The sequence below is a fragment of the Ornithorhynchus anatinus genome, chromosome 2 (assembly GCF_004115215.2).
Source record: "Ornithorhynchus anatinus isolate Pmale09 chromosome 2, mOrnAna1.pri.v4, whole genome shotgun sequence".
In the NCBI taxonomy this organism is placed as follows: Eukaryota; Metazoa; Chordata; class Mammalia; order Monotremata; family Ornithorhynchidae; genus Ornithorhynchus; species Ornithorhynchus anatinus.
In genome coordinates this window covers 25,821,799-25,941,859 of record NC_041729.1, presented here as the reverse complement: position 1 = coordinate 25,941,859, position 120,061 = coordinate 25,821,799, and the positions used below count along the sequence as shown (strand labels likewise).

At 53.5% G+C, this 120,061-nt stretch overlaps 5 protein-coding genes, 1 long non-coding RNA gene and 1 other non-coding gene across 10 annotated transcripts in view; 6 read left to right on the top strand and 1 right to left on the bottom strand.

Moving 5' to 3' along the window:
• Positions 1-14,892: 14,892 nt before the first annotated feature.
• LOC100087358 (apoptosis-associated speck-like protein containing a CARD) lies at positions 14,893-16,901 on the bottom strand. 2 transcript variants are annotated; one of them, XM_001507327.6, is made up of 3 exons: positions 16,581-16,893; positions 15,351-15,395; positions 14,893-15,254 (listed from the first exon to the last, which is right to left on the bottom strand). In XM_001507327.6, exons 1-3 carry the CDS (start codon positions 16,849-16,851, stop codon positions 14,995-14,997), a joined length of 576 nt encoding a protein of 191 aa, XP_001507377.2. In that variant the 5' UTR covers positions 16,852-16,893; the 3' UTR covers positions 14,893-14,994. The 2 variants fall into 2 exon arrangements, 1 of the variants encoding a protein (XP_001507377.2); XR_001604273.3 differs by having other exon boundaries at positions 15,142-15,254; positions 16,546-16,901.
• A 163-nt stretch (positions 16,902-17,064) lies between these two features.
• Positions 17,065-30,094, top strand: TRIM72 (tripartite motif containing 72). The gene is made up of 8 exons (XM_003429983.4): positions 17,065-17,422; positions 21,695-21,721; positions 23,764-24,167; positions 25,340-25,435; positions 26,231-26,461; positions 26,894-26,916; positions 27,534-27,652; positions 28,273-30,094. The coding sequence occupies exons 1-8, from the start codon at positions 17,374-17,376 to the stop codon at positions 28,833-28,835; spliced, it is 1,512 nt and encodes a 503-aa protein (XP_003430031.2). The 5' UTR covers positions 17,065-17,373; the 3' UTR covers positions 28,836-30,094.
• Positions 30,095-43,607: 13,513 nt separating this feature from the next.
• On the top strand, positions 43,608-97,362 carry LOC100085462 (integrin alpha-M). 3 transcript variants are annotated; one of them, XM_039910708.1, is made up of 30 exons: positions 43,608-43,741; positions 51,425-51,530; positions 55,460-55,569; positions 57,247-57,317; positions 57,507-57,621; positions 84,380-84,510; positions 84,906-85,051; positions 86,971-87,124; positions 88,517-88,667; positions 88,936-89,009; positions 89,230-89,359; positions 89,491-89,633; positions 90,009-90,149; positions 90,256-90,465; positions 90,661-90,791; positions 90,914-91,071; positions 91,608-91,768; positions 92,199-92,333; positions 92,447-92,520; positions 93,025-93,166; positions 93,248-93,349; positions 93,490-93,569; positions 93,707-93,790; positions 94,261-94,339; positions 94,602-94,709; positions 95,184-95,267; positions 95,468-95,581; positions 95,759-95,860; positions 96,123-96,233; positions 96,394-97,362. In XM_039910708.1, exons 1-30 carry the CDS (start codon positions 43,708-43,710, stop codon positions 96,481-96,483), a joined length of 3,471 nt encoding a protein of 1,156 aa, XP_039766642.1. In that variant the 5' UTR covers positions 43,608-43,707; the 3' UTR covers positions 96,484-97,362. The 3 variants fall into 3 exon arrangements, with proteins under 3 accessions (XP_039766642.1, XP_039766644.1, XP_028913498.1); XM_039910710.1 differs by lacking the exons at positions 84,380-84,510; positions 84,906-85,051 and adding exons at positions 58,167-58,297; positions 58,436-58,581; XM_029057665.2 differs by lacking the exons at positions 43,608-43,741; positions 51,425-51,530; positions 55,460-55,569; positions 57,247-57,317; positions 57,507-57,621 and adding exons at positions 80,634-80,818; positions 81,454-81,559; positions 82,572-82,675; positions 83,033-83,103; positions 83,262-83,376.
• On the top strand, positions 56,356-56,493 carry LOC114809380. The gene has a single exon (XR_003757167.1). It is a non-coding gene; the product is annotated as a small nucleolar RNA SNORA7 (small nucleolar RNA).
• Positions 65,602-67,024, top strand: LOC114809042. The gene is made up of 4 exons (XR_003756806.1): positions 65,602-65,716; positions 66,140-66,267; positions 66,375-66,448; positions 66,928-67,024. It is a non-coding gene; the product is annotated as an uncharacterized LOC114809042 (long non-coding RNA).
• On the top strand, positions 69,034-70,597 carry LOC100084666 (integrin alpha-X-like). The gene is made up of 5 exons (XM_029057724.2): positions 69,034-69,182; positions 69,370-69,479; positions 69,655-69,755; positions 69,982-70,091; positions 70,250-70,597. Exons 2-5 carry the CDS (start codon positions 69,467-69,469, stop codon positions 70,281-70,283), a joined length of 258 nt encoding a protein of 85 aa, XP_028913557.1. The 5' UTR covers positions 69,034-69,182; positions 69,370-69,466; the 3' UTR covers positions 70,284-70,597.
• Positions 97,363-107,784: 10,422 nt separating the features above from the next.
• The window catches only part of LOC114809036 (integrin alpha-D-like), a 15,737-nt gene continuing 3,460 nt past the window's right edge, over positions 107,785-120,061 (top strand). The window contains exons 1-21 of the mRNA XM_029057668.2: positions 107,785-107,938; positions 108,569-108,674; positions 109,585-109,688; positions 110,961-111,031; positions 111,193-111,307; positions 112,665-112,795; positions 112,934-113,079; positions 113,787-113,940; positions 114,452-114,602; positions 114,875-114,948; positions 115,165-115,294; positions 115,718-115,860; positions 116,556-116,696; positions 116,772-116,981; positions 117,355-117,485; positions 117,593-117,750; positions 118,170-118,330; positions 118,963-119,094; positions 119,228-119,301; positions 119,824-119,965; positions 120,047-120,061. The exon at positions 120,047-120,061 is cut by the window's right edge and continues 87 nt beyond it. Of these exons, the coding sequence (XP_028913501.1) occupies positions 107,908-107,938; positions 108,569-108,674; positions 109,585-109,688; positions 110,961-111,031; positions 111,193-111,307; positions 112,665-112,795; positions 112,934-113,079; positions 113,787-113,940; positions 114,452-114,602; positions 114,875-114,948; positions 115,165-115,294; positions 115,718-115,860; positions 116,556-116,696; positions 116,772-116,981; positions 117,355-117,485; positions 117,593-117,750; positions 118,170-118,330; positions 118,963-119,094; positions 119,228-119,301; positions 119,824-119,965; positions 120,047-120,061 (2,520 nt within the window). The 5' untranslated portion in view covers positions 107,785-107,907. The remainder of the gene's footprint in view (positions 107,939-108,568; positions 108,675-109,584; positions 109,689-110,960; positions 111,032-111,192; positions 111,308-112,664; positions 112,796-112,933; positions 113,080-113,786; positions 113,941-114,451; positions 114,603-114,874; positions 114,949-115,164; positions 115,295-115,717; positions 115,861-116,555; positions 116,697-116,771; positions 116,982-117,354; positions 117,486-117,592; positions 117,751-118,169; positions 118,331-118,962; positions 119,095-119,227; positions 119,302-119,823; positions 119,966-120,046) is intronic.

Genomic DNA, 120,061 nt, shown 5'->3' with positions numbered 1-120,061 from the left:
GGAGCTGTCTACAGAGGTGGAAGTTGCGGGAAGGACAGGGTTTGGGTGGGTAGATGTTATGTTTCAGACGTGTTAAGTTTGAGGTGTTGGTGGGACATCCAAATAGAGATGTCCCGAAGGCAAGAGGAAGTATGAGACTGCGGAGGGGAGACCTCAGGGCTGGAGGTGTAGATTTGGGAGTTTTTTGGATAGAGATGGTAGTTGAAACCATGAGAGCAAATGAGTTCTCCAAGGGAGTTGGGTAGATGGAGAACAGGAGGGAACCCAGAATTGAGCCTTGAGGGATTCCCACAGTTAGGGGGTGGGAAGCAGAAGGGCCTGCAAAAGAGACTGAGAATGAGTAGCCAGAGAGATGGGAGGAGAACCAGAGAGGACAGTGTTAGTGAAGCCTAAATTGGGTAATATAACCAGGAGGAGGTGGTCAATAGTGTCGAAGGCAGCTGGGAAGCCTAGAAGGATTAGGATGAAGTTGAGGCCACCTGTGACTTAGGGGAGGGCAATTTCTATGATGTGAAGACTGGAAGCTGGATTGGAGGGGGTCAAGGAGAGAATTGGAGGCAGTGGTTGTAGGCAACTTGCTCAAGGAGTTTGGAGGAGGGAGGAGTCTGGAGTAGGAGGGATAAAGCAGTAACTGGAGGGAAACAGGTCAGGGGAGGGTTTTGTTTTAGGATTGGGGAGACATGAACATGTTTGAAAGCTTTGGGGAAGAAGCCATTGGAGAGTGTATTGTTGAAGATAATGGTCAGGAAGGGAAAGTGGGAGGGGACAAGTGTTTTCATAAGGTGTGAAGGAATGGGGATGGAGGTGCCGGTGGGAGAGGGTGGATTTCGAGAGGAAGCGGGAGATCTCTAGAGATACTCCTGGGAAAGATGGGAAAGTCGAAGAAAGGGCAGTTGGGAGGGACTGGAGAGGAGCAGAGGAGATTTAGGGAGCTCATGGTTGAGGGTTTCAATTTTCTCAAAGTATGTGGCCAGGTTTATGGGGACAAGAGATGGGGGACTAGAGAAGAGGGGGTTCAAGGAAGGAGATAAATGTCTTAACTGGAGGGCAGTGGGCATGGGAGTCAATAAAGATGGAGAAATAATGGTGCCAGGCAGAGTTAAGTAAGCAGGGCTTAATTTAAGATGAGGTCAGCCTGATATCTGGATTTCTGCCAGGAGCACCCTTTGGCTCCTGCACAGGAATGAAGGAAGTGGACTGTCAGTTGTATTTGAGTGTTTACTATGTGAAGAGCACTGTACTAAGCACTTGAGAGACTACAGTATAGCAGTAGGCAGACATTTCCTGCCCACAAAAAGTGTAAGTCTAGAGGGGGAGACAGACAATTATAAATTAATAAATTTCAGTTATGTACCTAAGTGCTGTGGGGCAGGGAGAGGGGATGAAGGGAGCAAGTCAGGGTGATGCGGAAGGGAATGGGAGAAGAGGAAAGGAGGGCTTAGTGGAGGAGATGGGCCTTCAATAAGGCTTTGAAGGAGGGGAGAGCAATTGGCAGATATTAGGGGGGGAACGGGGAGCGTTCCAGGCCAGAGCGGTCGGCAGCGAGTTAGACGAGATTGAGGTACAGTGAGAAGCTTAGCATTAGAGGAGCGAAGTGTGAAAGCTGGAATGTAGTAGGTGAGTAAAGAGGTAAGGGAGGAGGGGCAAGGGGAGTGAGTGCATTAAAGCCATTAGTGAGGAGTTTGTGGAGATGGATGGGCAACTAGAACAGTGCTTGGTACAAAGTAAGCACTTCACAAATACCGTAATTATTATTATAACTACTGTAGTTTCTAGAGGAGTGGGGAGGATCGGAGAGGTGATCCAGGGCTGTGGGTTAGTGGTATGAGATCAGTAGGGAGGGTCGTGTTGAGCTGTCAGTTTGGTTGTCAAAGGAAGGTGGTTTGGATATGGAGATGAAGTGGGTTGCTAAATGAAAACATAGTAAAATAAATTCCAGATATGGATATCTGCTTGGGGCTGAGAGTGGGCTGAATAAAGGCTACAGATCCAGGTACAAGGGTGACGCAGAAAGCAGTGGGAGTAGGGGAAACGAGGGTTTAGTTAGGGAAGGCCTCTTAAGAGGAGATGTGGTTTTATTAAGGCTTTGAAAATGGAGAGAGTAGTGGTCTGTTGGACATTAAGTGGGGAAGGGAGTTCCAGACAAGAGGCAGGGCACAGGCAAAGAGTCGACGGCGAGATAGGTGAGATGGAGGTATAGAGAGTAGGTTGGAGGAGCGAAGTGAGCGTCCTGGGTGGTAATAGGAAATCAGTGAGGTGAAAGGAGTGATTGCTTTAAAGCCAAGGGTATGGAGTTTGATGCGGAGGTAGATGGACCACCACCGGATGTTCTTGACGAGTGGGGAAACGTGGATTGAATGGCTTAGTTGGGGAACGTCTTTTGGAGGAAATGGGATTTTAGGAGGGCTCTGAAATCGGGAGAGAGTTCCAGGTCTGAGAGGAAGTGTATAAGGGGTTGCCAGAGGGATGGATAAGGTGGGGGTACAGAACGGAGGTTGGTGTGGGGTGTGCAGGCTGTGTGACCAGTGAGGTAAAGTGGGGGAGAGCTGATGGGGGGAGTACCTTCGAAGCTTTCCTCGACCCCTTCCCTTAGTTGCCTGGTGACAGATTGCTTTTTAAAATCCGAGGGCGTTGGTTTGGGTGGGTGTGGAGGGAGGGGCTGTATACAAGAAAAATAGCTTCACTCCCCACATGAGGCCGCTTTCTTTCTTCTCCATTGGATCTACAAGCCCCTTAGAGATGTCAACGCCTCCCCTGTTCGCCGGACCCCTCTCGGCCCACCCACCCACCTACTCTACGCTAGTGAGGTCTAAGGGGAAGAGCTTGGGTCTGGGAGCCGAGGGACCCGGGTTTCTAATTCGGGCTCCGCTACTTGTATGGTGTGTGACCTTGGACAAAATCACTTAACTTTTCTCAGTTAACCTCATCTAAAATGGGGATTAAGGCATGAGCCCCACATGGGACAGGGATTGTTTCCAGTCTGATCTCGCATCAAGCATTTAGTACAGTGCTTTGCACACAGTAAGCACTCCATAAATATGATTGAATGAATGAATCTACCCCAGCGCTAGTACAGTGCATGACACAGAGTAGCGCTTAACAAATGCCATTGAAGAAAAATGCAAAAAAACCCCCCTCTGACCCCACCCTTCCATCTTCATCAGCAGCAGACTAAATAATTTGGTATTAGTCCTTAAGATATGTCAAACGCTCTACTAAGCCCAGGTTGAGATATGCAATAATCAGATTGGACACACTCTGCCCTTCATGGGGCTCCCAGGTTAAGGTGTTCGTGGGCCATTCCATCCCCATTTTATATATGAGGAACTGAGGCACAGCAGTTGTGATACCGCAGGGAAGTTGGAGAGCACAGATTAGAACCCATGTCCCGTGATTCCCAGGCCCACTATTGGATTTACATTGACATATGGGGGATCCCATTTTAAGCAACAAAATCCATCCCATTCCATTTAAGGCACCGAAAACGACTAAGGCAGGAATGTTCTGTCGTGTTGTACGCCAGCGCACTTTGTAGCCACTTCAGGAAGAGGATCCCGTTCTGAGAGTCAAGCAAGCCCCAGCAGGTGTCGTGGACTCGGACTTCCCCTTCCCTCCGACCCATTTTAGTTGGCTCCCTCCCTGCCGGTGAGATGCTGGAACCCTATCTGATATGCCTCCTTAGCCAATTGCCATCCGTGGCAGAGAGGCCTGCGAAGGCAGGAAAGGGGACAATCGATAAAGTAGTTGGTGCGGGGAGGAGGCGGCATAGGTATGGGGCCTGGGCTCTAGGTCCAAAATCCCCTAGGTGGGGCCCCACTTCTTGCTTGCTGACACATGACGTTTGATTGAGCAAGAACACTGATATTCCCCTACCTGGTTTTGCCTTACGACCTGGCCGTTCTCTCTTGCTTCCTTCTTTCTGTTTGATCTGCAAGAGAGAAAGGGACCCAAAGTCAAAGTGCTCACTCTCCCCTCTGTAGAAGTCAGGAGGTCATGATTTCTAATCCTGGTTCCTCCACCTCTCTGCTGTGTGGTCTCGGGTAAGTCACTTCACTTCTCTGAGACTCCGAAAATCTGAAAAATGGGGATTAAGACTGTGGGCCTGATGTGGGACTGTCCCCAACCCTATTAGCTTGTATTTCCCTTCCCAGCACTTAGTACTGTGCCTGGCACATAGTAAGTGCCTAATAAATACTATTATTACTATTATTATTACAACTGGGCTTCAGACCCCCACAGAGCAAGGTTCTGTCTTGGCCATCTCGGTTGCCTTCTTGCACGCGTGCCTTAATAGTAACAGTTATAATGATGGTTTTTGTTCAACGCTTATGTGCCAAGCACTAAGTGTTGGGGTAGATAGAAGCTAATCAAGTTGGACGCAGCCTCTGTCCCACATGGGGCTTGCAGTCTTAATCCCCATTTTACAGATGAGGTAACTGAAGCACAGAGAAATGAAGTGACTTGCCTAAGGTCACAAAGCAGACAAGTGGCGGAGCCGGGTTTAGAACCCATGTCCCCTGAATCCCAGGGCCGTGCTCTAGCTACTCTGCCTCACTGCCTTCATTCAATTATATTTATAGAGGGCTTACTGTGTACAGAGCACTGTACAAAGTGGTTGGGAAAGTACAAGAAGAGAAACAGTGACATTCCCTGCCCACAGTGAGCTTACAGTGAAGAGCCTTAACCGTTGGCCTCGAGCAGACCTAACCTCAGGTCCTGGTGGTGGTGTGTGTGCCCCCGGGCATCTTCCCGCCTGCTCCCTGGGCTGTCCCCTTGCCTAGCCACCTGTCCTCCATGGGAGAAAAGGCAGTCAATCGTATTTGTTGAGCGTTTACTGTGGGCAGAGCACCGTACGAAGTGCTAGGGAGAGTACGGTATAATAAGCAGACACATTCTTTGCCCTCAGCAAGCTTAGAGTCTGGAAGGGGAGACAGACGTTAATATAAATAAATTACAAAAGGGTAAGGGTCGCATCTCGCCACTTGGGGTCCAGCTGTCTTCTGTGGTGAAGGTCCATCCAGAAGGAAGTGCCAGAGAGGAGAATGGCTCTCTCTGTGGGTTCTTTCTGGGCCTAGTCCGAGCCTGGTAGTGATGTCAGTCCTCTGGGCCAGCGGTTAATAAGGTCAAAAGGTGTGGGGCTGGGGAGAGAAAAGGGAAGAAGCAAAAACAAGGAAACTGCTGAGTTGTCCACTGGAGTTTAGTGGGAAGGTGATTTTTCCCAAGGAAAAAGCTTTCCTCCAAGTTTAACATGCAGTGATCGGTCAACCCATCAATGTTATCTATTGAGCTTCTGCCGTGTGCAGAGCCATGAGAGCAGGGGAGAGTATAACAGTTAATAGACATGATTCCCATCTTCAAGGAGGTGGTTTTTTTTTTTTATAATATTAAGCACTTGGGCTGGACACTGTTCTAAATGCTGCTTCTCAACTGAGGGGGAGGCAAACACAAATAAATTACTGATTGGAAGAAGTCCTGTTTTAAAATACAAATATAAGTGGTATGGGGGGAGTACTCATTTGTCAATCAATTGTATTTGAGTGCTTACTGTGTGCTTACTAAGTGCTTGGGAGAGTACAAAATAATAGACAAATTCCCTGCCCACAACAAGCTTAAAGTCTAGAAGGAGGGAGAGATTAATATAAAGAAATAAATTACAGACATGGACCTAAATGCCGGAGGGGGGAACAATAAAGGGAGTAAATCAGGGTGTTGTAGAAGGGATTGGGAGGAGGGGAAAGGAGGGTTTAGTTTAAAGTGCTTAGAATGGTGCTTGCTAATAATAATGTTGGTATTTGTTAAACACTATGTGCCGAGCACTGTTCTTAGCGCTGGGGTAGATACAGGGCAATCAGGTTGTCCCACGAGGGGCTCACAGTCTCCATCCCCATTTTACAGATGAGGGAACTGAGGCAGAGAGAAGTGAAGTGACTTGCCCAAAGTCACATAGCTGACAGGTGGCGGAGCTGGATTTAGAATCCATGACCTCTGACTGCTAAGCCCGGGCTCTTTCCACTGAGCCGCGCTGTAGTAACTTGGGTGCTTAACAAATACCGCAGTTATTAGGTGGGATGGAAATCCTGAAATAGAAATTGGGGATTATAAAATGGGGAAAAACTAGGGAAGGCCTCCAGCAGGAGTCTGAGTGCTTAGTACAGTGGGCTGCGTATAGTAAGTACCCATTAAAAAGCAGTGATTGACTAAGCTCTTTATGGGCAGGGAACATTTCTATCAGTTCTGTTGTACTGTGCTCCCCCAAGCATTTAGCACAGTGCTCTGCACACAGTAAGCACTCAATACCATTGATTGATTGATTGATTTTTCCCCAGGGAAGCTGCTTCCCAGAACAGCTAACCCTATCCTCAGGAGAACAATCTGTCAGCTCGTTGAAGATGGGAATCTATTTTGGAGCACAGGTGGGTCTGGCAGTCTCTCAGTTCACATTGGCGTAGTGGTTAGAGAACGGGCCTCGGAGTCAGAAGGTCATGGGTTCTAATCCCTGCTCCGCCATCAGTCTGCCGTGTGACCTTGGGTAAGTCACTTCACTTCTCTGGGCCTCAGTTACCTCATCTGTGAAAGGGGGGGACTGTGAACTCCACAGGGGATAGGGGCTGTATCCAACCCGATTTGCTTGTATCCACCCCAGAGCTTAGTACAGTGTGTGGCACATAGTAAATGCTTAAATATTATTATTATTATTATCATCATTATTATTGGACCTGTAAGACTTTCCCTCTGTCATGGGGGAAGAAGGGCAGCCCCAGGAGCAGGGAGCTAAGGGAGCCAGGGGGTCCAACAGTGCTCTGCTGACCTGGTGGCTCAACAAAATTCTGTCTGCAATATTCCAGTAAAAATATGCAGTGATATCTTGGAGTCAGCCGGTTGAGCACTTGACTGTTTGGACAGAGCATGGGACTGGGAGTCAGGTGGTCATGGGTTCTAATCCCTGCTCCATCACTTGTCTGCTGTGTGATTTGAGCAAGTCACTTCTCTTTTCTGGGCCTCATGTACCTCATCTGTGAAATGGGGATGAAGACAGCAAGCCCCATGTGGGACAGGGAACACGTCCTACCTCATTTGCTTGTATTCTCCCCAGCGCTTAGTACAGCACCTGGCACCTAGAAAGCACTTAAATACCACAGTTAGTATTATGTAGCCAGCCTGGATGAGGACTGAGTGTCCAGTGAGGGCGGGGGGCAGGGGGAGGAGAGGCAGGAGCCTCAGAGAAACAAATGTGACCCTGGGCTTCTGTTTTGAGAGCCAAGAGGGAGGAACAGGAGTTAAGAGGGGAAGGACGGCAAGGAGGAGGAGAGTTCCAGCATGGCCTAACAGAAAGGGCACAGGCCTGGGAGTCAGAGGACCTGTGTTCTAATCCCAGCTTTTTTGTTGTTGTTGTTGGTATTTGTTAAGCGCTTACTATGTGCAGAGCACTGTTCTAAGCGCTGGGGGAGATACAGGATAATCAGGTGGTCCCACGAGGAGCTCACCATCTCCATCCCCATTTTACAGATGAGGTAACTGAGGCACAGAGAAGTTAAGTGACTTGCCCACAGTCACACAGCTGACAAGTGGCAGAGCCGGAATTTGAACCCATGACCTCTGACTCCCAAGCCTGGGCTCTTTCCACTGAGCCACGCTGCTTCTCTACTTCAGCTTGGCCACTTGCCTGCTGTGTGACCTTGGGCAAAGCCACCTAACTTCTGTGCTTCAGTTTCTTCTTCTGTAAAATGGGGATTCAGTGCCTGTTCTCCCTCCCACTGAAGACTGAGCCCCATATGGAACAGGAACTGTGTCTGACCTGATTAACGTATCTAGCCCAGCGCTTAGTTCAGTGCGTGGCACATAGTAAACACTTAAGGACCATAATAATAACAATGATGAGGATGATGATTGTACTCACTAAGCGCTTACTATGGGCCAAGCACTAAGCGCTGGGGTAGATACAAGTTAATCAGGTCGGACACAGACCCTGTCCCACATGGGGCTCACACCCTTATCCCCATTTTACAGATGAGGTACCGGAGGCCCAGTGAAGTGACTTGCCCAAGGTCACGCAGCAGATGTGTGGCCGATGGGTGATTAGAACCCAGGTCCCTCTGACTCTGAGCCCCGAGCTCTATCCACTAAGCCACGAGAGTCACTTAACTTCTCTGCCTCAGTTATCTCATCTGTAAAATGGAGATTAGGACTGTGAGCCCCATGTGGAACTTGGATTGGGTTCAAATTAGTTACCTTGTATTTACTCCAGTGCTTAGAACGGTGTCTGGCACGTAGAAAGCCACACATACCATGGAAAACAAAAAGGGGAGGTAGGAGATTGAACCCCTGCCTTCCTCACAAGGGCTCTCCTTTTCTACTTCCCCCTCCTGGTCTTTCTGTGCTCCTGCCCCATTCCCTTCTGCCTTTTTTTTTTTAATGGCATCTACTACATGCTTAGTATGTGCCACGCACTGTACTAAGCACTGGGGTAGATACGAGCTAATCAGGTTGGACGCAGTCCAAGTCCCACCTGGGGCTCACGGTCTTCATCTCCATTTTACAGGTGAGGAAACTGAGGCACAGAAAAATGAAGCGACATGCCCAAGGTCATGTGGCAAACAAGTGGTGGAAGTGGGATTAGGACCCAGGTCCTTCTGACCCCCAGGCCCGTGCTCTAGCTACTAGGCCAGGCTGCTTCCCCAGGCCAGTCCACTACGCTGGGCCGTGTTCTTTTAATAATAATAATACTTATGGTAGTTGTTGAGCGCTTGCTCTGTGCCAAGGACTGTTCTAAGCTCTGGGATAGATACAAGGAAATGCAGTTGTCCCACGTGGGGCTTACACTCTGGATCCCCATTTTCTAGAGGAGGTAACTGAGGCACCGAGAAGTGAAGCGGCTTGCCCAAGGTCACACAGCAGACAAATGGCGGAGCGGGGATTAGAACCCGCATCCTCTGATGGTTTAAGTGAATCCATTGGTGCTCAGTTAATGATTCCCAATCCCTCATCTCTAATCCCCATTCATTCCAAACCAACCTCACCTTTGGCCCTCTCCCTTCCCGGCACCTGCTCAGACCCACCCAAGCCTTTGATCTTTCAGAACCAGCCAGTGTTCCCCATTCATTCATTCATTCATTCATTCATTCATTCATTCATTCATTCATTCAATAGTATTTATTGAGCGCTTACTATGTGCAGAGCACTGTACTAAGCGCTTGGAATGAACAAGTCGGCAACAGATAGAGACAGTCCCTGCCTTTTGACGGGCTTACAGTCTAATCGGGGGAGACGGACAGACAAGAACAGTGGCGATAAATAGAGTCGAGGGGAAGAACATCTCGTAAAAACAATGGCAACTAAATAGAATCAAGGCGATGTACAATTCATTAACAAAATAAATAGGGTCATGGAAATATATACAGTCGAGCGGACGAGTACAGTGCTGTGGGGATGGGAAGGGAGAGGTGGAGGAGCGGAGGGAAAGGGGGAAAAGAGGGTTTAGCTGCGGAGAGGTGAAGGGGGGGTGGTAGAGGGAGTAGAGAGAGAAGAGGAGCTCAGTCTGGGAAGGCCTCTTGGAGGAGGTGAGTTTTAAGTAGGGTTTTGAAGAGGGGAAGAGAGTCAGTTTGGCGGAGGTGAGGAGGAAGGGCGTTCTGGGACCGCGGGAGGACGTGGCCCAGGGGTCGACGGCGGGATAGGCGAGAATGGGGGATGGTGAGGAGGTGGGCGGCGGAGGAGCGGAGCGTGCGGGGTGGGCGGTAGGAAGAGAGAAGGGAGGAGAGGTAGGAAGGGGCAAGGTGATGTAGAGCCTTGAAGCCTAGAGTGAGGAGTTTTTGTTTGGAGCGGAGGTTGATAGGCAACCACTGGAGTTGTTTAAGAAGGGGAGTGACATGCCCAGATCGTTTCTGCGGGAAGATGAGCCGGGCCCCTTCCTCCAGAATTCGGGCATCCTTCCCCCCCTTAGATACAGCCTTCTAGGGAAAGTACTTTGAAGCTCCAAATTCTTTGTTCCTTTTCTTTTCATTTTACAAATTTTGATCACGTTACGGAAGAGTTAGATTGTAGATCCGAGTGGGGAGAGTGTGACGGTCAGCCAATCATAATTATTGAACACTTAAAGTGTGCAGAGCACTGTACTAAGTGCTTGGGAGAATACAATAATACGTAGACACATTCCCTGCCCACAACAAGCTTACAATCGGGAGGGGGAGGTGGACATTAATATAAATTAATATATACAAGCAGCGTATATATATATGTATATATATATATATACATAAATATAAATTATAAATACGAAGCAGCGTGGCTCAGTGGAAAGAGCACGGGCTTGGGAGTCAGAGGTCATGGGTTCGAATTCCAGCTCTGCCACTTGTCAGCTGTGTGACTGTGGGCAAGTCACTTCACTTCTCTGTGCCTCAGTTACCTCATCTGTAAAATGGGGATGAAGACTGTGAGCCTCACGTGGGACAGCCTGATTACCCTGTATCTACCCCAGCGCTTAGAACACTGCTCTGCACATCGTAAGCGTTTAACAGATACCAACATTATTATAAATTAATACATTACAGATATGAATATAAGCGCTGTGAGGCTGCGGGGGAAGAGGAATGAATAAAGGGAACTAGGGTGACGCAGAAGGAAGTCGGAGATGAGGAATGAAGGGCTTGGTTATGGAAGGCCTCTGGAGGAGATGTGCCTTCAATAAGGCTTCGAAGAAGGGAAGAGTAATCGTCTGTCGGTTTTGAGGAGGGGGAGGGCGTTCCAGGCCAGAGGCAGGACATGGGTGAGGGGGTCAGCGGCGCCGTGAGATAGACAAGACTGAGGTACAGTGAGAAGGTTAGCATTGGAGGAGTGCAGTGTGCAGGCTGAGTTGGAGGAGGAGAGTAGTGAGGTGAGGTAGAGGTGAAAAGGTGATTTTTTTTAAGACCAAGAGTGAGGAGTTTCTGTTGGATATGGAGGTAGCTGGGCAACCACCAGATCTCACCAGGAAGGGGTGGGTCGCCTTAGGGGCCTGGCCTTTGCAGGAATGACCGCAGGCTGGAGCAAAGCTGAACCCGTTTCCTCAACCGCTGAGTGCTGGCATTCTCTGCCCAGATCTCTCGGTCTCTTGGTATTGATCCTCACTCAACACATTCATTCATTCATTCATTCATTCATTCATTCATTCATTCAATAGTATTTATTGAGCGCTTACTATGTGCAGAGCACTGTACTAAGCGCTTGGAATGAACAAGTCGGCAACAGATAGAGACGGTCCCTGCCTTTGACGGGCTTAGTCTAATCGGGGGAGACAGGCAGACAAGAACAATGGCAATAAATAGAGTCAAGGGGAAGAACATCTCGTACAAACAATGGCAACTAAATAGAATCGAGGCGATGTGCAGTTCATTAACAAATTAAATAGGGTGATGAAAATATATACAGTTGAGCAGACGAGTACAGGGCTGAGGGGATGGGATGGGAGAGGGGGAGGAGCAGAGGGAAATGGGGGGAAAAGAGGGTTTAGCTGCGGAGAGGTGAAGGGGGGCGGTAGAGGGAGTAGAGGGAGAAGGGGAGCTCAGTCTGGGAAGGCTTCTTGGGAGAGGTGAGCTTTAAGTAGGGTTTTGAAGAGGGGAAGAGAATTAGTTCCTTGACTCTATTTATTGCCATTGTTCTTGTCTGCCTGTCTCCCCCGATTAGACTATAAGCCCGTCAAACGGCAGGGACTGTCTCTATCTGTTGCCTATTTGTACATTCCAAGCGCTTAGTCCAGTGCTCTGCACATAGTAAGTGCTCAATAAATACTATTGAATGAATGAATGAATACAAGGCATCCAGGACAGCATCCACAAAGGTGACTCGGTCAGCCAGGCTTTTTTTGGTACTTGTCCACGAAGTGTGGTTGCCCTGGGGGGAGAGGAGGGAGAGAGGGTGAGAAGACAGCTGGCTCTGGGGAGCAGGAAGCAGTAGTTTAGGACAACACGGAGAGGTGGAGGATGTCCAAGGATGCTTTAGAGAAGCAGCGTGGCTTAGTGGAAAGGGCCCGGGCTTGGGTGTCAGAGGTCATGGGTTCTAATCCTGGCTCCGCCACTCGTCTGCTGTGTGATCTTGGGCAAGTCTCTTAACTTCTCTGTGCCTGTTACCTCATCTGTAAAAATTGGGATTAAAAAATGTGAGCCCCACGTGGGACAATCTGATTACCCTGTATCTACCCCAGCGCTTAGAACAGTGCTCAGCACATAGTAACTGCTTAACAAATTATTATTATTCACCTAGGGCAGCTCCAGATGGACCAGGTCCTGGAGCCGCTGTGAGAAACAGAGACAGACAGGGATGGTGAGAAGCAGTGTGGCCTAATGAATAGAGTTTGAGCCTGGGAGTTAGAAGGATCTGAGTTCTAATCCTCACTATGATTTTTTTCTGCTGTATGATCTTGGGCAAATCACTTCTGTGGGCCACAGTTCCCTCATCTATAAAACGGGGATTAAGACCGTGAGCCTCATATGGGACTTGGACTGTGTCCAACCTGTTTAGCTTGTAGCTACTCCAGTGCTTAATACATTACCCAGCACATAGTTGATTACGCTCTATCTACCCCAGCGCTTAGAACAGTGCTCGGCACATAGTATGCGTTAACAAATGCCAACATTATTATTATTATTAGCAAATGCCATTAAGCTGACGGGCTCTGGTCCTCACTCGGTCCCACAGGCCCATCTCCCCCTCTTGGACTGGGGTTTTGCCTTCCAGGGGTTCCTGCTCTGGCTCTTAGTCTAAGGAAGCTCTCTGTGGGAAGGGGTTGGGGTGAGAAGGCTGGAGGGCTCTAGCCTTTCTCTGCCTGGGGGTGGTGGCCAAGACTGGGTTGCAGGGCCTGGACTTTTTGCAGGAAAATATCTCTGCAAATGAGCAGGGACAGATTGACACAGGGATCTTGGGTTTTGAAGACCAAGCTCCGAGTTCAGTTCGGGGAAGGGGGAAGCAAGCGAAGTTGCCCCAGAGCAGGGGAGGCAGGGGTTGGGGGCCCCTTCCTGCCCTATTCCGGACTAACTTGCTTGGTCCAGCCTTGCCATTCGATCCACTCAGGAGACTCAGGCTCAGCTGGTGGCAAAGACTCCCCTGCGGGAACTGAGTCCCCTTTTGCAAGCACGATCAATCGCATTTACTGAACGCTTCCTATGTGCAGAGCACCTTACTAATCTCTTGGGAGAGAAAAATATAACAGAGTTGGTAGATACGTTCCCCACCCAGGAGATTATGAATAAATAAATTATGGATATGGACATAAATACTGTGGCGCTGGGTGGAAGGGTGGGATGGGAATAAATGGAGCAAATCAGGGTGACCCAGAAGGGAGTGGGAGAAGAGGTGATGAAGCTTTAATCAGGGAAGGCTTCTTGGAGTAGACTTTGAAAGTGGGGAGAGGGATCATCTGTTAGATATGAAGAGGGAGGACTTTTCAGACTGGAAGGCAGGATGAGGGCCGGAGGTCCACAGTGAGCTAGACGAGATAGAAGCAGAAATTGAAAGTGAAAGGAGGGTGAAAGGAGCAGAGGCAGGAGCGGGAAATGGGCGGGAGGGCCCTTGGATGTGAGAAGCCCTGATTGGAGACTGGATTGAGCTCCCAGTCCCTAACTGCCTCGGCCTCCAGCCCCCTTCAACGTCCCAGCCCCCTCGGTCTCGGGCTTCCAGCCCCCGGGCCACCGAGATGGAGGAAAAGGAGTAAGAGGGGTGGGATGGCAAGGAACAGGAGGAAGAGGAAAAAGTGGCAGCTGGCCCAGTGGGAGTCAGAGGACCTGGGTTCTAATCTCAGCTCGGTCACTTACCTGCTACGAACAAGTTGCTTAACTTCTCTGTGCCTCAATTTCTTCATCTGTAAAATAGGGATTCAGTGCCTGTTCTCCCTCCTACTTTAATTCATTTATTCAATCGTATTTATTGAGCGTTTACTGTGTGCAGAGCACTGTACGAAGTGCTTGGAAAATACAATTCAGCAACAAAGACAATCCCTGCCCACAACGGGCTCACAGTCTAGAAAGGGGGGGGGATTAAGACTGAGCTCCATTTGGGACAGAGACTCTGTCTGACCTGATTAACTTGCACCTACCCCAGCGCTTTCAGTGTTTGTCACCTAGTAAGCAGTCAAGAACCATAGTAATATTAAAGTAGAAGGGGAGGAAACTGAACCCTCCACCGTCCTCAAGAGGCTCTCCTTGTCCACCTTCCCCACTGGGAAGCTCGTTGTGGCCGGGGAATGCGACTCTTATATTGTACTCTTCAAAGCGCTTAGTATAGTGATCTGCACACAGTAAGCGCTCAATAAATACAGTTGACTGATTGACGGACTGATCGGTCTTTCTGTGCTCCTGCCCCATTCCCTTTTGCCTTCCCTAGGTCGGCCGCGATGCTGGGACATGATCTCTTTTAAGTGAAACCAATAGTGCTCTGTTAATGATTCCCAACACCCCCCCCCCAATCTCTAGTCCCCATTTCAACCCAACTTTACCTTTGGCCCTCTTGCTTCTGGGCACCTGGTCAGACCCATCTGAGCCCTTAATCTTTCGGAAAGAAATGGGACCAGGGGGTTTCTGGGTCATGGGTTCGAATTCCGCCTCTGTCACTTGTCAGCTGTGTGACTGTGGGCAAGTCACTTAACTTCTCTGTGCCTCAGTGACCTCATCTGTAAAATGGGGATGAAGACTGGGAGGCTCACATGGGACAACCTGATTACCCTGTATCTCTCCCAGCGCTTAGAACAGTGCTCTGCACATAGTAAGCGCTTAACAAATACCAACATTATTATTATTTCTGGGCAGGAGACTGGGCCGGGCGGTGGGATCAAGGACAGGCCAGATGGGGTCTCTCAGCTGCCCCTTTCTCCCCCGCCCCCCAGAATTTGGGCATCCAGCCCCCTGCTGGAGAGGAAAAATACTCTGAAGCTCTGAGTTCTTTGTTTCTTTTATTTAAACTTTAAAAATTTCAAACCCACTGCTGAACGGTTTGATTTGAGATCTGAGTGGGGAGAATGTGACGGCTCATCCTTCAGCTGTTTTCCAGATCGCTCACCAGGAAGGGGTGGGTCGCCTTTAGGGCCTGGAAGAGCTGGTCTTTGCAGGAGCGATTCCAGGCTACAGAAAAGCTGAACAATTTCCTCATCTGATTAGCGCTGGGCTTCTCTGCTCGGACCTCTTGGTATTGTTGTTCACTCAGCACTTTCCCATACAAGGCGTCCAGGAGAGCGTCCACCGAGGTGACCCGATTAATGAGAGCCTGTCGGTGCTTATCCATGAAGTGTTGTTGCTCTGTGGGGAAAGAGGGTGAGAAGGCAGCTGGCTCTGGGGAGGAGGAAGTGACAGTTGAGGACAAGAGGGAGAGAGGGTGGATGCTCAAGGACTCACCTGCTTCACCTAAGGCAATTTTGGACGGACCAACTCTTGGAGCAGCTGTGAGAAACAGAGAGAGACAGGGCAGGTGAGAAGCAGCATGGCCTAGTGGATAGGGCGTGGACCTGGGAGTCAGAAGGATCTGGGTTCTAATCCTCACTCTGCCACTTGTCTGCAGTGTGACTTTGGGTAAGTCATTTCACTTCTCTGGGCTACAGTTCCCTCATCTGAGAAATGAGGATTGAGACTGGGGGCCCTCGTGTGGAACATGGACTGTGTCCCACCTGATTAGCTTGTGTCTACCCCAGCGCTTAATACAGTGCCTGGCACATAGTAAGGGCTTAACAAATAGCATAAAAAAAAGTGACCTGAGCTGTTGGGGCCGGGTTCTCCCCCTCTCCGAAAAGCCCATCTCCCCCTCTTGTTTGGGGAATTGCCTTCTCAGGGTTCCTGCTCTGGCCCTCGGTCCAGGAAAACTCTGTGTGGGAAGGGATTAGGGTGAAAAGGCCAGAGAGTGGTCTGGGATGCAAAGACTGGGATGCAGGGTTTGGGCTTTTTGCAGGAATATATCTCTGCAAATGAGCAGGGCCAGATTGACACAGGGACCTCGGGCTCTGAAGACTAGGGCTCTGGGTTCCGTTCGGGGTAGGTGGAAACAAGCGCAGTCAACTGAACCCTGTCCGTAATTGTCCCAGATCCGTGGAGACAGGGGGAGAGAGGGAGCGGGGAGCTGGGGACCCCTTCCTGGTCCTGCTCTAGACTAATCTGCTTGGTCCAGCCTCGCCATTCGATACATTAAGGAGTTGCGGGCTCAGCTGTTAGCAACAACTCTCTTACTGGGAACCGAGTCCCCTTGGGCTGTAATTCAAAATCAAAGGAGCAGAGGCCGTCGGGGTGAATGGGTCAGGGGGCCCTCAGATGGGGAAAACCCAGGTTCTGAGATGGGATCGGGCCTTTGGAGGCGAGCCGGGGCCTGGGGCTGGGGCAGTGGGGTTCAGGGAGAGGAACAGCAGGGGACTGGGAGGCAGGATGCCTGAAGTCGTGTCAGGAAGTGGTGCGAGCAGACAGTCTGGGTGGCAAGAGAAGGCACAGGATGGCTATGGGGAAGCAGAGGCCACGAGCTCTGTAACCGGGGAGGGTGGAGGTCCATGTCCGTCCTGCATGGACTGGTTTAAAAATCAATGGGGGTGAGGCCCGGGTCGGGAAATACCTAGGCTTGCTGTTAGTGGGAAGCAGGGGTCTCACCAGCACCCGCGGCCTTCTGCAAGGCAGCAGCCTCAGCCTGGTTGATGTCCCTCAGGATGGCAGTGGTCAGCTCCAGTCCATAATTCTCCATGTAAGTTGTCACGATCTTGTCTGTGAGATCTATTACATCCATGTTCATCAGGGGCCCCCGGGGGATCCGGCCAAAGCCTTCCCTCAAGGGGCAGCTGAGCAACTTGGTCTTGAATTTCTTGAATTCATCGGAAGTGAGGTTTTCCAGAGCTGTCAGAATGTGGTCCCGGGCGCTTCCCATGGCTCAGCCGACTGAGCTTCCGGCCTGCCTGCTTGCCAGCCTCTCTCTTCGGGGCGGAGGCAGAGAAGTGGGAGGAGAGAGGGGAGCAGGAAGTCACTGCTACTCACTGCCCCACGCTGAAGATCTCGGCAGCTCTCTGCTCTCTCCCACTTCCCCCACAGAGCTGGAGGTGGGCCTCCCACGCCCCCCAAGCCTCCCAAGCCTCCAGCCTCTCCAGGCCTCGGCCCAGCCCTCAGGCCCTCAATCCTCAGGTCCCCAGGCCTCCTGTTCCCTCCCTTTCCCCCAAATCCAGACGTCCCTGTCCCCAGCTCCCAGGTTTTCTTCCCCAAACCCTCGAACTCCAGACTCCACTAAAACGGTGCCTCCCACTAGGTGCCGCTCTGGTTTTCCCCAAGTTTTCCCTACTGCTGACCGTCCTCTTCCTCGAGGCCCAAGCCTCCTGCCAGAAACTCAGAAGGATCGGCACAGAGGGAGACGGAGAAGAGACAGGGAGACGGAGAGACAGAGAAGAGATGGGCAGAGATGATGCCCAGAGCCGGGACCAGGACAGCTCCGTGGGAACTAAACAGATGTGAGTGAAGTCACGCATGTGACCCCGGGCCAGCAGCAGATTCTAATAATGCCACCTTCACTCTTTGGCACAAATCCGAGACCCCCCGAACCTAGGACGTTCCCCCAGGGGACCCCCGACACCCACAACTTGCTCCACAGCCTTTCCCTTTCCCCCCACCAGGCTCTTGTGAACCCACATGCTGCTTCCAAGCTATGGAACCCTGCAGTGGGGGCTAAGGAAGGTGAGGGCTTTTTAAAATAGTATTTTTTAAGTGCTTACTACGTGCCAGGCACTGTTCTGAGCGCTGAGGTAGATACGCGGCAGTCGATCGAACCCAGTCCGTGTCCCACGTGGGGCTCGGTCTTAATCCCCATTTTCCAGATGAGGTAACTGAGGCACAGAGAAGTGAAATGACTTGTCCAGGGTCACACAACAGGTGGCAGAACCGGGACTAGAGCCCAGGTCCTTCTGACTCCCAGGCCTGTGCTCTATCCACTAGGCCGTGCCGCTTCTGGGTAGAGGGAAACGTCCAGTCGCAAATCAGGCCGTGTGGGGCAAAAAGGGGAAGAATGGTGATCCTAAGGAGAGCTGGAGACAGAATCAGGGACTGAGACACGTGCACACACGTGCCAGTTCAAGGCTGTGGAGCATCGGTCAGTGAAAATCTCGGGAGCCTCTCCAGTCCTCCCTAACCCCTTGTTAGGGTAGTCGCACTCTCCCGCCTCCCAGGCACCACTTGAGCTATTTTTAGTCCAATCTTGGCCAAGCTGAGGGAGCCGAGGCAGGGGCTGATGGAACTAGAATGCTGGCCTGCTTCCCCTTTGGTTTCATTCACTCATTCATTAGATGCACTCCCACTGTGTGCAAAGCAATAAACAGTACTAAGTCCCTGGTAAGATTGCAGTGCAGGATAGGGAAGACTCCCTTTCCCACCCTCAGGAAACTCCTTATATAAGAAGGTGGCTGGGGGGCTGGCAAAGGGTGCATGAAGAGAAGCAGCGTGGCCTAATGGGTAGAGCACAGGCCTCGGAGTCAGAAGGACACGAGTTCTAATTCCGACTCTGCCACTTATCTGTTGGGTGTCCTTGGGCAAGTTTTTTTTTTGGGTATTTGTTAAGCCTTTACTATGTGCCAGGCACTGTTCTATGTGTTGGAGTAGATATAAGTTAATTAGGTTGGCCCACATGGGGCTCACAGTCTTAATCCCCATTTTACAGATAAGGTAACTGAGGCACAGAGAAATGTAGCGACTTGCCCAGGGTCCCACAGCAGACATGAGTCGGAGCTGGGATTAGAACCCAGGTCATTCGGACTCCCAGGCCCGTGCTCTATCCACTAGGCCGTGGTGCTTCTCTTCATGCATCCACTCCTAGCTGCCCGGCCACCTTTCAGATGGGGAGTGACTTCAAGTCACATCACTTACCTTCTCTGTGACTCAGTTACTTCATCTGTAAAATGGAGATTTAAGACCCTGAGCCCCAAGTGGGACGGGACTGTGTCCAACCCGATTTGCTTGTACTGTAGTACGGTGCCTGGCATGTAGTATACCCTTATCAAATATTACAATTATTACTATTATTATAAAGAAGAGACACCAAGTTAGGAACGTAGAGGCCAGATCTACAGTAAGAGCCTCAGAACATTACAACTGAAGGAACTGCATACAGCCTTCTATTTCTAACCGCCCAGGCTGCCCAGAGTCCAATAGTCCACTAAAGAGGCCCACAGATTTACACAAGCTCAGGCCCAGAGAAAGCCCCTGCCTATATCTCTCCCGGGGTCGGGGAGGGCAGAGGCACAGGGGAGGGAAGAAGCATGCCCTTGTGCATAAAGCACAGACCCGGGAGCCAGAGAACCTGGGTTCTAATCCTGGCTTTGACCCTTGCCTGCTGGGTGACCTTGGACGAGTCACTTAACTTCTCCTTACCTTGGTTTCCTCAGCTGCAAAATGGTGATTTAAGTAGGTACTCCCTCCTACTTAGACTGTGAACCAGAGACTATCTCTGGCCTGATTAACTTGTATCTACCCCACGCTTAGAACAGTGCTTGATCCGTAGTAAGTGCTTAACAAATATCACTAAAAAAAAGGAGAGACGGACTCTGTGGGGCCTCTTTCTCTTTCCTATTCCCCCTCGCCCCTCTGAACACCTTTGTTGTGGGTCCCAGAGCAGAAGCTGGAGGCGGTGGTCCCTCAGAGGCAGAGGTCACTTAGAGCCCAGGGGTCTCTCAGGGGGCAGGGATCCCTCAGAGGACCCCCTTGCTTTTCATTTTGGTTTTCTAAGTGGTCCTACTGTAGGGATTCTGTCTATAATTAATTTCTCTTTTCTAAGTGTCTTTCTCCCCTCACTGAGACAATGAGCCCTTGTAGGACAGGGATTGTTTCCAAATTCACTTATTTTGGATCCATGTTGGCAGTTTAAACTGTGGTATTTGTTAAGCGCCAGGCACTGGCACTATGTGCCAGGGACTGTACTAAGCGCTGGGGTGGATGCCAGCAAATTGGGTTGGACACAGTCCCTGCCCCAAGTGGGACTCACAGTTTCAATCCTCATTTTACAGATGAGGTAACTGAGGCCCAGAGAAGTGAAGTGACTTGCTCGGGGTCATACGGCAGACAAGTGGTGGAGCCGGGATTAGAACCCATAACCTTCTGACTCCCAGGCCTGTGCTCTATCCAATATGCCATGCTAGGTCACAGAGCAGTCAGCACACAAGTCACAGGACACACCACAGGGCATGCAGCACACAGAGTACATTCATTCATTCAATAATATTTATTGAGCGCTTACTATGTGCAGAACACTGTACTAGGAGCTTGGAATGGACAGTTGGGCAACAGATAGAGAACATCCCTGCCCAGTGACAGACTCACAGTCTAAATGGGGGAGACAGACAGCAGAGTAAAACAGAACGAAACAAAAATGGCACACAATGCTTTGCACACAGTAAGTGCTCAATAAGTTCGATTCAGTGAATAAACGAATGAAAGTCAGGACCAGCACAGAGCACATAGCTTACAGGACAGGGTGCCGAACACCCAGCATTCGTTCGTACAGTTGTATTTACTGAGCGCTTACTGTATGCAGACCACTGACCTAAACGAGGGAGAGTACAATAGAACAATAAACAGACACATTCCCTGGCCACAGCCAACAGCACAGGGCCGAGAGCACCCAACGCTTGTTTCACAAGACATAGCACAGAGTACCCATCACCTGGTACCTAGCTCAGAAGGCCCAGGACCCAGAGTACAGCAAACTGCAGGCACTCATGGGGATCTACTTTCACTCCCCCACCTCAGAAGGGAAATATGGGGCTGGGGCTGTAACTGTTTGGACTCCGGACAGCCCTGCCCTCACAAGGAGCCTGAGGCTTCTGCTTCTTTAACCATGTTCTTCGGCTCAGATTTTATTTATTGTTGTCCCTGTCTTCCCACATACTTTTGTAGCCTTTCCTTCTGAGTCCATTACCAACCGCTTCTTTCCCGATCCTTAGATCTCAAGCCCCTTCAGGGCTCGGGACCTAGAAGGCAGTGTGGAAAGACAGCCAGCCAGGGAGTCAGGAGATTTGGGTTCTAGTTTGCCACTTAGTTTCTGTGTAACCTTGGGGAAGTCACTTCACTTCTCTGTGCCTCAGTTACCTCATCTGTAAAATGGGGATGAAGACCGTGAGCCCTACATAGGACCGGGACTATGTCCATTCCGATTACCTTGTATCTACCCAGGACGTGGGACAGTGCCTGGCACGTGGTAAGTACTTAACAGGTACCACAATCATTATTAATATTATTATTTTTGTTAATAATAATAATAAAATAGGCTCAAAGTCTCAGAGTTTGAGATTTATCCCTGGCCCGCGGCACGCCGAGCCTGCCGGAAGCAGGGACGTTCAGTGGAGGGAGAGAAGGCGGCGGCCACCACGGTGTCCTTCTCGGCGGCGATGCCCTCTTTTACGTTGGCTTCAGGGGCGATGCCCTGGGCCAAAACACAGCGTCTGCAGAGGCTGGCTGGGAGAGCGCAGGGCCGAGGGACAGAAGGCTAAGTTGGCAAAGGGGGCAGGGCTGGGCTCCGTCTTGGATCCGCAGGCCTGACAGCTGCCTTGGTCATCTGATCCCCCTTCCTGTCGGCTCCTCTCACCCCCTGCATTTAGATCCACTTTCCAGAAGTGACATATAAGGCTGGCACTAAATATAAACCCCAGATTGGGACCGGGGGCAGGCAGAACTGGAGCGGGGCTGCTCACTCTCTGCGTCTTTGTCCTGAGTTTGGGATTCTCTCTGCTCATTTCCAGTTCTCTTGCTGGGACCCACTAATCGAGGTGAGTGTTTCTTCGTGCTTGCCCTGGGTATGTGGGTCGGGGGCTTGGGGTGTGACTCCTGGGGTCAGGAAGGTGGTCAGCCCCGAGGAGAACTGGGCAGAAGTGCCAGCCTGCCTGTGTTCTTACTCTCATTTCCCCTATCTGTAATCTATTCTAATAGCTATCTTCCTCTGTAGACTATAAGCTTCTTGTAGGAGGGAACCTGTCTACTAGCTCTGTGTAACCTTGGGCAAGTCACTTCACTTCTCTGTGCCTCAGTTACCTCATCTGTAAATTGGAGATTAAGAATGTGAGCCCCAGGTGGGACAGGGACTGTGTCCCACCCGATTAGGATGTATCAGTGCTCAGTACAGAGTAAACATTTTATAAAAATCATTACAACTCTGTTGTTCTGTACTCCCCCAAGGGTGTAGTAAAGGGCTTTACACAGAATAAGTGTTCAATAAATACCAATTTACAGCGTGGTAGCCACCTCTGAGGCCCATCAAAGGATGAAGGTAGCAGGGCCTGTGTGGGGTGGGCATGGGGCAGGCACAGGGCAGGTGGCAAGCCCAGAAGTCAGAAGACCTGGGTTCTAATCCCAGCTCTTGCCACCTGCCTACTGGGTGACTTTGGGCAAGCCACTTAATTTCTCTGGGCCTCAGTTTCCTCACCTGCATATAGTAAGCACCCGATAAATATTGTTGATCGATTGATTCTTGGGAGAGAAAATCTCTGAGGGGCGGCCAGGGGCCGGAAAGGGTAGACCTCGTGAGGGAGGGCAGGAAAGAGCGAAGCTTTAATTTCTCTGCATCGTTCCCAAGCACTGGGCTGTTGGTTCTGAGCTGGGATAGGACGCTTGGTTGCTGTGGAGGAACAGGCCCCATGGATGGGAAGAACCCCTTCTACCTCACCTTGTTACTATCCCACTGCAGCCCAGCCCGCACACTTTGTTCCTCTAATGCTAACCTTCTCACTGTATCTCAATCCCGTCTATCTCACCACTGACCTCTCGCCCATGTCCTGCCTCTGGCCTGGAACACCCTTCTTCCTCATATCTGACAGACAATGATTCTCCTCAACTTCAAAGCCTAACTGAAGGCACATCTCCTCTAAGAGAACTTCCTTAAGTCCTCCTTTTCCACGTCTCCCATTCCCTTCTGGGTCACCCTGGCTCACTCCCTTTATTTATCCTTCTACCAACACCACAGCACTGCACTAAGCACTTGGCAGAGTCCAACATAACAATAAAAAGATACACCCCCTGCCTACAATGAGCTTACAGTCTAGAGGGGCAGACCGACATTAATATAAATAAGTGAATAAATAAATAAATGACAGATATATGCATAAGAATAGGGAAGATCAAATCAAAGGAGCAGCCAAGATTGAACCCAGGCACTATGTAATTTATTTCTTTTTATTAATGTCAGTTTCCCTGCTCTAGACTGTAAGCTCATTGTGAGTAGGGAATGTGTCAGTTTATTGTTGTATTGTACTCTCCCCAGCACTTAGTACAGTGCTCTACACACAAAAAGTGCTCCATAATTACAATTGACTGATTTAGCGTATTCTCCTTTCTTCCCGGCTCCCCAGCGAACGACGCTACCACCTGTTTGGCCTCTCCCATTACAGCCTCCTCGGGACTATTTATAGTTTGCCATTCTGTTTCGGACCTCGCCCACTCGCTGACCCACTAGGGCTGAGATTGGGAAGCAGCATTTAGGGATCTGGGGTGGCCAGCATCTGATTCAAGAAGTTGGAGTAGGTCGGGAAGGAAGAGAGCAGTCAGGGATGCCCGGGTTCAATCTTGGCTGCTCCTTTGATTTGATCTTCCCCGTTCTTATGCGTATATCTGTCATTTATTTAGTTATTCACTTATTTATATTAATGTCGGTCTCCCCCTCTAGACTGTAAGATCACTGTAGGCAGGGGATGTATCTTTTTATTGTTATGTTGGACTCTGCCAAGGGCTTAGTACCGTGATTTGCACACAGTAAACCCTCAATCGATAAGATTGAATGAATGAATGTTCTCTCTTCACCTCTCCCTGCTCCCGCCAGGTTCGGCCATGTCAGCCGCCCCGGCCCTGATGCAGGGCATGTACCAGGAGCTGTCCTGCCCACTCTGCCTCAAGCTCTTTGAGTCCCCTGTCACGGCCGAATGTGGGCACAGCTTCTGCCGGAGCTGCCTGGCTCGCCTGCCCCAGGACCCCCAGGCCGGGGGCACCCCTTGCCCCTCCTGCCAGGCGCCCACCCGGCCTGAGGGGCTCAGCACCAACCAGCAGCTGGCACGACTGGTGGAGAGCCTGGCCCAGGTGCCACAGGGGCACTGTGAAGAGCACCTGGACCCGCTGAGCGTCTACTGCGAGCAGGACAGGGTGCTGATCTGCGGGGTCTGTGCCTCGCTGGGGAAGCACCGGGGTCACAGTGTGGTGACCGCCTCTGAGGCCCATCAGAGGATGAAGGTAACGGGACCGGCACGGGGCAGGCTCGGGACGGGCGCGGGGAGGGCGGCGAGCCCAGGAGTCAGAGGACTTGGGATCGAATCCTGGCTCTGTCACCTGCCTACTGGGTGACCTTGGACAAATCACTTAATTTCTCTGGGCCTCAATTCCCTCATCTGTTAAATGGGGTTTAAATACTTGTTCTCCCTCCCCCTTAAGACTGAAAACCCCATGTGGATAGGGTTTATATCCAATCTGATGGTCTTGTAGCTTCCAAAGTGCTTAGTCCAGCACTTAGCCCATAATACACATTTAGCAATCAGCAGACCTCAGCTTAACAAATTCCACAATTGTTATTCTACTTCTTACTATGATTATTATTATTATTAGTAGTAGTATTACAGCTTGGCTTCTAGAAGGATGAGTTGGGAGGGGTAAGATAGGCCAGTGGTTGGGGCCTGGGCTGGTAGACAAGTTTTGGAATCAATTGCTAGGTAGCCATGGTGCCAAGCTGCTCCTGAGCGTTCCCCATAGACGGGGCCCAAATCCGAAGGCCCCTTCTCTGTCCTCTGGTAACTGGCATATGTTCAGGAACAAGTGATCCAGGTCACATGCTCTGTATCCACAGACTGCAGCCATTTGCTTTAAGACCAGGGTGGCCTGGTGGAAAGAGCCAGGGCCTGGGAATCAGGGCACCTGGGTTCTAATCCCTACTCTGCCCTTGCCTGCTGTCTAACCTCTGGCAAGGCACTTAACTGCTCTGTGTCTCAGTTTACTCACATGGAAAATGAGGTTAAAATAGTTGTTCCCTCTCCTACTTAGACTGTGAGCCCGACAGGGATGGAGACTTTATCTGACCTGATTATCTCTTATATTCCCCAGCACATGATGCATAGTAAATGCTTAAACAAGACCACAGTAATCATTATTAGTCTCGTGGTTTGTTGAAAATGGTGACCAAGGCCCCCTAAGCCTTTCCTTCATCCCTTTGGTGCTGCCTGGACTTTTCATTCACTCTATTGTGTTTATAGAGTGCTTTCCGTGTGCAAAGCACTGTACATTTGGGAGAGTACAATATAACCAAAAATAAACACATTCCCTGCCCACAATGAGCTTACAGTCTAGAGGGCGTACAGTAAAGGCCCTCTGCCCCGAGCCCTCTGTTGTTCCCATCTCCCATCCTCCCCCTGCAGAAGCAGCTCCCGCAGCAGAGACTGCAGCTTCAGGAGGCTTGTATGCGCAAAGAGAAGAGCGTGGCCCTTCTGGACCGGCAGCTGGCTGAGGTGGAGGTGAGCGGCTATCGACTTTCTGAGCCAATCTGGGGGTGGGCTGGGGGCTGGGTGTGGGGGGCAGCTGGCCCGAAACCAGGCAGCGAGAGAGAGACTGGGCTCAGAGGGGAGCCTGGGTGTTGGGGCGGGAGCTGTTCTGAGGGAAGAGTCATGGGCTGGGAGTATTGTACTCCCCCAAGTCAATAAAGTGCTCTCTGTGGAGCGATGGATTGATTAAAGTACTCGATCACCTTGCAAAGCCCTCAGTAGCTTTGCCCTCTCCTACCTCACCTCGCTACTCTCCTACTACGACCCGGCCCTCACAATACACTCCTAATACTAACCTTTTCACTTTACCTCAATCTCCTCTATCTATTCGCTGACCTTTCGCCAATGTCCTGCCTCTGGCCTGGAATGCCCTACCTTCTCATATCTCACAGACAATTACTCTCTCCCTCGTTCAAAGCCTTACTGAAGGCACATCTCCTCCAAGAGGCCTTCCCTGATTGAGCCCTCCTTTTCTCTTCTCCCACTCCCTTCTGTGTCGCCCTGACTTGCTCACTTTATTCAACCTCCATCCCAGCCCCACAGCACTTATGGACATATCTGTCATTTATTTATTTATTAATATGTAAATGTCTGTTTCCCCCTCTAGATTATAAGCTCATTGTGGGCGGGGAATGTTTCTGTTTATTGTTCTATTGTACTCTCCCAAGTGCTTGTACAGTGCTCTGCATAAGCGCTCAGTGAATATGATTGAATGAATGAATGCGTGCATGCATGTTGGTTGCCTCTCCCTCCTCTCTTGTCCCTCAGGAGACAGTGAGGCAGTTCCAGAAGGCCGTAGGGGAGCAGCTGGGGGTGATGCGGGCCTTCCTGTCGGCGCTGGAGAAAACCCTGGGGCAGGAGGCCTCCCGGGTGACCGGGGAGGCTGGGACTGCCCTTCAGGGGGAGCGCAGGGGCCTGGCCTCCTACCTGGAACAGCTGCGCCAGATGGAGAAAGTGCTGGACGAGGTCACGGACCAGCCCCAGACCGAGTTTCTTCGGGTAAGCGGGGCCCCTGGACCCTCCGAGTCCCCAGCTCCCCTCCATGCCGTCCCCTCTCCCCGCTTGAACCGTATCCCTCTCCCCGCTTGAACCATATCCCTCTGGGCCGCCAACCCGCTTCCCTTGGGAGCATTTCGTGACAGTTCCAGCCCTGTCCCATACTCTCCTCATCCCTCCCCATCTCCTCTGGCCTTTCAGGTCCTGGTTCTCCTCACAGGCCTCCATGATTCCTCACATTTTCCCTTCTGATCTCTTCCTCAGCCTCTCCTCTCCTTTTTCCTCCTCTTCCCCCTCTATTTGCACCCCCTCCATCCCGAATCCCCTCCCACCCTGCTTCCGACTCCCAACACCTTTCCTCTACTCAGCTCCACCTGACTTTCACTCCTGCCTCTCTTCTGTCTCTGTCTGTCTCTGTCATCTCTGTCTCTCCAGAAATATTGCCTGGTGACCAGCAGGTAAGGGTCTCCCACTGCTTGCTTCCTCAGCATTGTCTCGGAGCCCCATTTTCATCCTCACAGCCTACTCATGACCCCTCCCCCGCCCACCCTCCACAGAGCCCTGGCCAGGCCAGGCTTTGGCACGACTAGGCCCTGAGCTCATGTTTCAGGTCTCGACATTCTTGGCTTCGGATGGCATGGTTCCACCTTCCTAGCAAAGCTGCTTTCTCGGGCAAGGATATCTACCCCTGTTCAACCCCGGCCATGCATTGGCAAGGCTGGGTCGGGTTGGGGGTTCCCGACAGGGTAGGGGTCTCCTCTCTTGGGGCTCAGCATGGGCTGGGCCAGACCCAAGATTTTGCCCCAGCCTCCCCCTCACCCACTCCCAGACTTGCCCCCCGCATAACTCACTGCCCTTCTCTGCTGCCACTCCCCCTTTCCCTTGTACACCTCTGCCCCGGCTTGCTGCGGCCTTCACCCTATTCCACTCTTGCCCTTCTGCGACCCCAGGCACCCTCATTCCCCAGCCCTGCACCCTCACTTATCCATTGCCCAAATAAATGCCCCCAAAGCCAGGTCCTGGGCCCCACCTCCAGCTCACACCGCTTTCACGCTCACCCTGGCTTCCTCTCCAGGCTGCAGAAGATCCTGGCTGAGTCACCTCCGGCAGCCCGCCTGGATATCCAGTTGCCCATCATCTCCGACGATTTCAAATTCCAGGTCTGGAGGAAGATGTTCCGGGCCCTGATGCCAGGTACGGGGAAGGTCTGGGGGAGGGCCACAGGAAATCCGAAAAAGGTTTTGGGGAAGCCCGGGGAAGCGTCAGGGGAGGGATGAGGAAGTCTGGGGGCGGTTTGTGGGAAGGCGAAGTCTAGGGAGGGGCCTGGGGGTGGTATTGAGGGAGTCTGGGAGGGACCCAGGAGAGGTCCGGGAGAGGTGTGGGGTTGTCTGGGGGAGGTCTGATGGGGGTGTCCAGGAGAAGTCCAGGGAGAGGTCTGGGGGAGGTATTGGGGGAGTTCTGGGAGAGATCTGGGGGCAGGAGGTCTGGAGGAGAACAGGAGAGGTCCAGGGGAGGTTCGAAGAGGGCTGGGGGAGGTTCGGAGGGGTCTGGGGGAAGTCTGGGGGCATTCAGGAGATTTATAGGAGGGGGTTTGGGGGAGCCCAGAGAGTACAGGGAAGGTGCGGAGGGAGGTATGGGACAGATTGGGCATCACCCCTTCCCTAGAGTGAGCTGCATCTTGGGGTTCCTGTTAGCTCCAATTCCTGGCCTGCTGTATCAGGCTCTTGCCTGGGCTTCCCTGGCGGCCAGTCATCCTCCTGACCCCCGCAGCCCATCGTGCTTACCTTTCTCTCCCTCCCTCCCTCCCTCCACAGCCCTGGAGGAGCTCACCTTCGACCCCGCTACAGCCCATCCCAGCCTGGTGGTCTCGCCCTCGGGCCTTCGGGTGGAGTGCGTGGAGCAGAAGGCCCCCCCGCCAGGGGACGACCCCCAGCAGTTCGACAAGGTCATGGGGGTCGTCTCTCACCAGCTGCTGTCCGAGGGCGAACACTACTGGGAGGTGGACGTAGGGGACAAGCCCCGCTGGGGGCTGGGGCTGATCTCCGCGGAGGCCGGGCGCCGGGGCAAGCTCCATCCCATCCCCTCCCAGGGTTTCTGGCTGCTCGGCTTCCGGGACGGGAAGGTGTACGAGGCCCACGTGGAGAGCAAGGAGCCCAAGGTTCTCAAGGTGGAGGGCAGGCCCACTCGGATCGGGATCTACCTGAGCTTCCAGGACGGGGTGCTGAGTTTCCACGACGCCAGCGACCCGGACAACCTGGCCCCCCTTTTCTCCTTCCGCGAGCGGCTACCCGGCCCCGTCTACCCCTTCTTTGACGTCTGCTGGCACGACAAGGGCAAGAACGCGCAGCCCCTGGTGCTGGTGCGGCAGGAGGAGTGACGGGCCCCGGCGGGCAGTGTGGAGGGTATCGCGGGGGATGGGGTGTAGTGCCCGCAGGCCGGGAGGGCATAATACCCCTTCTGCCTTCTCATTAGACTGGGAGCCCCGTGTGGGACAGGGCCTAGGTCTGACTTGATCACCTTGCATCTACCCCAGTGTTGAGTACAGTGCTTAGCACATAGTCCTGGGCAGAGGTCACCATTATGATTATGATTATCAGGGTGGGGAGGTGACTTCCAGGGAGCACTCCTGGAAAGCAGGCAGGACGCCTGATCTGGTTGGGAACTTGTGGGGAGAGGAGGAGAGATCTCTGAGCCTTGAAGGCAGGGACTCTGTCTCCTAACTCTATCATACTCTCCCAAGCATTCAGTAGAGTGCTCTGCACTGAGTGAGATTCAATAAATGCGATTGATTGATTGACTGAGCCATTTGGGAGGGCACAAGAGGATACCACCATCACTTTGTAAACTCTCCCTGGGCCCCTAGGGTCCTATCTGCTATTACGATGTTCCTCTAAGCCCCCAGCTCCCTCAGCCCCGGGTCCCTCAGCCTCAGCCCCAGCTCTTTGAGCCCTTTTAGCCCCCTGCTCCCTCAGTCTTCATCCCTCTCAGCCTCCAGTTCCCTTAGCCTCCAGCTCCCTCAGCCCCCTGCTCCCTCAGCCTCCATCTCTCTCATCCCCAGCTTCTTCAGCCCAGCCTTCTTAGTGCCCATCTCCATCAGGACCCAGCTCCCTCAGCCTCCAGCTCCCTCAGCCCCCTCCTCCCTCAGTTCCCTGCTCCCTCAGGTCCCTGCTTCCTCAGTCCTCAGCTTCTTCAGCCCTCTTACCCCCTCAGGTCCCTCAGTCCCTAGATCCCTCAGTTCCCTACCTTCTCTCTCATCTCAAACTGCTCTGGAAAGCCATAGGCGTGGGGGTTCGGGTTGGGATTGGGCTTGGTGGGAAACTCTTCTCTCCCAGCCCCCTCCAAAGAGGCAGGCCATGCTCTTTGAGATAGAAATTCTGAAATACTATGCTGTGCATCCTGCATCTCTGCCCTGAAGAACGCTGGAGTCAGAGGAAGATTTTCATTGTCCACAAGCTTCCCAAAAAGTCGGAAGGGCCAAGGGGAGAGTGACTTTATTCTCTGAGCTACAGAGTTCTTCCCCTATCAGCGTGGGAGAGAAGATCCTGCCAAATCTCCCTGAGATGTAGCCAGTCGTGAGGCCGACACTAACTGAGAAGCATCATGGCGTGGTGGGTAGAGCCTGGGCCCGGAAGTCAAAAGGACCTGGGTTCTAATCCTGGCTCTGCCACTTGTCTGCTGGTGTGAACTTGGGCAAATCACTTCACTTCTCTGGGCCTCAGCTCCCTCATCTCTAAAATGGGGATTGAGAGTGTGAGCCCCTTGTGGGACGGGGACTGTGTCCAACCTGATTAGCTGGTATCTCCCCCAGCACTAAGAGCAGTGCTTGGCACATAGTAAGCACTTAACAAATGTCACAATTATTATTATTAAGTGGGAGAGGCAGCTTGCCCTGGGCAAGGGAGGGACAGAAGTGCAGTGTACCCTTGACAGGCACCACCCCGGGTTCATTCCTCGGGGAGGGATGAGGAGACCCCCTTGGAGGAGGGAGGGAAAAAGGCAGCCGCCGGGACGGGGGGCTGGAGGAGGTAATAGTATTAATAATAATGGTATTTGTTTAAGCACTTAAAATGTGTCGGGGACTGTTGTAAGCGCCGGGCACCGTTCTAAGCACTGGAGGTGACCGGGCGGCCCGCAGTAAGCTGAGTGGATGGGGCCCGGGGGAAAGAGGGAGCCGGTGGTCACCCGGGGGGTGGTCGTGGTCAGAGTGGTGTGGTTGGGAGGTGCCCATCCCATCTGGGGTCGCCCCCTGGACCCTCACTCTCCCTCCAGGGAGTGGTTGTGGAGGGTGGGAGGCCTCACCCCTGCCCCGCCGGCCTTCCTTGCACTTCCCAGACCCACGGGATGGAGGGGAGGGGGTCCGTAGAAGGCAGGGGGCAGGGGGCGGCGAGGATGGGGCCCGGAGAAAGGCGGCGGGCCAGGGTCGGAGGGCTTCGAAGGTGTCGGGGGGGGGGGGCGCATGGAAGAGGGACAGACCAAAATGGACGCGTGCGTGTGTGTGTGTGTATATATGGATGGGGGGGTGGGGGGCAGCAAAACCCGGGGCTCTCGGAGAGGGGGGAGGGACCGGCCCAGAGCCCCGGGCCGGGACGACGAGCTTCGAAGACGGGAGGGGCCGGGACGCCTGGGTTCGGCGAGGGAAGGGGGCAGGACGCCTGAGTTTGGGGAGGGGGGGGCAAGACGCCCGCATTTGGGGGAGGGCAGGATGCCCTAGGTTCAGGGAGGGGAGGGGGCAGGACGCCCGGGTTGGTCGAGGGGAGGGGGCAGGATGCCTGGGTTCGGGGAGGGGATGGGGTCAAACCGCCTGGATTTTGGGGAGGGCAGTAGGCTTAGGTTCAGGGAGGGGTGGGGGCAGGACGCCCGGATTTTGGGGAGGGGAGAGGGCAGAACGCCTGGGTTGGGCGAAGGGAGCAAGCATCATGCCTGGGTTCGGGGAGGGGAGGAGACAGAACCCCCGGATTTGGCGAGGGGAGAGGGCAGGACGCCTGAGTTAGGGGAGGGGAGGAGGCATATCATGCCTGGGGTCGGGGAGAAGAGGGGGCAGGACGTCTGCATTCATCAAGGGGAGGGGACGGGATACCTGGCTACTGAGTGGGCTTTGTAGAGGAGGTTTTGGGGGAGTAGGAACCCCTTCCTCCTGAGCTAGAGCGGAAAGGGGAATGGGCCATGGATAGAGCTGGAAGCTGGGTCACACAGCTCCCATTTTCAGGCCTTCACTCCCCATATTCTCTTTTTTTTTCCCCTAGCAAAAGTTCTTCTTCCCCATCGTCCAGAATCTTCCTCTGGGATGAAGCGAGGGGCAGAAGGGTGGGGTCGGAGTCTCCGGGGCTCTGAGGAGGAGGAGCACCTGGGAGGAGCCCGTACAGGTGAGAGGAGAAGGTTGGGGGCGGGGGGAGGGGGCTGAGCCCTCATCCTTCCCAATGGGATCTTTTCCTGAAGCTGGGAACCATGGTGCTGGGTTCAGCAGGAAGCTGCTGTCATGAATCCCTCCCCTTGGGGGTCAGTCGGGTAACAATTGATGGTATTTATCTGGCAGTTTGGAAGGTACAATATGATAGAGTTGGAAGATTCAAACCCTGCCCAAAAGGCAGAAGCAGTGTAACCTAGTGGGTAGAGCATAGGCCTGAAAGTCAGAAGGACCTGGGTTCTAATCCCGGCTCTGTCACTTGTCCACTGTGTGACCTCGGGCAAGTCACTTCACTTCTCTGAGCCTCAATTACCTCATCTGTAAAATAGGGTTTAAGATTGTGAGCCATTTGTGAAGCAGCGTGGCTCAGTGGAAAGAGCAGTGATTTAGGAGGCCAAGGTCATGGGTTCTAATCCCGGCTCCGCCACTTGTCAGCTATGTGACTTTGGGCGAGTCACTTAACTTCTCGGACCCTCAGCTACCACATCTGTAAAATGGGGATTAAGACCGTGAGCCTCATGTGGGACAACCTGATTACCCTCTATCTACCCCAGAGCTTAGAACAGTGCTCGGTACATATTAAGCGCTTAACCAATACCAACATTATTATTATTATATGTGGGACAGGGACTGTATCCAACCTGATTAACTGAGGTATACCCCAGCGCTTTGTACAGTGCCTCGTACGTAGTAAGCGCTTAATAAAAAAAGGAGTTTTAAGAAAGCCATTAAAAAAAGGAGCTAATAAGAATATATTTTTTAAAATGGTATTGGTTAAGGGCTTACTTTGTGCCAAACATTAAGCAAAGCGCTAAGATAGAAGATAAGCAGATTGGACCCAGTCCCTGTCCCACAAGGAGCTCCCTGTTTTAGGCCAGTCTACTCCGTCCTCTTCCCTGGGAGGAAGGATCAAGGACCTCTGGTTGTCTCTCCCAGCCACCTGGGTGGCACATAGCACTGGGCAGTGTTCTGAACAGGACAAGGGCTCAAAAAACTCTGTTATTGGCCATCTGATTCCACATCTCTGGCCCTTGGGGCCAGCGTTAGGATGTGGATCAACACCAGGCTGGAACTCTATTCCCTGGTCTCTTTCTCCCTCCCAGTGATGAAGAAGGGAGGGCGTCTGGATCCTCTCCTTCTCCCCACAGGAACCGGAAAAAAAAAAGTCATTTGTTAAGCACTTACTATGTGCAAAGCACAGTTCTAAGCGCTGAAGAGGATACAAGGTGATCAGGTTGTCCCACCTGAGGCTCATAGTCTTCATCCCCATTTTACAGATGAGGTAACTGAGGCACAGAAAAGTGAAGTGACTTGCCCTAAGTCACACAGCTGACAGGCAGCTGAGCCGGGATTTGAACCCGTGACCTCTGACTCCCCAGCCTGAGCTCTTTCCACTGAGCCACACTGCTGGAAGTGAGGAGAGATCTTAGCAGCCGGGATCCTCAGAGAGGAAATCCGGAGAGGGGCCCTTGGAGAGGAAAGCCAGAGAGGAGCCCGCAGAGGGGAGAGCTGGAGAAGGCTTGCCTTGGGATCCAGAAGTCAAGGATCATCTGGACCCGGAAGCCAAAGACACTTTGTCAAGGCCCTAGGTTTGGGTGGTCCCGGAAGCCGGCCGCAGAGGACACTTCTCGGGGGGAAGAGGTGGCAGAGATGGCCTCAAGGGACCTCCCGTCCAGCCCGAGTTGAAAGAGGCATCGGAGGAGCCCCCGGGGTCAGGCGATAGAGACAGCACCGTCCAGAGCACGTTGGGGCTCCTGCCCCGGGATCCCAGCCTGGAGATGACTCCCCCCAGGCTCGGGCCGCCCCACGCCGACCCCCACCACCTGCCCCGAGTGCGGGAAGGGCTTCCGACGTGGTTCACTGCTGACACAACACCTGCGGACCCACATGGGGGAGTGACCCTTCACCTGCGCCCAGTGCGGCAAGAGCCCAGCCTGGCCGCTCCCACACAGGCCAGCGCCCCAACCTCTGCCCCGAGTGTGGCCGCGGCTTCAGCCAGCGCTCGGACCTGGTCAAGCACCTGCGGACCCACACCGGGGAGAAGCCCTACCCCTGCCCCGCGTGCCAGAGGCGCTTCTCCCGCGGCTCCGACCTGGTCAAGCACCAGCGCGCACACCGGCGAGCGGCCCTTCGGCTGTGCGGACTGCGGCCGCCGCTTCAGCCGGAGCTCTCACTGCCTGGACCATCGGCGGCTCCACCGGAGCGAGAGGCCCTTTTCCTGCAGCCGCAGCGGCCTCTCCTTTGGCCGCAGGTCCACCCTGGTCAAGCACTGGCGGACGCAGCTAGGGGAAGGGCCCTGAGCCCAACCGGCCCTCCTGTGCCCTGCACCACTTGGAGGTCAGAATCCTTCGTGGGGAGACCCTCCTTCTCTGGGAGTACATAAGAGTCATCATCATCAATGGTATTTATTGAGCACTATGTGTAGAGCACTGTCCTGAGCACTCGGGAGAGTACAATACAACAGAATTGGCAGACATACTCCCTGCCCACAACCAGCTTACAGTCTAGAAGGAACTCAACCCTTCCCTCTCTCTGCTGTCACCCTACCCCTTCTCCTTCTTGAATGAGTCCTCCCCCTCTGAGAGGGGCATGCTCACTTTCTCGGGGGGTATTGAGAAGCTGCCCCTCGTTCGTCAAGCCTCATCCTCCTGACCCTCTCTTCAGTTGCTGTGTTGCCTCATTTGGCCCGGTGACTCTGCTCCCCTCCTTTATGGCTTCTAGAATGCCTTCTTCCTCCCCCTTCGGGAAGCCTTCCGCCCGTCCTGGGAGAGAGGGCAGATGCTCCACCCATTCGAGAAAGCCACGTTTCCACCGAGGGAACAGATCTCTTCCGGGGGTGGCTCGCTCTCCTCAACTCCCATCCAGGAACCGGAGTTGGAGAGAAGCGACCTGAGAACCACAGGAAAGGGGACATCTGGGCCCGACATCCTCTGTTCCTTGGCCTGGGGGTGGTGGAACGGGGGGTCCCCTGTGTGTTGTCGTTGAAGTTGAGAAAGAAAACCCAATAAATGTATTGAAACACTAGCGGCTGGTGTCCGAGGAAGAAAGGGCAGATGAGCGTCTTCGGCGGATTGGCTTCCTGGGGCTTGTGGCTTTCACGAGGAACTTGAGGGATCTGGGATATCAGGTCCCTGGATCCCCTGGACCCTGACTGCCATCTGGTGCGGAAATACTACGACTACTAATAACAACGATGGTATTTGTCGAGCACTTACTATGGGTCAGGCACTATTCTATGCGCTGGGGAAAATGCAAGTTAATCGGGTCAGATCCTGCCCCTGTCCCACATGGGGGTCACAGTCTTAGGCGAGAGAAAACATATTGCATCCCCATTTTACAAAGGAGGAAACTGAGGCACGGAGAAGTTAAGTGGCTTGCCAAAGGTCACGCAGCAGGCAAGTGACAGAATGGGAACTAGAACTCAGATGCTCTGTGGGAGAGTAGCCAATTCTCTGTAGTCGATTGCACCAGCCTTGCTTCGGGCTCAATTTTCGCTGATACTCACGCCGGAATGAGCGGACTCTTAATCAGGTTCTGCGTAAATAGGAAATGTGCTCCCCAAGTCCTCCTCCCTCCAAATAATACCATCCTGACAGATCTGGTAGGCTGGAACCTCATCTGCTGAGTCTAACCCTTATTCGGGCCCTCTGGAGTCTCTCGTCGTATGAGGAGGTAGCTTGATAGCTGACAGTCACAGTCTTCCGGTCAATCCCCCCGTAGCATTTACCGGGTGTCTACTGTTAAAGAGCAGACTGAAGGTGAAGCGGCAGAAGATGGTGTTGACGATCAAGAGTTGGCGTTTAATCAGCAGTTGGTGTCCTTCTGCTGTGTCAATGATAATTGGTATTATTTAAGCACTTATTTAGAATTTACTTAGCGCTTACTTAGAAGCAGTATGGCCTATTGACAAGAGTACGGGCTTGGGAGTCAGAGGACGTGGGTTCTAATCTTGGCTCTGCCACTTGCTGCTGTGGGACCTTGGGCAAGTCACTTAACTTTGCTGTGCCTCAGTTATCTCAGCTGAAAATGGGGATTAACACTGTGAACCTTACATGAGTTCACACTTGCTGCTGTGGGACCTTGGGCAAGTCACTTAACTTTGCTGTGCCTCAGTTACCTCAGTTGAAAATGGAGATTAACACTGTGAACCCCACGTGGGACTAACTGATTACCTTGTATTTACCCCAGGGCTTAGAAGAGTGCTTGGCACATAGTAAGTGCTTAACAAATACCATTATTATGTGCCAGGCACTGTACTAAGTGCTGGGGTGGGTACAAACAAATCAGGTTGGACACAGTCCCTGTCCCACATGGGGCTCACAGTCTCAATCCCCATTTTACAGATGAGGTAATTGAAGCACAGAGAAGTGAAGTAACTTGCTCAAGGTCACACACCAGATAAGGGGCAGAGCTGGGATTAGAACCCAGGTCCTTCTGGCTCCTAGGTCCACGCTCTATCCATTAGGCCACACTGCTCTTTGTCTTCCCCGCCTAACCTCACTAAAGAGTAGCAGCGTGGCTCAGTGGAAAGAGCCCGGGTTTGGGAGTCAGAGGTCTTGGGTTCTAATCCCGCTCTGCCACTTGCCAGCTGTGTGACTTTAGGCAAGTCACAACTTCTCTGGGCCTCAGTTACCTCATCTGTAAAATGGGGATTAAAACTGTGAGCCCCGCATAGGACAACCTGATTACCTTGGATCCCCCCAGCGCTTAGAATAGTGCTTTGCACATAGTAACACTTAACAAGTACCACCATTATTATAATTATTATTATTTTTAAAGAGCTCCTCTCTGGGGTTGCCCCATTTAGAAAATTGGTTGGTTTAGGGGCTGGGAAGCTCAGGGAAGAAGAGGGAGAAAATCGAGGTTTTATCTAAACTCTGAAAAGAGGAAATGAGCTGCCATTTTGGCAGAAGAGATTGAAGTTAGCTCTAAAAACGAACTTCCCAGCTGCAAAAGTAGAGAGGGTTTCGAGGGGACGTTATGAAATCATGTCCAGAGATCGCTAAAAATAGGCTAGTTTCCGGTGTGGCTGACAGAGGACAGGGGTGCAGAGAGAGGGACTGGATGATTTCCATCAGGGGCTAATATTTTCTTTCAGGTTTAATTTTTGGGGCAGGCTAGGTTACCTCAAAAGAAGGGGATAATAATAATAGTAATAATGATGGTATTTAAGCACTTACTATGTGTCAAGCACTGTTTTACGTGCTAGGGTAGATACAAGCTAATCGGGTTGGACACAGTCCCTGGCCCATGTGGGGCTCACAGTCTTAATCCCCATTTTACAGAAAAGGTAAGTGAGGTACAGAGAAGCAAAGTGACTTGTCCAAGGTCACACAGCAGATAACCACAGAGGTGGAATTAGAACCCAGGTCCTTTTGACTCCCAGGCCTGTGCTCTATCCACAAGAACTTTCGGGGAGCCCCCTGGCCTCTCTAGGATATTTAGGTTTGCCCCACCTCTTGGAGAGACAGATAATTCTCAACTGGGTCATCCAGTTCGGGCCCACATAGGGCTTTCTTTTTACCTAGGGGAAACAGATTCCCACAGCTAATTGTACAACAGTCTCCCAGGAATCCTCCAGCCTGGGGGCCACTCTTTTTGGAAAAAATAACCAACTGCCATACGAACCTTCTGAAAGGTGAATGAGGAAGGGGGCTGGAGACTGACCGAAAATCTGGCCGTGGCCCCTTCCCCACATCCTCCCTGTCGCCTGGAGCTCCCTCCCCCTCCATATAAGCCAGACCATCACTCTCCCTCCATTTAAAGCCTTATTAAAGTCACATCTTCTCCAAGAGGCCTTCCTTCATTAAATCCCCTTTCCCCGATTCCTCTCTCTCATAGATCATTTATACATTTAGATCTGTGATCTTTGATATTCACTCCACCCTCAGCTCCCAGAATTTATATTCACATATGTAAATTATTTATATTAATGCCTGTCTCCTCCTCTAGACTGGAAACTTATTTAGGGCAGAGAACAGTTCTACCAACTCTGTTGTATTGTTCTTACAGTGGTCTGCGCACAGTAAGCGCTCACTGTACTCTAGGCTTCAAGACTCTCCATCACCTTGCCCTTTCCTACCTCTCCTCCCTTCTCTCTTTCTACTGCCCACCCCGCACGCTCCACTCCTCTGCCGCCCACCTCCTCACCATCCCCCGTTCTCGCCTATCCCAACGTCGACCCCTGGGCCACGTTCTCCCGCGGTCCTGGAATGCCCTCCCTCCTCACCTCAGACAATCTAATTCTCTTCTTCTCTTCAAATCCCTACTTAAAATTCACCTCCTCCAAGAGGCCTTCCCAGACTGAGGTCCCCCCTTTTTCCCTCTGCTCCCTCTACCCCCCTTTCACCTCTCTGCAGCTAAACCCTCTTCTTCCCCCTTTCCCTCTCCTCCTCCCCCTCTCCCATCCCACCCCCTCAGCACTGTACTCATCCGCTCGACTGTATATATCTTCATCACCCTATTTATTTTGTTTAATGAGATGTACATCACCCTGATTCTATTTAGTTGCCATTGTTTTTACGAGATGTTCTTCCCCTTGACTCTATTTATTGCCATTGTTCTTGTCTGCCTGTCTCCTCCTATTAGACTGTAAGCCCGTCAAACGGCAGGGACTGTCTCTATCTGTTGCCGACTTGTTCGTTCCAAGCCCTTAGTACAGTGCTCTGCACATACTAAGTGCTCAATAAATACTATTGAATGAATGAATGAATGAATGTATACTACCGATCGATTGATTTGGCTCAGGAGGGGAAGAGGATTGCCTTGGGTAGGGCCTTAGCAAGAGAGCGACCTTGGTCAGGAGAGAAGGGGAAAGAAATGAGGAGGGTGTTGTGTTGTGAGAAGCAAACCCATTGGGTTTGATTAAAAAAATAACATTTATATGATTTAAATAATAGTAATTATGGTATTTGTTAAGCGCTTACTATGTGCCAAGCACTATTCTAAGCACTGGGGTAAATACAACGTAATCAGATTGTCCCCCATGGGGCTCACAGTCTCAATCCCCATTTTACACATGACGTAACTGAGGCACAGAGAAGGTAAGTGACTTGCCCAAGGTCACACAGCAGACAAGTGGCAAAACCAGGGTTCAAAACCACAACCTCTGACTCCCAAGCCCATCCTCTTGCCACTAGGCTGTGCTACTCCTGTGTTAAGTTGTTCTGCTCTTTTATCTCCAGTGCTCTGCTCTCTGCTCCAGTGTTTTCTATGTTCCTTGAAAATAGCCCCGCTCTTAAAGGGTTACTAGCCCAACGGTGAAGACTTCCAGGCGCTTCCAGGAATCCAGGTGTTTTCCATCCCAGCCTCCCGGCTTTCATCTACACCTGACGGCAGCATATCGACTTTTGCCACACTCTCAGGTGAAATAAATTGCTCTCAGTGTTTCTCTGTTGAGGTAATTCCCACTTCCTCCTTGCTCCCCTCACCCTGCCCTATTCGTTCTCATTCCTGGCCAACCACTTTCCTAACTCCTTTCCCTTCCCTTTTCTGTGGTCTCCCTCGACATCCTCTCCTATGCCAGGCTTTTTTTCCCCTCTCCTTTTTCATGTATTTACTTTTTGCTGAGAGTGGGGGTTACCACCATCACCAGCCTTGGCAGTCCCCTGCCTCTTGGGACAGCGTGGCTCTGTGGAAAGAGCCCGGGCTTGGGAGTCAGAGGTCATGTGAGCTCAAATCCCGGCTCTGCCATTTGTCAGCTGTGTGATGGTGGCCAAGTCACTTCACTTCTCTGGGTCTCAGTTACCTCATCTGTTAAATGGGGATTAACTGTGAGCCTCATGTGGGACAACCTGGGACTCCAGTGCTTAGAACAGCGCTCTGCACATAGTAAGTGCTTAACAAACACCAACATCATTATTATTACCATGTCAGGGGGTTGAGACTAGTCTGGGCAGAAGCAGGGGGAGGGTGGGTAGCGGAGGTGGCCATAATCCTCCCCTGTCCCCATCCCCTCCCTCCTCCACCCCTAAGTTTTGAAGTCCTGGACGGCAGTGGCTGCAGGCCAGGGAAAGGGTCACTGGTGGTGGTGAAAGCAGTGACAGTAATTCAGTATTAAGAAAGAAAAAAGAACAAAAGGACACTACCAGAGGTGCAGTCCAGTGGCTAGAGCACGGGCCTGGGAGTCAGAAGGTCAGGGGTTCCAATCCCAGCTCCACCACTTGTCTGCTGGGAGAACTTGGGCATGTCACTTTGCTTCTCTATGCCTCAGTTTACCTTTATCTGTAAAATGGAGATTGAGCCTGTGAGTCTCCCACGTGGGAGAGGGACTGCGTCCAACCCGATTGGCTTGTATCCACCCCAGCGCTTAGTACAGTGGCTGGACCATAGTAAGCCCTTAACAGATAAGACTGTGAGCCCGTCATTGGGCAGGGATGGTCTCTATCTGTTGCCGAATTGTACATTCCAGGCGCTTAGTACAGTGCTCTCCACATAGTGCTCAATAAATACTATTGAATGAATACCCTAATTATTATTCCTCTAATAATGTTGGTATTTGTTAAGTGCTTTCTATGTGCAGAGCACTGTTCTAAGCACTGGGGTAGACCCAGGGTCATCAGGTTGTCCCACATGAGGCTGGCAGTCTTAATCCCCATTTTACAGATGAGGGAACTGAGGCCCAGAGAAGTGAAGTGACTTGCCCACAGTCACACAGCTGTCAAGTGGAAGAGCTGGGATTTGAACCCATGACCTCTGACTCCCAAACCCGGGCTCTTTCCACTGAGCCACGCTGTTTCTCTGGCTATAACCTCATTGTAGTCAGGAAATGTGTCTGCTTATTGTTAAATTGTACTGTCCCAAGTGCTTAGTAGAGTGCTCTGCACATAGTAAGTGCTCAATAAATACGATCGAATGAAGTGTGTGTGTGAGACAGAGGGTGTCCTGGGGGGGACTGACTGCCAAGACGTAGGTGGGACAAATGGCTGCAGAGTGAGAGGGGGAGGACCAGGAGTAGTGAGGGGTCGTGATCATGGAGGGAGTAGGAATAGGAGCGGGGAGAGGGTAGGGGTGGTGAGGGGGTAGGACCAGGGTGTAGCTATCTGGTAGGTGAATCCTGTACCATGGACTGCCATGTGCAAATCTCTGTTGCAAAGTGGAATTTGCGAGGCGGCCGTGGAACCTGGCCCTCCCCCAGGTTCTGCTATCATCTCGAGAGAAGCAGCACGTTGTAGCGGATAGAGCATGGGCCTCAGAGTCAGTAGGTCATGGATTCTAATTCGGGCTCTGCCACTTCTCTGTTCTGTGACCTTGGGCTAGTCACTTTACTTCTCTATGCCTCAGTTACCTCATCTGTAAAATGGCGATTGAGACTGTGAGCCCCAGAGGACAGGGACTGTGTCCAACCTAACTTTCCTGTATCTACCCCAGCGCTTAATACAATGCCTGGCACATAGTAAGTGCTTAACAAATACTATAATTATTATGATCTACAAATCTCCCTCCTCCAGCCCAAACCCCAACCTTCACTTCACCTTCTCCCCACCCAAATATGTTTTCTCTGCACCCAAATCTGTTTCCTCTGCAACTTCCTTTCCTTTGTAAGAAATCAGACTCTAGCTTTCCCCTTTCTCCTCCACTCTCTGACTCTCTCTGCTCTACCCCACTCTACAGCTCTCTTCTTTTCCAGGATCCATTCCCCATTTTCTAGCTACAATCAAACCCTCTTACCCCTTCTCCCTCTGATCCAGCCCTAGGATTAAGACTTTTATCCCGAGACCCTGAATCTTGCTCCCCCTTCCTCTTCTCGAGGTATCTGACCTCAGCAGCTAATTCTGGCATCAGGATCTGACTCCAGATAAGACTTTCTCAATGGTTTAGTGCAGCCCCGATTAAGCGACGGTTTGTACTGGTCTTCTCCATTTGTCGGCAGTTTTTGAGACTACAAAAATAGATCCCTTCCCTAGTTGGGTTTCAACAGCCAGGAGGCCCTAAGATCCAACATACTCACTGTGCCTTGTTCTTGTTTTTCTTGCCAACAGCCTCTGCTCGTGCCCTCCGCCTTTCCCGCACCATGGCACTTGCCTGGAACTGCCCCCTGCTTCGTACCTGGCGGGGTTTTACTCTCCCCATCTTCCGAAATTTTCTTCCGAAATCTTCTCCAGCAAGACCAGTCTGAATCTTGCCTTGTCTTAGGCTGTCGTTTCCGACGCGTAGCGACGCCATGGCCTCCTCTCTCCCAGAATGCCCCACCTCCAGCTGCGATTGTTCTGGTAATGTATCCATAGAGTTTTCTTGGAAAAAATGCAGAAGTGGTTTACCATTGTCTCCTTCCGTTCAGTAAACTCGAGTCTCCGCTCTTGACTCTCCCATGCCGCTGCTGCCCAGCACAGGCTGTTGACTTGTAGCAGATGGCCTTCCACTCGCTAGCCACTGCCCAAGCTAGGAATGGAATGGGTAGGCCTCTGCTTGACTCTCCAGTTGCCAACAATCCCACCCCTCTTCATTTCTCATCTTCCTGCTTACGCCCTCCAACTGCAACTTCAGCACTTCATCTTCCCCTAAGCACTTAAGTTGTCCCCGCTCTCCTGAGGCACTTAATTAATCCATCATTTAGTGGTATTTTTTGTGTGCTTACTGGGTGCAAATCAATCAATTGATGGTATTTACTGAGCACTGTACTGCTCGCTTGGGAGAATGCAACAGAATTAGCCAGCACATTCCCTGCCCATAAAGAGCTTAGTATGCGCAGAGCGCTGTACTAAGCACTCGGAAGAGTACAATACAACAGAGTTGGTAGACATGTTCCTTGGCCATCGGAGAAACAGCATGGCCTAACGGATGGAGCCTGGGCTTGGAAGTCAGAGGACCTGGGTTCTTCTAATCCCGGCCCCACTACCTGTCTGCTGTGTGACCTCGGGCCAGTCACTTCACTTCTCTGGGCCTTACTAACTTCACCTGTAAAATGGATATTAAGACTGTGAGCCCCATGTGGTACAGGGACTGTGTCCAACCTGATTAACTTGTATCTACCCTAGTGCTTAGTACAGTGGCCGGAATATAGTAACTGCTTAACAAACACCGTTAAGAAAAAGGTGCTTACAGTATAGAGGGGGAGACAGAAATTAAATTACAGACATGTACAAAAGTGCTGTTGGGGAGTTTATATTTTATATTCGATTACTTCCTCTGATCTGTAACTAATTTTTGTGTCTGTTTCCTCTGCTAAACTGTAAGCTCCTTAAAAGCAGGAACCATGTCTACTGGTTCTCTTTTATTCTTCTGGTCATTTAGTCCGGTGTTTGTACACAGTAGACCCTCGATAAATACTACTGATTGATTGAGCGATCTCTAGCTCCTTCAACTCTGGTGTGCCTTGGTGTTCTGGTCCCCAGGATCACAGCTCTATTATTTTATTGCTGTTATTATTATTATTATTATTTTCACGGTACTTACTTAGTGAAGACTATGGGTCAAACACTGCTCTAAGCACTGGGATCCCAGTTGGACACTGCCCCCGTCCCACATGGGCCCCACGGTTTAAGTAGAAAGGAGACCGGGCTGGCTTAGGCAGGGCTATTTTCCCTCCTTGGGCGGTTCTGGCCTTTCCCCATTTTCCCTAAAATTCCTTCCCCTCCAGCAGTTAGTTCCCTATCCATAGCAACCTGCAACTTGGACACCCACACACATTCAGAACTCAAAAACTAGGGAGATGGGAGGCCCACCCACTCCCAAACTTTCCCTCCCCTAATTCCCTCGGCCACCTATCCCAGGCAACTTCCCCTTCTCCTAGCTGGCCAACATTAGTCAGTAATCCGGAGGGGCGGACGGAGTTGATGTTCATTTACTTTGTGTCAGGATTACCTGTGGCGACTCTGCAGTTCTGACTCTCCCACTTGTCCCAGCCATGATCACCAGGGGGTCTGTCTTCCTGCTAACCGGTGAGCAGGAGCTACGGGGAGTTGGGGAGGGAAGGGCTGGGGTTGGGCAGGAGGTGAGTTGAACGCTGGGGGACAGGGCAGTTGGGTCCTACAGGGGAGACGGGTCTGGTGTGGAGGACCGGGGGGGCTACAGGGGGGGGCCGGGGGGTGTGTGTACAGGGCTAAGTGCTTAGTATAGTGCTTTGTACAAAGTAAATGCTCAATAAAGACGACTGAATGAATTGAATGAGTGAATGGATGGGGAGGAGGCTAGAGAGGGGGTGAGCCAGGTTGTGGATAGCAGCCCTGGCGTTAGGTGGGGAAGACCAAAGGCCTGAACACAGGACCTTTGCGATCCAGAGGTGGACAGTGGCTGGGGGACGGTGCAGACCGAAGCGTAGACCGAAGCGTAGTCTGTTGTGTTTTCCAGAGATGCTGAGGATGGCCCCAATCCAGATTTCCTCCTCCGCCACCCCTGTTTCCTTCGATAATCCGAACATAGGGCCCTCCCACCCCTGGTGCCGTGCAGGTGGTCAGATGGATCCCTAAGCTTGGGGGTCCTGACTCCCGCTGCCCTAAAATGTGAGCACCCCTAGCCCCCTTCTCTTTCAGGCAGTGACCACAAGTCCAATGGGGGTTGCTCAAGAGGGAAATGACTCAGCTGGCAATAGCGGGAGCTTCCTCTTGGGAGCTTGGGTGGGTGGAAAGCTTGGCTGTGGGAGAGGAGAACAGGACTTGGGGAGGCCACAACTTGTCTCTGGTGGTTCCCAGGCTTTAACCTTTGGCATTCCTGGGTTGAGATCCTGCGTGAGGAAGGGTAGGGCTAGGAGTTGGGGGGCCCGAGCATGGTGGACTATGGATGGCGATAGGGGCAGTAGGTTCTAAGGGGCAGGAATGGTGAATCATTGGTGGTGAATGGTGAATCTTGGCGCTGACCTCTCGTCCACATCCTCCCTCTGGCCTGGAATGCCCACCCTCCTCATATCAGACAGACAATTCCTCTCCTCTGCTTCAAAGTCTTATTGAAGGCACATCTCCTTTAAGAAGCCTCCTCTGCCTAAACCTCCTCTCCTCTTCTCCCACTCCTTTCTGTGTCACCCTTATTCCCTTCATTCGTCCCCCTTCCCAGCCCCATGGCACTTATGCATATATCTGTCATTGAGTGATTTATTTAATGTCTCCCTCTCTAGACTGTGAGCTCGTTGTGGACAGGGAATGTATCTGTTTATTGTTATAGGGTACTCTCTCAAGTGCTTAGTTCCAGTGCTTTGCACACAGTAAGTACTCAATAAATACAATTGAATGAATGGTGGGCAGGGGAGGAAAATGCTAATATGATTAGCACTGAGAACTTCCAGGGTTTTTGGTGTGTTTTTTTAACATAGCCAGCTGTGCTCTTTAATAATACTCCATGGCTGCTCGAGTGCGTGAGCTGCATAGGCTGGGACTGGCCCTGATAGATTATTGCTGCAGCTGGCACAGGCCTGTTAATCAACCCCATAATTTTTGAGAGTTTACACAGTGCAGAGCTCTATACTAACAGTAGGCCTGAGAACCAGAAGGTCATGTGTTCCAATCCCCGCTCCGCCACTTGTCGCTGTATGACTTGGGCAAGGCACTTCACTTCTCTGGGACTCAGTTACCTCGTCTGTCAAATGGAGAGAGAGGCTGCGAACTCCACGTGGGACAGGGACTAGGTCCAATTCAATTTGCTTGTATCTACCACAGCGCTTAGTACAGTGCCTGGCACATAGTAAGCACTTAACAAATACTATTATCATCAACTCCCTTCCCCCTTCATGTCTGATAGTTACCCAATCTCCCCACCTTCATCGTCCTCCTCAAATCACATCTCCTCCAAGAGGCTTTCCCAGATGAAGCCCTCGTCCCCCACCCCTTTTTTTAAAATGGTACTTGTTAAGCTCTTACTATGTACCAGGCACTGTACTAAGCACTGGGGTAGATACACACTTTTCAGGTTCTAAGTGCTGGTGTAGATAGAAATCAATCAAGTCAGAGTCCCTGTCCCACCTGAGGGACACAATCTTAATCCCTATTTTACAGATGAGGTAACTGAGGTCCGAAGAAGTTAAATGACTTGCCCAAGGTCACACAGCAGATGAGTGGCGGATCTGGAATTCAAACCCAGGTCCTTCTGACTCCCAGGCCCATACTCTATCCACTAGGCCAGATTGCTTCACCCATCCCCCCTTGGATCTGTCCCCTTTAAGCACTTGATAATTACCCCACCGTCAAGCACCTATGTATATAGCCATAATTTAATAATAATAATTGTATTTGTTAAGCGCTTACTATGTGCCAAGCACTGTTTTAAGCCCTAGGCTAGATACAAAGTTATCAGGTTGTCCCACGTGGGGCTCACAGTTTTAGTCCCCATTTTACAGATGAGGTCACTGAGGCCCAGAGAAGTTAAGTGACTTGCCCAAAGTCACACAGCTGACAAGAGGAAGAGTCAGGATTTGAACCCACTATCTCTGACTCCCAAGCCCATGCTCTTTTCATTAAGCCATGCTGCTGTTGAACTGTACTCTTTCAAGTGCTTTAGTGCTGTGTTCTGCACTGAGAAAATGCCATTGATTGATTGATTATTAAGCGCTTAATAGGTGTTGGGGTAGATATGAGGTTAGAAGTAAAATGGGGGTTCATTTCCTGTACTCCCTCCTACTTAGACTGCTAATTAATTAATTAATACTGGTATTTGTTAAGCGCTTACTATGTGCCGAGCACCGTTCTAAGTGCTGGGGTAGATGCAGGATAATCAGCTTGTCCCACGTGAGGCTCACAGTCTTAATCTCCATTTTACAGATGAGGTCACTGAGGCACCGAGAAGTTGTGACTTGCCCAAAGTCACACAGCAGACAGATGGCAGAGCCGGGATTAGAACCCATGACCTCTGACTCCTAAACCCATGCTCTTTAGAAGAAGCAGCGTGGCTCAGTGGAAAGAGCCTGGGCTTGGGAGTCAGAGGTCATGGGTTCAAATCCCGGCTCAGCCACTTGTCAGCTGTGTGACTGTGGGCAAGTCACTTAACTCCTCTGTGCCTCAGTGACCTCATCTGTAAAATGGGGATTAAGACTGTGAGCCCCACGTGGGACATCCTGATTCCCCTGTGTCTACCCCAGCGCTTAGAACAGTGCTCGGCACATAGTAAGCGCTTAACAAATACCAACATTATTATTATTATTATGCTGTTAGCCCCATGTGGGACAGGGACTCTGACCTGATTAACTTCTATCTAACCCAGCATTTAGAACAGTGTCGGTCCGTAGTTAGTGCTTAACAAATACCATAATAGTAATTATTATTATTATTATTACAACTGCTATTAGTGTTATTATTATTATGGGATCAGATGTGTAGCATAGGGCACAATCCCCATTTTACAGATGAGGGAACTGAGGCTCTGAGAGTTTAAGTGACTCCCCCAAGGTCACAGAGCAGGCCAGAGCTGGGACTCACACCCAAGTCTCCTGACTCAATCTATCAGTGGTATTTAGGCAGCACTTACTGTGTGCAAAGCACTGTACTAAGCATTCCCAGCCCACAATAAACTCACAGTCCAGAGGGACTATAGGCTCTCAGACCCATGTTCTTTCCACTAAGGCAAGAGGTCTCCAGTAGGGCAGGAAGCAGGAAATATTGTAAGCCCCCCCATGAGACAGGGACTGTGTCTAACCTGATAAACTTGTATCTACCCCGGTGCTCAGAACACTGCCTGGCACATAGTAAGCGCTTAAGAAATCCCCCTTCCTCAAGAATCTCCATCGGTTGCCCATCCACCTCTGCATCAAACAGAAACTCCTCGCCATTGGCTTTGAAGCACTCAGTCATCTTGCTCCCTCCTACCTCACCTCGCTACTCTCCTACTACAACCCAGGCCCCACACTTTGCTCCTCTAATACCAATGATGGTGTTTGTTAAGCGCTTACTATGTGCCAAGCGCTGTTCTAAGCGCTGGAGTAGATACGAGATTATCAGGTAGTCCCGTGTGGGACTTACTGTCTTAATCCCCATTTTACAGATGAGGTAGCTGAGGCACAGAGAGGTTTGCTAACCTAATCACCGTACTCCGAGCTCGTCTAACTCATTGCCGACCTCTTATCCACATCCTGCCTCTGGCCTGGAAAGCCCTCCCTCTTCATATCCAACAGACAGTTACTCTTCCCCGCTTCAAAGCCTTATTAAAGTCACATCTGGCTTGGGAGTCAGAGGTCGTGGGTTCTAATCCTGACTCCGTCACTTGTCCGCTGTGTGACCTTGGGCAAGTCACTTCACTTCTCTGTGCCTCAGTTACCTAAATGTAAAATGGGGATTACAACTGTGAGCCCCACGTGGGACAAAATGATTACCTTGTATCTACCCCTGCGCTTAGAACAGTGCTTGGCACATAGTAAAAGCTTAACAAAGACCATCATCATCACATCTCCAAGAGGCCTTCCCTGACTAAGCCCTCCTTTCCTCTTCTCCCACTCCCTTCTGCATCACCCCGACTTTCCCCCTTTATTCATTCATTCAGTTCATTCAATAGTATTTATTGAGCGCTTACTATGTGCAGAGCACTGTACTAAGTGCCTGGAATGTACAAATCGGCAACAGATAGAGACAATCCCTGCCCACTGATGGGCTTACAGTCTATTCCCCCTGCCTCCCAGCCCCACAGCATTTATGTACATGTCTGTAATTTTATTTATATTAATGTCTCTCTCCCCATCTAGACTTAAGCTCACTGTGGGAAGGGAGTGTGTCCATTATATTATATTATCCCAAGAGCTTAGTACAGTGCTCTGCACACGATAAGCACTCAGTAAAGATGATTGACTTACAAATACCATTAGGATACGTATTTGGAAGCGAAGTAGGGTGCAGGGAGGAGTGGGGGGCCCCAGAGTTGGAGGGTAGGGGGTGATGGAAGCCTGAAGGGGAGAGGTGGAAGCTGAGCAACCTGGCACCAGGGCCACCTGTGTCCAACCAGAGGGTCTTCATAGCCAACGGATGATCACTCTCCCCACCTTCAAAGCCTTATTGAAAACACATCTCCTCCACGAGGCCTCATTTCCTCTCCTCTCACACCCTCTGTGTCACTCTTGCACTTGCATTTTTTCCTTTCTTCACCCCACTCATTCATTCAATCAATCGTATTTACTGAGTGCTAACTGTGTGCAGAGCACTGTACTAGGCTCTCGGAAAGTACAATTCAGCAACAAATAGAGAACATCCCTGCCCACAGATGGGCTCACTGTCTATAAGGTGAGAGACAGACATCAAAACAAGTAAACAGGCATCAATAGCGTCAATATAAATAGAATTACAGATATATACACATAACTAAAATAAATAGAATTATAAATATGTACATATACACAAGTGCTGTGGAGCGGGGAGGGGGGTAGAGCAAAGTGAGCGAGTTGGGGCGATGGCGGGGGGAAGAGGAAAGGAAGCAGTGTGGCTCAGTGGAAAAGAGCCCGGGCTTGGGAGTCAGAGGTCATGGGTTCGAATCCCGGCTCTGCCACTTGTCAGCTGTGTGACTGTGGGCAAGTCACTTAACTTCTGTGGGCCTCAGTGACCTCATCTGCAAAATGAGGTTGAGCCTCATGTGGAACAACCTGATTACCCTGATTACCCCAGTGCTTAGAACAGTGCTCTGCACATAGTAAGCGTTTAACAAATACCAACATTACATCATTAAAAGGGGAGCTTAATCTGGGAAGGCCTCCTGGAGGCCTCCCTCCCTCCCACAGCACTTCCGTACCTGTCGGAATTTATTTATTTAAATCAATATCTATTTCCCTCTCTAAGCTCGTTATGGACAGGGAATGTGTCCACCAACTCTGTTACACTGTGCTCTTCCAAGCGCTTTGTTCAGTGCATTGCACAGAGTAAGTACTCAGTAAATACGACATCGATTGGGTGGATTCTAAGGGGACGCCTGTCAGGCTCGCCTCATTCCTGGCCAGTAGTGATTTCTGGTGCTAGTGGGGCTTGAGAGGAAGAGTAGGAAACCCTGAGGGCAAATTCCTCTGTCCCCACTCACCCTGAGCCATTTTCTTTTCCTGACACATGTCACTACCCCCTCCATGAACCACTGCATTTGTCATTTCCTGACCTCTCCTCTTCTCCTCTTTAAAATTCTATTGAAAACTCACTTCCTTTAAGATAAGCTTTCTACCTGGCTCCAGTTACTCAGTAATCTTTAGCATTTCTGAAGATTTCTGAACAGCGTTTTAATGTCCCAGTCATTTGGGTTCTAATAGGATAAGTGTATCTTTATCATGGTTGTGTGTCTGCCTTCCTTCTCCCATTTTACTGGAAGTCACTTGATGCCAGGGACTTCTACTACTAAAAAAACCAATCTTTCCCTCCCAATCCCCCACCTATCCTCCCTACACTTTGCTCTTCCAGGACCAAACTACTCAATGCGTCTTGCTCTCATCCCTCTCACATCATTCTCCCTCCTGCCTGGAATTCCCTCTCTCTTTCTAGCCAACAAACCACCACTCTTCCCATCTTCAAAGCCCTAATCAAAGCATCATCATCGATCAGAATTTATCGAGTGCTTACTGTGTGCAGAGAACTGTGCTAAGTGCTTGGGAGAGTACAATACAACAGAGCTGGTAGACATGTTCCTATCATATCTCCTCCAGGAAGCCTTCCCTAACCAATCTCTCATCCCTCCCTGCCCTCCACACACTTACGTGTGGTCTCTGCTTACCAAGTGTCAAGCACTGTTCTAAGTGCTGGGTTAGATACAAGTTGAACACAGTCCCCGTCCCACATGGGGCCAACGGTATAAGTAGAAGGGAGAAAAGGCATTAAAAATATAACAATAATAATAATAATGATATTTGTAAGCACTTACTATGTGCCAAGCACTGTTCCAAGCGCTGGGGTAGATGCAAGGTAATCAGGTTGTCCCACATGGGTCTGACAGTCTTAATCCCCATTTTACAGATGAGATAACTGAGGCACGGAGAAACCAAGAGACTTGCCCAAAATCACACAGCAGACAAGTGGCAGAGCTGGGATTAGAACCCACAACCTCTGACTCCCAAGCCCAGGCTCTTTTCACTAAGTCACACTGTTTCTTGATAAGCGTTTACTATGTGCCAAGCACTGTCCTAAGCACTGGACTAGATTCTAGTTCATCCCTGTCCCACATGGGGCTCACCCTCTGAATCTCCATTTTACAGATAAGGTAACTGAGCAGTAGAGAAGTGAAGTGACTTTCCCAGGGTCACATAGCAGACAAGTGACGGAGCTGGGATTAGAACACAGTCCTTTTGATCCCAGCCCCACGCCCTCTCACTGGCCACACTGTTTCGCTGCTTCTCAATAAATCCCCATTTTACAGATGAAGAAACTGAAGCTCAGTGAAGTTGTGACTTTACCAAGGTCACATGGCAGTCGACTGGCAGAGCTGGGATTAGAACCCAGACCCTCTGACTCCACGGCTCCATATATCTTTATACTCCATTACTTCATCCACCTGTAAGTGATTTTAATGTCTATCTCCCCAACTAGATTGTAAGCTACTTGGGGGCAGGGAGTGAGTCCACTTACACTACTGTAAGCACTTAGCACAGTGCTCTGCACAGAGTAAAAGAGTAAGTGCTCAGTCAATACCACTGATGGCTTCATTGATAGATATTGTGGGCTAACTGACTCTCCGTGCCTTTTCCTTCTCAGCCCTGATCCCGTGTTTGGGGTTCAATCTGGACTCGGAAAACCCCACGATTTTCCAGATGGACAGAGACGGGTTTGGACAGAGTGTCGTCCAGTTTGATGGGTCCAGGTAAGGTCTTGGGGGATACCTACCCTGGAGTATAGGAATAATAGTATTTATTAAGTTTAGAGAAGCAGCTTGGCTTAGTGGAAAGAGCCCGGGCTAGGGAGTCAGAGGATGTGGGTTCTAATCCTGCCTCAGCCACTTGTCTGCTGTGTGACCTCGGGCAAGCCGCTTAACTTCTCTGGGCCTCAGTCACCTCATCTGTAAAATGGGGTTAAGATTGTTAGCCCCACGTGGGAGAAACTGATTATCTTGTTTCTACCCCAGCGCTTAGTACAGTGCTTGGCACATAGTAAGCACTTAACACATGCCATCATTATTATTATTATTACACAACTGGAATTAGACCCAGGCCCTATCCCTTGGGGGGCTCAGAGTCTAAGAGTTTAAGTGGGGCGAAGAGATTGAGACAGCTTTGTAAGGAGTGATGAAACATTAAAACATGACTCTGCATGAGAAGCAGCACGACTTAGTTGAAACCCTTCTCCAGCCCAGCCCGTACGCTCCGCTTCTCTTCCACTCACCTCCTCCCTGGGCCTCATTCTTGCCTGACCCGCCGTCGACCCCTAGCCCACATCCTACTGCTGTTCTGGAACGCCCTCCCTCCTCGCATCCGCCAAACTAACTCTCTTTCCCTCTTCAAAGTCCTGCTGAGAGCTCACCTCCTCCAGGAGGCCTTCCCAGACTGAGCCCTCCCTTTCCCTCTGCCCCTTCTCCCCTCCCCATCGCCCCTACTCCCTCCCTCTGCTCTACCCCTTCCCTTCCCCACAGCACTTGTGTATATTTGTATATATATTTATTACTCTATTTTATTAATGATGTATATATATCTGTGATTCTATTAATCTATTTTGATGGTACCGATGCCCGTCTACTTGTTTTGTTTTGCTGTCTGTCTCCCCCTTTTAGACCGTGAGCCCGTTGTTGGGCAGGGATTGTCGCTATCTGTTGCCGAACTGTACTTTCATTCATTCATTCAATAGTATTTATTGAGTGCTTATTATGAGCAGAGCAGTGTACTAAGCGCTTGGAATGGACAATTCGGCAACAGAGACAATCCCTGCCCAATGACGGGCTCACAGTCTAAACTATAATGATGACATTTGTTAAGTGCTTACTATGTGCAAAGCACTGTTCTAAGCGCTGGGGAGGTTACAAGGTGATCAGGTTGTCCCGTGTGGAACTCACAGTCTTAATGCCCATTTTATAGAGGAGGGAATTGAGGCACAGAGAAGTTAAGTGACTTGCCCAAAGTCACACAACTTACAAGCGGCGGAACTGGAATTCGAATCCATGACCTCCGACTTCCCAGCCCCTGCTCTTTCCACTGAGTCACGCTGCATTCCAAGAGCTTAAAACAGTGCTCTGCACTCATAAGGCGCTCAATAAATACGATTGAATGAATGAATGAAAAAGTATGGGCCTGGGACTCAGAGGATCTTCATTCATTCCATTGTATTTACTGAGCACTTACTCTGTGCAGAGCACTGTACTAAGCGCTTGGAAAGTAGAATTCAGCAATAGAGACAACCCCTAGCCACACTGGGTTTACGGTCTAGAAGGGGGAAGACGGACATCAAAACAAGTAAACAGACATCGATATAAATAAATAGAATTATAGATCTATACACATCAAAACAAGTAAACAGGCATCAGTGTAAATAAATATTCTGATAATGGCTCCACTGCTTGTCTGCTGTGTGATCTTGTGTGACTCACTTCACTTCTCTGTGTCTCAGTTCCCTCATCTGTAAAATGGAGGTTAAGACTGTGAGCCCTTTGTGGGACATGGACTGTGTCCAAACTGATTATTGTGTATTTACTCCAGCGCTTAGTAGAGTGGCTGGCTCTAGTAAATGCTTAACGAATACCAAAGCCCCCACCCACAAATAAATACACAAAATAGGCTCAGTGTCTGAGAGATGGTGGAAAAATCCTAGAGAACGTGGGAGCAGTTTTTATTCCTGGTCTGGTGTGTCTGGAGCCTGCTGGGAGCGGGGACCCTCGGTGACTGGAGAGAAGGTTGTGGTTATCACTGTGTTTTCTCCAGGCCCGTTGGCTGTGCCTAAATATTTCTTCCAGTTCTGAATTCGAGTCTGTGACAAGGCTGAATCCCTAAGAATTCCCCTTCCTTCCTCTCTCCTCCTTTCCTACTATGAAGGACAGAGATGGCGGTGGAGGGGAGGACGTATTGGTAGAGCAGAATAAATGTTCTATCCCCCACAACTGAAAATATAAAACTAAGAGAATGACTTGTCCGATTTATACTTACCTGTCCTCACCATTTTATTTTTCAGGCTTTTTTGAAATATTTGCATTTTAATGGTATCTGTTAAATGCTTACTACGTGCCAGGCACTTTACCAAGTAGAGAGAAGATTATCAGGTTAGACACAGTCCCTGTCCTGTAGGGCTTCCAATCTTAATCCTCAGTTTAGAGATGAAGTAACTGAGACACGGAAAAGTGAACTGTCTTGCACAAGGTCACAGAGCAGACAAATGAAGAAGCCGGGACTAGAAACCAGATCCTCCGATTCCCAGGCCCGGGCTCTTTCCGCTAGGTCACGTTGCTTTATGGAGCGTACAGTTGCTCATGCAGTCAAAACTCAACTGCTTACAGTCCACTACACATTTCACAATATGATTTTTTGTGGGGGTGTTGTTCAACCATCAGTTTCCCAATGCGAAAATATGGGTGTTTGTCATTCAAAACCCCACTTTACCATGAAAAGATCAGACTCATCTAAACCACGAGTCAACACATTCAATCAGTGGTATTTATTGAGCACTTACTATGTGCAGAGCACTGTACGACAGAATTAGTGGACCCGTTCCCTCCCCAGAATGAACTTTAGAGTCTAAAGGACGAGATTATAGTCATTCTCCCCTTCCCTCCACCCTTGCTCTGTAGAATGGTTGAAAAGGATTTCCAAGTCTTAGGGACAAGCGGCCACTTTGATAATTCTCCTAGAGCGAAGTAAACAGTGTTTCATTCAGTACTCTGGCTGAGAACAAATATTAGGCTATCCCACCACTCCCTTTCGCCTCTTTGCCGTCACCAAGGAACTCAGCCTTTGTTCCTTACATCTGCCGTGCGACCTTGGGCAAATCCCTTAACTTCTTTGTGCCTCAGTTACCTGAGGCCTATTTATGAGCCCGCAAATTTCTTCTTGGTTAAATCCAGTGGACTAAAATCGAGGTTTTTTTTTTCCATCTGGATTGGGGTTCACTCAGCCTCTTCTATTCTCCTCCTCTTCCTGAGGGATCCCCTAAAACTTGTGGACTTAGACACCTTGACAAATCCAGGGTGGGGAGACCAACTGGGGCTTTCTGGGTTCTTTGGAACATTTCAAGTGGGGTCTCAAGGATTTTTCTCTTTTTAGCCTCCTCCCCCGGCCTTCTTTCCCTTCCTCCTTCACTCTCCCTCCTTCTCTCCCCCTTCCTTTCCCACTTCTCCCCTCTGACTCTTCTTCTCTAAAAACCTCCCAGCTGCCTGCTGCACTGTAAATCTTCTTCCTAGCAGCTCTCATAATGATAATAATTATAACAGGGATATTTGTTTGGCACTGTACTAAGCACTGGGGTAAATACAAAATAATCACGTCAGACACAGTGCCTATCTCCCATGAGACCCACAGCGTAAGGGTTTGGGAGGACAGATAGTTAATTCCCATTTTACAGAGGAAAAAACGGAGGCACAGAGAAGTTAAGTAGCTTGCTCAAGGTGGCTCACAGCCGGCAAGCAGCAGAGCTGGGATTAGAACACAGGGCCTCTTACTCCCAAGCTCGGGTTCTTTCCACTGGGCCGCACTGCTTCTCTTTCCTAACTCTTTCCTGTTTCAGAGCCCCTGCCTCACCCACTACTTTGATCGGGAGAGATTTTTACTGAACAAATTCTCTTGGGGGGACATCCAATACCCTATATGTGCCTTCCAGGCTTGTGGTGGGAGCTCCCTTGGAGAAAGGATCTTCGAATCAGACTGGACAACTTTATGAGTGTGAATTTGGCACTGGCACCAAGGAATGCAAACAACTTCCCCTGCAGAGTGAGTATCTGCTCTTCTTCCTAAAATCACATCTCTTCTAAGAGGACTTTCCAGCCTGCCATATATTTCCCCTATCAGACCTCCCCTGCGTTACTGTACACTTAATAATAATAGTTACGGTACTTACTTTAAAATGGGTTGTTATCTGCTCCTTTCAGAGAACAGATAAATTATTGAGCAATAGTAATTGTGTTATTTGTTCTAAACATTATGTGCCAAGCACTCTGCTGAGCACTGGGGAAAATACACGATGATCAGGTTGAACATAGTCCCCATCCCTTATGGAACTCACGAGTTGGAGGGAGTAGGATTTGGTCCCCATTTTTCAGATGAAGAAATTGAGAAATCAGGTTGTGACTTGCCCAGTGTTATACAGGGGACAGGTGGTGTAACTGAGATTGGAACCCAGATCCTAGTGGCTCCCAGGCCTGGGTTCTATCCACTAAGCCACACTGCTTCCTGATCATGAGGCCCAGACACCCCTAAAATACACACATACACACACACACCCAAAGGGAAGATGGCAGAAACAGTAATATCCTCTCTAGTGTTGAACTGGCAGGGCAGACATGATAATTTTAAAGGAGGCGGTGAAAGTATCTTTAAAGTATATTACAGAGAAAAGTACATTATAGAGGGGAAACTAGCAGGTTTATTATGTCTTGGATTTTAATGGTCGATTAAATATTATTGCATGTTGGTTTTTTTCAGTCCGGCTTAGAAGTGTTGGAAAATGATCAACTTTGTGAGGAAAGCCTGGGTTTTTATAACTATTAACCCAAACCCCCCCTCTCAGGGTTGCACCTGGAGAGTTTCCAGTACTCTACTAGGCTTGACTACAGGAGGGAGAGTCAAGCATGGGCCTGTCCATTCCATTCCTAGCTTGGGCAGAGGCTAGCGAATGGAAGGTAATCTGCTACAAGTCAACACTCCCCTGTCCTGGGCAGCAGCAACATGGGAGAGAGCTGAGAGCAGAGACTCAAGTTTCCTGAGCTCACAGTCTTTATCCCATTTTACAGATGAAGTAACAGAGGCACAGAGAAGTTAAGTCACTTGCCCAAGGTCCCACAGCAGACAAGTGGCAGAGTCAGGATTAGAACTCAGGTCCTTCTGACTCTCAGGCCCACGCTCTATCCGCTAATAATACTAATAATGTTGGTATTCGTTGAGCGTTTACTAGTGCAGAGCACTGTTCCAAGCGCTGGGGGAGATAGAGGGGAATGAAGTTGTCCCACGTGAGGCTCACAGTCTTCATCCCCATTTCACAGATGAGGGAACTGAGGCAAAGAGAAGTTAAATGACTTGCCCACAGTCACACAGCTGACAAGTGGCAGAGCTGGGATTCAAACTCATGAGCTCTGACTCCCAAGCCCGGGCTCTTTCCACTGAGCCACGCTGCTTCTCTTCCTGGGGATTAAGACTGTGAGCCCCATGTGGGACAGGGACTGTGTCCAACCTGATTAGTTTGTATCTCTCCCAGTGCTTAGAACAGTGTCTGGCACATAGTAAGCGCTTAACAAATACCATTTTTTTAAAAAAGGCTGAAGAACTTTGATTCATCTATGAAGTGCAGCTGAGCATCAGGCACACCAACTTCTCCATCACGGCCCTAATGGAAAGAGGTCCCCGGCTGGTAACTCGGTAGAAAATTGACTCTGATTTCTTGTCTCTCTCCAGTCCCCTCAGATGCGGTGAATATGTCTCTGGGCATGACCTTGGCAGCTGGCACCACACCTTCCCAGCTCCTGGTAAGGACCCAAAGGGGTGAGCCGCGGGGCCAAAGACAGGATCTCTAGGGGTCAGGGCTGGGGTGGAGTCAGAAAGGGAGTTTGGTTTGAGCAGGGACGTAGTGTTGATTTTGGAGAAAGCTGGGGATGGGGTGGGGGACGTGGGTGAGCAAGGCAGGAGGATTTGGGGACATTTCCCTGCTCTCCCAGGCCTGTGGTCCCACGGTGCACCAAGCCTGCGGGGAGAACTTGCACCTGAATGGTTTCTGCTTCCTGCTGGGTTCAAACCTGCAGTTGACCCGACGGATCCCACCGGCCCTGCAGGGTGAGTCCCTGAGTCAGAGGAGACTGCTAGGGGTATGGAGAAGTCTCAATTCTGCCTCTGCTTCTGCTCTAAAAATCCCCCAGCTCCCGGAGATACAGAGAAATGCTGAGAAGGCACAGAGAGGACTGGGGGGATGAGGGGCAAGGGACTGGTATTCTGGTGGGAGGTTTGTGTGAGTCAGGGCTAGGGGGATCCCTATTTTAGGGGAGGGGGGATCAAGTGAGAAAAGGGCAGGGTGGAGTATGGGGGGAGTTATTTCTGATGGTGCCCAGGACTTTGTGTGTCAGTGGGGTTTGGGAGCCGGATAGCTGGAGGTTTGGGAGAATCCTGAACTGAGGCAGTGAAATGAGGTGGGCGGTGGCCGTGTTTTTTCGGGGAGGAGACACTGATGTTCTGAGAGGAAGACTGTGAGGGAGGAAGAGAGAGGGGGAATGCATTTAGCTATAGGTGACAATAATGGATGTACTTTCAAGGGAAGATGTCTAGGGAGCGGGGAAGACTTTAGTGACCCTGTGTGACACCCCTCGCCATACGCTCCTTTGCAGACTGCCCGAAGCAAGAGAGCGACATTGTTTTCCTCATCGATGGCTCGGGCAGCATTAACGAGAGAGACTTCGATCAGATGAAGCAGTTTGTCCGCGCTGTGATGCGCCAATTCCAGGGAACCAACACGCTGGTGAGGGCCAGGGGTGGGGGGTTGGGTTTCCAGGGCCGGGGTGGGGCAGCGGTCAGACTGGGAAAGCTGGAAGAAACATCTCTTTCCCTGGGCCGGGAGAGACCAAGGTTGACCGCTGACATTCCTCCCTCCCCGCAGTTCTCCTTGATGCAATTCTCCGACAGCTTCCAGACGCATTTCACCTTCAAAGTATTCAAGCGCAACCCGAACCCGGAAGTGCTCTTGATTCCGATTTCTCAGCTGACTGGGCTGACATACACTGCCACTGGCATCAAGAAAGTGGTGTACGTGTCTTCCTTGGGTACCGCTGCCGCGTGGCAGTCTGGGTCTATGATCCCCTTTCTTTCTGTAAACCGCCTTCTCCGTCCCGAGACCCCCGTCAGTATGGGACTGGACAACAGAGCCCTGTTTCGAGTCCAGAGCAGATCGTGGTGGGCAAGGATAAGACCGGACAATGAGGAACCAGACAAGTCCACCTCTCCGAGCTGCCCTGAGCGGGCACAGGCCTTGATTGCTTCATTTAATTTTTCTAGCGTTCAAGGGGAGGTTGGCTGAGGACACGGACTTGAGTTGTCTCAGGGAACCTGAGGGGTAAAGTACGTCCATCTCTCCATCCTAGTGTTAAACTCGTTTTCAGATAAAAGTAATAATAATAATGACGATGATGATGGTATTTGTTAAGCACTTACTTTGTGTCAAGCACTGTTCTAAGCTCCAGGGTAGATACAAGGTTTAATCAGGTTAGACCCAAATCCCTGTCCCACACAGGGCTCCCACTCTCAATCCCCATTTTACAGATGAGGGAACTGAGTTACAGGGAAGTTAAATGACTTGCCCAGGATCACGCAGCAGAAAAGTGGCGAAGCTGGAATTAGAACCGAGGTCCTACTGATTCCCATCCCTGCACTCTTTCCAGTAGGCCAGGCTGCTGCAGTTGCTGCCCCATCATCATCGTTAGTAATCTGAGTCCTGTATCAGGCACAGTGAAGTATGCAGTAAATGACGAAACAGCTACTGCCCTCAAGGAGTTTCCTCTCTCGTGATTCCCCATCTACGTCTCAATGCATGGGTATCAGTCACAGTTCAGTTTGGATTCATTCATTCATTCAATAGTATTTATTGAGCACTTACTATGTGCAGAGCACCTGTGCTAAGCGGCTTGGAATGAACAAGTCGGCAACAGATAGAGACAGTCCCCTGCCGTTTGACGGGCTTAGGGTCTAATCGGGGGCAGAACGGACAGACGAGAACAATGGCAATAAATAGAGTCCGAGGGGAAGAACATCTCGTAAAACAATGGCAACTAAATAGAATCAAGTGATGTACATTTCATTAACAAAATAAATAGGGTGATGAAAATATATACGCTGAGTGGACGAGTACAGTGCTGAGGGGATGGGAGAGGGGAGGAACAGAGGGAAAGGGGAAAAAGAGGGTTTAGCTGCGGAGAGGTGAAGGGGGGGTGGTAGAGGGAGTAGAGGGAGAAGGGGAGCTCAGTCTGGGAAGGCCTCTTGGAGGAGGTGAGTTTTAAGTAGGGTTTTGAAGAGGGGAAGAGAATCAGTTTGGCGGAGGTGAGGAGGGAGGGCGTTCCAGGACCGCGGGAGGACGTGGCCTTGTTCGAAGTGTTGGGAGGAGTGAAACTGAGGCAGTGTGGTCTGGTGGCAAGAATGTGGGTCTAAGAGTTAGAGGACCTGAGTTCTAATCCTGGCTCTGCCACTTGTCTGCTGTGTGACCTTGGGCAAGTCGCTTAATTTCTGCCTCAGTTACCTCATCTGTAAAATGGGGATTAAGACTGTGAGCCCTATGTGGGAGAGGGTCTGCGTCCGATCTGATTGTATGTACCCCAGCGCCTGACACATAGTAAACACTTAACAAATACCATTAACAAATGTATAGTAGAAATGCACATATATTCATACATGCTGAGGCTAGGTAAGTGGCAAGGACGGTGATGTGGCCGATGCGGTCGGGTTAGCTGGGAGATCAACATTGGTGAAGGCTCTCTAGGGAACGAGGTGGGAATAGGAAAGAAGGCTTGGGAAAATGGAAACAGTTATGGATCAGGCGAGTTTGGTTGAGGGGCGGGCGAGCGAGATTCATCTGCTGAGACTTTCCTTCGTTATCTCTTTCATCACGTCTTTAGCCTGGCATCGAAGCAGCTCTTCAGCAAGCACAAGGAGCCCGGAAAGATGCCGACCAAGATCCTCATCGTCATCACCGGATGGCAGAAATATGAGGATCCCCTGGAATACTCTGGATGCCATTCCACTGGCCGAGGCCTGCGGGATCATCCGCTATGCGATCGGGTACGGGACCCCTGGATCCGAGAGCCTTTCCCTGCTCCCCCCGGTCCCCGATCTGAGAGCCAATCTTCTCCTCCTCCTGACTCCCCCAGCTTTTGGATCAATCAATGGTATTATTGATTGTTAGCTCATTCCTGTGTGCAGAGCACTGTACTAGCACTTGGGAGAGTACAATAAAAAGAGTTGGTAGACATATTCCCTGCCAGAAGAGTTTACAATCTAGAAGATCTGGATCTGAGATCCATCTCCTCTCCCCTCTATGCTCCCCTACACATTCAGCCGGACCTGAGAGCCTTCTCTTTCTCGCTCCCACCCCTGGACCCGAAAGGCTCCTCCTCCCTGCTGTTCTCCCGCCATCTCCCTACCCCAACCCTGGGCCTGAGAACCTTCTCCTCTCTCCCTGTTCCCCCCAATCCCCACCTCCTGGATCTGAGAGTCTTCTCCTCCTCACTCACTGCTCAGATCATCCCCAGATCTGAGAGGCTGCTCTTCCTTATTTCCTGCTCACTCCCACCCTCGGACCCGAAACCGTTCTCCTCCTCCCTCCCTGCTTCTTTCTCCCTCTTCCCCCACATATGGTCTAAACACTTCTCCTTTGTCAGTTCCCCTCAATTATAATTTCTGGTTCAGGCACAAACACCTTCTCCAGCTCTAGACACTATCTCTTGTCAGGGAGTAGTAATAATAATTAGTAGTTAGTAATAATTGGAACTATTTCTACTATTACCACTCATTCATTCAATAGTACTTATTGAGCGCTTGCTATGTGCAGAGCACTGTACTAAGCTCTTGGAATGTACAATTCGGCAACAGATAGAGACCATCCCTGCCCAATGACGGACTTACAGTCTAATCGGGGGAGACGGACAAAAACAAGACAACATAATCACGATAAATAGAATCAAAGGGATGGGCACCTCATTAACAAAATAATTAGGATAATAAGGGCTGAAGGTGGGGTGAATAAAGGGTGCAAATCCGAGGGCAAGGATGACAGGAAGCAGAGGGAGTAGGGGAAAAGAAGGATTAGCTGGGGAAGGCCTTCGGTAGGAGATGTGATTTTCATAAGGGGCTTCAGACTGTGAGTCTCACGTGTGACAACGTGATTACCGTGTATCTACCCCAGTGCTTAGAACAGTGCTCGGCACATAGTAAGCGCTTAACAACTATCAACAGACACAAAAGGAAGAGTAAAACAATGAGAACACAGAAACAAAGTAAAAGACAAGGACAATGATATGTTCAGTGGGAGGGATCATCATCCTCAAAGTATCTATTGAGTGCTTACTGTATGCAGAGCACTATACTAAGCACTCGGGGAAGTACTAAGTAGGTACTTGGTGGTAGACATGTTCCCCACCCACCACAAGTTTACAGTCTAGACGGGGAGACAGACAGTAATAGATATAAATAATTTATAGGACATTTTGCCTCGAGGAGCAGATTTTCTGGCTTCTTAAAAATCACAGTCCCACAGTCACAGTTTCAGTAGTAGCAACGGATGTCCTGACACTGAGTCTTGAGGCAGGCCTCGTGAGGCCCCTGCTTTCTCACCTTCCTAACTGAAGAAAGGGCTCATAGGAGTTGAAGTGATGTGTGTGTACTAGTAGGCGGGAGAGGTAGAAGGAGGCCCCCGGCCCTTGTCCTCGTGGCCCAGGGGACCGGCTGAGAGCCCATGCTGCTGCCGCTGCTCATCCTCCTGAAAGGGCAAAAGTCTCTCCCTCCGGACTTTCCCCTCCCCTCGGGCCCTGATCCACTGTGCCCTGCGAACAGGTGGGCGCTGCTTTGAAAAATATGAAGCCCGGAAGGAGCTGGACAGTCGCCTCGGATCCGCCCGAGACCACGTGTTCCAGGTTAAACTTGGGGCCCTGGATAACATTCAGACAGCTGCAGGAGAAGATCTTGCCATCGAGGGTAAGCCTGGACCCCCACCCAACTGACCAACTGCCAAAGAAACCGTTTCCTCCCCAAACTCAGGTGTCTTATGCTGCCTGAGCCAGCCCCATTGATTCCAGCACCTGACACTTCCAATCCAGCTTGTGCTCACCTCCCAGAATGCACACCCAGATTTCAGGGTCCTTATTTTCCCATCCTTTGGCCTCCACTTTCCTGCCGCATGAGCGTGCTGGCCACATTCCTACCTCGGCCCAAAGTGCTTCTCCCCTCAGGAACCAGACGGGGAGCAGTAGCTCTTTCCAGCATGAAATGTCTCAGGAGGGCTTCGCGCTCTGCTGACTCCGGTGAGTGGATTCCTAGGGCAGGCTTCGGGGCAGGTGGAAGCGTGGGAGGAAGCAGGGACACTACCTGGTCTGGGGGTGAGGTTGGGGGCCCGGGATCTCTCCTGGGAGGACAGAGGTCAGGGCAGGACAGATAGACTGTCCCGGGGGCTGTGAGTGTCGGGTGGGGGTGGGGCTCTTCAGTGGCTCTCCCCTGCGTACCAACATCTGTTTTCCCAGGACGGGCCGGTGCTGGGAGCGTGGGAGCTTCGACTGGTCTGGTGGGGTTTCCCTGTACTCCATCGGGGATTCCACCTTCATCACATCTCCCAAGAGAAAGGGGACATGAACGATGCTTATCTGGGTGAGGAGAGCCTCAGGTGGCTGGGCTACCTGGGCTACTTGCCCAGGGGAGTGGGGGTTGGGAGGAAGCGCAGTCTCCTGAGAGGAGGGAGTGCACGGGAGGAGTCCCAACCGGCCAGGACCAGTGCAGCGACTTCGTCCTTCAGGTTATTCCGGATGTGGCCACTCAGAGGCATTGGGCTGGTCCTTGGGGCTCCCCGGTACCAACACGGGAAGGTCGTGTTACTCGGAAGATCGCCGGAGCTGGAATCAGTGGGCCGAGGTCACGGGGTCAAGGTGAGTGATGGCGAGGGAGCAGACTGGGGATAAGTGGAGCGAGGATCTCCCCGTCCCATCCGGGATCTTCCCATGTCTGGGTGGCCTCCCGGAGCCCGTTTCTGTCCCGTGCGTCGGCCCGGCACTTCAATCCGTGGATGCCAGGTCCCGCCGCTCTTGGGTAGGGGATTCCTGTGGGACATCGGACCTCCGGGGCTCAGACATCAGCCCGGCCAATGCGTGGGCAGCCCTGGAGGGGGATGTCTGTGAGCGGCTCCATCCCAACACAGATTGGCTCCTATTTTGGGGCGACGTTGCTCGTGGATGTGGACAGACACAGGCACGGATGGTCTCATTGGCGCCCCCATCCTACACGCAGAACTCAGGGGGGCTCGTGTCGGTCTGCCCCATGCCCCTGCGGGTGAGTGCTTCTTCCCCCTTCAAAGTCCTACTGGATGCACCTCCCCAAGAGGCCTTCCAGATTAATCCCTTTTCTCAGATCCCCCTCTGTGTCACCTTGACTCTCTTCTTGTGTCCGTCCCCCCCCCGCGACCACAGCACTTGTGTCATAAGTATATATCTACAATTGTACTTATTTATATTGATGCTGTTTATTGTTTTGATGTCTGTCACCCCCAGACTGTAAGCCTGCTGTGGGCAGGCTTGTCTCTTTATTGCTGTATTGTATTTCCAACGGTTAGTAGAGTGCTCTGCATATAGTAAGTGCTCAATAAATACAAACTGATGAATGATGAATGAATGATGGCTTGGGCGGCCAGGATCTCTGGAGCTTGGGTGGGGGGCTGAGGAGGGCAGTAGGGCGCGAGAAGCCCAGGGTCCAGAGAGTGCCGCGTTCTGTTTGCAGGGGGCGGATTGGCGATGCGAGTCCGTCCTCCGGGGACAGCCTGGGCACCCCCTGGCCCGTTTTGGGGGCCTGGCCGTGCTGGGGACACGGACGGGGACGGCTGGCGACTTGGCGGTGGGGGCGCCTGGTGAGGAGGAGAACGGGGAGTGTTACTGTTTCACGGCGCGGGCCGCCATATCACCCACCTAGCAGCCAGGTGAACCTCGTCCCTCCGGCCTCCACTGCTCCGATGCTTCGGCTGGAGGGTCTCCTCGCCACTCCAGGGGTCCCCTGCCTCTTTGCTCCTTTCTACTCTTCCAGCCTCTGGCTCTGTCCTCTTGTCCTATCCCTCGGTTCTTTCCTCCTTTCTCCCCTCCCTTTCTCATCTTCTCTCCTCCACTCTCTCTATGTCCCCTAGCGGATTGGAGGCTCCAGCTTCCCGGGGCTCGGTACTTCGGACAGGCCCTGAGCGGGGGGCAGGACCTCACCAGGATGGACTGGTGGACGTGGCCGTGGGCGCCCAGGGCCGGGTGCTGCTACTCAGGTGAGCCGGTTGTCCTTCGACTCCGAGAAACCGGGATCCCGTTCCATGACCGAACCCCACCGCCCAGTGGGATCCCTAACCTGCGATTGTCATCCAGGTCCGGCCGGTGCTGAGAGTCTACGTTTCCCTGCAATTCGTGCCCCGGAGCTGGCGCGGGCCGTGTTTGACTGTGGAGAGCAGACGGTCCCGCCGGGAAGCCGGGGAGGCGAGAGTCTGTCTCCCCCGCGACCTCGCGGGACCGGCTGGGTGAGTCTCATCCACCGGAGCGGGGGCTTTCTGAACTCAACTCAGAAGCCTGGGACCTGTCCAGGATTTCCAGGCTCATCCGGGCCTCTGATTTGGGCCCGAGGCCCAGAATCCTCCTCTGTCCACGTGGTCTGGAGGGATTCAGCACCAGGCTGCTCTTCTCTCCATCCTGCTCCCAACCTGGCTATTCCTGACCTCGTTCCCAAGAAGCACTGTGGCTTAGTGGAAGATCACGGGTTTGGGAGTCAGAGGACATGGGTTCTAATCTGGCTCACCACTTGTCTGCTGTGTGACCTTGGCCAAGCCTTAACTTATCTATGCCTCAGTTACCTCATCTGTAAGACGGGGATTAAGACGGTGAGCCCACGTGGGACAACCTGATTACCTTGTATTTAACTCAGAGCTTAGAACAGTGGTTGGCACATAGTAAGCGCTTAATAAATACCATCTTTTTATTATTATTATTCCTTTAAACTTTTGTTCTCACCAGGTCCAGGTGACATCCAGAATTCTGTGACCTATGACCTGGCCCTGGATCCGGACGCCTGAGTCCCGTGCTGTCTTCGACCAGACGAACACCGGACCCTGAGGTCAGTGCGAAGTATAGGACTGGGGAAGAGCTGTGAGGCCGTGAAGCTGCTGCTACCGGTAAGCTGAGGGCAGGAAGCCTGGGCTCCAGGGAAGGGGCGGGGGTGGGGTCCAGTGGGGTCCGGAGCCCTGTGGGGTCTGTGATCATCCCCAGAGTGCAGGGTCTCACTGCCCACCCTGTTCATGAGGAAACCCAAGGCAGCTCTTTCCCAGCCCATTGCAGCTGGCCAGACCCGGGACACAGGTCTGGGAAGCAGAGGGGTCCTCAAGCCCACTTCAGACCGCTGGGTCCAGATCTGCCGGCTGAGCTCAAGATTGGCCTTGTTTGGTCTGGGCAGAATTTAACTGGAAGGCTTCCAGGCTGCTCTGCGGGGCAGAAGCAGGGAAGAGGCTGGGGCAGAGAAGGTCCAGTCAGAGTATTTGGGCTCTGTGGCCCACAACAGGGAGGGAGGCCCAGGATCTCTGAGACCAAGTGTCCCCCAGGAGTGCGTGGAGGAGTCGGTGACCCCTATCGTCCTACGCCTCAACTTCTCGCTACTGGGCCGGCCCATCCTCGTCGGGCAGCTCCGCCCGTGCTGGCCGAGGGCTCGCGGGACCTGTTCATCGCCTCTGTGAGTCTGGGGAGGGGTCCGGGTCCTGGTGCCTGGGGTGGGGGCGGAGCGTGGGACAGGAGGCTTCGCTTGGGCCTGGCGTTCAGACTCCTCTCCTCCTCCCACAGCTCCCTTTCGAGAAGAACTGCGGTACTGACAGCATCTGCCATGATGACCTCAGTGTCACCTTCAGCTTCTCCAGGTGACGCTCTCGTCCATTTGCCCGCAAGGATGCAGCCTGGCTTGGACCTGTGGGAATGTCGCCCAGCCAGAGCCCAGGGGGCGGTTCTCTCTTCCGGTCGGCCGGGCTGTGATGGAACCAAAGCGGCAAGGCCGCTGTGGGCCGCTGGCCTGCTGAACTTGTATATCCCAGATTACCATGGAGAAATATCCGTGTGCGGGCACTGAGGGTGATGAGGCTCAACTCAGCCTCCTGGCTACCGGTAGCCGTCGGAGAGAACAGATTGCTCGAGTCAGGCAGTCGTGGCACGGGCCCGATCAGCTCGGTCCTGTGGCCATTCCGGGCAGCGGCCTGAACCAGGCTCCCTTGCATCCACAGAAAACCAGAGGCCCCAGCCTCGTCCCTCCTCTCCCCATACCTCCTCTCGCTCCATCCAAATCTAGGCACCGGGTCCCCATCTCCCGCTGAGGGGCTCCCAACCCACCCTCTCTCCCGTGCAGCCAGCAGACCCTGGTGGTGGGGACGTCCCCGGATCTGAACGTCGCCGTGACGTACGCAACGAGGGCGAGGACTCGTACGGGACTTGGTCACCTTCTCCTACCCGGGGCTGTCCCACCGCCGGGTCTCCGTGCTCCAGGTGAGTCGGACCGCTCTATGGGCGCTGGGCCGGGGCCTCGCCGTGATCCTCGCTCACCCCCTCTGCTCTGCCCTCCCAGAATCCCCGGCAGCCACGGGCCCGCGTCTCACCTGCGAGTCACGCGGCCTAGGAGCAGCAGCTGCAGTATCAGCCACCATCTTCCAGGAGGGAGCCGAGGTCAGCAGTGCCGCTCCCGCAGCTGCGTCTCGGCCGTTCCCCGCCTCCTCCTCCCCCCCCCCCCCGAGCCCTCCGGTCCGCTCCCACGGCTCCTTCTCCTTCCTCTCCATCTGTCTCTCCTCCCACCAGGCCACTTCCTGGTCACCTTCGACGTCCCGCCCATGGCCGACTTCGGTAGCACTCTGCTCCTCAGCGCCAACGCCACGGTGAGCGTTGCTGGGGGCAGAGCCAGGCTCCGCAGCTATTGCCCCTTTGCTGTGGCCTCCTCGCCCTTCACTCTGCCCAACATTGTCCCAGTGCCTCCCCAACAGGCACTCTTCTCTCTCCCCCGTGACAACAACACCCCAAGACCAGCAGAGCCTTCTTCCAGGACCAGCTGCCCGTCAAATATGGGGTCAACGTTCTCGTCAACAGGTGTTGCCCTTGCCTCTTCAGGCCACCTTTTTTCTTTCTTTTTTTTTAAATGGCATTTGTTAAGTTCTTACTACATGCCAGGAACTGTACTTAGCTCTGGGACAGAAACAATCTAATCAGGTTCAACACAGTCCCTTTCCCACGTCGGCCTCACAGTCTTAACCCATTTCACAGATGAGTTAACTGAGAAGTGAAGTGACTTGCCAAGGTCACATAGCAGACAAATATCAGAGCAGGGATTAGAACCCAGGACTCCTGACTCCAGAGCTGTGCTTTTTCCAGTAGGCCATGCCACCAGAGTCATTTGGGGAACTGCTCCTCGGTGAACGCCTGACGTCAATCTGTGGGTGTGAGGCAGCAGTAGGAGTAATAACATTATTTTTTGAGGTCTTAGTGTGTGTCGAGAACTGTACTGGGAAAGAACACGGGTGCGAATCAGATACGGTAGTTAGTCCTCAAGGCGCTCTCAATCGAAGAACATATTTGGGGCAGACACATCAGGAGAGTGAAACCAACAAACTAAGGCAGCATGAAAGACTCAAAATGAAAAGAAAAATCTGTAAGGTGCTGAAGCTAGAGAAGGAGAATTTAGGCTCCTCTAGGGTTCGGTGTTTACCTCCCTACTCCTCCTCCCTTTTCCCGCAGCGGGGAACAATCCACGAGCTACGTGACTTCTCGGCTTCGGAGGAGAAGAGCGGCCACGTGCTGCAGCACCAGTACCACGTGAGGGACGAGGCGGCTGCGTCGTGTCCGGGGGGAGGAGAGGAGCCGGGTTGTGGGGGACCGGAGGATCACCGGAAAGGCCAGGGCCCCAGGACTGGGGGGAACGGAGGATCACGGGAAAGGCCTGGGGCCTAGGCGGGCAGGGCCCACGGGGCAGGGCGGGAGAGCTGGGGCAGTAGGGCAGGACCCCCGGGGCCAGGAGAAGGGCCGAGGCCGTCGGGGACTCCGGGCCCGGAGAAGGGAGCGGGAAAGATGAGCCGCGGCCTCTCCCGACCAGGTGAACAACCTGGGTCTCCGGACCCTCAACGTCACCGTGGCTTCTGGATCCCGTGGAGCTGATGGGCTGCCCGTGTGGACCATGCCGGAATCATCCCCCCACAGTACCCTCGGCCCTTGAAACCTTCCTTCCCCTGTTCAGAGGTCTTCACCCTTCAGTACCCCTGGCCCCTGAAACTTTCCTTCCCCTTGCCGGAGGTTGTCAAACTCCCGGATACCTCAGCCCGAACATCTCCTTCCCCATGCTGAGGATCACCCCCTAGATACTTCCAGCTCCACACTTGAGGTCATCACCCCCTAGGTACTTTTGCTCCGCTGGCCACGCCCTCCCTCAGCCCCAACTCCCCAGCTGGTCTTCTCCTCAGCCCTGTTCCACAGCCCCTCCCTGGCCATCCTTCTCCCTAAGGCCCCGTCCCCCTGCACTGACGACTCTTCTCTCCGACCAGGACTGCCCAGTGCAGTGTGTGACTGAGACAGAAAAGCCCCGGCCCCCTGGCTTCCGAGCCTACTCCACAGAGCCCCGACCTGGTGAGGATGGGCCCAGGACCACAACTTCAGCCCCTACTCGGGGAGGTGAAGCGGGGTTCCTCGGCCCCCCGCTTCCCACCTCATCAGCCGCAGTTTCCACTTGGCCTCGGGGTTCCGATTGATCTGCTCCACCAGATAAGGGCTGGAACGACCCTTAATGTGTCCCTCTGACCTTTCACCCGCCTAGAACTGCTCGGTCGCCGTCTGCCGGGTTATCCGCTGCCTCATCACATCCTTCCAAGTCGAGAGGAACTCACCTCACCCTCAAGGCAACTCAGCTTCGAATGGATGGGCCAGGTAGGTGGGGCGGGACTCGGGCCGGCCCGGAGAGGTCAACGCCTGTCCGGCGCTACGGTCCTGGGCCAGGGAGTGACCCACTTGCCCCAGAGCCTACCGGCATTCCCTTCCTCCTGGGCTGCGGCCGGGGCGCCCCAAGCCCGGCGGCTCCGGCCCTTCTCGTTCTCTTTGGCAGACGAAGCAGAAGCGGCTGTCGGTGCTGAGTTCGGCCGGCTGATGTTTGACACGGGGCGGTACGCTCAGTTTCCTGGGCAGGAGGGATTCCTGACAGCTCAGGTATGTGGAGAAGAGGAGGGGAGAGGCAGCCGGCTTGGGGGAGCCAAGGTGCCAGCGAGAGGCCCGGGGTCTGGCCAAGAGGAGCGGGAGTGTCCGGGGCCGGTGGGCAGAGCAGGGTAGGGGTGAGGAACCCTGTCAATGGAAGGGCAGGTCTGACCTTAGGGTCGGTTGATATCGGGGCTGGTGCTCCCGCCCTCTGACGGAATACCTTCCCTTCCAGTGCCAGGCGAAGACCGTGGTGGAGCGTTACGAGGTTTACAACACCCTCCCCTCATCGTGGGCAGCTCCGTGGGGGGGCTGGTGCTGCTGGCCCTCCTCACTGCTGGCCTGTACAAGGTGGGGCCCCATTCACCCTTCCCACCCTCTCTCTGCGCGCCCCCCCATCTGCTTCTGCCCCATCCTTTCCCCAGTCCCCACTCCCTGACCCTTCTGTGCCACCCCCCATTCCTCTGCCCCCCAGCTTCCTGACCCTCTGTCCTCTGGTCCCTCCTCAGCTTGGATTCTTCAAGCGGCAGTACAAGGACCTGATGACTGAAGGAGCTCCAACAGCTGGGGAGACCCCCGACATACCCCACCCCGAGTAACTGCTGCTGTCCCCCAACTGTCCCCCAGGAGGCCCAGGCTGCTTGTCCTGGGATCTAACCATTAGGCTCCCCACCCCAGGGGTACCGCCCATGACAGAAGATGGATGGTTGTTTACCTGTTCTGTGTTTTTCCGTAGGTGCAATGGAGAACCCTGTGATTGTGTGTGTGTGTGTGTGTGTGTGTGTATTTGTACCCCTGCTATGGGGGATAATGGCACCTTCTCTTCTTGCTGCTAATAATAACTGTTATTACTATTATGTTATCTGTTCGTCACTTATCAAGTCCACCTGTCTTGCGGTAGGTGCCGGTGTCAATACAAGTCGATCAGACACGGTCTCTGTTGTCCATGGAGTTGACAGCCTGAGAGGGTGGGAGATTAGGTATTTAATCAAAGATTTAAACAGATATTTTACAAATAGGGAAATGGAGACTAAAGGATAGTCTGTTGGGTGACCTTAGTCAGGTGGCAGAGGATGCAAGCCTGGTCCTCTGACTCCCAGTACTATCTTGTCACTAGACCCCGTTGTTTCCCTCTCTCTCCTCCCTTCCCACCTGTATATGCATGTATGTGTAATAGTAATAATAATAATAGTAATTACGGTATTTGTCAAACGCTTATTATGTACCAGGCAATGTACCAAATGCTGGGGTGTATACAAGCATATTGGGTTGGACACTGTCCAACGTGAGTACACACACGGACCTCTCATTGTGGGAATACTAATACATCCCTCCACCATCTCTCTGGGCAGGTGCAAAGCCTTGGGCGCTCTTGGGCAGGATGGCCTTATATGGAGATTCCCAATATGGGAAGCACAGGTGGGATTTTCTGAGGATGGGTGCAACCCCGCGTGGCTCCGTGTGTGTGCAAACCCACCGGCGAGGGTTGATGTCCACGTGTTCCCATTCTAAAGAAGGAATAAATGGAATTGAGGGCTTTTCTCTGTTGGTAGAGAGTGACAACCCCGGGGACCGGACGTAGCGTGGGGCCTGGGGCTGCCCTGGGGGCTGCCCTGGGGCTGCCCTGGGCTGGGGCATGAGGGTTGACGGTCGGGCAGGCCAGCTCTCGAGGCTGAATGGCTTCAGTGTTGCTGACCACTTCTGGGGGCATCGGTGTGGTCGATGGGGGACCAGCCTCTGTGCCATCGCGGGTGGGGAAAGTAGGGTGTGAGGTGCCGTGGGACAGGCTCGATACCCCTTCCAAGGGGCTGTTTCTTCCATTGGCCCACCTGGACATTTGCCCGGGATCCTCTATCCCCTGTGGCCTTGCGGCGTCCCTCGTACCAGCTGGGTCCCAAAGAGTGGACGGGGCCCTTCTGCAGCCACTATATGCTTCCCTGCCCTTAGGCGCCTACCTCCCCGGTGTCACCCAAAAGAGCTGAGCAGGAGCGTGCAGAAGTGGAGGTGGGGAGGGGAAGCCTCTGATGAGGAGCCAAGCCACACCCCGGTGAGGCTCCTGGTCACCCTCCCAGTGTCCAGCAGAGCCTTGGCCTGCCACTCCTGCCCCACCGTGTCCCCTTTCCAGTCGGCGGCTGTTGTGCCCAACAGGAGGCTGGAAATGTATGAGCCCTCTGCAGGTGCCTTCTGTGGGGGGCTCTGAACCCCCCCCACCCTTCCCCGGGGTGCTTGTTTCCACCAACTCCCTCAACCTGGCCCTGGTTGTAGCTGGAAATTCCCAACGGGCACAGCCTTCGCCGAACAAGATAAGGATGGTTTACTGAACCTCGGTGGGGCCCAGAGCCGCCCGTCCCCGCTCCTCAGTCTGTCCCGAGAGTAGAACGGCTCGATCCCCGTTCCCCTCCAAGTCTCAGGCCTGCAAGCGGGGTCTCCCCACATCCGCGGATGGGGCGAGGGAGCGGTGTCTGAGCCAGGAGGCAGTGGAGCCCCCGGCGGGTGTTCAGATGCTGCTAAGGGTTTCTCTCCTGGCCGCATGGCTCTGTCAGGCCCCGGACTTTCGCAGACACAGCTTGGGGACTCTCCGGCGGTTCGGCTCCCCAGGGCTGCAGGGACAGGAACTCAACAGCAGGCTGGGTGGGTCCTTTGAACTCAGGCCAGCCAATGGGGGCCGACCCTCTGGTTTCCCCAGGCCGGCAAATGGGGGCCGGACCTCTGACTTCCCCAGGCCAGTCAGTGGGGGCCAGCCCACTGGTCTCCCCAGGTCAGCCAATGGTGTCCGACCCTAGGATTTCCCCAGGCCCGTCACTGGGGGCCTGCCTTCTGATTTCCCTAGGCCACGGTGACCCCGAGGCTCTCCTGAGGTACCCGTGGCTGCGGGACAGCAGGCCCAGTCCCTTGGGAGGATGAGAGAGCCGATGCAGAACTTGAGGGGATGTACACAAATTCATAGCACACTCAGGGCTCAGAGGAGTCACAGCTACAGGGGGTAGAGCAGTGACTGGGCAGTGTGCAAGAGCGGAGTCACAGGAGTAACCTGGCACACTAGGCAGGAAGGTGGTCAGAGCGGTAACCTGGCACACTGCAAGAGCAGTAACAGAGCAGTAACCTGGCACCCTTGAGCAGGAAATAATTTTTTTCTTTTGTGTGTGTTGTATTTTTTAAGCACTTATTTATTATATGTCAAGAACTGTTCTAAGCACTGGGGTAGATACAAGCTAATCAGGTTGGACAGAGTCCCTGTCCCACTTGAGGATCACAGTCTTAATCTCCATTTTACAGATGAGTTTACTAAGGCCAAGAGAAGCGAAGTGACTTTCACAAGGTCACACAGCAGACAAGTGGCACAGCTGGGATTAGAACCCAGGTCCTTCTGATTCCCAGGTCTGTGCTCTACCCACTAAACCATGCGGGGGTTAGAGTAGTAACCTGGCACACGGAGCAGGAGAGGGGTTAAAGCAATAACTTGACACACTGAGCAGAAGCATGGTCAGAGCATTCATTCAATCGTATTTATTGAGCTTACAGTCAGAGCACTGTACTAAGCGCTTGAGAGCAGTAACTTGGGACACTGTGTGAGAGCGGGGTCAGGTTAGTGATAATAATAATGATGGTATTTGTTAAGCACTTACTACATGCCAAGCACCGTTCTAAGCGCTGGGCACTAAAGTGGTGCCGTGGCCTGGCGGGACATGAAGAAAGAGGATTAGAGCAGTAGCTCAGGACGCCGTATGCGAGTGGACTTAAAGTAGCCCAGTAGGCCATGTGGGATCAGGGATAGAGTAGTAGTCTAGGATGTGATGAGGAAAAACTTCATGGACTCCGCAATGTGTTCGAGCGACTACGTCAGAGACAAGCTAATTTACTACCAGTGCGTCTTCTCCCCTCTGAGGGTCGCGGCTGGAGAGTTTCCAGTCCTCTATCAGTCGCGGCTATGGGAGGGAGAGTCAAGCAGAGGCCTGTCCATTCCATTCCATTCCTAGCTTGGGCGGGGCCTGGCCAGTGGAAGGCAATCTGCTATAAATCAAAACTCACCCATGCTGGGCAGCAGCAGCAGGGGAGAGTCGAGGGCAGAGACTCGAGTTTACTGCGTGGAAGGCAGCAACGGTAAACCACTTCCGTATTTTTACCAAGAAAACTCTCTAGATCCACTACCAGAACGATTGCAGGGGAGAGTGGAGCGTTCCGGGAGAGATGTGTCCATGGTGTCGCGACGGGTCGGAAGCGACTCGACGGCATAAGACAAGTGCTTAGTACGGTGCCTTGCACACAGCGCTTAAATATCGTAATTATTATTGTTATTATTATTATTCATTCATTCAATAGTATTTATTGAGCGCTTACTATGTGCAGAGCACTGTACTAAGCACTTGGAATGGACAAGTCGGCAACAGATAGAGGCAGTTGAGAGGCAGAGCTTCCCCTGCTATTAGAACAGTGCTCAGCACATAGTAAGCGCTTAACAAATTATTATTATTCACCTGGGGCAGTTCCAGATGGACCAGGTCCTGGAGCCTCTGTGAGAAACAGAAACAGAGACAAACAGGGATGGTGAGAAGCAATGCGGCCTAATGAATAGAGTTTGAGCCTGGAAGTCAGAAGGATCTGAGTTCTAATCCTCACTATGATTTTTCTGCTGTATGACCTTGGGCAAATCACTTCTGTGGGCCACAGTTCCCTCCTCTGTAAAATGGGGATTAAGACTGTGAACCTCATATGGGACTTGGACTGTGTCCTACCTGTTTAGTTTGTAGCTACTCCAGTGCTTAATACATTACCCAGCACATAGTTGATTACGCTCTATCTACCCCAGCGCTTAGAGCAGTGCTCGGCGCATAGTAAGCGCTTAACAAATGCCAACATTATTATTATTATTAATCAAGGCCAGCTCAACTCCAAGCAATCCAGAGCTTCTTTATATACAGTGGTGCAGCGTCTAATTTCAGCAAAGAGTACGATACAGGATAAATCCATCAGGACGGGCAGCGATAACACTTTGGGGTGGGGTTTTCCCATCCAGCCCCTGCCTTGTTCTCTAGGTGATTAAACCCTACCCCGCCCCCCTAAAGGAGGAGCTCCATCTTGTTTTCAGCTACTCCTTTCAGAAGACCCGTAGAACAGAGGGAAGATGGGTGGTGAAGTGTTCGCCTTGGTAACCAGAAGCGATCGTGCACGCCTAGAGTTGGAACGACTCGGAGGGTGGGTGGCAAATGCAGGAACTTGACCATTAAGTTCCACAGATGCCATGCAGGAGCGGATTAGAGAAGTAGGTCAGCATGCTGTGCGGGCACAAGGGTTAGAGTAGTAACCAGACACACCATATGGGATAGTAGCCCAGCATGGCCATGTGGAGCAGGGTTAGAGCAGTAAGCCCGGCACATTATTTAGGAACTGGGTTAGAGCGGTAGTCTAGGATTAGAGAAGTAGCTCAGCATGGTATGTGGGCACAAGGTTAGAGTAATAATAATAAAAATAATGATTGTGGTATTTGTTAAACTCTAACTTTATGCCAGCACTGGGTTGGATACAAGCAAATGGGGTTGAACACAGTCCCTGTCCCACGTGGGGCTCACAGTCTCAATCCCCATTTTACAGGTGAGGTAACTGAGGCACAGAGGAGTGACTTACCCAGGGTCACACAGCAGACAAGTGGTGGAGCTGAGATTAGAACCCATGATCTTCTGACTTCCAGGCCCATGCTCTATCCACTGCGCCAGGCTGATTCTCAGCATGCCGGGCGGGAGCGGGGTCAGCTCAGTAGCCTAGGACCCCGTCGGGATAGGGGTTAGAGCAAGTAGCTCAGCCCACCGCGCAGGTGAAGATGGTCTTGGAAAACTTCCAAGAAACCAGAGAATGTTCCTTTTGGAACAGCATAGAGGCTGCTCGTCTCCCCGAGAGCTCCCAGTGGCCCAAGCTTTCATCATCCCGCAGTTAGAAAACTGGATCAGCTTTCTCTTCGACCTCCTCCCTCAAAACTCTCCCCATTTCACCGTACGCCACATGCTGCTGTCGGGGCCATTTTGAACTGTTGCTCAGCACATACTTCTCTGGTCTTCAAAATCAGTCAGTTAGGCGTGACTTATGGAAAGAGTGGCTTGGGAGTCACAGGTCACGGTTCTAAGCCCAACTCCGCCACTTGTCAGCAGTGTGACTTGGGGCAAGTCACTTAACTTCTCTGGGCCTCAGTTACCTCATCTGTAAAATGGGAATTAAGACTGCGAGCCTCACACGGGACAACCTGATTACCTTGATCTGCCCCAGCGCTTAGAACAGTGCGTGGCACATAGTAAGCACTTTACAAATACCATCATGATTATTATTGAGTTCTTCCTGTGTGCAAAAGACTGCACGAAGCGCTTGGCAGCGTACAATAGAAAAATAAAGACACATTCCCTGCCCACAACGAGCTTCAGTGGCTTCCTCCTCCCCTTGCAGAAAGCACAAGCTTCTCTCGATCGACTTCAGGCTCTCGCCCCACTCTCTCCATCTTGCCATAGCTGCTCTTTTCAGCTGGCACTCCCCAGCTCCCCTCTTCCCTCCTTCCGAGCTCACCCAGCTCACCTCAGCTCTCGACTCTCTGGCCTCTGAAACTCACTCGTGCTGTTTCCCTGACCTCGAACTCCCTCTCCTCCCAAATCTACCAGAGTGCAGCTCTCTCCATCTTTAAAATGCAGCGTAGCCTAGTGGAGTCAGAAGGGCTTGGGTTTTAATCCCCGCTCCGCCACTCGTCTGCTGTGTGACCTGGGGCAAGTCACTTCTTGTCTCCCTCCCTCAGTTACCTCATCAATAAAATGGGGCTTAAAACTCTGAGTCCCATGTGGGACAGGGTCTCTGTCCAACCTGACAACCTTGTATCTACCTCAGCGCTTAGTACAGTGTCTGGTATATAGTAGGCGCTTAACAAATACCATAAAAAGTTCCTTCTAAAGTATCCCTTTCTCCAGGAAGTCCTCTATTAATTCACAAAACCCTATTTGCAAATCTTACCCACCTCAAGCCCCTAGATATAATTCCCATATTACGTACATATGTATAGTTATTCACATACTACACTGTATATTCAGCTATTTCATAGTGCCTTCTGTTTTCTCTCTGTCCTCGTCTTTCTTGTTTCACTATTTGTCTGTGCTTCTCCTGCATTAGAAGGTAAGCTCCTAGAGGACCGGGATTGTGGCTCTTTCTCCTGTGGTGCTCTCCTAAATATTAGCGTAGGACTCCACATTCAGCACGCTCTCAATAAATATCACCGACTGACTGATTGAAGCTGCCTCCTCAGCCGACCGGTACATCGAGGCACAGGGATGGGCAGAGAGAAGCAGCATGGCGTAGTGCTCAGAGCAAGGGCCTGGAAGTCAGAAGGTCATGGGTTCTAATCCCAGCTCCGCCACTTGCCTGCTGTGTGGCCTTGGGCAAGTTACTTCACTTCTCTGTCCTTCAGTTACCTGTTAAATGGAGATTGAAACTGTGAGTCCCACCTGGGACTGCGGACTGGTCCAACTCAATCTGCTTGTATCCATCCCAATGCTTAGGACAGTGTCAGGCACATAGTAAGCGCTTAACAAATACCACAGTTATTATTATTATTATGGTCAAGCTGGGTACCAGGTAAGCAAGTGTAAGCCCCCAGGGGCTGGTCGTGCAGGGAAGTGTGGATGTGTCTGTCTGTCTCAACGGTGAAATCCCTCCCAATCCTCCAAGGACCCAAAGGGGAGATGTGATGTTTCAAGTGGGAGTTTAGCAACCTCCAATCTGTCCATCAGTCATATTTATCGAGCACTTACCGTATGTGCAGAGCACTGTTCTAATACTAAACACTTGGGAGAGTACAATTTAACTCCATTTAATTCTTCCATGGAGTAGGGACGTTGGTGAGCTCTCAATCCTCCCAAGCAGTCAGGAGAACTGACAGCCTGGCCTAGTCTCGGGTAGATCCTTTGGGGCAGAAGTGGGACAGACAAGGGGGGAGATAAGTGCCTCTCTCTTGGGAAGCTCGTCTTCTCGTGTGGTGCCCACTTTCCACTCTATGTAGGTGACCCACAAATCTACATCTCCAGCCCAGACCTCTCACTGACTCCACCATTATATATTTCCTCCTAATAATAAAAAAAAGATAATGGTATTTATTAAGCAGTTACCAAAGGCTATGCACTGTACTAAGAGCTGGGGTAGAGCGCTGATAATCTTCCGATAATCGGGTTGGACACAGACCCTATCCCACATAGGGCTCCCAGTCTAAATCCTCATTTTACAGATGAGGTAACTGAGGCACAGAGAAGTAAAGCGACTTGTCCCAGGTCACACAGCAGAGAGTGACAGAGCTGGGATTAGAACCCAGGTCTTTCTGACTCCCAAGCCCAGACTCTATCCACTAGGCCATGCTGCTTCTCCTAGGCCTCCTCTTTCCAGGACTACCCCGCAGATGGAACTCTAATAATAATAACAATAATCATAATAATAACCTTGTTATTTGTTAAGTGCTTACTTATGTGCCAGGCACATAATACTGTACTAAGTGCTGGAGTGGATACAAGAAAATCAGGTTGGATGCAGTCCCGTCCCACGTGGGGCTCACAGTCTCCATCCCTATTTTAGAGCTGAGGCACAGAGAAGTGACTTATCCGAGGTCACACAACAGACAAGTAGTGAATCTGGAAATAGAACCCATGACCTTCTGACTCCTAGGCGTGTGCTCTATCCACTACGCCATGCTGCTTCTAGATTAAACTTGGGCAAGATTGAACCACTCATCTTCCTTCCTCAACCACTTCCTCTGCGTAAAGTTCCCATCTCTGCCAAAACTTCCTCTTCCCTATTCATAAGCTGAAAACTTGGTTGTCATCTTTGGCTCCTCTCTCTCGCTTACTTCCTATGTGGTAGGTCTCGAAGTTCTGCCAGTTTTTCCTCTTTACTATCTCATGGATCCATTCCTTCCGTGACCCATTCCTACCAGTCTTGATGATAATAATGATAATTATAATATTCCAGAGACTGCACTAAGTGCTAGAATAGATACGAGATAATTGGGTCAGACTTAATCCCACAAGGGACTCACAGTCTGAATAGGAGGGAGGACAGGGATTGAATCCCTATTTTACAGATGAGGAAACGGGAACAAGGAGAAGTTGAGTAACTTGCCTCAGGTTATACTGCTGGCAAGTACCTATTGGAAAGAACATGGGCCAACGAGTCAGAGGACCTGGGTTCTAACCCTGGCTTCACCACTTGTCTGTTGTGTGATCTTGGGCAAGTCACTTCGTTTCTCTGTGCCTCAGTTACTTCATCTGTAAAATGTGGATTAAGACTGTGAGACCCTGGGTGACATGAACCATGTCTCACCTTTGGCACCTCCCTCCTTTCTGTCTCACAAACCCATTATCTTTGACTCCTCTCTCTCATGTAACCCGCTTATTCAATCCACTACTAAATCCTGTCAGTTCAACCTTCACAGCATTGCTAAAATCCTTCCTTTCCTCTCCATCCAAACTGCTATCATGTTAATCCGATATTTTATCCTATGCCATCTTGATTACCGTATCAGCCTTCTTGCCGATCTCCCTGTCTCCTGTCTCTCCCCACTCCAGTCCAAACTTCACTCTGCTATTCGGTTCATTTTTTTTACAGAAAGTTCAGGCCACGATTCCTCTCTCCTCAAGAACTTCCAGGGGTTGCCTATCCACCAAGGCATCAAAAAGAAACTCCTCACCATTTGCTTTAAAACAGTCAAATCACCCTGCCCCGTCTTACCTCATCTCTCTACTCTCTTCCTATGAGGCAGCCTGCACCCTTTGCTCCTCAAACGCTAACCTCACTGCACTTCAATCTCGTCTATCTCGCCGCTGACCTCTCGCCCATATCCTGCCTCTGGCCTGGAACACCCTCCCTCCTCATATCTGACAGGCAACTACCCCCTCCCCGCTTCGAAGTCTTACTGAAGGCACATCTCCTCCAAGAGACGTTCCCTGACTAAGCCTTCTTTTCCTTTTTCTTCGACTCCCTTCTGCATTTCCCTGAGTCACTTCCTTTATTCATCAGCCTCCGCCGCCCAGCTCCACAACTCTTAAGTACATATCTGTAATTTATTTATTTATATTAACGTCTGTCTCCCCCTCTAGACTGAAAGCTCATTGTGGGCAGGAAATGTTCCTGTTTATTGTTCTCCCAAGCACTCAGTAAAGTGGTCTGGACACAATAAGTACGACTGACTGATTGACTATCGAACCCAGCAGCTAGTGGAGTGCCTGGCCCATAGTAAGTGCTCAACAAGAACTATTAAAAAAAGTTGCAGTGTCAGAACTAGAACCCGGGTCTTTTGACTTCCAGCCCTGTCCTCTTTCCACTAGGCCTCGCTGCTTTGCCCCCGACCCCCAACCCCAGTAGGACAAGGCCCCCACAGCCTGGAAAGAGTTTCCCCCAGCTGTACTCGGTGCTGCCCCGAACGAGCAGAGGGAGTGTGCCTTGAGCGGTCACTCTCTTCACTCTCAGAACTCCAGGAGATCGTGGCTTCCTCCAGAATTCCTGCCCCACCCTCTTCTCCGCTCAGGATTCTCAGGATATTTGCGGTTACGGAAGGGGACTTTTCTCTCCCCGACTCGTACCGTGACGAGCTCTATCCTAAATGCTTTATTTAATTCAAGGCACTGTCGGGGCATTTGGATGTGTGTTTCTACGTACCTGCTTAGACGAGGCTCTTCACATCGGCGTTGGGGTCGAACAGGCCAACGGAGCCAAATCTGTATGTATTTAATGGCTTCTCTGGTGCCCAGCAAAGCTCTGTGGCTGACCCTTATGAAGGATCCAGGTTGGGTGTGGGTGGGGCCTTTTGGGCGGAGTTATATGTGGTTACTGGAGAGGAAGATGAATTTTTACACCCCTCTGAGGTTAAGCGTGTTAGACGTCCTCATCTCTGACTCAGAGTCACTGATCGGACTTCCCTCCCTGGGTACTGGTCACTAGTCCGGACCACTTCTCGTTCAACTATTAACCACCCTCGGGGCCTGGCCCAGCGGCTCTCCTTCTGAGCCCCGGACCTCAAGTGCAGTCCGGGGGTCCTGCCATGGATACGAGAGCGCTGCTCCTGCTGACTGGTGAGTGAGGATGTGGAAAAGGGAGGGGAGGGGTAGAGAGGCATTCCGGGATGAGGGTAGGGGCCTGGGGTCGTGGGCAGGAGGCAGGATAGTTACCTGAGCTCCGGACCGGGGCTTGGAAAGGCTGCACGGAAGCCAGGATCCCTGAAGGTCTCCCTGATGGGAGACAGTCGGGGCTGGGATCAGGACACCTGGATTTGGGAAAAGACAAGGTTCTGGGGGCTTTGGAAGGAGGAGAGAGAAGGGTAGGAACATCTGGGAGGAAATGGGATTTCAGGATTTAGGACAGCTGACTCCTGGGTGTCCTATCACTTAGCCCCGAGATCGCCTCTGAGTACCTCATTGTGGAGGGCGGTGAGGAGAGAGGGGAAAGGAGAAAGGGAAGACACTCAGTTAACCAACGGGGGATAGGTGCTTCCTCTTAGCCAATGTCTGGGTGGGGCAGGATGTTTGTGTCCCCCGGGGGAAGGAAGGAGGTAGGAGGGGGAGGGGATGCCGGGCAAGGGGGACCAGTGTCCGGGGACTTCGAGGGGCTTGGGAGCAGGACGGCTGGGCTCTGGGGATTGAGTCATCCCTTGCAGAGAGAGCCCGGGACCAGGCGGTCACAGCTGCTTTCCCTCTTCTGCCCTCTCCAGGCCTGGCCTCTTGCTGTGGATTCAACCTGGAAACTGAAAACCCTGTGATTTTCCAGATGGGTGGAGCTGGGTTTGGCCAGAGTCTGGTCCAGTTCCAGGGCTCAGAGTAAGACCGTGGGTCCACCTGTCCTGGGGACGTCCCTGCCTAATTCCCTCCTCATCCCCCCCGGCTCATGTGTTCCTGATGTCGGCTGCCTACTCCCGCTTTCGGGTTTCCGGGGACCCCGTGGTCTTGGCCGGGGTAAAAACAAGGTGGCCCTGAGTTCCAGCGAGGGCCTGGAGGGCAGTGGCTCTTGTCCAATTCTGTCCTGGACATCGGTCTGGTTCTTCCTGCCAAGTTCCCCCTTGCCTGTCTCCTGGCCATGCCGCCGTGAAGACAGTTTGGAGGCAACAGAGACAACAGAGAAACAGCGTGGTCTAGGGGGTAGAGCACTGGCTTGGAAGTCAGAAGGACCTGGGTTCTAATACCGGCTCTGCCACTTGTCCACTGAGTGATCTTGGACAAGTCACTTAACTTCTCTGGGCCTCAGTTACCTCATCTGTAAACTAGGGATTAAGATTATGAGTCCCAAGTTGGACGTGGACTGTCTCCAACCTGATTAGCTTGTATCTACCCCAGTGCTTAATACAGTGCCTGACACATAGTAAAGTGCTTAACAAATACCATAAAAAAACACCCAGAGCCGGCCGCTCACCCCCCTGCTCCCTTCACGGTGGAGGTGGTGTGGGGGGTCGGGTGCGGAACTTGAACACTGCCCATTCCCTCTGACAACACCTGAACCCGATTTCAGCTACCTCTCACCAGAGCTAGTTTTTTGCTTTGGAAACAAAGTCCTCTTCTGTTGACTTTTCCTCACCAGAGGGCCCCAGAGCTGTTCTGGTCTGGGGAAAGCAGCTGGTCATCTGGCCCCTACAAGAGGTATTGATGTTCAGCCCACCTGCTTCCTCCCACATCGCTGTAGGGGGTCGTGGGAGCACCGTGCAACTGAGCTCGCGCCATCTTGCTCTTGGACTGCGATTCTACCTTCCCGGCCCTCTTGGTGCCCTCCCCCTCCTACCCGACCCCTTGTCGCGGGTTGGTTCCCCACCCCTGTGCTTTCCCATCTGTGGTTTCCCAGGCTGGTGGTGGCAGACCCTCTGGAGAGGGAATCAGAGAATACCACGGGACGACTGTACAAGTGTGAATACGGCACCGGGCGTTGCGCTCCCATCCCCCTGCAGGGTGAGCATCACAACGGCCCCCCACCTCCCCCGGCTCCCTGACCCCCAGCTCCCCTGCTGGGGACCCCATCCCGGAGAAAATCAGTGCCTCTTCCTCCTTCTCCTTCTCTGGACTGGCTTAGGGGCCCAGGCCTCTCCTGGCCCTGAGGCAGCTTCCATTCCAACCTTTTACTCCCTTTCCAAGCAGCCGGGAATCTTACCACCTGCCCCCAGCCCTCTGCCACAGATGCTGCTCCTCGCCCGGAACTCAGATTCCCCGGCCCCCACCCTCCAGGGCTGAGATCTCCCATGTACCCCGGGCAGACCCTCCGTCCCCCCCACCGTACGTGTGTGTGACTCCGTGTGTGTCTCCCCTCAGCCCCCGCAGAGGCGGTGAACATATCCCTGGGTCTCTCCCTGGCTGCCCGTTCCAGCCCTTCGCAGCTCCTGGTCAGTTCGTGGGAGCCGGTGGGCGGCCGAGGGCTGGGGGAAGGGAGGAAGGAAACTGGGTTCTGGCGGGGGTGGGAGGGCTGGGACACGGCCGGGGTTTGGGGCAGGATGGGTGGATACCAAGGAAAGGAGTTTCCTGATTGGCCCTGCTCACCCAGGCGTGCGGCCCCACGGTGCACCGAGCCTGCGGGGAGAACATGTATCTGAATGGCTTCTGCTTCCTGCTGGGCTCAAACCTGCAGCTGGACCGAAGGATCCCAGGAGTCCTGCAGGGTGAGTCTACGAGCCTCATGGTCACCGACAGAGAAGAATGCGATGGGCCCACAGGGGCCTGGGTTGAACCCAGAGCACAGAGAAATAATAATAATAATAATAGTAATAAATTGTGGTGTCTGTTAAGCTCTTGCCATGTGCCAAGCTGTGTACTAAGCAGTTGGAGAGATGCCACATAATCAGGTTTGACACATTCCCTGTCCCATCTGGGGCTCACAGTCTAAGTAGGAGAGCGAACAGGTATTGAATCCCCATTTTACCGATGAAGAAACTGAAGCATAGAGAGGTTGAGCGATTTGCCCAAGATCACAGAGCAGGCAAGTGGTCAGGCCGGGATTAGAAGCCAGGTTCCCTGCATTCCACACAACTGTTCTTTCCACTAGGCCATGCTGCTTCTCAGTCCTGTCTGGGTAAAGCTTCTGTAATAGAAGCCAAAAGTCCTGGAGACACAGAGTCAAAGCGTGGCAGGGAAGGAACAGACAGGAATAGGGGAGGATCTGCTGTGTTCTGGTGGAAGGGTCTGCTTGAGCAGGGGTTGAGGGGGGACTCTTGTGGGGCAGGGGATGGAGGGATAGAAGGGGTTCGAGCTAGAAAAAGACAGGGTACTGTGTTGGTGGGGGCTGTTTTTGATTGCGGGCAGGACCCTGGGTTCTAGTGGCGGATGGACGCAGGGTGTCCGGCGGTTTGGGAGAATACCCAATGTGATAAGGAGGGGAGGAATTGGTGGCTAGGTTTTGTAGGGGGAGAAGCCCTCAGTATGCTGAGGGCCATGGTGAGGGAGGAAGAAAGGAGCTATGTGACTTTGAGTGAAGGGTGGCTCCGCAGCCTGCAGTTTCTCTATAGATCTCTAAAGAGTTTGCTACAGCGATCACTCTAGGAGGCCTAGGAGGGACCTTCTCCCATTTATTTGCCTCCTCTCGCCCTGACTCTTGTCCTCACCCCGCTTCTCTGGCATAAAACAAGATGGTGCCCGATGACAAGGGTCCCACATGCTCTTTCCCAGACTGCCCGAAGCAAGAGAGCGACATTGTTTTCCTCATCGATGGCTCGGGCAGCATTAAACTGAGAGACTTTAATCAGATGAAACGGTTTGTCCGTGCCGTCATGCAGCGATTCCAGGGAACCAACACGTTGGTGAGGGCCGAAGGTCGGGGGCTGGGGGCTGGGGGTTGGGCTCGCAGGGCTGGTGTGGGACGGAAGTGAGCCTGGGAGAGCCAGAAGCTCTGGGGGTTGTATCTGGAGGAAGCATCTTTTTCCCAGGGCCAGGAAAGACCAGGGTTGATTCATTCGAACGTATTTATTGAGCACTTACCGTGTGCAGAGCACTGCAGCTCTTGGAAAGTACAGTTCGGCAACAGATAGAGACAATCCCTACCCAACAACGGGCTCACAGTCTAGAAGGAAAGTCTACAGCACCCGGTATTCCCGGACCATTTCCCATCCAAGTACTAACCAGGCCCGACCCCGCTTAGCTTCCGAGATCAGACGAGATCGGGCGCGTGACGGCTGACATTCCTCCCTCCCCGCAGTTCGCCCTGATGCAGTTCTCCAATACCTTCGAGACACATTTCACCTTCGCCAGATTCAAAAGAAACCCGAACCCAGAAACACTCGTGAATACGATTTCTCAGCTGGGTGGGCTGACGTATACTGCCTCTGGCATCAAGAAAGTGGTGTAAGTTTCCTCCTCTGTGGGTACTGGCCTCCTTGACTTCTGTATCCTGCCATCTCCGTCCCAAGAGTCCCTTCAGTATGGGGCAGGAAAACAGGGCTCCGCTTTGAGTCTGGAGTAGTTCGTGGTGGGCAAGGATGGGACCCGACAGTGAAAGATAGAACCCAGTCCACCTGCCCAAGCTGCCCCGAGATGACGCGGGACTTGATTGCCTCATTTCATCTTTGTAGAGTTCAAAGGGAGGTTGGCTGAGGATAAAGACCTGGATAGCTCAGGGTACCTGAGCGGTAAAGCACATCCATCTCTTCATCCTAATGTTAATCTTGTTTTTAGTTATTATTATTATTATTATTATATGATATTTATTATACAATTGTATTTTTAAACACTTATTGTGTGTCCAGCACTTTTCTAAGTGCTGTGGTAGATACAAGCTAATCATGTTGGACACAGTCTCTGTCCCACATGGGGCTCACAGTTGTAACCCTCCTTTGAGCTCCTTGTGGGCAGGGAGTGTGTCTGTTGTTGAATTATACTCTCCCAAGTGTTTAGGACAGTGCTTTACAAGCAGCGTGGCTCAGTGGAAAGAGCACGGGCTTGGGAGTCAGAGGTCATGGGTTCCAATCCCGGCTCCGCCACTTGTCAGCTGTGTGACTTTGGGCAAGTGACTTAACTTCTCTGTGCCTCAGTTACCTCATCTGTAAAATGGGGATTGACTGTGAGCCCACGTGGGACAACCTGATCACCTTGTATCGCCCCCCCACCAGCGCTTAACGCTTAGTAAGCGCTTAACAAATACCATCATCGTCATACAGTAAGCACTCAATAAATACGCCTGAAAGAATCCCGCCATCGCCACTTGTCCGCTGTATGACCTTGGGCAAGTCACTTAACTTCTCTGTGCCTCAGTTACCTCATTGGTAAAATGGGGATTAAAAGTGTGAGCCCTGCGTGGGTCAAGCTGTTTACCTTTTATCTACCCCAGCACTTAGAACAGCGGCATATAGTAAGTGCTCGACAAATGCCATAATAATAATTATTACTGTTATTAATGAATGAATCCCCATTTTACAGATGAGGTAACCGAGGCCCAGAAAAAGAAAGTGACTTGCCCAAGGTCACCCTGTGGACGAGTGGCAGAGGCGGGATTAGAACCCAGGTCCTTTTGAGTCCCAGCCCCGCGCCCTTTCCATTAGGCCACTTGGCCAGGCCACTTCAGTTGCTGCCCCATCATCGCTATTAGTAACCCGAATCCTGTATCAGGCATGTTGGAGCATGCACTAGAAGTTGAAACAGCTCCTGCCCTCAAGGAGTTTCCTCTCTCGTGATTCCCCATCTGCGTCTCAACATTCTACTTGACTTCTGATACCTGCCGCGGTGACATCAGTCACAGCTGAGTTTGGAGAGGATAGAAGCTCGGTCAATCACTGTTCCAAGTGATGGGGGGAGTGACGCTGAAGCAGCGTGGTCTAGTTGCAAGAGTATGGGCCTGAGAGTTAGAGGACTTGGGTTCTAATCCTGACTCTGCCATTTGTCCACTATGTGACCTTGGGCAAATCGCTTAATTTCTCCCTGCCTCAGTTATCTCATCTGTAAAATGGGGATTAAGACTGTGAGCCCTATGTGGGAGAGGGACTGTGTCCGATCTGATTAGTTTGTATGTACCCCAGCTCCTGACACATAGTAAGCACTAAACAAATACCATTAACAAACGTATAGTAGAAATGCACATATATTCATACGTGCTGAGGCTAGGTAAGTGGCAAGGACGGTGATGGGCCGATGGGAGTCAACTTGGGGAGGCTTTCTGGAAGTAGGTGGGATTGGAGGAAAGCTTGGAAAATGGAAACAGTTATGGTCAGGGGAGTTTGGGAGATTCTCTCTGAGACTTTCTCTTTCTCTTTTCAATCTTTACCTGGCAGCGAAGAGCTCTTCCAGCAATCACAAGGAGCCCGGAAAGATGCCACCAAGATCCTCATCGTCATCACCGACGGGCAGAAATATGAGGATCCCCTGGAATACTCTGATGCCATTCCACTGGCCGAGGCTGCGGGGATCATCCGCTATGCGATCGGGGTACGGGGACCCCCGGATCTGAGAGCCTCTCCCTGCTCCCCGGGTCCCTGGATCTGAGAGCCATCTTCTCCTCTCTCCCCACTCCTCCAGACTTTGGATCAGTCAGTGGTATTTAATGAGAATTTACTGTGTGCAGAGCCTTCTCCTTTCTCCCTGCTCCCCCTCGTCCCCTGATAAGCAGCGTGGCTCAGTGGAAAGAGCCCGGGCTTGGGAGTCGAAAGTCGTGGGTTCTAATCCCGGCTCCGCCACCTGTCAGCTATGTGACTATGGGCTAGTCACTTAACTTCTCGGTGCCTCAGTTCCCTCATCGGTAAAATGTGGATTAAGACTGTGAACCTCACGTGGGACAATCTGATTACCCTGCATCTACCCCAGAGCTTAGAGCAGTGGTCGGCACATAGTAAGCGCTTAACAAATATCAACATTATTATTATTATTCCCTCCCACTGAACCTAAGAGTCTTTTCTTCCTCGCCCCCTGCTCTCCCCGACCCCTGAACCTGAGAACTTCCTCCTCCTTGCCCCCTGCTCGCTCCCCCCCGCCCCAGATATGAGAACCTTCTCCTCTCCCCCTGCTCCCTCTCGTCCCCAGCCCCTTGGACCTGAAAGCCTTCTCCTCCTTCTTCCCTGCTCCTTTCTCCAGCCTCCCCAACTTGTGGATTGAATGCTTCTCCTTTGTCAGTTCTCCTCATTTGTAATTTCTGGTTCAGGCGTAAGCACCTTCTTCAACTCTACATCCAATCTCTCCTGTCACCTGGTAATAATGGGTTCTCTTTCCACTATTACCATTATCAAAAGACACAAAAGGAAGGGTAGAACAGTGAGAGCACAAAATCAACATAAAAGACAAGGACAGTGATAGGGAGGGATCATCATCATCATCAATGTATCTACTGAGAGCTATTTACTAAGCGCTTGGGAAAGTACCATTCGACAGAGTTCGTAGACACGTTCCTCACCCACAGCAAGTTTACAATCTGAAGGGGGAAATGGATATTAATATAAATAAATAATGTGTAGGACACTGTGCTTAGAGGAGCAGACTTTCCGGCTCCTTGGGAATCAGAGTCCCACAGTCACAGTTTCAGCAGCAGCCGCAGTCATGGCAGCTGCAACAGACGTCCTGACACTGAGCCTTGAAGCAGGCTTCGTGAGGCCCCTGCTTTCTCACCTTCCCGACTGAAAAAGGGGCTCATGGGAGTAGAGGTGATGTGTGTGTACGAGTAGGGGGGAGAGGTAGAAGGGGGTCCCAGGCCCTTGTCCTCGTGGCCCAGGGGACCGGCTGAGAGCCCCATGCTGCTGCCGCCTGCTCATCCACCTGAAAGGACAAAAGTCTCTCCCTTCGGACTTTCCCCTCCCCTCGGGCCCTGATCCCACTGTGCCCTGCGAACAGGTGGGCGCTGCCTTTGAAAAATATGAAGCCCGGAAGGAGCTGGACAGCATCGCCTCGGATCCGCCCCGAGACCACGTGTTCCAGGTTAACAACTTTGGGGCCCTGGATAACATTCAGAACCAGCTGCAGGAGAAGATCTTTGCCATCGAGGGTAAGCCTGGACCCCCACCCCCAACTGACCCAACTGCCAAAAGAAACCGTTTCCTCCCCAAACCTCAGGTCTCTTATGCTGCCTGAGCCCAGCCCCCATTGATCCCCAGCACCTGACACTTCCAATCCAGCTTGTGCTCCACCTCCCAGGACTGCACATCCAGATCCCAGGGTCCTTATTTTCCCATCCTTTGGCCTCCACTATCCTGCCGCATGAGCGTGCTGGCCACATTCCTACCTCCGGCCCCAAAGGTGCTTCTCCCCCCCAGGAACCCAGACGGGGAGCAGTAGCTCTTTCCAGCATGAAATGTCTCAGGAGGGCTTCAGCGCTCTGCTGACTCCGGTGAGTGGATTCCCCTAGGGCAGGCTATCGGGGGCGGGTGGAAGCGTGGGAGGAAGCAGGGACACTGCCTGGTCTGGGGGGTGAGGTTGGGGCCCCGGGATCTCTCCCCGGGGAGGACAGAGGTCGGGGCAGAAGAGATGTACTATCCCGGGGGCTGAAAGGGTTGGGGGGCTCTTCAGTGGTCCCTCCCCCCGCAGTACCGACATCTAGTTTTCCCCAGGATGGGCCGGTGCTGGGAGCCGTGGGGAGCTTCGACTGGTCTGGGGGAGTCTCCCTGTACCCCCCAAAGGAGGGTTCCACCTTCATCAACGTCTCCCAGCAGAGCGGGGACATGCATGATGCTTATCTGGGTGAGGAGAGCCCCGGGTGACTGCGCTACCTGGGCTACCTTACCTTGGGGAGTGGGGGTTGGGAGGAAGGGGCACGTGAGGAGGGCCCCGCACCGGGCAGGCCCACGTGCCAGCGACGTTTGTCCCTTCAGGTTACTCCACTGATGTGGCCATTCAAAAAAGGATTTGGAGCCTGGTCCTTGGGGCTCCCCGCTACCAACACACGGGGAAGGTCGTGATGTTCAGGAAGACTACCGGGATCTGGTATCAATGGGCCGAGGTCACGGGGGCACAGGTGAGTGATGGCGAGGGAGAGGGTGGGGATGAGTGGAGCGAGGACTCTCTGGTCCAGCCAATTCAGGTCTTCCCCGGTGATGCCCTCCACCCCCAGACCCTAAATGATCTTTCCCCTGTCCCCAGTCCCGAGTCCCCAGCTCCCATCCCGGGATCATCCCTACGGCTGGGCGGCCTCCCCCGGAGCCCTGTTTCCGTCCCCGCCGGTGTCGGCGCCGGCACCTCTATCCGAGGATGTCCCGGGCCCCTCCACTCTGGGGTGGGAGGAGTCCAGGTGTGAACATCGGACCTCCCGGGCCCAGGGCTCTGCCTGGGCAATGCTGTGGGCAGCCCTGGAGGGGCCGCCCTGTGAGCCGGCCTTCTCCCCCAACCGTAGATTGGCTCCTATTTTGGGGCGACCGTCTGCGCCGTGGACGTGGACAGAGACGGCAACACGGACCTGATCCTCATCGGGACCCCCCACCACTATGCGCAAAAGGCAGGGGGGCTTGTGTCGGTCTGCCCCATGCCCCTGAGGGTGAGTGGCTTGGGTGGCCGGGACTCCTGGGTCCTGTGGGGGCTGGGGAAGGGGGGCAGGCGGGAGGGGCCTGAGGTCCGCTGAGACTGTCAGTTCTGTCTTGCAGAGGGTGGATTGGCGGTGCGAGTCCGTCCTCCGGGGACAGCCGGGGCAGCCTCTGGCCCGTTTTGGGGCGGCCCTGGCCGTGCTGGGGGACACGAACGGGGACGGGCTGGCGGACGTGGCGGTGGGGGCGCCTGGTGAGGAGGAGAACCGGGGAGCTGTCTACCTGTTTCACGGCGCGGCGCCGGCCCAGATCAACCCCACCTACAGCCAGGTGAGCCTCGTCCCCTCCGGCCCTCCCCTGCTCCGGGGCTTTGGCCCCCAGGGTCTCCTTGCCTGCTCCTCATCGCCTTCCTTCTCTCCTCTCCTTCCGGCTCTCTGGGTCTCCCTCTCCACTCCTCCTCCTGACCTTTCTCCCCATGACCTCTCTCATCCTTTCCCCTTCCACCTCTCTGGGCATCTCCCCTAGCGGATTGGAGCTTCCCAGCTCTCCCCGGGGCTCCGGTACTTCGGACAGGCCCTGAGCGGGGGGCAGGACCTCACCCAGGACGGACTGGTGGACGTGGCCGTGGGCGCCCGGGGGCAGGCGCTCCTGCTCAGGTGAGCGCGGTTGTCCCATCGGCTCGGAGGGAACCGGGATTCCGTGGCCCGAGACCCAAACTCCACCGACTCGGCTGATCCGGGAATGCTTCTCTTCTCCCGGGCTCTTTCCGGGGCCCCAGGTCCCGGCCGGTGCTGAGAGTCGACGTTTCCCTGCGATTCAAGCCCCCTGAGCTGGCGCGGGCCGTGTTTGACTGCGGAGAGCAGACGGTCCTCCGCCGGGAAGCAGGGGAGGCGAGAGTCTGTCTCACCGTCCGTAAGACCTCACGGGACCGGCTGGGTGAGTCTCGTCCACCGGAGCGGGGGCTTTCTGAACCTCAACTCAGGGACCGTGTTCTTCCCCAGAAGCCCCGGGACCTACCCCAGGATTTCCAGGGCTCATCCGGGCCTCTGGTTTGAGGACCGAGGCCCAGAATCCTTCTCTGTCCACGTGGCCCCGGAGAGACCTCAGGCCCAGGCCCAGACATCTCTCTTTCCACTCTGCCCTCCGCACCTGGCTATTCCCTGTCCTCGTTCCCAAGAAGCACTGTGGCTTAGTGGAAAGATCACGGGTTTGAGAGTCAGAGGACGTGGGTTCTAATCCTGGCTCCACCACTTGTCTGCTGTGTGACCTTGGCCAAGTCACTTAACTTATCTATGCCTCAGTTACCTCATCTGTAAGACGGGGATTAAGACGGTGAGCCCCACGTGGGACAACCTGATTACCTTGTATTTACCCCAGCGCTTTGAACAGTGGTTAGCACATTGTAAGCGCTTAATAAATACCATCATTTTTATTATTATCATTATTCCCTTTAAACCTTTTGCTCTCACCAGGTCCAGGTGACATCCAGAGTTCTGTGACCTATGACCTGGCCCTGGATCCCGGACGCCTGAATCCCCGTGCTGTCTTCGACCAGACGAACACCAGGACCCTGAGGTCAGTGCGAAGTATAGGACTGGAAGAGAAATGTGAGACCGTGAAGCTGCTGCTACCGGTGAGCCGAGGGCAGGAGGCCCGGGCACCAGGGAAGGGGCGGGGGTGGGGTCCAGTGGGGTCCGGAGCCGTGCGGGGTCTGTGTGAACATCCCCAGAGTGTAGGGTCTCACTGCCCGCCCTGTTCATGGCAGAAACCCAAGGCCCCGTCCTTCCCCGGCCTACTGCATCTGGCCAGGCCCAGGACACAGGGATCTGGGGAGCAGAGGGGACCCCCAGGCCCACTTGGGCCCCCCTGGGTCCAGATCAGCCTAGCCGCGTTCAGCATTAGCCTGCTTGAGCTGGAGTGGCACTGGACCGGAAGGCTATGGGGGCTCGGGAGCAGGGAAAGAGGCTGGGTCCGGGAAGGCCCGGGTCCGGTCAGGGTAGTTGGGGTCTGCAAGATGAGGCGGGGAAGGAGGCCTAGTTTCTCTGAGACCGAGCGTCCCCCAGACGTGCGTGGAGGATTCGGTGACCCCTATCATCCTGCGACTCAACTTTTCGCTGCTGGGCCAGCCCATCCCTTCATCCGGGCAGCTCCGCCCCATGCTGGCCGCAGGCTCTCAGGACCAGTTCACCACCGCCTCTGTGAGTCTGGGGAGGGCCCTGGGCCCTGGGGGCAGAGCCTGGGGTGGGGGCGGGGCCTGGGGCCCGAGGCATCGCTCAGGCCTGGTGCTCAGGCTCCTCCCCTCCTCCCACAGCTGCCTTTCGAGAAGAACTGTGGCGCAGACAGCATCTGCCAGGATGACCTCAGTGTCACTTTCAGCTTCTCCAGGTGACGCCCTCGACCTTCTGCCCGCCGAGGGCAGCTCAGCCTGAAACAGAGGGGAATGTCGTCCCAGCCTGGAGCCCCGGGGCCAATGGCTCTCCCCAGTCCACCTGTTTGCGTCGGGACCAAAGCAGGCAGGGTCACTATGGGCTGCTAGCCTGATGAGAAATGTCTGCGTTCCGGGCACTGAGGGTGATGATGCTGAACTCAGCCCTCAGGCTACCGGTAGCTGCCAGGGAGAACGGATTGTCCGAGTCTAGCCAGGCGTGGCCCAGATTTCCTCAGCTGAGTCCCATTCCCAGTCCCGTTGGCTGCGGCTGTGTCTGTCTGAATTAGGGTCTCTGGCATCCACGGACAACCAGAGGCCTCATCCCTATCCATTCCTCTCCCCCCACTACACCTCTGGCTCCCCGTCCTCAAACCTAGGCTCCCGGGTTTCCATCCCCCACTCCCACCCACCTCCATCTCCCCTCTGCGGGAGCTCCCAACCCCATCTTATCTCCCAAGCAGCCAGAAGACCCTGGTGGTGGGGACGTCCCCGGACCTGAACGTCACCGTGACCGTGCGCAACGAGGGCGAGGACTCGTACGGGACCCTGGTCACCTTCTCCTACCCCCCGGGGCTGTCCCTCCGCCGGGCCTCCGTGCTCCAGGTGAGTCGGACCGCTCTGTGGGGCGCTGGGCCGGGGGCCTCGCCGTCACCCTCGCTCACGCCCTCTGCTCTGCCCTCCCAGAACCCCCGGCAGCCGCGGGTCCCGCGTCTCATCTGCGAATCAGCACAGCTGAGGAGCAGCAGCTGCAGCATCAGCCACCCCATCTTCCGGGAGGGAGCCGAGGTCAGCAGTGCCGCCCCCGCAGCCGCGTCCTCGGGCCCGTCCCCGCCCTCCCCTCCCCTCCTCGTCCTCCCCCCGAGCCCTCCGGTCCGCTGCCCACGGCTCCTTCTCCTCCTCGCCATCTCTCTCTCCTCTCCCACCAGGCCACCTTCCTGGTCACCTTCGACGTCCCGCCCACGGCCGACTTTGGTAGCAGCCTGCTCCTCAGCGCCAACGCCACCAGGTGAGCGGCTGCCGGGGGCAGAGCCCAGGCTCCCCGTAGCTATTTTCCCTCATCTGCGGTCTCCTCATCCTTCCCCCTGTGCCCAAACCTTGGCCTCGGCGCCCTCGCCAGCCGGCTCTCCTCCTCTCTCACCCCAGCGACAACAACATCCCCAGGACCAACAAAACCTTCTTTCAGCAACAGCTGCCCGTCAAATACGGGGTGAACGTGGTCATCAACAGGTAGCTCCCCCCTCTCTCCCCCTCCGGACTCCCTTCCCCTGCCTCCTGTCACGTGTTCCGTGACCACCCTGGAGCCACCCAGGGAGACTCGGGGAGCTTCCCCCTGGATGGACGCCGTGACATCCGAATGTGCGTGACAGAGACACTGTGGATGTGTGACAGTAGTAGTAACAGTTACATTTTTTAAGGTCTTTGTGTGTGTAGAGCATTGTACTGGGGAACAACGCAATTACCAATTAGACACCATCCCCGGTCCTCAAGGGGCTCTCAATCGAAGAGTCCATTTGGGGGAGAGGAGACTGATGATGCCAGGCACATCAGGAGGATGAAACCATCAAACACTAAGAAAGCATAAAAGACTCAAAACAAAGGCAGAAATCTCTAGGGCGCTGGAACGAGAGAGGCTCTTGTGGCTCACTGCCTACCCACAACCCCCGCATCTCACCGTTTCCCCTCCCTCATCCCGACAGCGGGGAGCAGTCCACGAGCTACCTGAACTTCTCAGCTTCGGAGGAGAAGAGCGGGCGCGTGCTGCAGCACCAGTATCACGTGAGGTGTCGGGGGCCTGCGCCATGGGCGGGGCCCGAGGCGATGATGTGTCCGGGGTCGGGGGAGGAGCTGGACAGAGGTGGGCCCGGAGGATCACGAGAAAGGCCCGGGGCCCCAGAACGGCGGGGAGCATGGGGCGGGGCAGAAGAGCCGGGCGGGAGGGCGGGAACCCCAGGGCCCGGAGAAGGCCCCGGAGCTGCGGGGGGACCCGGGGCCTGGAGAAGGGAGCGGGAAAGATGAGCCACGGCCTCTCCCCGACCAGGTGAACAATCTGGGTCTCCGGAGCCTCGACGTCAACGTGACCTTCTGGATCCCCTTGGAGCTGGACGGGCTGCCCGTGTGGACCACGCCGGAAGTCATCCCCCCACAGGTGCCCCTGGCCCCTGAAATCTTCTTCCCCCGGCGCTGGCGGTCGTCACCCCACAGACACCTCCAGCTTTGACACTTTCCTTTCCCCCTGTCGGAGGTCGTCCCCTGTCAGGTACCTCCGATTCCTAAAGCTTCCTTCCCCCACGCCAGAAGTCATCACCCCCCCCGGTACCCTCGGGCCCTGAAAGCCTTCTTCCCCTGCCCCCCAGATCGGTATGCCCCTCAATCACCCCACCCTCCTCCAGATTGGATATCTAACGTCCGTATTCATCTGACCCGGATAAGGATGATGGAGCCCCCCCAACACCCGATACCCCAGAAGGACCGATAATTTTCTTGTCAGCTGCACCCCTGTCTCCATTCCAGCCAAGTCGCCTGTGCCCCTCCCTGAGCCCGGCCACCCCACCTATCCCCCCGGCCACTCTTCTCCCTAAGGCCCGGTCCCCCCCACTGACCGACTCTTCTCTCTGCCCAGGACTTCCAAGGCCAGTGTGTGAATAACAGAGAAAATCCCCGGGACCATGACTTCCGATCCCTCCTCCAGCGGAGCCCCGACCTGGTGAGGATGGACTCCAGCGTCCCCAACTTCAGCCCCTGTTGGGGGAAGCTGAGCAGGGTTTCCCTAGGCCTCCGCTTTCTTTCCTCAATCAAGCAATGCTCCCCGTTTGGCCTCGGGATTCCCGATTGATCCGCTTCCCCGGAAAAGGGCCGGAACAGCCCCACAGTGTGTCCTTCTGACCTCGCTCTTCCCCACACTAGAACTGCTCGGTCGCCGTCTGCCAGAGAATCCACTGCTCCATCACATCCTTCCAAGTCCGAGATGAACTCACCTTCACCCTCAAAGGCAACCTCAGTTTCGGCTGGGTGGGCCAGGTAGGTGGGCGGGGGCCTCGGGTCGGGTCCGGAGGGTCGGTTGCCCACCTGGGCCTGTGGTGCTGGGCCAGGGCTGCAGCCTGCCCCGCCCAGAGCTCGTCGCATTCCCTTGCTCTCGGGCCGTGGCCGTGGCGCCCCAGGCCCGGCGGCTCCAGCCCCTCTCGTTCTCTTTGGCAGACGAAGCAGAAGCGGCTGTCGGTGCTGAGTTCGGCCACGCTGATGTTTGACACGGGGCGGTACGCTCAGTTTCCTGGGCAGGAGGGATTCCTGACAGCCCAGGTGACTGGGGATGAGGGGAGAGAGGAGAGGCAGCCAGGGTGGAGGGAGTGGCTTGCTGGAGGAGGGTGACGGGCCAGCAAGAAGCCCGGGGTCCGGCCGGGAGGAGAGGGAGGGGCCGGGGGGCGGCCGGAGGGAGGGAGGCCTGGGCTGGGGGGTGGAGAAACCTGTCGCTGGGAAGGGCAGGTCTGGACCTTAGGGTCGGTGGGTACCGGGGCTGGTGCTCCCGCCTCTCTGACGGAATACCTTCCCTCCCACGTGCCAGGCGAAGACCGTGGTGGAGCGTTACGAGGTTTACAACCCCCTCCCCCTCATCGTGGGCAGCTCCGTGGGGGGGCTGGTGCTGCTGGCCCTCCTCACTGCCGGCCTGTACAAGGTGGAGCCCCGCTCACCCTCCCGCCCTCTCTCTGCCCCCGACCCCCATCTGCTCCTGCCCCATCCTTTCCCCAGTCCCCTCTCCCTGACGCTCCTGTGTCACCACCCCCATCTCCCTTGGCCCCGGCTCCCTGACTCTCTGTCCTCTGGTCCCTCCTCAGCTTGGATTCTTCAAGCGGCAGTACAAGGACATGATGACTGAAGGAGCTCCAGCAGCTGGAGAGACCCCCGATGTGCCTCCTCCCGAGTAACTGCTGCCCTGCTCTCTAACTGCCCCCTGGCAAGCCCACGTCTGTTGGCCAGGGACCAAACCATTTGGGTTTCCCACCCCAGGGGTACCAGAGATGAATGGTTGTTTCCCTGCTCTGTGCTTTTCTGTGGGGGAAATGGAGAACTTTGCGATATAATGATGGTATTTGTTAAGGGGTTACTTAATGCAAGGCACTGTTCTAAGCGCTGGGTTATGTGTGTGTGTGTGTGTTCGTGTGTATGTATGCATTTTTATGCACTCCTGCTGAGGGGTTAATGGCACCTTTTCTTCCTGTAGCTGCTGCTAATTATTATTGCGTTATTCGTTAATCACTCACCAAAGTCAGAGCACGGTAATAGGTGCTGGTGTTGATAGAGTGAAAGGTGATTACTGTGTCACAGACTCTGTTGCCCTTGGAACTCACAGTCAGAGAGAAGTGGAGGACGCTCCGTCGTATAAATCCCCGTTGTATAAGTGGGGAAACTGAGACACGGAGTAGTTAATTGTCTTGACTGCTGGGTGACCTTAGTCACGTGGCAGAGCCTGGACGAAAGCCTGGTCCTCGGACACCCAGTCCCAAGATCTTTCCTCTAGGCCTTGTTGCTTCTCATTGTGTGTGTGTGTGTGTGAATGTGTGAGTGTGTGTCTGTATGTAAACACATGGATTCCCTCCGTGTGGATAATGACTCTCCCTTCTCCTCCCTTCCAACTCCATTTCCAAGTCCTGGGTACTCTTGAGCAGGACGGCCCCAACCAGAGAGTTCTGTCGTGGATGGGCACAGGTGGGATTATCTGCTCCACGTGAGTGTGCAAACCCACCGGCGTGGGATTGATGTCCGCGTGTTCCCATCCTAAATAGGAATAAATGGAAGTGAGGGGCTTTTCTCTGTCGACAGAGTGACGACCCCCAAGGGGAACGGGCGTGACGTGGGACCCCGGGGCTGCCCCGGGGTTCGGGGCATCAGGGTTGAGATCTGGCAGATGAGCTGTCGTGGGTGAGGAGCGTCCCTGCCAGGCTGAAGGGTCCCAGTGCTGCTGACACCTCTGGGGGCGTCAGAGGAGGTTGACGGGGGGACCAGCCCCTGTGCCGTCGGGGACAGGGAAAGGAGGGTGCTGGATGCCGCGGGCCGGGCTTGGTGCCCCTTTCACGGGGCTGCTCCTTCCGTGGGGCCAGCTGGACATTTGCCCAGGGCCCTCCATCCCTCGTGACCTTGGTGCGAATGGGGCCCTTCTACCTCCACCCCAGTCTTTCCTGCCTCTTGTCACCTCCCTCATTTCCCCTGACCGAGCTGAGCAGGGAAAGGAGTGCAGAAGTGGGGTGGAGGGATGGGAGGCTTCTAATGAGGAGTCAAGTCCCTGGGATCCCCTGGATCTCACTCATTCATTCGATCGTATTTATTGAGCGCTTACTGTGTGCAGAGCACTGCCGTAAACGAGCTTACCGTTTAGAGGGGGAGACAGACATTGATATCATTCATTAAATTACAGATAGATCCCGAAGTGGTGTGGGGCTGGGAGGGGGGATGAATGAAGGGAGCAAGTGAAGGCGACACAGAAGAGAGTGGGAGAAGAGGAAAGGGGGGCTTAGTCAGGGAAGGACTCTTGGAGGAGATGGGCCTTCTAAGAGGCTTTGAACTGGGGGAGAGTATTTGTCTGTCAGATACGAGGAGGGTGGGCGTTCCGGGCCAGTGGCCGGAAATGGACGAGGTGTTGGTGGCGAGAGGCGGGGCGATAGATGAGGTCTCTCCCTCCCAGTGGCCGGCAGAGCTTTGATCTGCCGCTCCTGCTTCACCCCAGCACTCTTGCCAGTCAGGAGCCATTGTTCCGGGCAGGAGGCCAGATAGGTATGAGCCCTGGGCCGGCTCTTTCCAAGGAGGGCTCTGAGTCCCCCACCCTCCCCCGTGGTGCTTGCTTCCACCAGCTCCCCCAGCCTGCCTCCTGCCTACTGACGGTGGCTGGAAATTCCCAAGGGGCACAGCCTCCGTCAAGCAAGATGGCTTATTCAGTCTCGGTGGAGCCCCGAGACACCTACCCCCCATCCTCAGGCCACCCCGAGAGTAGGACAGCTCAATCCCCGTTCCCCTCCAAGTCCGAGGCCCGCGAGCGGGACGTCCCCGCAGCCGCGGATGGTGTTGGTGAGCCGCGGTTGAGTCGGGTGGGAGCGGGGTCTCCTCACAGCCGTGGATGGTTCAGGTGAGCCATGGCTCAGCCAGGTGGCAGCAGGTCCCCAGGCAGGTGGTCAGACGCTACTGCCGTTTTTTCGCCTCTTGCTCCTTCCAATGCGTCCCACTGGGAATATCCTGGTAACTCTTACGGAGACTTCCTTCCCTCCTCCCACTGTGAAGTTCCCCACAGAACCCTCCTGCCCCCATCTGGTACTGCCCCACTGCTCCACAGACTAGTTCATTCGATCCAACTCTGTCCCCCAGGTCCCCTGGCTATCCTAGTATGCGGGCCGGGTTGTGTTTGGTTGTCTGTGCCGGTCGCCAAGGTGGGGACTCGGTTCAGTCCCGTGGTAAGGGGGACAAGGCACCTGGCGGGGAGCGAGCGGCTCTGGGGAAACAATGTCCAAGGGGCCTGGAACCTATAGGTCTCCCTGGACAGGGCTCAGATCTTCCAACAGCCAACCGGGCATGCCCCAGGCACGAATGCTCTCCACAGAGGGAACTCCCGGTGCTGGAGCAAGAGGCGGGAGCTGGAGCCGGACAAGAGGGAGCAGAGAAGGCTGGGAGAGAGAGATCGGCCAGACCCAGGGCCGGGGCTAGATGCAGGACAAGCAGGGATAGGGAGGGGAAGATGGAACGGGAATTAAAGGAGGCCCACGGGGTCCTCAGGGGAACTGGGTGGGAAGCACGTCCTAGTGGGACGGAGCCCGGTTGCCGGGAAAGGGGAGGGATTCCGATTGGGACTGTGGGTGGCCGCTTCGCTGTTCCAAGCAGGGATGGCCAAGTTAGATGGAGGGTGATGAGTCCCGGAGGCTGGGGTTAAAGCGGTATTACAGAGGAGGAGGGCAGCTGGGGCCGGAGAGGTAGATTTGGGAGTCCTCGGCATAGAAGTGGTGGGTGAGGTTGTGGGAGCGACTGAGGGTGAAGTGAGAAGAAAAAGAAAACCCAGAACAGGGCCTTGACAGACTCCATGGTGAGTAGGTGGGGGGCAGGGGAGGAGCTGGTGAGTGATCCCAAGGAGTAGCTCAGGAGGAAAGAGGACAACTAGGAGTATTTATTGAGTACTTACTATGTGTAGAACGTTGTACTAAGCACTTGGGAGAGTACAGTATAACAGAATTAGGGGACGTGTTCCCTACAGTTTAAAATCAATTAATGGAATTTATTGAACCCTTACTATGTGTAGAACGTTGTACTAAGCACTTGGGAGAGTGCAGTATAACAGAATTAGGGGACGTGTTCCCTTCAGTTTAAAATCAATTAATGGAGTTTATTGAACCCTTACTATGTGTAGAACGTTGTACTAAGCACTTGGGAGAGTGCAGTATAACAGAATTAGGGGATGTGTTCCCTACAGTTTAAAATCAATTAATGGAATTTATTGAACACTTACCATGTGTAGAGCCCTGTAGTAAGCGATTGGGAAAATTAGCAGGGATATTCCCTGCGCAGCGAGTTTGCAGTCTGAAGTCATCACTCGTCATCATCAAGAATCATCAGTCATCAGTGATATTTTGTGAAGACTTACTATGTGCACAGCATTGTGCTAATTGCTTAGAAGAGTACAATACAATAATCATGTGAGCTCCTTGAGGGAAGGAGGGAGTGGGAATTAAAAGAGGCTCATGGGGTCCTCAAAGTGGGAAGCCCATCCTAGTGGAAAGGAGCCCGGTTGCCGGAAAAGCGGAGGGATCCCGACTGGGACTGTGGACGGCCGCTCTGCTGTTCCGGGCAGTGATGGCCAAGTTAGATGGAGGGTAAAGAGTCCTGGAGGCTGGGGTTAAAGTGGTTTTACAGAGGAGGAGGGCAGCCAGAGAGCAAGATTTGGGAGTCCTCTGCAACTCCCCAAACTCCCCAAACTCCCCAAACCTCTCCCTCTCCTCCTCTCCCTAACCCTGACCCTACCAACTTAATTGTATTTGCAGTGCTCATTGTAGTGCTCTGTACAAAGTGCTCAGTAAATACCACTGACTGATGGAGAGTTACATCATGAAGTGTAGAGGATGGATAGACATGTTAGATATAGCTCTATATACTTGGGATGCTGGAAGTTATTTGGGAAAGGTAGGTTAGAAGAGGTAAACTGACAGGAGGGCTTAAATGTGGGGAAGAAATAGATGTGGGATTGTGCCTGGCTCCACGGCACTTATGGATTTATTATTCTCTTCCATTTGCCCAATCAGTGATTTATTTTAATGTCTATCTCCCCCAACTAGACTCCAAGTTCTTGAGAGCGGGAATCGTGTCTACCCACTCTGTTGAATAGTGGAGAAGCAGAGTGGCTTATTGGAAACAGCAAGGGCTTGGGAGTCAGAGGATCTGTGTTCTAATCCCCACCCTGCCACTTGTCTGCTGAGTGACCTGGGGCAAGCCACTTATCTTCTCTGTGCCTCAGTTACCTCATCTCTAAAAAGGGGATTAGGACTCGGACCCCCGCGTGGGACAACTTGGTTACCTTGTAACTACCCCAGCGCTTAGAAGAGTGCTAAGCGCATAGAAAGCCCTTAACAAATACCATAATAATAATAATTATTATTATTATTGCCCCTCTCCCAAGCCCCGAGAACAGTGCTCTGCACCCAGTAAGCGCTCAGGAAATAGCAGCGATTGATTGCCAGGAGACAGCAGACAAGGTGGGCCTGTCCTCTCTGGGAGGAGCCTAGGTTGGGGTAGCACAAGATATTTAGGGTCAAAAGTCCGGCAGAGAGACCGAGTCCTTGACATCATCGGGGAAAATGTCGGTGGGAAACAGCAGGGGTCGCCAGAGCTGTGGGAGAAGCAAAGACGAGCGAGTCCAGAGATCTGGGTTCTAATTCCCCACCTGCCACTTACCTGCTGTGTGACTTTGGGCAATCAACAAGCTACTCACTGAGTGCTTACTATGTTCGGAGTACAGTACGACAGAATTAAAGGATACGTTCCCTGCCCTACCTTGCCTCGCCAAATTCCTCGAGCGAGTTGTCCACACCGGCTCTCTCAAGTTCCTCTCCTCCAATTCTCCTCCAATTCCATCCCCTTCACTCCACAGAATCCGCCCTCTCAAAGGTCACCGATGATAACCTTCTAGCCGAATAATAATAATAAATAATGTTGGTATTTGTTAAGCGCTTACTACGGGCCGAGCACTGTTCTAAACCCTGGGGTAAGACACAGGGTAATGAGGTGGTCCCGCGTGAGGCTCACAGTCTTCATTCCCATTTTACAGATGAGGTCACTGAGGCACCGAGAAGTTAAGTGATTTACCCAAAGTCACACAGCTGACGGGTAGCGGAGGCGGGATTAGAACCCATGACCTCTTACTCTTAAGCCCGTGCTCTTTCCGCTGAGCCACGAATCCAACGGCCTCTATTCCATCCTAATTCTCCTCGATCTCTCCGCTGCCTAGGACTCTGTGGACCACCTCCTTCTCCGGGAAACACTATCCAACCTTGATTTCACTATTGACACTGTCCTTTCTTGGTTCTCCTCCTCTCTCTCTGGCTGCTCAGACTGTCTCTTTCGGGGCTCCTCTGCCTTCCACCCCCTAACTGTGGGTGTCCCTCAAAGTTTAGTTCTGGGTCCCCTTCTATTCTCCATCTTCACCAACTCCCTTGGAGAACTCATTCGCTTCCATGCTATCACCTACTACCTCTAGGCCAATGATGCTCATTTCTACATCTCCAGCCCTGATCTCTCTACCTCTCTGCAGTCTTGCATTTCCTCCTGACTCCAAGATGTCTCTACTTGGATGTCTTCAAACTTTACATGTCTGAAACAGAACTTTTTATCTTCCCACCCAAACTCTGTCCTCCCCCTGACTCTCCCGACACTGTAGATGGCATCACCATCCCTTCTTTCGTATTTACTGAGTCCCCTTACTGTGTGCAGATCACTATACTAAGCGCTTGGGAAAGTACTATATAGCAGTAAACGGACACATTCCCTGTCCACCGTGAGCTTACATTTTAGGCAGGGAGACAGACATTAATATGAATAAATGAGTAACAGATATGTACGTAAGTGATGTGGGGCTGGGAGAGGGGTTGAATAAAGGGAGCAGGTCAGGATGACACAGAAGGGAGTGGGAGAAGAGGAAAGGAGAGCTTAGGGATAAAGTATTTTTCAAGACACATAAATGAATGAATGGAAGGCTCTTGGAGGCGATGTGCCTTGAATAAGGCTTTGAAGTTGGGGAGAGTAATTTTCTGTACGATATGAGGAGGGAGGGTGTTCCACGCCACAGACAGGACGTGGGCAAGAGGTTACTTGATGAAGCACCACAGGAGACCACCAAACCTAGAGAATTTCTCAGAGGAAACCCTGCATTCATCTCTATACTTATTCCAAAGTCTTTACCTTCCTCTCCCACCTCCATCTGAACAAGTCACCACTTCCGATCCACAGGCCTCGACAATCAGTGGTTGCCCGTCCACCGCCGCATCAAACAAAAACTCCTCACCATTGACTTTAAAGCCCTCCACCACCTTGCCCCCTCCTACCTCACCTCTCTACTCTCCTTCTACAACCCAGCTAATGCTAGCCTTCTTATTGCGCCTCGATCTCGCCGCCGACCCCGGCCCACGTCCCGCCCCTGGCCTGGAACACCCTCCCTCCTCAAATCTGACACACAATTACTCTCCCCTGCTTCAAAGTCTTATTGAAGGCCCATCTCCTCCACCAGGCCTTCCCAGACTAAGCCCCACTTTTCCTCATCTCCTACTCCTTTCTGCATCACCCTGATTTGCTCCCTTTGCTCTTCCCCTCGCCCAGCTCCACAGCACTTATGTACATATCTGTAATTTATTTATCTGTAGTGATTTCTGTCTCCCCCCCCCCCACCAAACTGTAAGCTCGTTGAGGGCAGGGAATTTGTCCAATTATTGTTGTAGTGTACTCTCCCAAGCACTTAGTACACGGTAAGTGCTCAATAAATACAATTGAATGAATGAATGAGTGAACTAGAGCTGTGGAGGAGGAATTCCGGATTTTGAATAGAAAAATCCCAGGCATAATGGCTCTCAGTGGTGTATCATGCTGGTCTGGGGGCCGACTGGTGGCTGAGTGGACTGCCTGTTGCACGATGGGCTGACTGGTCACCTGACTCCTGGCCCTTCTAGGTCAGATTCAGATTCCCTCTCTCCTGGCTTCTGTGCTGCAGGGAGCTCAGATAAGAGGCAGGATGCAAATTGCAATGGAAAAAAATGTACTTATTGGCCCTTAGTAATATGATTGTAAGGAAATTTAATTTTTTCATTAAAAACACTACTATTTCCGTATGTTTTCCCCTCTAGGCCCAGAAGTATGGAGAATCAGCTCCTGAACAGGCCCCGGGGTCCCTGTGGACGGGTGCAGCTGGTGGGGGGCAGTGGCACGGGTGGCCGGGAAGTGAGGCTGCTGGGAGTGGGAAACTGGAAGAGAAGTTGGACAGTATTCATTCAGTCAGTCAGTTGCATTTACTGAGTGCTTACTGTGTGCAGAGCACGGTATTAAGCGCTTGGGAAAGTACAGTACAACAATAAACAGTCACATCCCCTGCCCACAATGAGCTTACAGTCTTGGGGGGAGACAGATGTCAATACAAATATATAAAATTAGAGATATATGCATAAGTGCTGTGGGGCTGGGAGAGAAGAGAAAGGGAGCAAGTCAGGGCGATGCAGAAGGGAGTGGGAGATGAGGAAAAGTAGGGCTTAGTCTGGTAAGACCTCTTGGAGGAGATGGGCCTTCAATAAGGCTTTGAAGGGGGGGAGAGTAATCGTCTGTCGGATTAGGGGAGGGAGGGCGTTCCAGGCCAGAGGCAGGACGTGGGCTAGGGGTCGGCGGCGAGACAGGCGAGATCAAGGCACAGTGAGAAGGTTAGCACTAGAGGAGCGAAGTGTGCAGACTGGGTTGTAGAAGGCCAGAAGCGAGGTGAGGTGGAAGGGGGCAAGGTGATGGAGTACTTTAAAGCCAAAGGTGAGGAGTTTTTATTTGATACAGAGGTGGATGGGCAACCACTGGAGTTTTTTGAGGAGCAGGATGACGTGTCCTCAACAGTTTTGTAGAAAAATGATCCGGGCAGCAGAGTGACGTATGAACTGGAGTGGGGAGAGACAGGAGGCTGGGAGGTCAGCAAGGTGGCTGATGCAATAATCCAGGCGGGATAGGATGAGTGATTGTATTAACATGACAGCAGTATGGATGGAGAGGAAAGGGTGGATTTTAGCAATGTTGTGAAAGGGGAACCGACAGGATTCGGTGACGGTTTGAATACGTGGGTTGAATGAGAGAGAGGAGTCAAGGATAATGCCAAGGTATGGGCTTGTGAGACAGGAAGCATGGTGGTGATGGGACAGTCACGGGGAGGACAGGGTTTGGGTGGGAAGATGAGGAGCTCTGTTTTGGACACGTTAAGTTTGAGGTGTCGAGAGGCCATCCAAGTAGAGCTGTCTTGAAGGCAGGAGGAGATGCCAGACTGGAGAGAGGGAGAGAGATCGGGACTGGAGATGTAGATTCTGGTGTCATCTGCATTGAAATGGTAGTTGAAGCCATGGGAGCAAATGACTTCTCCAAGGGAGTGAGTGGGTATAGATGGACAATAGAAGGGCACTCGGAACTAAACCTGGAGACACCCTCACAGTTAGGGGATGGGAGGCAGAGGAGGACCCGCGAAGGAGATTGAGAATGAACGGCCAGAGAGGAGAACCAGGGGAGGACAGAGTCACTGAAGCCAAGGTTGGATAAAGAGGTGGTCCACAGTGTCGAAGGCAGATGAGAGGTCGAGGAGGATCAGGATGGAATAGAGGCCGTTGGATTTGTCAAGAAGGTGATCGCTGGTGACCTTTGAGAGGGCGGTTTCTACGAAATGAAGGGGACTGAGGCAGGTTGGAGAGGGTCGAGGAGAGAATTGGAGGAGAGGAATTTGAGACAGAGGATGTAGACAACTCGCTCAAGGATTTTGGAGGGAAATTGTACGAGGGAGATGGGGTGATAACTGAAGGGAGCCGTGGGGTCCCGGGAGCATTATTTTAGGATGGGGAGACACGGGCGTGTTTGAAAGCAGTGGCTGAGAGGGAGAGGGAGCCCTTGGGTGGGAGCTCCGCAGGCAGGCGGCTAGCAGAGGTCTGGACTTGGGGCCACCTTGGAAAAAAGCATATTTATTGACCCTTAGTAACCTAATTGTAAGGAATTTTAGTTCATTAAACTACTACTTCGAGTAATGGTACTATTACTAGCCCCGTGGCCAAGAGGACTCAGCTCACAGAGGGAAAGACAGGTGCCTTAGAGAGGTGGGATTTGGAGCCGGTCGAGGGAGCATTTGAGAGACAGAAACGGCCGCGAGTGGTAAGGAGATGTCAGAGCCGGTATAGGGACAAGAGCAGGGAAGGGCATACAGAGTGCGAATCAGAAGCGGCCCGTGAAGGATGCACATCCCAGCGGGACTGAGCCCAGTTCCTGGGAGAGCAGAAAGACCCTGACTGGGATCCGTGTGCAGTCACTCTGTGATTCCGAGCCCACGTGGATCCATTTCCAGAGGTTGAGTGAGCCTGGTATAGACCTGGGGAAAGAGGGCTGGAGTCGTGGGGGGCAGTGGGTCAGGAGAACGGCCCTTGTGGACCAGGTGAGCTAGAGGGGAGCAGACAGCCTGGGCTCAGCAGACCCTCAGACTGCTGGGAGAAGCAGCGTGGCTTAGTGGAGAGAACACGGCCTTTGGAGTCAGAGGTCATGCATTCTAATCCTGGCTCTGCCGCTTATCAGCTGTGTGACTTTGGGCAAGTCACTTAACTTCTCTGGGCCTCAGTTCCCCCATCTTCTAGACTGTGAGCCCGTTGTTGGGTAGGGATTGTCTCTATCTGTTGCCTAATTGTTCTTTCCAAGCCTTCAATAAATGCGCCTGAATGAATGTGCAGGAATTCACTCTCAACAGTGTCATCAACTTCTCTCATCAGAGGTATCTATCAAGGAGTCACCCAGTGCCAAGCATAACACCAAAAGCCGGCTAGACCATAGCAACCCAAGGCAGGCCCACAGTGTCTACCTTCAGGGCCCTTATTCCATTCCAGTGTTAGCGGGAAAACTCCAGAACATAGAAGGGCCTCGGGGTCACAGCCCTTGTGCAGGAGCAGTAACCCGGAACGCTGTGCAGGAGTGGGGTTAGACCGACGAACTGACACGCTGGGCAGGAACAGGGTTAGTGCAGCAGCACGGCGGGCTGTGCGGGAGTGGGTTTAGAGCCCTAACCCAGCACGCTGTGCAGAAGTGGGGTTAGAGCAGTAACCGAGCTAACCAAGCATGCTGCGCAGGAGTGGGGTTAGAGCCATAACCAGCAACTGCAGTGGAGGGAGTTTAGAGCAGTAACCCAGCACGCGGTGCAGGAGTGGAGTTAGAGCAGTAACCTGACATGCTGGGCAGGAGCGGGGTTAGAGCAGTAGAACAGCCGGCTGTGCAGGTGGTCGGTTTGATCAGTAAACCAGAGGGAAAGAAAGAGGTGGGAAGACGCTCCAACGGCGAGAGAGAAAAAAAAAGGTTGTCCTCACATTTATATTTTATTCTTCCTTATGGTCTGACCTCCCCTACTTATACCGTTAGCCTCCTGCGACCATGTTTTTCAAGATTTTCTTGTAATTACCCCTGTGCTTAGTAGAGTCCCTTGCCCATCACAGAAAGCAGCCTGGCCTAGTGGAAAGAGCACCGGCCTGGGAGTCAGAGGACCCGGGTTCTAATTCGAGCTCTATCTGGTGTCTGCTTGGTGGTCTTGAGCAAATCACTCAACTTCCCTGTGCCTCAGTCACCTAATTTGTAAAATGGAGATTCATTCCTAGCTCCTTCCACTTAGTCTGGACATTCCATATGGGATAGAGACCGTGTCCAATCTGATTAACTTGCACCTACCCCAGAACTTAGAGCAGTGCTTGAAAAATAGTGTTTAACAAGTATCATAATTATAATTAAGTGTTTAACAAAAACTATTACAAAGAAGGAGACCGAAAAGAGTGGACTCCATAACAGAGCCTTTGAATAACCCCAGGTGGCACGTGGGAGGGCTGGGGCAGCCACACAGGGGGGAGAAGGTGGTGAGAGGGTGGCGGGACCTTGGGGGCTGGGGAGGAAGCTGTTTTCACACCCCTCTGAGGTTAGCTTTCGCTCCCGCCCCCACCTTTAACTAATCTAGACTTACCTCCCTGGCTACTGGTCGCCAGTCCGGTCCACTTCTCGTTCCACTGTTATCCAACCACGGGGCCCCAGTCCAGCGACTCTCTTGACGAAGTCCCGGACCTCGAGTGTCCCCAGGTGGTCCTGCTATGGACACCGGGGTGCTACTCCTGCTGACTGGTGAGTCAGGATGCGGAAAAGTGGGGGGAAGGCTGGAGAGGCATTCAGGGGTGAGGGTGGGGCCTGGGGATAGTGGGCAAGAGGGAGGACAGTCACCTGAGCTCTAGACCAGTGCTTGGAGAGGCCGCGTGGGAGCCAGGATAGCTGGAGTACGTGACAGGAGAGAGCTGGAGTTGGGATCAGGACACCCTGGGAGGCAAAGGAAAGGTTTTGAGCAGTTTGGAAGGAGGAGTGAGAAGAGATGGATCGTCTAGGAGGAGGTGGGATTTCAGAAATTAGGGCAGCTGAATCCCAGTTGTCCCATCGCCTGGCCTAGAGGATCCCGTCGAGTCCCTCACCGTTGAGGGGGTGGTGAGGAGGGAGCGGGCAAAGCGGGGAGGGAAGCCATTCACTGACTGATGGGGGATGGGAGTTTCTTCTCTCAGCCAAGGTACGGATGGGGCGGGATGTCTCTGTCCATGTTGTGGAGTGGGAGAGTTTCAAGGTGAAGTCAGGGCTGGAGGACCTGTGTCCGGGGACCTAGAGGGGCTTGGGGGCAGGACGGGTGGGCTCTGCGGATTGAGCGGTCCCTGACAGAGAGATCCATGGACCAGGTGGTCACCACTGCTCTCCTTCCTCCGCCTTCTTCAGGTCTGGCCTTTTGCTGTGGATTCAACCTGGAAACGGAAAACCCTATGACTTTCCAGATGGGTGGAGCTGGGTTTGGCCAGAGTGTGGTCCAGTTCCAGGGTTCACAGTAAGGCTCCGTGTCCATCTGTCCTGTGGAGACCCCTTTCTCCCCTTCCCCTTCCCTCCTCTTCTCACCTCAATCTTTCAGTCTTCCTCTCTGCATCCAACCCAATTTTCTTGTACAGTGCCTGACATATAAGCACTAAGCAGATACCACGATTATTATTATTATTATTGTTATTATGAGCCCCTGATCTCTGCTGTTTTCTCCATTTTGGATTTCTCTGGACCCCGTGGGCTCAGAAGTCCCTAACGATGATGAGGCTCTGAATTCTCATAGGGGCCTCAGTGGCGGTGCCCTTGCGGCTTTCCTGACTGGACCGCCCCCAGCCCCCTCAGCCTCTCACGGGCCTGGTCCGAGCCTGTCCTTGGCCTGCCCAGCACAGAATGTGGACTGCCCAAAGGCCACCAACCAGCTCTTCATTGGGCTTCCGGCTCCCTCCCGGGTGTGGGGCACTAACCGGGATGTGCAAACGGACCCAGCGTGCAGCCAGGCTGATCCCCTGCGGTTGGCAAAAAGGGCTCACTGCACTGTCCCGCCCTTAGGTTTGAGTTGGTGTGAAGGATAGAGAACTGGAGCTCTGCCCATCCCAGGCCCAGACCTATTGTTCGGACAGCCTCTGGTCCAAGCTCGAGGGTCACAGCGGTGCCAGGGAGGGAATCGGCTGGTCAGGACCAGGCAAGGCGGCTGGTCATCCTGCCCCACTAGGGATGGGGGTATCGAGGATCCACCCCCACCCACCTCCTCCGACTCCGCTGGAGGAGATCAAGGGAGCACTGAGCATTACAGCTCGCTCCATCTTGGTTTTGCACTGCAATTCCACTTTCGCAGCCCTCCTGGTGGTCGTCCCTCCTCCCCCGCCCCCTGCCATCGGGCAGTTCCCCACTCCTGGATTTTCCCATCTGTGGTTTCCCAGGCTGGTGGTGGCAGACCCGCTGGAGAGGGAATCAGCGGCGACCACAGGACGACTATACAAGTGTGACTACGGCACCGGGAGATGCACTCCCATCCTCCTGCAGCGTGAGCACCGTCCCTCCCCGATCCCCACTCTCCAACTCCCTAGTGGAGGGCCCCATCCCTGGGAAAGTCAGCTGTTCCTTCTCTGGACTGACTCCCGGGCCTCTTCCACTCCAACCTTTTACTCCCTGATCCGAGCGGCCAGGTATCCCGTCGCTTACCCCCAGCCCTCTGCCACGGATGCTGCTCCTCTCCCAGAATTCAGACCCCAGGCCCTCACCCCATCCTGGAGCCTAGATTCATTGATTCATTCAATAGTATTTACTGAGTGCTTACTATGTGCAGAGCACTGTACTAAGTGCTTGGAAAGTACAAATCGGTAACAGATACAGACAGTCCCTGCCCTTTGATGGGCTTACAGTCTAATCGGGGGAGACAGACAAAAACAATAGCAATAAATAGAATCAAGGGGATGAACATCTCATATAAACAATAACAAATAAATAGAAGTAAGGTGATGTATATCTCATTAACAAAATAATAGAATCAAGGTGATGTACAACTCATTAACGGAATAAATAGGGTAATGAAAATATATACAGTTGAGCGGATGAGTACAGTGCTGAGGGGAGGGGAAGGGAGAGGGGGAGGAGCAGAGGGTAAGGGGGGAAAAGAGGGCTTAGCTGAGGGAAGGTGAAGCGGCGGGTAGAGGGGGAGCAGAGGAAGCAGTAGGGAAAAGGGGGAGCTCAGTCTGGGAAGACCTCTTGAGGAGGTGAGCTCTAAGTAGGGTTTTGAAGAGGGGAAGAGAATTAATTTGGCGGAGGTGAGGAGGGAGGGCGTTCCAGGACCGCGGGAGGACGTGGCCCGGGGGTCGACGGCGGGATAGGAGAGATCGGGGGACGGCGAGGAGGTGGGCGGCGGAGGAGCGGAGCGTGCGGGGTGGGCGGTAGAAAGAGAGAAGGGAGGAGAGGTAGGAGGGAGCAAGGTGATGGAGAGTCTAGAAGCCTAGAGTGAGAAGTTTCTGTTTCGTGCGGAGGTTGATAGGCAACCACTGGAGGTTTTTAAGAAGGGGAGTGACATGCCCAGAGCGTTTCTGCAGGAAGATGAGCCGGGCGGCAGAGTGAAGAATAGACTGGAGCGGGTAGAGAGAGGAGGAAGGGAGATCAGAGAGAATAATAATCCAGCCGGGATATTACGAGAGCCGGGATATCACGAGAGTAAGATAGCCGTTTGGGTGGAGAGGAGAGGGTGGATCTGCTGTGTGTCCCAGGCAGGGTCTCTGCCCCCTCCTGTATATGTGTGTGTGTGTGACCCCGTGCGTGTGTCTTCCCTCAGCCCCCGCAGAGGCAGTGAACATGTCCCTGGGTCTCTCCCTGGCTGCCCGTTCCAAGTCTACACAGCTCCTGGTCAGTTCGTGGGAGCCGGTGGGCGGCCGAGAGTTGGGAGAAGGAAGGGACCTGGGTTCTGGTGGCAGGGTGGGGCCGGACCAGGCCGGGATTTGGGGGCAGGATGGGCAGAATAGGCAGATCCCCGGAGAGGTGTTTCCTGATTGGCCCTGCTCCTCCAGGCTTGCGGCCCCACGGTGCACCGAGCCTGTGGGAAGAACACCTATCTGAATGGTTTCTGCTTCCTGCTGAGCTCGAACCTGCTCCTGAAGAAGCAGATCCCCGAAGCCCTGCAGGGTGAGTCTACTAGCCTCATGGTCGCTGCCAAAGAAGAATGCAAGGGGCCACAGGGCCCTTCACTGCAACCAGAGCACGGAGAAACCCAGTCCTGCCCTGGAGGAGTTTCTGTTCTAAAAGCCCCGAGTCCCCGGAGATAATGAGGGAGGCAGGGAAGGAGGGAAAAGGGCCCGGGGGGGGGAGTGAGGAGCTTGTATTCTGGTGGGAGGATCTTCCTGGGAACGGCATGGGGGCATCCCCTCTCTTCTCTCCCTCTGCTCCTTCTCTCCTCTTTCTCCCCTTTTCTTTCTCTCCTCTCTTTCTCCCTCCCCCTTCTCCCTTTCTCTCCTCTCTCTCCATCTCCCCCCCTCCACCCCCTTTCTCTCCTCTCTTTTTCTTCCTCCCCACTCTTCTTTCCCTCTCTACTCTCTCCTTCTCTCCCTCCTCTCTCCCTTCTTTCTCTCCTCTTTTTCTCTCCCCCCATCTCCTCTCTCTCTCTCTTCTCCCCCTCCCCCTTCTCTCTCTCTTCCAGTGGAAAGAGCCCGGGCTTGGGAGGTCGTGGATTCTAATGCCGGCTCTGCCACTTGTCAGCTATGTGATCTTGGGCAAGGCACTTGACTTCTCTGAGCCTCAGTTTCCTCATCTAATAATAATAATAATGTCGGTATTTGTTAAGCGCTTACTATGTGCAGAGCACTGTTCTAAGCGCTGGGGTAGACACAGGGGAATCAGGTTGTCCCACGTGGGGCTCACAGTCTTCATCCCCATTTTACAGATGAGGGAACTGAGGCACAGAGAAGTTAAGTGACTTGCCCACAGTCACACAGCTGACAAGTGGCAGAGCTGGAATTCGAACTCATGAGCCCTGACTCCAAAGCCCGTACTCTTTCCACTGCGCCACGCTGCTTCTCTGCAAAATGGGGATTGAGACTGTAAGCCCCACATGGGAAAACCTGATTACCTTGCAATCAGAACAGTGCTTGGCGCATAGTAAGCCCTTAACAAATGCCATCATTATTATTCTATTCTTGGGAACTGAAGCAGGGGAGTATGAGGTTCCAGCAAGAAAAGGGCCCGGTGGGGTGTTGGGGGGAGATGTTTCTGTTGGCGCCCGGGGTCCCGTGTTCCAGTGGGGTTTGGGAGCCGGATGGCTGGAGGTTTGGGAGAATCCTGAACTGTGGTAGGGAGATGAAAGGGACGGTGGCTGTGTTTTGGATGGGGAGGAGACAGGGTGTTCCGAGAGGAAGACAGGCCGGGTCAGGATAGCACAAGAAGGGAAGGTGTGGGGAAGCAGCCGACGGACTCAACTCTCTAGAACCGAAGGGCCGCTCCGAGGACCGCCACTCAAACCTCTCTCTCTACATTCGCTCTTTCCCAGACTGCCCGAAGCAAGAGAGCGACGTGGCCTTCCTCATCGATGGCTCTGGCAGCATCGCCCCCAGAGATTTTGAACAGATGAAGCGGTTTATCCGTGCTGTGTTGGACCGATTCCAGGGAACCAGCACTCTGGTGAAGGCCGAGGGCCAGGGGCCGTCGTGGAGTGGGGGGAAGCCGGGAGAGCGGGAAGAGAGGGGGGCCTGCGGCTGGTGTTTCTCTTCGTGCCCGAAGGGAACAGGGGAGATGGCGGACATTCCTCTCTTCCCGCAGTTCGCTCTGATGCAGTTCTCCAACATGTTCCGGACTCATTTCACCTTCGATGATTTCAAGAAAAACTCGAACCCAGAAGACCTGATCAATCCAATTTCGCGGCTGACTGGTCTGACGTACACTGCCTCTGGCATCAAGAGAGTGGTGTACGTTTCCTCCTGGGGGGCTCTGCGGCCTCCTAGCAGTCTGGGTCTGCGGTCGCTTTCCGTATCCTACCTTTTATGTCCCAAGAGCCCCTCGGACGTAGGACGCGACAATAGGCCTCTGCTTTGGGTCCAGAACAGAGACCGACGGGAAGGTGCGAAGGGCTGACAGGCAGGGTCCCAGAGGAGCCCACCTTCCCCAGGGGAGTCCCAGCTGGCCCGCCCATCCCAGATCTCCCCATCTTCCCCAGGGTGGCCTCAGATCACAGTGTCCCACCCTCCAGAGCCGAGAGCAAATTGTCTGTGGATGGAGGCAGGTAGAAGTAATTAGTCCAAACGTTGGCTGGGCCTCAGCTTCCTACTGGGGGCCACCTCTCCCTCCCCAGGGTGATCTCTGGCTCAGTGCTGGATCTGTCTGTCCCCGGGTCGCCCCAAGAACCAGCTGGGGAGCCTAGCCTGGGATTCATCGTTGGCTAGCGACCCTGGATCTCAATCGCTCCTGAACGAGGCGCTGGTGGCCACCTAGACAGTGAGAAGACACTCGGGCCCCTGACCACGATGTGCTCAGCTCAGCTGGTCTGGGCTACGGCCCGCCGAGCCCGTGGCGGCCGGCGCCGAGGACCGGCAAGGCCCAGCGTGGATCTCCCTCTGCACTCCCTTATCTGATATAGGCAGCTACCCCAGAGACTCTCTCACTTCCTCCCCAACAGGGAACAACTCTTCAGCCAGTCACAGGGAGCCCGGAAAGATGCCAACAAGATCCTTATTGTCATCACCGATGGGCAGAAATATAAAGATCCCCTGGATTACAGCGGTACCATTCCCCTGGCCGAAGCCGCGGGGATCATCCGCTATGCAATCGGGGTAAGGAACCCCCCCCTGGATGGGAGACGCTCTCCTCTTCCTTCCCTGCTCTTCCCTCTACCCCCCACATACAGAAAGCCTTCTCCTTTGTCACTTTTCCACCCTTCCAACTCTAGTTCAGGCACAAGAACCTTCTGCTGCTTCAGTAATAATAATAATAACAATAATTATGGTATCTGTCAAATGCTTACTATGTGTCAAGCATTGTTCTAAGGGCTGGGGTAGCTACAACATAATCAGGTTGGACACAGTCCCTGTCCCACACGGGGCTCCCAGTCTTAATCTCCATTTTTCAGATGAGGTAACTGAGGCACAGAAAAATGATTTGCCCAAGGTCACACAGTGGATAAGTGGCGGAGCCGGAGCTAGAACCCACATCCCCTGCCTCTCATACCCGTGCTCTTACCACTAGGCCATGCTGCTTCTCCTACTCTCCTACTATACACGAGGGTCTCTTCCTCTGGGCTTCTCCCTCCCCTCGGGCCCTGACCCCACTGTGCCCTGCGGACAGGTGGGCACTGCCTTTAGAAAACCCGAGGCCCGGGAGGAGCTGGACAGCATCGCCTCAGATCCGCCCCGAGACCACGTGTTCCAGGTTAACGACTTTGGGGCCCTGGATAACATCCGGAACAAGCTGCAGGAGAAGATCTTTGCCATCGAGGGTAAGCCTAAGCCTGGACCCCCACCCCCAACTGACCCTTTCACCAAAAGGAACCGTCTCCTCCCCAAACCCCAGATCTCTTATGCTGCCTGAGCCCAGCCGCCATGATTCCCAGCACCTGACACTTCCACCCCAGCCTGTGCTCCACCTCCCAGGACTGCACACCCAGAACCCAGGGACCTTATTTTCCCAACCTTTGGCCTCCACTTTCTTGCCGCATGAGCGTGCTGGCCACATTCCTACCCCCAGCCCCAAAGGTCCTTCTCCCCCTAGGAACCCAGACGGGGAGCAGTAGCTCTTTCCAGCACGAGATGTCTCAGGAGGGCTTCAGTGCTCTGCTGACTCCTGTGAGTGGATCCCCCCCAGGCCAGGCTGTGGAGGGTGGGAGGGGTGGGCATAAGCAGGGGAGGGAGGAGGGACATTGGCCGATCCGGGGGTGGGGTTGGGACTCCAGGCTCTCTCCCTGGGGAGGACACGGGTTGGGGCAGGACAACTGGACTGTCGGGGTCAGGGGGGCTCTTCAGTGGCCCTCCCCCTGCAGTACCGACATCTGTTTTCCCGAGGACGGGCCGGTGCTGGGAGCTGTGGGGAGCTTCGATTGGTCTGGTGGGGTGACCCTGTACCCCAGAGCGGGGGACTCATCCTTCATCAACATCTCCCGGGAGAGCGGGGACATGAATGACGCTTATCTGGGTGAGAAGAGCCAGGGATGGCAGCGTTCCCTTATTGGAATAATAATAATAATAATCATATACTCGTTAACCACTTACCGTGTGCCAATCACATGCTAGGTGTTGGAGTAGATAGAAGATAATCAGACTGGACACGACCCCCCGTCCCACAAGAGTCTAAGAGTCAGGGAGAAGGATTAAAACCCCATTTTACAGATGAGGTATCTGACGCCCAGAAAAGTTAAGTGACTTGCCCAAGGTCACACAGCAGACGAGTGGTGGAATCAGGATTAGGATCCGGGTCCTCTGAGTCCCAGGTTCGTGTCCTTTCCACTAGACGAGTGGGGGTCGGGAGGAAGCGCAGTCTCCGTGAGAGGAGGGAGCTGCACGGGAGGAGACTCCCAAACCGGCCAGGACCACGTGCCAGCGACCTTCATCCCTTCAGGTTATTCCGCTGACGTGGCCACTCAGAAAGGGATTCAGGGCCTGGTCCTTGGGGCTCCCCGGTACCAACACACGGGGAAAGTGGTGATGTTCAGGAAGGTCACCAGGAGCTGGAATCAGTGGGCCGAGGTCACAGGGGCACAGGTGAGTGATGATGAGGGAACGGGTGGGGATTCATTCATTCATTTATTCAATTCAATCATATTTATTGAGTGCTTACTGTGTGCAGAGCACTGTACTGAGCCCTTGGGAAAGTACAATACAGTAATAAGGAGAGACAATCCCTGCCCACAGTGAGCTTACAGTCTAGAGGCAGGGAGGCATCAGTATGAGTAAACAGACATCAATACAAATAAATAAAATTACAGATATATACATAAGTGCTGTGGGGCGGGGAGGGAGGGAAGAGCAAAGGGAGCGAGTTAGGAAGATGCAGAAGGGAGTGGGAGATGAGGAAAAGTGGGTGTGAGTCTGGGAAGGCCTCTTGGAGAGATGTCCCTTCAATAAGGCTTTGAAGGGGAGGAGAGTAACTGTCTGGCGGATTTGAGGAGGGAGGGCATGAGTAGAGCGAGGACACTCTGGTCCAGCCGGTCCAGGCCTCCCCTGGAGACACCCCCCCGCCACCGGACCCCACACGATCTTTCCCTGGTCCCTTGTTCTTGGTCCCCGGGGGCCATCCCGGGATCTTTCCCCGCGGCCCCCGAATCCCAATCCCGCCTCTGTCCCCACCTCCATCCCCGCCGAGTGGGAACCCCAGGCCTAGGCCTCCGCCCGGGCAATGCTGCCCACGGCCCTGGAAGGGTATGTCCCCGTGAGCCAGCCTCCGCCCCCTACCACAGATCGGCTCCTATTTCGGGGCGACCGTCTGCACCGTGGACGTGGACAGAGACGGCAGCACGGAGCTGGTCCTCATCGGAGCCCCCCATCACTACGCACAGAATGCAGGGGGGCTCGTGTCGGTCTGCCCTATGCCTCTGCGGGTGAGTGGCTTGGGTGGTCAGGCCAGGGGTGGGAGAGGCCCGAGGCCCGGAGACATTGCGGGTTCTGTCTTGCAGATGGCGGATTGGCGGTGTGAGTCCGTCCTCCGGGGACAGCCTGGGCACCCTCTGGCCCGTTTTGGGGCGGCCCTGGCCGTGATGGGGGACACCAATGGGGACGGGCTGGCGGACGTGGCGGTGGGGGCCCCTGGTGAGGAGGAGAACCGGGGAGCTGTCTACCTGTTTCACGGCCAGGCGCAGGCCCAGATCAACCCCACCTACAGCCAGGTGAGCCCCGACCCCTCCGATCTTTCCCTACTCTGGGGCTTCCGCCCGCAGGGTCTCCTCACCCTCTCTCAGAGGTCCCACCTGCCTCATCACCCTCCATCTCTCCGGTCCCTCCAGCCCACAGGCTTTCCCGCTCGGCCGGTCCCCCGACCTTTCATTCATTCAATCGTATTTATTGAGTTCTTAAAGTGTGCAGAGCACTTATTAGCTTGGAAAGTACAATACGGCAATGAAGAGAGACAATCCCTGCCCACAACAGGCTTACAGTTTAGAGCGGGGGAGACAGATATCAATACAAGTAAACAGGCATCAATATAAACAAATAGACCTCTCTCATCCTTTCCCCTCCCACTTCTCTGTGCATCCCCCCTAGCGGATTGGGGGCTCCCAGATCTCCCCGGGGCTCCGGTACTTCGGACAGGCCCTGAGCGGGGGGCAGGACCTCACCCAGGACGGACTGGTGGACGTGGCCGTGGGCGCCCGCGGCCGGGTGCTGCTACTCAGGTGAGCAAGGTTGTCCCTTTGACTCCGAGAAACCCGGGATCCCGTTTCCCATGACCGAACCCCACCGACCCAGTGGGGGACCCATAAACCCTGCCATTGTCATCCAGGTCCCGACCGGTGCTGAGAGTCGACGTTTCCCTGCGATTCGTGCCCCCGGAGCTGGCGCGGGCCGTGTTTGACTGCGGAGAGCAGATGGTCCCCCGCCGGGAAGCCGGGGAAGTGAGAGTCTGTCTCAATGTCCACAAGAGCTCGCGGGACCAACTGGGTGAGTCAGTGGTGCGGTGTTGAAGGGGAAAGGGACCTGCAGCCACCCAGCGCCCATTGTGCCAGGAGTCCCAGCACCTAATGAGAACGTTCCTCCTCCCCCACAGAGCTTCCCTCCCACCCGCTCAGCTTCCGCTTGAACCGGGGCTGCCTGAATCCCAACCTTGGGGACTCGTCCTTCCTTGGGACCGGCCTCATGCCCTCCAGGCTCTTGTAGGCCTCTGGCTCGGGCCTGGAATGTGGACTCCTCCTTCGTCGGCATGGCCGCTCAACGACCACAGCCAGGTGTCCCCCAGATGTTCGCAGGGCAGGCCCTCGTGTCTCCCGCCCCGCCCCACCCCGCCCGCCTGGCCACTCCCCTATCTTTATCCCCAGGGGGCCCAGCAGTCCTGCCCCCTTTTAATTTTCCAATCCCGCCAGCTCACGCTGCCATCCGGAGTTCTGCGACCTATGACCTGGCCCTGGATCCCGGACGCCTGAGTCCCCGTGCCATCTTTGTCGAGTCCCAGAACTGGACCTTGAGGACGGAGCGAACTGTAGGCCTGGGGGAGAGCTGTGTGTCCATGAAGCTGCTGCTACCGGTGAGATGAGGCCGGGACAACTGGGGAGCAGGGAAGGGGTGGGGGTGGAAGCCACTGTGGTACGGAGCCCTGCGTGGTCTTTGGCCATCCCCCGAGTTCGTGGCCGCAGGGCCCTAGGCCCCAGAGGTCACCGTGACCCCGCTCTAGGACCCCGCCAGGGCTCATTAGCTGGGGACGGTACCGGCCGCGTATGCCGCCGGAGCCTGAGGCCTAGTCTCTCTCCGGCCCAGTGCCCCTGCTCAGACCTAGGACTCAGGAGTCCTGGGATCACTCATTCATTCAGTCGTATTTATTGAGTGCTTACTGCTTGCAGAGCACTGTACTAAGCGCTTGGGAGAATATATTACAACAATAAAAAGACACATTCCCTGCCCACGGTGAGCTCACAGTCTAGAGAATGGGGGTGGAGTGGGGAGGGGAGAGGGTTCCAGCCCGCTTCAGCCACCCCAAGTTCCCACGGCTCAGCCCCGGTCTGGCCAGTTGGGGCCGCGGCAGAACTGGACCGTGAGGCCGCCGGGCCGCTGTTGGGGGAGAAGCCGGGGTAAGGGGCAGGCCCGGGGCAGGGTATTTGGGGTCTGCGGGTCCGCAACGGGGAGGGAGGCCTAGGGTTGTTGAGACCAGGTGTCCCCCAGATGTGTGTGGAGGAGTCGGTGACCCCTATCGTCCTGCGCCTCAACCTCTCGCTGTGGGGCCGGCCCATCGCCTCGTCCGGGCGGCTCCGCCCCGTGCTGGCCGCGGGCTCACAGGACCTGTTCACCGCCTCTGTGAGTCTGGGGAGGGGGCCGGGCCCTGACCCGGACCCTGTGGTCTGGGGGGCGGGACCTGGGGAGAGGGTAGGGGCTGGGGCAGGAGACATGGCTCGGGCCCGGCACTCAGGCTCCTCCCCTTCTCCCGTAGCTCCCATTCGAAAAGAACTGCGGCGCCGACAGCATCTGCCAGGACGACCTCAGTGTCGCCTTCAGTTTCTCCAGGTGACGCCCTGCCCGCCGAGAGTCTGAAGGGCAAGGCTGCAGCCCGGCGGGAATGCCGGCCCACCTCGAGGCCCCGGAGGCCGGGGTCTCTTACAGGTCCACCTGCTCGTGTTAGGACAGGAGCAGGCGGGGCCGCTGTGGGCTTCTGGGCTGATGGACTTGGGAGTCCCCGGATCCCCCACATAGAAATATCTGTGAACCGGACACTGAGGTCGATGACGCTGAACTCAGTCCCCTGGGCTACGGGGAGCCGCTGAGACAAAGACTGCCCGAATCTAGCCAGTCGTGACCCAGGCCTGATCAGCTCAGTCCCGTGGCCCAGTCCTGGGCCCTGGGGCTCTGTCTGTCTGAAGAAGGGTCTCTGGAATCCACGGAGACCCAGACTCATCCATTCCTCTCCCCACACAGCACCTCTCGCTCCCCGTCCTCAAAACCCAAGCTCTCGGGTCCCCATCCCCCGCTCCCATCTGACCCCATCTTCCTCCTGGGGGAACTCCCAGCCCCTTCCTCTCTCCCATGCAGCCAGCAGACCCTGGTGGTGGGGACGTCTCTGGAGCTGAACATCACCGTGACCGTGCGCAACGAGGGCGAGGACTCGTACGGGACCCTGGTCACCTTCTCCTACCCCCCGGGGCTGTCCCACCGCCGGGTCTCCGTGCTCCAGGTGAGTCGGACCGCTCTGTGGGGCGCTGGGCCGGGGGCCTCGCCGTGACCCTCGCTCACCCCCTCTGCTCTGCCCTCCCAGAACCCCCGGCAGCCA

Bases quoted from the DNA above. Each gene is read 5' to 3' on its own strand.
- LOC100087358 (XM_001507327.6), bottom strand. From the start codon at position 16,851: ATGGGAAGCGCCCGGGACCACATTCTGACAGCTCTGGAAAACCTCACT. The intron at 15,396-16,580 runs GTGAGACCCCTG...TGTTTCTCACAG, and splicing joins GCAGAAGGCCGCGGGTGCTG to CTGCTCCAAGAGTTGGTCCG. The intron at 15,255-15,350 runs GTGAGTCCTTGA...CTTTCCCCACAG, and splicing joins AATTGCCTTAGGTGAAGCAG to AGCAACAACACTTCATGGAT.
- TRIM72 (XM_003429983.4), top strand. From the start codon at position 17,374: ATGATGCCCAGAGCCGGGACCAGGACAGCTCCGTGGGAACTAAACAGA. The intron at 21,722-23,763 runs GTGAGTGTTTCT...TGCTCCCGCCAG, and splicing joins GCTGGGACCCACTAATCGAG to GTTCGGCCATGTCAGCCGCC. The intron at 26,917-27,533 runs GTAAGGGTCTCC...CTTCCTCTCCAG, and splicing joins TATTGCCTGGTGACCAGCAG to GCTGCAGAAGATCCTGGCTG.
- LOC100085462 (XM_039910708.1), top strand. From the start codon at position 43,708: ATGATCACCAGGGGGTCTGTCTTCCTGCTAACCG. The intron at 89,634-90,008 runs GTGAGTGATGGC...CCCCAACCGTAG, and splicing joins CCGAGGTCACGGGGGCACAG to ATTGGCTCCTATTTTGGGGC. The intron at 90,466-90,660 runs GTGAGCCTCGTC...CATCTCCCCTAG, and splicing joins TCAACCCCACCTACAGCCAG to CGGATTGGAGCTTCCCAGCT.
- LOC100084666 (XM_029057724.2), top strand. The intron at 69,756-69,981 runs GTATGTGGAGAA...TTCCAGTGCCAG, and splicing joins AGGGATTCCTGACAGCTCAG to GCGAAGACCGTGGTGGAGCG. The intron at 70,092-70,249 runs GTGGGGCCCCAT...GTCCCTCCTCAG, and splicing joins TCACTGCTGGCCTGTACAAG to CTTGGATTCTTCAAGCGGCA.